At 36.1% G+C, this 144,179-nt stretch overlaps 7 protein-coding genes and 1 long non-coding RNA gene across 8 annotated transcripts; 7 read left to right on the top strand and 1 right to left on the bottom strand.

Annotated features, from left to right (window-relative positions):
• Positions 1-30,839: 30,839 nt before the first annotated feature.
• On the bottom strand, positions 30,840-56,004 carry LOC146739441 (uncharacterized). The gene is made up of 36 exons (XM_085502789.1): positions 55,804-56,004; positions 50,851-50,930; positions 50,489-50,516; positions 49,860-50,015; positions 48,511-48,633; positions 48,234-48,309; positions 48,044-48,087; positions 47,327-47,488; positions 47,145-47,223; positions 46,492-46,538; positions 45,844-46,008; positions 45,354-45,423; positions 45,144-45,196; positions 44,742-44,918; positions 44,456-44,528; positions 44,200-44,246; positions 43,923-44,096; positions 43,662-43,820; positions 43,403-43,472; positions 43,251-43,300; positions 42,989-43,102; positions 42,481-42,603; positions 42,158-42,325; positions 41,876-42,034; positions 41,600-41,755; positions 40,805-40,874; positions 40,352-40,398; positions 40,064-40,216; positions 39,787-39,853; positions 35,673-35,719; positions 34,952-35,254; positions 34,458-34,736; positions 34,019-34,306; positions 33,637-33,865; positions 31,364-31,419; positions 30,840-31,056 (listed from the first exon to the last, which is right to left on the bottom strand). Exons 2-36 carry the CDS (start codon positions 50,917-50,919, stop codon positions 31,004-31,006), a joined length of 4,134 nt encoding a protein of 1,377 aa, XP_085358915.1. The 5' UTR covers positions 50,920-50,930; positions 55,804-56,004; the 3' UTR covers positions 30,840-31,003.
• Positions 56,005-62,313: 6,309 nt separating this feature from the next.
• LOC146739440 (uncharacterized) lies at positions 62,314-65,255 on the top strand. The gene is made up of 6 exons (XM_085502359.1): positions 62,314-62,391; positions 62,528-62,543; positions 62,766-63,080; positions 63,554-63,920; positions 64,316-64,395; positions 65,081-65,255. The coding sequence occupies exons 1-6, from the start codon at positions 62,329-62,331 to the stop codon at positions 65,101-65,103; spliced, it is 864 nt and encodes a 287-aa protein (XP_085358485.1). The 5' UTR covers positions 62,314-62,328; the 3' UTR covers positions 65,104-65,255.
• A 7,438-nt stretch (positions 65,256-72,693) lies between these two features.
• Positions 72,694-81,434, top strand: LOC146739439 (uncharacterized). The gene is made up of 12 exons (XM_085502788.1): positions 72,694-72,778; positions 73,576-73,679; positions 73,933-74,140; positions 74,315-74,418; positions 76,006-76,211; positions 76,572-76,749; positions 77,655-77,832; positions 78,302-78,405; positions 79,710-79,842; positions 80,642-80,724; positions 80,825-80,987; positions 81,135-81,434. Exons 1-12 carry the CDS (start codon positions 72,694-72,696, stop codon positions 81,323-81,325), a joined length of 1,737 nt encoding a protein of 578 aa, XP_085358914.1. The 3' UTR covers positions 81,326-81,434.
• A 4,334-nt stretch (positions 81,435-85,768) lies between these two features.
• On the top strand, positions 85,769-87,317 carry LOC146739438 (uncharacterized). Its single transcript, XM_085502787.1, has 4 exons — positions 85,769-86,057; positions 86,316-86,682; positions 86,888-86,967; positions 87,160-87,317. Exons 1-4 carry the CDS (start codon positions 85,769-85,771, stop codon positions 87,180-87,182), a joined length of 759 nt encoding a protein of 252 aa, XP_085358913.1. The 3' UTR covers positions 87,183-87,317.
• A 5,721-nt stretch (positions 87,318-93,038) lies between these two features.
• Positions 93,039-95,237, top strand: LOC102801684 (salivary C-type lectin 2-like). Its single transcript, XM_085502360.1, has 6 exons — positions 93,039-93,108; positions 93,306-93,322; positions 93,502-93,563; positions 94,055-94,421; positions 94,591-94,670; positions 95,077-95,237. The coding sequence occupies exons 1-6, from the start codon at positions 93,046-93,048 to the stop codon at positions 95,097-95,099; spliced, it is 612 nt and encodes a 203-aa protein (XP_085358486.1). The 5' UTR covers positions 93,039-93,045; the 3' UTR covers positions 95,100-95,237.
• Positions 95,238-97,265: 2,028 nt separating this feature from the next.
• On the top strand, positions 97,266-98,577 carry LOC146739437 (lectin BRA-3-like). The gene is made up of 2 exons (XM_085502786.1): positions 97,266-97,581; positions 98,204-98,577. The coding sequence occupies exons 1-2, from the start codon at positions 97,488-97,490 to the stop codon at positions 98,575-98,577; spliced, it is 468 nt and encodes a 155-aa protein (XP_085358912.1). The 5' UTR covers positions 97,266-97,487.
• Positions 98,578-100,539: 1,962 nt separating this feature from the next.
• LOC146739436 (uncharacterized) lies at positions 100,540-101,442 on the top strand. Its single transcript, XR_014930098.1, has 2 exons — positions 100,540-100,620; positions 101,306-101,442. It is a non-coding gene; the product is annotated as an uncharacterized LOC146739436 (long non-coding RNA).
• Positions 101,443-109,711: 8,269 nt separating this feature from the next.
• Positions 109,712-134,616, top strand: LOC144349467 (uncharacterized). Its single transcript, XM_085502358.1, has 36 exons — positions 109,712-109,922; positions 114,175-114,254; positions 114,589-114,616; positions 115,090-115,245; positions 116,439-116,561; positions 116,764-116,839; positions 116,986-117,029; positions 117,585-117,746; positions 117,848-117,926; positions 118,539-118,585; positions 119,064-119,228; positions 119,649-119,718; positions 119,876-119,928; positions 120,160-120,336; positions 120,550-120,622; positions 120,834-120,880; positions 120,982-121,155; positions 121,258-121,416; positions 121,606-121,675; positions 121,778-121,827; positions 121,979-122,092; positions 122,478-122,600; positions 122,756-122,923; positions 123,047-123,205; positions 123,326-123,481; positions 124,214-124,283; positions 124,692-124,738; positions 124,874-125,026; positions 125,237-125,303; positions 129,695-129,741; positions 130,162-130,464; positions 130,703-130,972; positions 131,139-131,426; positions 131,580-131,808; positions 134,037-134,092; positions 134,400-134,616. Exons 2-36 carry the CDS (start codon positions 114,186-114,188, stop codon positions 134,450-134,452), a joined length of 4,125 nt encoding a protein of 1,374 aa, XP_085358484.1. The 5' UTR covers positions 109,712-109,922; positions 114,175-114,185; the 3' UTR covers positions 134,453-134,616.
• The last annotated feature ends 9,563 nt before the right edge of the window (positions 134,617-144,179 follow it).

Genomic DNA, 144,179 nt, shown 5'->3' with positions numbered 1-144,179 from the left:
GTTGTGAATATTTGAATATTGATTTACCAGGACAACAGAATCTGACTTTATAATCTTCACATTTCTCATCGTCCTGTTCTTCATTCAAACAAGCAAATCCATTAATGATATCATTGCTGAGTAACACATCGCCTGTTAATTCAGCTGGTATGCCATCAATAGTCTGGGCTTGAATTGCGCTGGGTCGTTCGCACGTATTTTCACATAGTGTTGTTAGCGTTTCTAAATCGCCAATCCCTTCTTCTGGACTGTCTTCGTCGAACCATTGTGACCATTCACCATCACATGGGGGATTAGCTGTTTGAACCAAAATTACACATATAATACTGCATATTACACAATCAACGTTATCGGACATGCTACAACGAGGAATCAATGTTTTTAACCACGGGACAACATCTCAACAATATTTTTTTTTAATATGAGAAGAATATTTGTTACATACATATGTGTCACCTCTGCAGAACCATCCACAGGTTGACTTAATCTACGACTATCACTGTATCCTATAATGTTGTACTTCTAATGTACATATTTGTGCGGAACTACACTACACACTGTCAATATTCCTTAGATGTTATTGATATTCAGTTGGTGTGTGTGTTACATTACCTGGGCAGCGGAATCTAACTTCATAATCAAGACATGTGTTATCTGGTTGATCTGCCATCTGACAAACAAATCCCACTTCAGGTGAATAGTGCGAGAATATTTCACCAGTATCCGCAGCAGGAATGCCATCTAAGGTCTGCACTTGTATCGCCGATGGATTGGTACACATTTGATCCCCGAATTGCTTTATTAGATCCTGAGTAGTTTCCCAGTCCCCAGTAGTTCGCGGGTTATCTCTATCGAACCAAATAGTCCATTCACCGTCTTCACATTCTACAAGTAAAATTAAAAATTGTTTTGTTTGTAATTACAGACGTTTGACTAATACTTGAGTAAAATCATGTACGATCATTGCATAACACCAACTTCATGATGAGACTTGGATAAAGTTGGATTCACCTGTATTTGGGCAACATACAGCAAAAGCATCAGCAGGGTGGATCACACAATGGTAACCAAATGGACACTCAACTCCACCGCGACCACAGTACCATTCAGAGCCATCATCACCAATTAATGGAAATCCCGCGGAACAGGGTGACACAACTATTTTAAAGGAATTATTGATTAATTTGTTACTGAGAAAACACAACATGTGAATGTATACCGGTTTTCCTGCAATATACAATATAATAAATGTGTTACCTGGACAGCAGTATCTCACTCGATACCCAAGGCAAGTGTTATCTGGCTGATCTGCCATCCGACACACAAAGCCAATGTCCGGTGAATAATGCAAGAATGTTTCACCAGTATCTTCTGCAGGAATACCGTCAAGAGTCTGCACTTGTATCGCCGATGGATCAGTACACATGTTATCACCATACAACTCGATGGCAAGTGATGTCGTTTCCCAATCTCCGGTAGTTCCTGGGTCATCTCTATCGAACCAGACAGTCCATGCACCATCCACACATTCTGTAAGTATATTCCAGGCATATATTATTCATGAAATTTTAATGATTCGCGAATATTCATGAACTAAATGAGTATTGTGCACTCACCTGTATTTGGGCAGCACACATATGTCAAGTCAGTTGGATGTGTGTAACAATGGTAGCCAAATGGACACTGCTTATCAAGAGAATCACAACCAACAGGACTCCCATCAGCACCAATTAAAGGAATTCCCATAGGGCAAGGTGGTTGAACTATAAAATTACAAACACCCACGCAGTAATTATTAGTGAGCCATAGAATATGTAGTACACACCACGGTGCATTTAAATTAAATTTCATATAAACTGTACTGCACCTTACCCGTTTACCTACGCTTCTCTATACAAATTAATATTATGGAAACATTTTTACATAGTGACATTCAATAATGTTTTAGTCTCAGTAGCACTTCTTGAAAATTTAACTTACCACAATTAGGGTCCGGTTTGCAGTACCACTTGCTGTTTCTACATTCGTTAAATAGATTTAAACAAACACAGTTTATATTAACTGTTTCAAGATTATGTGCAATACATACAACAAGGTACAAATTGTTATCTGCTATCGTTGATGTAATTTTGATCAGGCAAATTTCTAATCTATGAACACTGATGGCCAATCTAATGGTAATACGGGCACAATACTGAGAGCATATTCGAAATTACTACACAAATGCCCCCGGGTAATGTCGCGTCAATGTTCATTTGGATATATGTGAATATCGGTAACACCTTAACGGAGCGAAACGACCACTTGGCGTAGTAATTAGTAATAAGTGCAATCTGATTAAAATCTGATGTAGTGTACGGGCTTTAATTAATTTTTATTACTTTTTTTATTAATGCATTTTTATTTTATTATTTTACTTTGATTTTGATTTTGTGATTTTATAAAATTCCGCCCTACATACATCTGACCCGATGCCTATGTAACGAGATTTTAACGAGACCCACTATCGACGATTTTAGTCAAGAAATCTACGGCTGATCTGCACCGGCTCGGAAGATGAATTCTGATTAGCTAAAAAAACAAAAAAACTTGTGGCGTTGAATGCACGTTCATTGTCAGTATTGTTATGCAAATTCAAACTAGCTAATCATTTACAACCTTCCGAGCCAGTGCAGATTAGCCCCAAATCTATAGCGCTCATGATGGCGTCACCGGGCAGAGTCAGGTGGCAAACACACTCAAATAAAATGGCGGATTGTACCGACGTTAGCGACCGAGAAACACACGGCTGATTTGGAATGGACACAACGCAATTGATCAGGAAATATTTTTTTGCTCCAGTTTTCTGCGTCGATGCCGTGGGCCGGTGACCGTTATACAATTTAAAATCAGGTTGCATTGTTTATATAGCTTTTTACAGTGTTCTAATCATTACGATTTACTTATTTTTTTGCTTCCATTCTAGATAATTATGCTCAGCATTTGATGTAAAATTGAAGCGATGACTGAATAAACGAACCTTGGCTGGCGAAGATGTATCAGGAAGTGTACACATTTGTTGGAAGTGAAAAAAATATTCAATGTAATGACAAAAATTGTAAAATGCTGTAGAATTTCTTTTGTAAATAAAAATATACTAGCAATTTTCTATTTATGGTTTATTCAAGTGGGCAAAATATAATAAACAGAAAGATTGCCCGTAGAGAATCGCTACACTGAAAAGTAAGCAACCGACAGCCTGTATAAAAGGGGGCTGTGATTGGCTGTTACTTACGCGAGATTTGAACGGGACTTACATAGTCGTTGGATCAGATGTATGTAGGGCGGAATTAAAAAAAAATCACAAAATCAAAGTAAAATAATAAAATAAAAAGGCATTAAAAACAACAGTAATAAAAAATAAAATTAAAATAAGTTTATAGACAAAATAATTAAAGCCCGTACACTACATCAGATTTTAATCAGATTGTCATAAATGGTGGTTACAGTGAGTGTAAAGTAATAATATTATTATTGTTTTTTTTCCGATACGCAGTGTCCGATGTTTACAGCAGTGCAAAAATGTTGAAATTTGTTTCGTGTGATGTTATACAAAGTACCCCTGCCCCTTTGTCGGGTCACTGGTGTCATTTACTAGGAGAGAACCAATTACTGCACGGACAGGTTTGCCAGAACGTTATTTTCACCCAAGCTGATTCACCTTGTTGGGTTTTCCACTGATTCTGCATGAGATTACAGTGCCAGTTGTAGGTAATGTTGGCACTAATAACTGTTGAGTTCGAACACGTGTTTTATACATGAAACATTGTTGACCTTTTTGTAAAAAATTGTACAGTGATTATCGAGGAAGCAATTACAATATTGTTACTTTACACTCACTGGGGGGAATACATGTGTGGAGTAGACTTTTTTGCTACTTACCATATTTCACAGTTGTCTACATACGTTTCAAATGGTCTGTAGTAAATACAGTTCTTTTCACAGTAATCTAAGAACGGATTTAAAGAGTTTTATAATGGCGTTTGTCGAATACTGTCATGCAGCATTCAAGCAAATCATCACATATTACAAACGTCATAGCACCGGGCATGTAAATGTTAACACACAAATATGATGTGATATATATTTCTTAACTATACCCATACCATTTCCAAATTTAAACGCTGATATACCTTCAATATAATGTCCACCCAGGCATGAAGGATGCGGGCAGTTTTCAATATCCGAACAGCAAAGGTAATCCTGATCAGGATTTGCAATACACTCGTCGCACGATACCCAGCACACTTCTGGTACAAAATCGATTGGACAAGAACATGGTCCACCTGTGAAAACAATCATTGTCACACATTGCAACACACAAAAAACAATTACAGTCGAGCAATTCGAACTTACTATTGTATTACTTTTGAAATTGAAATGTCTAAGTGGGTATGCACGACATTTTAAAAGTAACATGTACTCACCGCATGCCTGGTCAGGTCGACAAATCCAATTCCCTTCTCTACAAAAGCTGATAGAAAGTATACAAATGTTTTGTTCAAGAATACTTAAATCTAGTCTAAATCTAATAAGTCTAATGGAACTTAAAGGGCGGTAGTCGTCACGCCACGCATGCGCGAGATATATGTGTCTCATATAAACAAAGATTGAGACGTTGCAGATCAACAAGCACAAACTAAGACGTTACCAAGATTTAATTAAGTATTTTTAGGTGAATCGCGCTCAGGTTAAACCTCGTACTCACGATTTCCATTAGAAGAGCGCATTGCATTGTGGGAAAATAAATATTTATCAACACAAATGTCGCATATGAGCTGCGCTACGACTGTCGCGCTTTAACCGAAGATAATCAGAAAAACAAATCTCTTACCATATTTCACAATGTGCGTTTACTACATCTCCTGGCGAATAATAATCGCAGTCCAACTCACAAAATCCTTCTGTGAAAATTAAAAAAAATTGCGAGTGTCTATAATTATTAACTCTTTGAAGCGCAAGGGTCAACATGTTAACATTCCCAATTTCTTTATATTTTCAAATATGTTTAAGTCCATTTGACACAAAATTAGAAATAAATAAAAAATAAATATACATGGGCAAAATATTGTACTGAGGTGGTGGGAAATGTGGTCCAAAGATTCTGGCAATCGAGATGTTTGATTAGGTCAGAAACTGCGATACACGCTCATGTACAGCTTGTGTGAGAGAATAATTTTGGAGGCGAATATACGGGTTCTCTGGGGGGGGGGGAATAGCATACTTTGTGATAGATTATCCCCGAGCACGGCGTTGCAATTCCGTGGATATGGTATATCTATTATATTACGTAGTATGGTGATATTATCTTGAGTGTGTAGTAGATTTCATATATTACACATATTGCGTACGCGAAGTATGTTATGTGCGGGCATTTTCTCGATCAATTCGCATATCAATTTACCATTTTAGGCAATTATAATTACTACAACGGGCTGATCGGTACCTGTACCTGGATTTCTATGGTCTACTGAGTTGTTTCCACTTTAAACTTTTGTAGTCGCAATTGTATTGTAGTCAATTCAGTTCCGGGACATAAACTTAAGCCATCCAGATCCAGGCATATAAGACGTGACTAAAGCCAATGAAAGGCCAGGTTTCGACTAAGCACAGAAATGCAAAGGTCAGCTGATATTCTCTAAGCTGTTGTATCTATACTGTAATTTCAATTACCTGGCGTGTATACTCCTCCAAGACCTGCTGGTGCCGGGCAGCTACCGTCGTTGCAACAAATATAGTTTGGCGTCGTTGATGCATGTTCATCACAAACGTCACAATTCAACCAACAGACTTGACCCAGAAATCCTTCACGACATGGGCATAGTCCATCTTTTTTTGGAAAAAGATATAATAATGATATTCACGTGATACTAGTGATACATGCACTGATGTGTGTTAATATACATGTAATATCCATGTCATTACGAGTACACAGATGACGTGTTGCTTACCGCAATGTCGTCTACACGCGTACGCTTCTTCCGTCTCAAAATTTTTGGTGTTTCCTTCACATCCTCCGTATATGAACTCTATACACTCATTTATTTCACAGTCAAAGTACCATCTGGAAATGGAACCTTCACACGCACCAGGATAAACAGGAAAACAGCAGTCACCTATAATTTTAAAATATTATCATATATCTGTAATTAATTATTACTGAAATGAATTCTATCATTTTGTTAGGAATCCGTATATAAAAACTGGGATACTGTAAATTTCATTTGCACATTGCTTACCTCCGCATTCTTTTTCGCAGTCTGCTCTAGTATGAAAATTGTTATCATTCCCCCTGACATCCACCGTAAATAAATTCTTTGCACTTGTAATCCCGGCAATCGTGATACCATCTTGGCAAATATGCTCTACACGGTCCAGATTCAGGTTCAAGACAGCATGGGTATTTATCTGTATAATTAGACTCCGAGTTATTACTATTCATGCAATACCTCTGTTAATGACATTGTGTACATATTGCGACAGATCGAATCGTACAATTTGTACAAAAATATGATAGTTCAGTATATATAACCATTTCTTACGAGCATGACCCTACCTGGACAACATACACCATATTCAAAATTAAGCGCACAGGAATATCCAGTCGGACATTTTGTAAATGCGCAATTGTACGGGTATCCAGTTTCAGCTAACAAGGACTTCTCGCATGTAACCCAGTCTGTTGGTAAAAAACAGTGTGTATATTATACAATAGTTGTCAAATAGTACTACGATCTGATCTAAAACAGTATAACGATTTCATGTCAAATGGATGTCCAAGGGTGCAACAAACTGGCACAAAGAAAATGTAAACTTGTAGCTGTTGACAAGTACATAACACAGATTACATGGTGGAGTAAATTATAATTAATTCAAAGTAAACATATATTAATACTACTGTTGGACTAATGTTTCTATCATAAATGTAGCACGTGTTCATAACGATATTCACAGAAATTGCTGGTAAGTTTTAATATCAGACGATCAAGTGAAAGCAACGTTCATATCTTAAGGCCAGACTTTTTTTATTCCTTGTTTTTCGAGTTTTTATAAGGCATTTTTTTGAGGAGGGCAGAAAATAAAATAAAATTAATTCTGTTTTTTCATTAAATTTGTGTGAATCTCAAAGAATTGTAAGTGAGATCAGAAATGAAATAAATTTTATTCCATCTATAACCTTGTTTCTCATCTGCGCGAGACTTCGGTACTTTGATCATGATACTCCCACAAAAATACAAATTGGATTTGTTATGCGGCAGGCGGTAAAAAAATGAAGATAAAAATATTGTTATCAAAAATATTAGCATTTTTTGCGCTTGCAAGTCGGCGGGCGCGAGAAATTACGCTGAAATAAAATTTTATTTTTATTTCATTTTCGGCTCCTGTTCATTCGGCGGGTTCGCGAAACAAGGGATAATAAAAGTCTGGCCTAATGTTTAACATATATCGTACCAGTGTTACAGCATATTCCTTCGATGCATGTGAAGCCATATATATCCAGGCAATCTACGTCTGACAAACACGTGACTACATTACCCAATTCGTCCGTTTGTGGAGTAACACAAGCTAAAACAAAAATCAAACAAGAGAATAGTAACGTGACACATTTCCCGGTGAGGATGTACCAGAACTGTTTATGCAAATTACCGTCTGCGCATGCAATGGACACGTAAATAACATTATTGTGACGTAAGCCATAACAGAATGTTTCTTACTGCAAGATGGGTCTGTGGTACAGGGGTCCCATTCGGCGTTTGTGCATTGACTGCAAAAAATAAACAATGTGCATTAGACAACACAAATTACCTACGTAAATATAAATGAATTGCCAATCGATTTATATACAAGGTGAATATATACAAATGAAATGTGCGCTGATTAAACCTCTGCTCAAGAAAGCATCGTTGGATTCAAACATGCTGAAAAATTATCGACCGATTTATAATTTGCCTTTTATATCTAAAGTCCTTGAACGTGTCGTTACATCCAGAGTGAAACAACATATAGAGAATTATTCGTTGTATGAAGAGGTTCAATCAGCGTATCGGACCGCACATAGCACTGAAACGGCTCTTCTGCGGGTCGCTAACGATGTACTATGCAGTATTGATAATTCTAAGTATTCAGTTGCTCTCGTACTTTTGGATCTTTCAGCCGCTTTTGATACTGTGAATCACAGGATTCTCATCGATAGGTTGAGATCAAATTTTGGTTTAAATGGTCTCATCATCAAATGGTTTGAGTCGTATTTGAGTAACCGCATTCAAAAAGTGACAATTGGAAATGTATTTTCTGATATGACGTCTATATTAGAAAGCGGTGTTCCACAGGGCTCCGTTTTAAGGCCATTATTGTTCTCAATGTACATGCGTCCATTGGGCGAGTTATTGCGACGTCACGGCGTAAAATATCATTTTTACGCCGATGACACACAGATTTATTTATCGGTTTCTGAAGATGATCAAATTCGCGACCGGGTGTTACTTCAGACATGTATTCAAGATGTTAGCGATTGGATGTCTTGTAATTTCATACTTTTGAATGTGTCGAAAACTGAATTTGTGTGCATGTCGTCTCGGAGATTCTCACAAGACTCGTGTCCTTTGTCTAGTATCGCAATTGGTGAAGAATTGGTTAGTGCTACGTCAAGTGCTAGAAACTTAGGTGTCTTATTTGATTCGCAGCTATCTATGGAAACACACATTTCCACTATTTGTAGATCTGGATATTCTCATCTAAGAAATATTAATCGTATTCGTAAATCATTATCCCAATCTGATACTGAAAAGTTGGTACATGCTTTCATATCTTCTCGCTTAGACAGCTGTAATTCATTATTGTCTGGTCTCCCTGTAACTAAGATAAAACCTCTTATTCGTGTACAAAATGCAGCAGCCCGCCTTGTCACTCGTGCTCGAAAATATGACCACATTACAGACATTTTTTATTAAACTTCATTGGTTACCAGTTGTACAAAGAATCAATTTCAAATTACTTTTACTAGTGTATACATCTTTGTATGGTTTTGCCCCAAATTATCTATGTGAATTAATCGAATTTTATGTACCGAGTCGTAAGTTTAAGATCTGAATCGAAGTTTCTTATTAAAACTCGTCAGATGTGTAGTAAAAAGTCCAAGGTGTTATACAAAGACCGTGCTTTTGAAAATTTAGGTCCTAAACTTGTTAATGAATTACCTCTGTCTGTTCGTTCTAATCCTTCAGTAGACATTTTTAAATCCAGACTGAAAACGCACTTATTTAAATGTGCTTTTAATATTTGACTGATTGTTTATTTTATCAGCGCCTTTGATCTTCATATGTTGGAATTGTTGCGCTTAATTAAATAAAGTTATTATTATTATTATTAAGGTAATTGAAAAGTAAATACCATTCTGTGCAAAGTGGCACTGTTATTTACGGTCAATTGATGACTCAAACACTGGTGCTACAGATGGAGCACATTCACACTTGTATGTCACAAATACTGCACGATCGAAAAAAATAACGTGTACATAACCCACCAACAGTAATAATGAATCCAACACAGCCTCCTGGACACGCTTTCTCATCAATGCAACAAATGTCATATGGCGGATGGTTCATACAATTGTCACAGTTGGATAGACATACTGGAAAGCTAGCTATTGGAATGCGGGGACAGGGGCATCCAATCGGATCTCCTATGAACAGGACAAACCGAAATCACGTAAAATTAAATGTACGGTATGTCAGAATGTACTTCATAGCAGTCGGTAAAAACTAATTAATATACAGTACTCACTAATAGGACGACAGTGTCACACGCAACATAATATTACCGTAATTGGTATAGTACAGGTGTGATGGTTCAAATACCAAAATGGCAACAGTAACAGAAAGACTTCCCTGGCGGCGATGATAACATACGAACACGGAGCCAACAGATGAGGTTTCAACTGGTACTGGTATTATTATACTCTGCAAACATCAAGTACACTAACGCGGTAAAACTACACTACTCCAATAACTAGATACTTAAACTCTAATACAATTCAACGAGATCTCCGATCTGATCTCAGTGCTGAACAACTCCCCTATATATACCCACACTGTCTATAAATAGACCATTACATCAGCATACATAATGAGTCTGGCACTTACTACAAATTTCAAGAATGTTCCATTACCTTCTATTGCCTCCTACAGTGTTCTATTACCTATTCAACCAGTTCCTAAAAAATATAGAATATTCCACCCAGACCCAGTACAGTTCTAGAACATTCTCAGTGACACGGAAGTGGTAAATAAGTCGTATGCGACATGCCTCCCCTCTCAAGAATATTATAACATATAATATTACATGACTAGCAACGACGTCAGTAATACGAATACGATAACAATTTCAAATAAAACAACAATACAATATATCAAATCGAACTGAATAAAGCTCTGAGTACATACATTTGAAAATCAAATACAGTAGAATATAATAAAATATGAAATATAGTCATAAACGAATAACATTCTACTATACTGTCAGGTTGGTGACGTCTCCCGCACAACATACAACTTTAACATATTTACATGATACGTCTTCACTTTGTCACCTACCCTCACTCGATAATCGTTTTCGCCTATTACCTGCTCCACCACATAAGGACCCTTCCACTGCATCAATAGCAGGAGTATCGCTCTCTTCGTTCCATAACTCTTTAAGGATCTTCATTGGGCCTCTAACCGTTCGACCATATAACAGCTCAAATGGGGAAAAACCAATTGACTCCTGTGGTACCTCTCTATATGCGAAGAGTAAAGCACTAATATACCAATGCCATTGTCTTGGTTGTTCATGGCACAACCGCTTTAATATCTTCTTCAAAGTACCATTAAACTTTTCCACCAGTCCATTACAAATGGGGTGATAGGGCGTAGACGTCAGTCTCTTAATGCTGAGCAATCTTGATACTTCTTGCATGCATTCTGACACAAACTGAGTCCCCATGTTACTTAGTACTTCTTCTGGAACCCCCAATCAGCTATAAAAGTCAATCAACGCCTCGGCTACAGTCTCCGTATCTATATTTTTAAGTGCAACAGCCTCTGGATACCGTGTAGCATAGTCACCATAGTTAAGATGTATCGATGATCCCCGTCACTGGCTGGTGTAATTGGTCCAACCAAAGCTATAGCCACACGCTTGAATGGCATATCAATTAAAGGCATCTTACCTAATGGGGCCTTCACAACTGATCCCTTTGAAACAGTCTTCTGGCACACATCACACGACCTACAAAAACTGGTAACATTTTGATGTAGCCCAGGCCAATAAAAGCTAGTCACAATCCGGTCTTCTGTCTTCTTTATCCCCATGTGTCCACCAAATATTGAATCATGGGCAATCTCCATAACACGAGTCCTCAACAGTTTCGGCACAACCACTTGATGTACCGTCTTACCTCCTGGAACTGAACGATCCCGATACACACAATATAGCAAGCCTCCATATACCTGGAATATGGTTGTATGGTGCCCTCTCACTTCTGGTTCTCTCTTATTATAATATTTCTTCAACGATGTATCTGCTTGCTGCATCTCGATTAATTTGTCTTTTGTTACATGTGCTCCAGTCTTTACATCACACACTTTGAGTGGCTTCACCTTACCAGATTTCCTCGCTTGTGCTCTGGTTGTTACTGCTCCACTCACATTCCACACTGAATCTGGGTCATCTGGTGGTCTTGCTCCGGGAACATTCCCAACAATTAACTCATAGATTGGGTACTGCACACATAATGCTTCAACCATGCCTCTCAAATATGGCGTATCAATTTCCACCATGGCGACTGGAACCCTTCTTACAGTACGATCAACCATCAATATATGACCCATCTTTTTTGTATACTGGTCATCTGGTACCAAGCTCTTCTTGACTATAATGCCATTACACCCAGTGTCTCTCAACATGGTCACAACTGTGTCACCAACCTTCCCTTGACCCACAGGCAAAGTCCTGTCCTCCACAACGCCACTCCGTTCCATACATGCACCATTCACAACCTTTAACTGCTCCCCCGATGCTAACAACAAATGGTCCTTCTCAATCATTTTAGGCACATCACTGCTAATTTGAACAGCATAGCTAGCACTGATATTAGACTCATCTTTAACCACTGCAGCTGCACCAGTAGTAGTGCTGGGTTTGACACTCTTTCTTTCTTGACCCCTGTGTTGTCCACTACGGCAGAACTTAGCCACATGTCCTATGGCACCACACTGAAGGCACTGTTCACCTTTGTCATGGTTGACATCAGTAACGCGGGATGGACATTGTGCTGCTCGATGACCAACACCCTGACATACAAAACACCGGATACTACTACCCTGTCTCACATCGGTATTACTAATGGCAGTCTTATTATCGTTACGCCTCACCTGGTCCTTTTTGGATAACTGTCGACCACGTGCCACTAGGTACTGCTTTGCTATTACTGCCAACTCATCTAAATCTTTGGGTGCTCTTTCTTTAAGATAAACTGCAAGATCTTTTGTACAGGCACCAATAAACTGCTCCTTTACCATCAAGTCGGTAACACCATCATATGTTCCTGCAGTGCCTGACAACTCAACCCATTTAGCAAAATAATTCTTAAGCCACACAATTAACTGGTCAGGACTCTCGGAACTTTCAGGTTTAACTTCACGGAATCGCTTCCTGTACCCATCCTCTGTGAAATCGTAACTTGTCAACAGCGCCACCTTCACACGATCATGGTCAACTGCATAAGTGTCGGACATCCTGGAATATACTTCCAGTGCTCTACCAGTCAACAGCGCACTCAATTTTGTGGCCCATCCATCTCTATGCCAACTCGCATTCGTTGCAAACCTCTCAAATCGCAATAAATAACTATCAAGTTCGTCCTTACCATCAACAAATGCAGGCTACTTTGGTGACTGTGCATCACTGACCACATTTCGTTGACCGCCAAAATCAGCCTGTTGGAACCCCGGCATTGCTGCTTGCAGCTCCAATCTTCTCATCTCAAATTCTCTTTCCTTTTCTTTCGCTTCCAGTCGTAACTTTTCCTTTCTTTCCTCAATCTCCATTTTCCTTACCTCTACTTCTATTTCCATGTTTGCCTTTCTCTCCTCCCTCGCCGCTTGTCTGTCAGCTCGCTGAGAACTCAGTTGCTCCAAAATAAATTTTCTTTTGTCTTCTCCAGTCATTCCCAGTTCATTCGCCCATTCCATCAACACTTGTTTCGACATATCTTTTATCTCGCTGGCCATGTTGTCTTCTATATGTCTTCACTGTTCCCGGACGAGCCCCCAGATGTCACACGCAACGTAATATTACCGTAATTGGTATAGTACAGGTGTGAATGTTCAAATACCAAAATGGCAACAGTAACAGAAAGACTTCCCTGGCGGCGATGATAACATACGAACACGGATCCAACAGATGAGGTTTCAACTGGTACTGGTATTATTATACTCTGCAAACATCAGGTACAATAACGCGGTAAAACTCCACTACACCAATAACTAGATACTTAAACTCCAATACAATTCAAAGAGATCTCCGATCTGATCTCAGTGCTGAACAACTTCCCTATATATACCCACACTGTCTATAAATAGACCATTACATCAGCATACCTAATGAGTCTGGCACTTACTACAAATTTCTAGAATAGAAAGTTCCATTACATTCTATTGCCTCCTACAGTGTTCTATTACCTATTCAACCAGTTCCTAAAAAAATATAGAATATTCCACCTAGACACAGTACAGTTCTAGAAAATTCTCAGTGACACGAAAGTGGTAAATAAGTCGTACGCGACAGACAGCACACCGATAGACCACTTGAATCAAGCGCAGTGCATTCATATCCACTAGCACACTGCTTTATTCTCGTTGCATATTATTCTGATGTCAGAAGAGCTCCTGAACAGAACACTGTTCCAACACCATCCTCTACATAAGGATCACCTCCGTTCGGACATATTTCATCTGAAAAATATACATACTACCGTTGATTATAACCATAGTCACACTAGGGGAACGTGAATGTATATGTGTTGCTGTTTTTCTAATATCTGCTCACATAGTTAACATAACTTACCGCATGGTATTTTTTCAAGGCATTTCATACCACCGTTTAAACATTTACTGGAAATGTCAACAAAAAACATTATAGTGAGAAAATTACAATTAACTAGCATTGTACTAAGTAGCCACAACATGTCCTTGCTTCAGAATGGGCATTGAATATGCAAATGTCATTACACTTATGGTGCACAATATAGGGAAATCTGTAATACCCACCATAACACACATTCTGGCATCAAAATTACTCCGCCATTCGGAATCAGAACTCCATTAACAACGCAATCTTCAGCTACAGATATAAATATAAATATAAATACACATACTATTGATTGATATCATCAATTATCTCGTATCCGTAAACAATGTGAGTTGAGATGAAAGATCACATTAACAAGCATCATTGAAGACGATTTGTATTGAAAGGGAAGACTTACAAGTTGAATTGCTCGACAGCATATACTGTATCCGAGGTCTAAAAGATGGCAAAAATAATCAGCCGGACAATCCCCTTGTGTAAGACCCAATGATGCATCCAGTGGTAGAGTACAGAAATTAACATCTGTTCCCGTACTTGTATAGTAATCATCGCCATTGGGGCAGATGGGTTCTGGTGGATCTATGAAATAAGGTGTTGTGGTTAATAGGAGCGACAACGGCAACACAGTAGTTAGCAATCAACAGAGAACACTAGCTTATGAGGCTTTAAATAAGATCAAAAATTGGTCTATTGTATTCATCAAACAGTATGTGTATATGTTGCTATACTTATTACTTACGACTGATTTGCTGTTAATCTATAACCATTAAATATTGTTGTCACTTACCACAAATAAGACCAGGAGGATATAGACATAAAAACGTACCATACAGGCATTGACTGGGAAAAAATAAAAAAGTTAATACAGTAATGTAATACAATTGTCAATTCTGCTTGTTTATGAAACAGCGCATGCTCAATCTAGAGAACCATGTCGTTTACGTAACGATGTTTTATATGTGAAACTTACCAGAGAGCGCAGTCCAATATTACAATTGCGCCATTATGATATGTAATGCCGTTAATATTATAGCACAAATCATCAACAACTGATTAATAGAAGGGAATTAATTCACATAAAAAATCATCCCGGAGACTGAGATAGAATATAGTTTTATCATATATTCGTATGGTATATTTGTATGATTGCATAGTTTTCTTGTAGAATCTTCTTTTCGTATATTTATTAATTATATTTTATATTTGTAGTTTGTTTCGCAAATTAGGTATGTTCGCTGGATTAAAAACGCGCACGTTTCCACGATTTACTAACATTTTATACTTGTTTTTCATGTGTCTGACTTTTGTCTGGTCCATATTTGTTAAAAATATATATTGCAGAGAATCCAAAACTTGCTTTGCGGTTCACCATTTGTTGCAGGGTGTGTTGTATTGTGAGTTATAATTGGTTCATTTATAAAAAAAATGCTACTAAAGCTAACCTGGAAAAACTAATGGCAATCTGGCAATCGTCTGACAATCAAACGTCGATGTATCTTTACTTAATGGTGTAGATGTTAAAGACATACAGTCGCCGCGTAGCGCATTCGAGTTTCATATAAACAATGTCGTAATGGTATAGATGGGAATAACATGCTCATATACTTACATTTTTGTGGGCAACATACACCATACGCATCTGTTATCATGTTACAGTACAAGAAACTTGGACAGGTTCTAGTTAATGTACTACTAAAGCACAATGCGTACATCTTATACTCGTCTTGGTAGGGTGTACCGCTGGGACACATTTTATCTGCAAATAATTGTGTTATAAACGCAAATAATCAAATAGTAACTCGTTCAATTCTAAGAAGCAAACATTCGATCATTTTCACCGACTTGCAACTACAACGTTCGAAAACTGTCAGTAAAAACTGTGTTTTGGGTTAACAGTGACTCTCTTCAACAGCATAACAAGATTATTCTAACATGTGCAGAATATATAAAGTGTGTTTTTCAGGATTGTCTCAAACTAAAGTTTGTGCTAATTTCTCGACTTCAGCTGTTTTCACCGGCTTTTCGACCAGCGGTCCACAGAAGCTCATATTGAGCCCATAGGAATACATTGTGCAGCGGTGCCTTGCCGGGGAACATAGAACGCTCCGTGACGTAGCTCCGCCCGAGAATACATACATTTATATCTGAAACCTAATCACTGGCTCAAATATTATACTTCACCTAACACTATAATGTGTTAAGATGAGTCTTGTTGTTCAAAACTACGTGGTATATTTCTACATGTTGTACAAAATGTTTAATGAATATACACGTACCACACAATGGTGTATCTTGACATGTAATCCGACCGTCTTTACAGTGATTGAAACGAAAGAAAAGTTGATAATTACAGTATGAAGTATAGTTTCAGAGTATTGCTTGGGTTTGATGTTACAAACAAGTATCTAAATGTTGAGTACAAGTAATTTCAAATGTTCAGTCTGTATGTACTCCATATGACTGTTCATCATTAGCTTCATTAACCTTGATGTACAGATGAAAGAACAACATTTAATCATGGTTAAAGTTCAGGTGAATCGAATTATTGGTGTATGAGTTTATTTATATTATGTTTAGGACACCCCAAGTGGTCAATGAATAACACAATTCGGTTGTATTGGGTTAATCCATAATAGTCATAAGCCACACGACCGATCGAAATGATGTGAGTACTGCCTGCAGATGTTACACTGTAAATGTCTCATGTGACGAACGGAATACTTTATGTGTGCCTTTCATCAAAGAAGGACCATGTTACAAATAAGGTGGAATTTTCAACATTCACCAGATTTCATATGACCGCTGGGTCACATCGACAAACGTTAAAAAAAGTTAATAAAAAGTAATCATGTTAAAAGGCATGTTAATGAATATATATACATACAAAAATAAAGCAAATAACTTTCTCTCAACTAACTACGCTAACTCGCCATTCTGTGCAATTATCGTCAATATAGTAATCACCATTAGGTATAAATGTACGATTCACAAAGCAGCCGGAAATAGTATCTGTCGGTACAACAAATCGTAATAATATTCATAATTGAAAGGGTAAATTCATACTATTCATACAATTGTGAAAACTGAATTATATTAAAGATACTATAAAATTATTTTAACCTCAGGACAGCACAGAGAATATTCATAGTTAGAGTCTGCGAGACAGGAATACCCGGATGGACATTCTTCAATAATAAGATTTTCAATTTGAGGTGTGCCACCACAGAACACTGGCGAACCATATGACATCAAATGAGCACCACCAAATCACGGATGGACATCTGTTGAAACACAACAATTTTACTTTGTCATCACATGACAGTACGATATTGTGAATTTGAGATAATATAGTACACTAAAAAGTGTTAACAAATTAATGTTTAACAGCTTTTGGTTATGTATATACTCAATCAACAAACACTTTAAATCGATTTAAAAACAAAGCAAATGCTTCTACAATCACTGAGTGGAGAATAACAGATATGAAACGTCATGACATAATTGATACAGAACGAGAATATTTACATATCAGCATGTGTGGTGGATGATAATTGTCTTAAAATCCAAAAAAGGTAATACAGTGCCTTGATTGGATGTAACAGTATAAAGGGGCAATCAAACACGTGGCTGAATGTAGATGTGAGTATTCTGAATTGCTATTTCACATGAGTAATTTTGCCTTCACGGATATAAGAATAAATCTTTTAAATACAACAGATTTTTTAAACATGCTAGTAATTGATTAAAACGTAAGAATTTTGAATTATCCTGTTTACAAGATTTGAAAAAAATATTATGATTAAAACAACTCACCACAAATCTTATAAATACACACAAACAATGTGCCTTTGCATAGACTGAATTAAAAAAAAATATTGTAAATTTTGACTTTAATCGAACACATACTACATATATTACGTTAAACCCACATGGCAGATAATGTGTGGCATTATATATGTTTGTACGTACCATAAGACACAGTCCATTATACGATAAGAACCAGATGGCCAGAATGTTCTATCTCCCATCAGACATCCAGATGGTTCTATATAAAAGGAAAATGCATACATCAACTATATTTATTTTTTAGTTTGTAGACTATTCTCTCACAAGGAATGGTATATATGATTTTGTCTAAATTAATATGTGTACAGTCGACATTGATACATAATGCTCACTTGTTCTGTGAGCATACAGCACTGATCACAACATTATTCGAATGCAGCGCATAGTTCATTACCCATTGTTCATTGAACCAGGCGTACAATGTTGAGTCATAAAGTAATACAGCAAATTTAATTGTACAGGGAAAGTAAATCGAGCATAAGTTTGGTATAAATTTAAACCAAGTTTTATATCAAAGAAAATGTCTGTACTTCGGACACGGTTCCAATATCGCAACCATACACAGGGCTATCAAACAGAAAAACACTCTACAGAATCAATGTTCGATGGACATTTAATTTCATGGAATAAGTGCCAAAATACAATGTTCAACAATAATTGACAAATCATCGGTAGTCTGCACACCGCGAAATCGTGTCTATAATCATGTCGAGAGAGGAAAATATGCTTTCGTGGCCAGTGTCTATGTACAGAACTATAACAATATAATGTTTTTTTGTTTTAAATTCATTATTAAGCATGAATATTTCAGCTCCCTGAATTTGACACAATTAAAAAATTTAAATATAAACACCCACCTGTTGATATATCGGGAGGTATATTTACTATCTGCTGCTGAATGTATAAATTATACATAAGTAGGTATATAACAAGTATTACACTAGTTTAGTTAAAACATTACAAACAAGTTTAGTACAGGGGATGATCATTTCAACAACGATGCCAACGCACCCCATTTTAAAACGTACTTTGTTTCGTTCAAGACATTTTTTTCAATATATTTCTTTTCTTTGACAATCTTTATAAAATATTCAAGAGAAGGCGTCACATTTGTAAAGCGGCAGATATATAAAACATATTTACCTATTAAAATAAGATGGTTTAATAGTATACATTTTTGGGGAAATACAAAGAGAATATGTTCACAACTTAGAACTATATCATCACTTCCTGGTACAGCCCCGCAATAGTTTTGAAATAATTTCCAAAACGAAATTGTGGTTGTACATTCCCAGAAGAAATGTTCAATTGTTTCTTTTTGTTTACAATATTTACAACAATTGTCCAATCGGATTTTCTTTTGGAAAAGATAATTGTTGGTTGCCAAAATTCGATGCAATATTTTGAAATGAAAAATGCGCAGTTTTTCTTCCATTGTGGTAACGTACGCCAATTTCCAGATACATCTCCAATCAATTGCATCACTCACATATACAGTTGCTTCATATTTAGACATGGATGTTGGCGTTTCAAAACGTTTTTCAACTAATAACTTATAAAAATCTCTTGTTTTACCAGCAACAACTGTATCATTTATTTTTTTAGTTAAATTCACATTGATATTTCTAGCAACTAATTTGGAATTCCAATAAACTGGAATTGCGTGCAGAATACCATTAAAAGTTACAAAATCTGTCTTAATAGTGTATTTCTCTATAAATTGTTCATATGACATAAAATTACCAGCTGTATTTAATAAATGTTGTATGCACTTTACCCCATTATTTAGCCAGTGTAAATAACACACTGTTTGTCCACCAATTAAAATGTATCTATTATTCCACAGTATTTCAGATTTGACCTCATTTGAATTAATGGCTGGGCCATGACAGAATAGTTCATACCAAAAACTTAACATGTCAGAATAAAAAGCTGGTAAAGAAAAATGCATTTTGTCAGGATCATAATTACAGCTCAATAAAAATTTCAAGCCCCCATATCTACTAAAATAGCTCCTTGGAATAACTCCCCATGATGCATTTGTTTCCATTATCCTTATAGCCCCAGCTAATTTGAATGCTTTGTTTAACAAATCTAAATCAGTCATGCGCAAACCACCATATTCAATATCCCCAATTAAAGTGTTGTTTTTTATATGGTGTCTTTTCCCGTTCCACAGAATATCAAATAACCTAGCCCGGGCTTCGGACACATATTTTGGCGGAATAGAAATGGAGTTCATTACAAAGAGCAGATTAGTAGCCCCAAAAACCTTTGCAAGTGTAACTCTGCCACCAATAGTCAAGTCACGTGACTTCCATATGCCAAGTTTTATATTCATTTTTAATTTTTTTGGTGGAAGTTAAGCTCTAAATTTTTCTTAACATCGTGACCTATATAAATTCCCAAGTAACGGATTGGTTTTTGGGTGGGGGCTATTACATCCATCTTTTTCCAATTATGTTTAAGTTTACCCAACACAAGTAGTTCTGTTTTACCCATATTAATTTCAAGACCAGACAAATCATGAAACTGTTTTAGAATGAATAGAGCAGTGCGAACAGAATTTTGGTTTCTCATGCAAAGGGTTGTATCATCTGCATAGCCAGATATTTTTTGTTCATGCTCATATGGCAAAATAATACCATCTATTTGGTCACATGATCGAATGACATTAGCCAACAACTCTATGGCAATTACAAAGAGAGCTGTGGACAACGGACAAGCGTGTCTGATGCCCCGATATAACTTGAACCAACCTGATGATGCCCATTATTAAGTACACAGCTTCCAATGTTGTTATAAAATACAGAAACCCATTTCTTAAAAGAATCGCCCAAATTGAACAAGTCGACAGCTTTATGCAAGAAATCCCATTCTAGGGTATCAAAAGCTTTTGTAAAGTCAACAAACAAAAGTGCTCCCGGTTGACCACTATTTTCGCAGTAATCAATAATATCTGTAATAAGTCTGATATTGTCAACAATTTTTCTGCCTGGTATAAAAGCAGACTGGTTTTCATGAATAATGGAGGGTAAAATATTGTCAAGCCGTTTAGCCATGCATCTACTTGCAATTTTGTAATCTGCATTGAGCAGCGATACTGGTCTCCAATTATGCAAATCAGTCAATGCTTTATCAGGTTTTGGCAATAAAGTTATAACAGCTTGTTTTTGTGTGGCAGACATGACACCATGATTGAAACTGTAATTTAGTGATGCCACCAATGAATCCCCATTTTTTTCCCAGAAAAATAAATAAAATTCAGGGGGTAGCCTGTCACTGCCAGGTGATTTATTTTGGGGGATTTTTTAAGGCATCAAATGCTTCCTCTTTAGTCAGAATACCTTCACATTTGTTTATTTTTTGTGGGTCAACATGTGGGATATTATTATTATTAAAGAACCCATATTTATCATTTGAATTCAAATTTGGAGAGGTCGATGCATATAACGCAGTATACTAATTTCTGATTTGCATAAGAATGTCCCGTTCACCATTAATTTCGTTATGATCGACAATCAATTTGGTTACAGTTTTCTTTTTAAAATTACGTTTTTCCAAGTTAAAAAAAAATATTTGGTAGATTTTTCACCCTACCGATACCATTGTATGCGTGAACGGATGGCATAGTCCTGAATCTTGTGATCAGTAATGCTATCAAGTTCTTTTTTAAGCGATTTGGTGCCGTACGCGAGCGCTGGTTCGAGTCACGCACGCAGTACGTATTTACTATAATTAGACATAGTCTTTACCTTGCCGTTTATTCGGTGTTATTTGCTTACTTTACTTCCTATATTGACAGCAACTATGAGTTTGACTATGAGATCGTTCTGTTCAACTGTTAAGCTAGGATTTATTACCGTTATTATCATTATATTGTCACATGATTTGTTTTACCTTATGTGTAATGTCTTAAGTATCTTAATTGTAATTTGTATATACCAATTCGTATATACCGAGGAAACGACCCCGATTGAAGGTCATGTATTTTGTGACGTCACCAATTCGTGTGTAGGTACGGCTTCTAGATCCGTGCCAAGCAAAGTAACATGCACAAAACTACCCACACTGAGAAGTGGTGCAAGACAAAAGTCTAATAATTATATAATGTCAGGGGGTTTATAAAGCGATCCATCTATAAATAATTTACCTTCACGGAAGGACGGCTTCTTCCCTTCTTCATACGCGGTTTTCATTACGTTTTTGAACTATTGTTTTGCTTCAAAATCTTCTTTGATGAGATCGCGAGTAACATAAATATGAGATTCTTTTAGCGCCGATCTTGCGTTTCTAATCACGGATTCTTTTATTGGTCTGCTGTAGAATTTAGCAAATATATAGTTTGGTGTCTTCTTATTTTTCTTACTGCGAGCACAATGTACATTTTCGACACGAGGAACACCGGGCGCCATCTTGAAAACACCAATCAGTAGATTTTCGACAATTTCCGTGCAGTTCTCGTTGTCAGTTTTTGCGATTCCTCCAAAGCGCGAGTTATAATTTCTCGAATACCGTTCCTGTTTTTTTTTCTGGGAAAATTAGACACTCTAAATGTAAAACCATATTTACGAACACCCTTTCAAATATTCACTCAATACGCAATAATTCAAATGAAATTTGTTTCTTGCCAACCTAGAAAAATGTCCATACCAACGATTTAGTGATTTTGAAATCGTACTTTATTGAGTCAATATTTAACACAACATCCACAATTTTGATGAAAATCATGAATTAACATTGGCCACGTTTAATGGAATGAGAAAAACCACCAGTCTAATGTCATTAAATCATTGCTAGGCATGCCATTTTATACATTTTGCAGACAATGTCCAGAGAATTACTCAAAGTGCTGATAAGAGTACATAGACGTACAGATGGACACGTGATTAAAAATTCCAATATATCAGACTCGTGGAATGATTCGATCTGAAATTTGCTTTTTATGATTTGTTATATATCTAAATAATTATACGTACCCTTAAATCACGTGCATTAATGACGGCAAAATAGCCCATTAATAGCGATAATAATGTAATCAATTTCATAATGACGAATTCTGAAATGAAACATAATACGAATATAAGCTGTAACAATTACATTTTAGCGATGGGTTTAATTAACGTTTCGTAATAATTACAAGTGGTATACAGTTGTACTAATAATCTACGGCGTTTGGTAGTGTTTGAAATAAAATATTATGGCACACAATCAATCAAATGTCATAATGCAGGAGAAAACCAATAAATTAAATGAAACACAGTAATAACAAATTTAATGTTCGTAAATCTTAGTGAACTTGTTTGCAAGCAAATTAGAGTATCGGATCAACAAGTAGAAAACCAACATATTCAAGGATTCTTTTTTGAAATTTGTCAATGAAGCAGCAGACACATGTCATGGATGGCGGTATGCCATCTCTCTCGACCGGAGACGTCGTCGTCGTCGTCGTCGATAACTCGCTAATTCACCATAATCGTGGTAGTGTACTGTTCTATTTTTATATCATATGAGTATTCATAATCACTCCAATTTATTCGCCCGACTTTAATGCAGCAGAACATGCTTTCGGAAATTTGAGATATGTCTGATGAGAACAAAGAATACGCGATTCTTCGGGCAGTACTAGAAATTACTGCTAATGTATGTAACGGTTTTTTGTGCACGAGTTTTTAACAATGGCTCAAATTTCCGGAAGAATATTCAAATAAGTTGGGGTGAATATAAATTGAATATCCATCTTTTGAAAAATCAGCTAAATAGTTCACCACCACGATTGTGGTGAATTGGCGAGTTATCAACGAAGACGACGCCTCCGGTCATGAGCAGAGTTCGCGCGTCTTGGAAAAATTAAAAGTTAAAAAGGAATCAGTGTCGGGGAACCATTGACGAAACACTTGGGTAGCTGAATCCCGAATAATTCATAAATAAGATTGGGTAAGGGTAAATTCCCTGCAGTCTATTAAGATAGCCTTGAGTGGAGATTAAATTTTCTTAACGCTGGTCATGTCATCCGTTTGCATTTTTCATGAAGTCGACATTTTACAATGTTGAACACTACGATAAAGATTTCCCGTTCTCGACATTATGAAATTCTTCCTTTTTTGGGAGAAACAAACCCTGAAAAAACTAATTTTGACAAGATAATATAGAAATTGATATTAAGAATAATTCATAACGAAAAGTATTTTTGATTGACATTTAACGAAATTGTTTGAATTTTGAATTTGATGGCTGGTTCGAATTTAATTTTATGGTGATCAATACTAGTAATTACAAGCCTGGTTTACATTTTCTTGTCGTGTTTTTTCTTGTTAATGTATTAATTATAAGTGCGTGGGGAAATAGAATAATTATATTGCGTGAGTGAAAGGGTTGATGAGACTGTTATGGTGTTTACACGTGGGGAAAAAGCCAGCTCCAAGGGGGAGCCGGTGTTAAAAAAATACGTGTAAACAGACGAAGACGGCGTCGCGCCATCTTAATTGAAGCCGCACAAAAGTTGTGGTTTCGAGCCAGCACCCCGATCTAAACAAGACCTTGCAATACGTGTAAACACTTGAAGCCGTCTTTGGAGAGCGTCATCACGTGACCAGCCTCGTTATGACGCTTAACTTTCACATGTTGTCCATTCTCGGGGGCGGGGGACATCCGGGCATTTTCAACACATGGCAACCATTACAGTGAAAACAAAGGCCGACAACTCTCAGAAAACGGTACTTTGAGATGGTTGTTGAGACTCCCCTGAACAGTGTAACAAGATTACCTTTGTGTGTGTAACGCATATAAATTTGATTGTTCAGAATTACTTCAAAGTTGAGTTCCTGCCGTTTTCTCGAATTTTCACTGATTCTTCGCTCGGCGTTCTGCGTTCCTCCAGCAGCGCGCGCAGAGCCCATAGAAATGCGTGGTACAGTGGTACGCGTCTTAGCAACGTGGAACGTCTGTGACGTTGCTCCGCCCCCAAGGATAGTATTCTCCGCTTTTCTACTGAAGAGGGCGCAAGAAATTATTACGTCATGCCGATCTAAACTAAACCAGCAATACGTGTAAACGCTCCAGAGTTTTAAACCAGGGATAAGGATTATTGACCGACCTAATTTAGGCTAGCCTTCTCCCCACGTGTAAACACCATATTTGTCACAACGCGTTCTATTTTCTTCCAACGCGCGTGGCCGGCGTTTATTCTGTTCTTTTATTCTCGAAAAAAATATCACTGGCAGCGTTTATTTTGTCATGTCTTACAACTGAATGTCCAAGCTGACTTTGTTTTGTCTGTAAAGCAATATGTAAAAAACAAAAATTGCAAAAATATTCATCACAATTAGGGAATTAAATATACCATCACGAAATGAACAAATCTAACAGAGACGTCCGCCCAAGTTACATATATATTAAGTATCAAAGCAATAAGACTTGTAGACAAGAAAAAGTCGAAAAAGTAAAAAGTTGACAAGGACACAACGGACAATCACTGATATGATAAGCTCCGCTCGACAAAGTCGACAGCGGAGCTAATAAAACTGGCGAAATATTCCCGACTTTCAGACGTTTTATGACTTTCCGAGAAACAACTGTTCATCGTAAGAAAATGATATTTCTGCTTCACTCGCACATTTATTCTCAGGGGATATACGATCGATGACGATAACTAACCCATGAATAGCCATGTTTATATTTGTAGGTACAACGACAGCTCAGTGACGACAGCCGTAAACGTAAACTGGAAGATAACAGGGATGTTTTTATTACAGGATATAGTCTGTACATATAGTTTTTAACAAACAAATAAATTTATGCATGCACAAGTAATTCTTATTGATGGTGTTTTTTTTTCAATCCCTGGTACTTTCTGAAAAAATCCTAAAGTAAATTTCAACTGTACGTATAACGGTTGTGCAAAGTACGACGGGGCTTACGCGATATTCCACAATCGCCAGGCACCGAAAACTTAGTTTATCAGCATGTTCTGAAAGTTCAATAAGCTTCGACTTTCGTGCATTAGTGCATGTTATGCACGCTCCTTGGAGAATTTATGAATTCTGGAACATTCTTAGAATTAAAATTATTCAATATGTTACGCCCCGGTCATTTAAAACACCCCAACTCACAATGCGCACGCATGCGATCGAACATTGCAACTAAATATTTTATTTCACTGGCCTTGATTTCCTGTATTCGGCAGGACTGAATTCTGAAAGTCGAAATATGCGAAGGGGGCTTTCCAACGGACTTAGTTGATTGAAGTTTAATCTGGAATATTTCAATCCCAAATAATTGACATGTGTTGTATATGTCACGTATGTTCACAATGCGATTAACGATACACGTACTAACCACGTTTCTGAAATATAAACTTAATAACTGATGGATGAAACAAACTCTACGATGACTCATTGTCTACGACTCATTGAAAATGTCCAAATTTCCATATTTATATTACCAATTAATAGTAAGAAACTCCCCTTATCTTTAACTGCAAAGTGTTGAGCTGGGACAATGTTCAGGCGGTGGGCACGCTCGCAAATACAAATAATGTGTAACAAAATACGCGTAAATGTTGAGTGTATAACGGTGCATTCAAAACAGTGAGCTAAAAAAGGTGTTTCCAATTCTTCTACATGAGGCAGGCTTCTCCAATTAAAAAAAATATTGTGTTGTTTACCGTTTAAAACACCTATTTACAGTATAGCAATTTGCCATTAATAATGTCGTATATCTTATTTCAGTGCTTTGTTACAAATGATGTTGACATACGCCTGGAGTACTCAATAGCATGTTTTGGCAGTTTGCAGTGGTGTGGATTTAAAGTAAAAACTATTAACTTAGCATTTCCGCTTTGCAAATATGTGCGGTACCACCCCATGGCCAATAAGTACACAATAGCATTTTAAGATTGGTAATGAAAAATGAACTGTAGACTTTTTTTAATTCAGTTTAACTTAATTTGTAAATATGAGGAATTCGTCGGCTTAGAAGGGTTTGTTTGTTTTTGAGGGTCTGTTCTTTGTCTACTTTGTTCGTCTAAGGGATGCATTGCGTGATTTGGTAAGAGTGAATCTATCTTTTTGAACTGTTTACACGTTCTATGTTTTAGCTAGTTATGGGAGGGGTGATAGCAAAAGTAGAAACGCAACCTTACGACTGATGTGGTTGAGGTTTCAAATGATTTGTTCTTAGTATTCTCAGTTAATTATATGCATACTTTTGAGAGATGCCCTGTAGCCTGTCAATTGTAGTAATTGCAATGAAATCCGGAAAACGTCTGTACAATCACGATTATGTAAATGCAACCCCATATCGTTTACAGGTATTGTTATAAAATAATACATCTTTTCTTTATTCTGCTAAAACTAAAAAAAAATGCAATATGGATCGATTATCATCGAGTTCTGAAGAAGTCGTCTATGGCATTACCGTAGAATATATTATGAGCTCAGATGTTATTTCTCCCAATATATGCGCATGATCCAGACATTACAACATTTCTTCTCATCACGACTTTCTATGACTTTTACATATGCTTATGAGGTCATTTTCCATTGGACGGCATAAACCATACATAGATTTGCAGTGCATAGATAATGCATGTGAATCCATTTGTTTTAAAACGTAATATTTTGAAATTCTCAAATTGTACATTTTTAATCGAAATGATACTATTTCGCATTCTATCCAATGCAAAACAATACAAATTTGAATTTCACTATGTGTGTCACATGGCAGTACAGCTTATCCATATAGCGTGTGTATTGTGGCACTACAGCCACTAGGCTTGGAACCCGATGAATTATGCATTCACTGGTTTGTAACAGCCATGTTACTCGTATCCAAAACCTAAAAAAAAACTGAAGATGGCGACGAAATTTGTAGTAGTGAGATAAGCGACTGATCATATCAACGACTGAATTGAAGATGGAATATTAAAAAAAAATATTTTACGGGATTTTGTTGGCCAGCTGTTTTGACGTCAGTGGGTAATTTGTCACGGGTAAATATAATATTTGTAGCTGCAATAGAGTTGTTAGGAGTCAAGCTTTAAACGATATTGAGACACATTGTCCTAATTTTATATTCCATAACATAAATACAAAGCTTAAATGGTAGGTTTATGAATCAAGTGACCACATGGCAGACATAGTTAAACCGAATATTTAAAATTGTGTATAGAAAAAATGTGTTACCGTTACTTCTAATACAATGTTCACAAGAAACGAATAAAAGTAAAATGTGTACTTTCAAAGCAGTCTGATTAAGTTTTCGTAATTTGCAATGAATAAGGTCGTATATTGCTTGTAAACATACGTCCAATATATATTGCGTAGCTGCATGTACATTTACCATGTCTTGATAGAAAGTCTTTCAAATTATTGTGAAAACTGGTTTTAATATCATAGAATCACAAGAAATGGCTCACCACGTGGACCTGAAATAAACAGAATTGGTTCACCATGTTTTAGGCTCAACAACTAAATATAAGACCCACAGTAAACGTGCAAGACTGTCAAATAACCGGAAGTGTCAAATACAGGTAAAGTAAACGTACGCCAAATTAACGTGTGCAAACCGTGGAAATACAGTGACATTAGAATTCATTTGATTGAGGGTCTAGTTAAGCTGGGTCAATATGATGGAGACTAAGAATGGAATACAAAACAAATCGCTATCAAGGCGTTAATGAATAAAATATATATTCATTTTACAGTCAGTTTATTTTATTTATCTGAATTGAAAAAAAAATGTTTTGTTGTACACGGACGTCTATGGCAATTCCTGGCAACTGGAATCGTGTTCTAAGCTCATGTGCGACACATGTGTGGTAAACATGTATTTTTCAATAATCCAATGCGTTCTTTTAATGAAAATCACGAGTACGAGTTTTGACCTGGGTACAACGTGCACTAATTACAGCTGGTGACTCCTTTGATACCCTCCAATCACCTTGGAAATTACATAGTTAAACTCGGTAAAATCTCATTTTGTACTAGTTGGTCGGCGCAACAGGCTAGGTAGTGTTAACATTTCGGAGCTTTGTCAATGTTGGAACGTACTAAAAAAACTATTTTAAAATATAGGAAACCAAGGAACGCGTATGTGATTAAAAGTCCCGAAAGTGTGTTTATGTTGCTTTTGATGTTAAATGCAAGTGAGTTGCTGCCCTCAGTTTGTGATTTCCTGTCCTGGCTCCCTGATTTACCTAAAACTAGATCAACTAGCTTAGCAAACAACACAAAGCTGACAAGACGTCGGCAGTGCCAATTACGTAATATTGTCTCTACTGTCTCAACTATTCCCGCGAAATACCCCTCTCGCCGCGAAATCCCTAATCACTACGAAATCCCCCCGACTGGTTGTGTCTGCTGTATTCGTATATGAATTTTTAATTAGATTATGCAGGCCACGTGCACATTATGTTCAATGAGTTCAACAGTCGTGTTAAAGGTCATACACAAAAATGGCGCAACTTCTCGCGATTGCTGGAAATATACCCGTCAAAAATTTGTTTCTAGTTATTTCTAATGCCGTTATATGCAAGACTTCATAATATTTCGGGAACTATTCAACGACCTCTTCGTCTGCTTGTAGTATAGATGGATGGATGGAGGGCTACTTGCCTCTTACGCTACACTGCCGCAAATCGTACCGCCCTCTGGTAGGTTAAAAGAAAACTACTCACTACCGTACTAGCATTAACAGTACACGCTAAAAAAACATCGTTTTTTATGATTCTGATAGAGGGCGGACGCCGTCAGTCAGGGCGACTTCGAGTGGATAAAATATATTTTTCAATCTAAAATCACACAATTTTTTTTTAAATCGTCCCGACAGGAACCAGTTTACGTACGGTGTGGCGGGAAACATGTACACAATAAAGAGTACGTTTAACACGACAAGAGATAACAATTATTTGTAAATGTTTCCACAATTCATGATGACCTAAAACAAGAAATAATGCAGAAGGTACGAGTTATCTAACATCAAAATATTAAAAAATACAAAGTTGGAGGGAGGTTATTGGTACAATAAATGTCATTCTCCCCCCAATATAGCGGGCGTCGTTTCAAAGGTGATCTTTACATATTGCAGGAAAGTGAATAATAAACCAGCTGTTGTAGTTGGTGTAGTGATGTGTGATAAAGTCAGAGAGGGGCAGTAGAATGTTCGTAGTATGTAGGCAGAGCATGAATGGATTTATGGATATGTTGGTTAACAGTGGATTATGATTAGTATGTTTGCCTTTCTTTATGAATTACGTGATGGCAATGCAGAATATTGTCACCAAGATGATCTTGCTAACTATACTGTCTCTAGTCAATGCAAATGGGTATAGCTAAGCCATACTGAATTCGGTTGTCGAAAAGAGTATATGCCATATTAATCACATGTCAAAGAAATAAATTTGGTACTCCACTTACAATGCGATATGCATTCGTAACACATTCGATGTGCTTACACATTCATTGTTTAAAGGGATATTGTATTTTTTCATCTAAACAATTAAACCAAGATTTTACCAGAGAAAGACTAACCTTAACATTTGAAAAGTTGTTTTTGCAGACATAATTAGCGCGTAGTCAAATATGAATCTCTGATATCATCAATATCACTTGTCTGATTGATGCAAGTGTCTTCTTAACAAGGCAATTATTACCCAGAATGACACGTGCTCAATGTTTTCGTATCACCTTTTTGTTGTATACCGCAATTGTTAATTTACCCTGTTGTGTGTTGAATAGTCTGCCAATGGGTACGTTTTAACTTTACTTCAATGGTGGTCATATTGTTGTCGTCCGAAAATTGCGAAAACAACAGCAACAACAACATTATTTACAGGCCGAGTTTATTTGAATAAATTCGAAGGAACAATTATTGAATATTAATTAGCTGTCGTAACCAGCCATAGTTATTGATCGTATAGTTTATTTGCCAAGAGGGGGTTTGCCGATTAAAGGATGACTTAAATAGATGAATTCAATCAAGCGTTATCTCAGCCTATTGTCAGTCTTTCAGCGGTAGCCTCGAGCTCGACTGCCTCGATAACTGTAAAGAAAATGAAATAAATTATTTTAATTTTATAATATTTTATGGATGTAATAATCACCTTTATTGTCAATAACATCCATATACATGGTATATTTCATGAATAAAACGAGATTTCCAAACTTGCTTCACATGAATTGTTTTACAATAGTTTCCAAGTTTAACTTAAGGCAATTCAAAATTCCCATCTGCTTTCTGAGATACGTAGTTGTATTAAATGTAGAAGATTGTGACTCGGACAATTTTGTCATTTGCTTTGGTCCGAATATCTAGAACATAACAATATAAGTTGTTAAATAAAACGTACCTGTATCCCCACACAGAATCTTTGTGCACGCCCAAGTTCCATCGCTCGTACAGTAACTGTCAAAGGATATAATAATTGTCATTAGACTGATGTAATTTAAGTGGTTGGCTTACATGTGTTATTATGATGGTTCAACTGGCCACTATAGAATCATACACACAGACTGTTGACTGCTTGGATTGGCACTTCAGAAACGTTAATTTGACATAAGGTTGAAACGGATCATTAAGCACGAAGCCGAATTTGGTGGATACGTTATGGTAACGAAATAAGACCAGGTAGCATTCATAATTTTGTGCTGACCGCGATTTGACATTATCAATCAAGCTAAGAATGTTATAATTATAGCAATCGCTCAAGAACTTTTTGCAAAATTATTATTTCTTCATTTCTTTCTTAATTCCCTTGACATTGCGTATGAAGAAAAGGGTCCTATTATCATCCAGAATGCATTTCTCTTAACATATCTAAACATTGAAATGACCATCTGTCAGCGCCCTCGTGATCCAACCTGAGAAATGTAGCGTTTTAACGTTTATAAGTACTTTGTTGTTAAACGTACTGTAAAACATGTCCAAAAAGCGGCATGGAATTTTAGCAGATTGTGGTAAAATGTTAATTTAGCGAATCTCTTGTCATTGTTGATTTCTTTGTTTGGCGGCCATTGTGAATTAATAATGAAGTCATTAGCGACATCTTGAATTAGCGAATGAGTTCTAAATTCGCAAAAAAGACATGGTCGCGAAAAAGACATGTTTTACAGTATGTATTAAAAAGCTGTATTAGTGATGGTGTGAACAATATGACTCAAAACCTGGTTAATAAGAAATCATGCAGTATTGTAGTTGCAAAACACAGTGTCGGCCGGCACAACTGCCACATTACTGTAAATTACTCAATTATTTGAATTTAACAATATATATGTAATGCAGCTAAGAATAGAAAATTGAGAGACGTCACACCAAATGCTGGATACACATAGCAGCGAGATTTATGTTCCGGTTACGGATTGTGAAATTTATAATACGACCGGTGCTGACAGTCACGGCTATTCAATAGCCCTGAGTACTGTCTTGTAGGTTGGCCTTCTTCCACTGATCATTCGGCCCCTACATTGCTGAGAAGTCGAATAGACTGGGAATTCGACACTATTGTGAAGGAATGTTCGGGCGATTAAAGAGGCATTCAGCTTTGCAGTTAAAAAATGAGAAGGTCGATACGTCCAACTATTCTAAATACCTTAACAGGAAGGGAAATTACATAAGAGACCTACTACGGTCGATCAAATCGACATTTTCAAACGTCAACCGAAAATACACGCCGCCATCTTGTTCTTGACGTATTTATCAACAAAACGTTGTTTCGTTGCGTAAAACTAGATTTTGTCAATGTTCCAGTACAGTAGGTTAATTTTTCGGCCACAAAAATGGTATTTGTGATCGCTAGATTGGTCGAAAGATGTTTTAGCTGGTTACCGTCATGAAAACGGCAGAACGGTTCTCCGCCATATATTTGTAGGCGGGTGTCGAATCATCGGTCTATGCGACTTCCCAGTACTGTGGGGGCCGATTGATCAGCGGAAGGAGACCAACCTACAGGACTGTACTCAGGGTTAGGCTATTCGACTACATGACATCAGAGCATTGCTGGCTTTGTTTTATTTGGAAAATTGTTTTACATAGGGTAAAATGTGGGAAATTGTCATACAACCAAATATTGATCTTTTTCGCAATTCAATAACATGTTATTATAAGTAATGATAGGAACCGAACATTTGAAAATAGTTTAATTGAATAAACTGCCATATTAAGTACAAATATTGGGACAGAGATTAAAAATAATAAGCCCCAGACAGGGTGTATCATAACTTGTAGAGCTGTTGAACACTCGCTCATTTCTGCCAGTGTCACTAAATATTTTTGTAATACTAATACAGTTTGTTTACTCCTTCTGGCTTCACCCGCTCTTTTGAAGTTGCTTTCGCTTACATGCTTACTGGTTGCATGTACGTTTTCCAATTTACAGATGCGTTATGAATTGAAATATTGTAAATTGTAAATATTGGGTTCAACGTCCACACTATAACTGAATCCATCAAGCAATGCAACAAAATTAAACAAGAATATATAATATATGTTTGAAAATAAGCGACTTCGAACCAAGGTGTTAGCATAATGCAATATAGCTTTTTGAATAAAAATTAATAATAAATGTATCTAGTTCATCTTTAGTATTACGTAACGAAATGTCCACTACATTCACTAATAACCTACCAGGTATTGCAGTCTTCTTTTCTGCCATCGCCTTCCTGGAAAATAACGCCCTCATGGAAACATGGGAACAAAGGATCCATACAAATGGTGCCACATATTCCAGAAGCACAGCATTTTTTCTTCCCCTGGCAATCGGTATCATCTTGGCATTCATAGTAGCAGTAACCCTTTGGACGGACATCGTCGATAGAAGGTACCATTGGGCATTGTCCGGGTTTATCAGGTTGTTCTGGAAGGAAGCATTGTGACGTTCAGAGCTCTCAGGAAATAATTTTACACCTCATGGAAACGCTCAGGTGCGAATGCAGCAATCACAACTTTGTCTGTGAAATGACAAGTTCGTACGTAATAGTTAACATATTTAATGTATAAAAATACGTACCGTCACAACAGTATCGAACTTTGTAATCATGACATTGATCACCAGCTGGCTGATCTTTGTCAAGACAAACAAATCCAGGATCGACATCGTGATGTAGGAATACCTGCCCGGTGCTTGATGAAGGTTGTTCAGTGGCGGCGACAACAACTTGGATGAATAACGGATTTTTACACATTTCATTTGGATATTCATCTTTGATTACGGCGGTGATTTCACGATCTGCATCTAAACCTTCACATGGTTTATCGGTGTTGAACCATTTTGTCCACTTGTCACAATCTGGCTGTTCTGTATAATGATATTACATAAATGAAAAACATGGTTAATGAGACGAGACAGTTTTTCGCTTATAATAAGTATTCAATTCAAAGTAATACTCAAATTCAAATATTCAACGAAAATAACGTAAAAACATTATTTGTTGTGAATATTGATTTACCAGGACAACAGAATCTGACTTTATAATCTTCACATTTCTCATCGTCCTGTTCTTCATTCAAACAAGCAAATCCATTAATGATATCATTGCTGAGTAACACATCGCCTGTTAATTCAGCTGGTATGCCATCAATAGTCTGGGCTTGAATTGCGCTGGGTCGTTCGCACGTCGTTTCACATAGAGTTGCTAGCGTTTCTAAATCGCCAATCCCTTCTTCTGGACTGTCTTCGTCGAACCATTGTGACCATTCACCATCACATGGGGGATTAGCTGTTTGAACTAAAATTACACATATAATACTGCATATTACACAACGTTATCGGACATGCCACAACGAGGAATCAATGTTTTTAACCACGGGACAACATCTCAACAATTAATGGAAATCCCGCGGAACACGGTGACACAACTATTAATTAATTTGTGACTCAGAAAACATAACATGTGAATGTATACCGGTTTTCCTGCAATACACAATATAATAAATGTGTTACCTGGACAGCAGTATCTCACTCGATAGTCAAGGCAAGTGTTATCTGGCTGATCTGCCATCCGACACACAAAGCCAATGTCCGGTGAATAATGCAAGAATATTTCATCAGTATCTTCTGCAGGAATACCGTCAAGGGTCTGCACTTGTATCGCCGATGGATTGGTACACATGTTATCACCATACAACTCGATGGCAAGGGATGTCGTTTCCCAGTCCCCAGTACCTCCTGGGTTATCTCTATCGAACCAGACAGTCCATGCACCATCCACACATTCTACAAGTATATTCCAGGCATATATTATTCCTGAAATTTGAATGATTCGCGAATATTCATGAACTAAATGAGTAGTGTGCACTCATCTGTATTTGGACAGCACACTGATGTCAAGTCAGTTGGATGGGTGTAACAATGGTAGCCAAATGGACACTGCTTATCAAGAGAATCACAACCAACGGAATCCCATCAGCACCAATTAAAGGAATTCCCATAGGGCAAGGTGGTTGAACTATAATATTACAAACACCCACGCAGTAATTATTAGTGAGCCATAGAATATGTAGTACACACCACGGTGCATTTAAATTAAATTTTATATAAACTGTACTGCACCTTACCCGTTTACCTACGCTTCTCTATACAAATTAATATTATGGAAACATTTTTACATAGTGACATTCAATAATGTTTAGTCTCAGTAGCACTTCTTGATAATTTAACTTACCACAATCAGGGTCCGGTTTGCAGTACCACTTGCCGTTTCTACATTCGCTAAATAGATTTAAACAAACGCAGTTTATATTAACTGTTTCAAGAATACGTGCAATACATACAACAAGGTACAAATTGTTATCTGCTATCGTTGATGTAATTTTGATCAGGCAAATTTCTAATCTATGAACCCTGATGGCCAATCTAATGGTAATACGGGCACAATACTGAGAGCATATTCGAAATTACTATACAAATGCCCCCGGGTAATGTCGCGTCAATGTTCGTGTGGATATATGTGTATATCGGTAACGCCTTAACGGAGCGAAACGACCACTTGCGTAGTCATAAATGCAATCTGATTAAAATCCGATGTAGTGTACGGGCTTTAATTAATTATTTTGGCTATAAACTTATTTTAATTTTATTTTTGTTATTAATGCCTTTTTATTTGATTATTTTACTTTGATTTTGTAATTTTTTTAAAATTCCGCCCTACTTACATCTGACCCGATGCCTATGTAACGATATTTCCAAGAGACCAACTATCGACGATTTTAGTCAACGAATCACAGATCTCCTTCTATAGCGCACGTGATGACGTCACCGGGCAGAGTCAGGTAGCAAACACACTCGAATAAAATGGCGGATTATACCGACGTTAGCGACCGAGAAAAACACGGCTGATTTGGACTGGACACATCGCAATTGATCAGGAAATATTTTTTTGCTCCAGTTTTCTGCGTCGATGTCGTGGGACGGTAAAATCAGGTTGCATTGTTTATATAGCTATTTACAGTGTTCTAATCATTATGATTTACTTAGTTTTTTTGCTTCCATTCTAGATAATTATACTCGGCGTTTGATGTAAAATTGAAGCGATGACTGAATAAACGAACCTTGGCTGGCGAAGATGTATCAGGAAGTGGGCAGGACTCCAGAAGACGTACCTACACTTTATGCAATTTTTTTAATTATGCTAATTTATTCATGACGTAGCAGTTTCTGTGCTCATGAATAATCATTAATTTGTGGGTCAATACATTTTAAAAGGGGCGATATATTATTTTTGGGGGAAGAGTTAGAAAGGGGGATCAGTAATCATTCGGGGGTCAATACAAAAGAAGGGACCCATTTGGAGAGCAGCCATGCTCCTCGTGTCTGTTGATGCACGTGACCTACAGCTGTCAACTGTGTTCATTCTTCGTCGACTTCGACTGGCTTCCATGTGAGTTAGTATTCTTGTGTTCTGACTACAGTTTTTGAATCCGTTGTTTAGGTTTTTAACGTCTTTCATGTATTTTGTAGGAGTGTCCAATCCGTGATTCGAACTTGCGATCTTTGAGTTCCCACCGCACTGTCTTGTCCACTGTACCACGAGCTTTATTGTTTGCGAGAAAAGGATGGGCAGGCAAGGGAATTGAACCCGGGTCCTCCTGATCACTATGTAGGGATCTGATCCACAAGACCACGATGGATTGACTGGTTGTGTTTGCACTATATAGACTATATAGTGTGTGTATATATAGAAATACAACATATTTCTATTATTGAGTTACAATTGTCCAAAAAATTGGAAATTTTGTGTTTTACTTGTGTAAACTATATACATGGCATAACCCGTTAGTGTACATTTTGCCAATTGGGTGTTTGCCATTTGCGTTGCGTTGACCCGACCCTAATGCCAAGACACGTTCCTGTTAATAATTCCGTGGCCCATACCTGACCCGACCCTAACCCTAATGCCAAGACACGTTTCTGTTAATAATTCCGTTGCCCATACCTGACCCGACCCGACCCTAAACCTAATGCCAAGACACGTTCCTGTTCATAATTGTTCAATAATGATACTCTGTTGTGCACTGTCTGCGGGCAAGTTGCATTGATGTCAACTGATTAAACAAGTCGCGTTTAAGTAATTTCCACTATTAACAAGTTGTTACATTGTGACAATAAATGTGTGGACAAATATTTTAGACTTATTTTGGTGTAAACAACTCTCATTTGATTAATTCCAACAATTACAAGTTCTTAAATTGACAAAATGAATGTATGGACAAATATTGACCATTATACTTGTGAGTAAATACCTGTCGTTTAATTTCCACCTCTACAAGGTTGTTAAATTGAGAGAATAAATGAGTGGATAAATATTTGATACTTATTTAGGTGTAAGAACTCGTGTTTGACCAACTTCCACCATCGCAAGTTGTTAAAATAATGAAATAAATATACTGGTATCATTGGATATTTTATTTAATTGTGAAACTTTCTAACAAAATGTTAACTGCTGGCTTCGAACCCCCAATCAACAATTCCGCACACACAGTATAAATTCCACCACACCACAGAAGATATTCGTCTGTTGCCTGAATTGTTTTCGTGATATAGGGAACGCCATCGACGCTTTAACAAAACTTACCTTGACTTGGGTCTTGTTTATCTCTTGTGACTGGAAACTGTTGAACAAATTGCTCGTCGTCCAGGTTAAGACGTAAGTTATTTTATTATTTATTCATTCAGTTTTGCATGGTGGAGTTTTGTGAGGTTTATTATTTTTTCGCGACGTTCTTTGCTTACTTGTTTACGGTTTGAGAGATTTCAGTTTATTTGAATTACGCTTTTACGGTAGCTCTGAGCGGGAACCCACTGTCTCTTTCAAGCTAATTTTGTTTTATTTTGATGGCACGCTTGTGTACCACGCCACGACGTTGGTCGTTAAGTGGTGTTCATTTTTCTAACTACTCCAATGTTCCGATGAGTTGAACGGAAAAGCCAAAACGATTGCTCGTTTCTGATTGCTTCGGTTCTGGTGAGTGTATCTAGTGTGATTCGAATCCGTGTCGTTTGTATTGAGCGTTTTTTTATTTCCCATGTTGGCTACGCCGTAATATGCAACCACTTCCCCGTTTTATTGTGATTTTCAGAGTGTTTAATGATGTCTTCCTCGCCCGTCACGCCATGACCCAGTTTCAACCACACGGCCATTTTGCAACAAGTGCGTGACCCTCGGCGTCACCCGACTGACTATATGATCGTTGTGTTCAACTGTTAAAGCTAGGATTTATTACCGTTATTATCATTATATTGTCACATGATTTGTTTTACCTTATGTGCAATGTCTTAAGTATCTTTATTGTAATTTCTATATACCAATTCGTATATACCGAGGAAATGACCCCGATTGAAGGTCATGTATTTTGTGACGTCACCAAATCGTGTGTAGGTACGGCTTCTAGATCCGTGCCAGGAAGTGTACACATTTGTTGGAAGTGAAAAAAATATTCAATGTAATGACAACAATTGTAAAATGCTGTGGAATTTCTTTTGTAAATAAAAATATACTAGCAATTTTCTATTAATGGTTTATTCAAGTGGGCAAAATATAATGTACAGAAAGATTGCCCGTAGAGTATCTCTACACTGAAAAGTAAGCAACCGACAGCCTGTATAAAAGGGGGCTGTGATTGGCTGTTACTTACGCGAGATTTGAACGGGACTTACATAGGCGTTGGATCAGATGTATGTAGGGCGGAATTAAACAAAAAATCAAAGTAAAATAATAAAATAAAAAGGCATTAATAACAAAAGTAATAAAAAATAAAATTAAAACAAGTTTATAGCCAAAATAATTAAAGCCCGTACACTACATCAGATTTTAATCAGATTGTCATAAATGGTAGTTACAGTGAGTGTAAAGTAATAATATTATTATTATTGTTGTTTTTTCCGATAAGCAGTGTCCGATGTTTACAGCAGTGCAAAAATGTTGAAATTTGTTTCGTGTGATGTTATTACAAAGTACCCCCGCCCCTTTGTCGGGTCACTGGTGTCATTCACTAGGAGAGAACCAATTACTGCACGGACAGGTTTACCAGAACGTTATTTTCACCCAAGCTGATTGTTGGGTTTTGTTTTCCACTGATTCTGCATGAGATTACAGTGCCAGTTGTTGGTAATGTCGGAGCTAATAACTGTTGAGTTCGATCACATGTTTTTATATACGAATTATTTTTGCACCTATTGTAAAACATCACACAGTGATTATCGGGGAAGCAATTACAATATTGTTACTTTACACTCACTGCGGGGAATACATGTGTGGATTAGACGTTTTTGCTGCTTACCATATTTCACAGTTTTCGACATACGTTTCAAATGGATTGTAGTAAGTACAGTTCTTTTCACAGTAACCTAAGAACGGATGTAAAGAGTTTTATAATGGCGTTTGTCGAATACTGTCGTGCAGCATTCAATCAAATCACCACATATTACAAACGTCATAGCACCGGGCATGTAAATATCATTATACTAGTACAGTGTATATTGTTAACACACAAATATGATGTGATATATATTTCTTAATTATACCCGAAGCATTTCCAAATTTAAACGCTGAAATACCTTCAATATAATGTCCACCCAGGCATGAAGGAGGCGGGCAGTTTTCAATGTCCGAACAGCAAAGGTAATCCTGATCAGGATTTGCAATACACTCATCGCACGATACCCAGCACACTTCCGGTACAAAATCGATTGGACAAGGACATGGTCCACCTGTGAAAACAATCATTGTCACACATTGCAACACACAAAAAACAATTACAGTCGAGCAATTCGAACTTACTATTGTATTAATTTTGAAATTCAAATGTCTGTATGCACGACATTTTAAAAGTAACATGTACTCACCGCATGCCAAGTCAGGTCGACAAATCCAATCCCCTTCTCTACAAACGCTGATAGAAAGTATACAAATGTTTTGTTCAAGAATATTTAAATCTAGTCTACGATTGTAAGTTTCGTATTAGTTAAATCTAATAAGTCTAATGGAACTTAAAGGGCGGTAGTCGTCACGCCAGGCATGCACGAGACATATGGGTCTCATATAAACAAAGATGGCAACTTGGCAGATCAACGAGTACAAACTGAGACGTTACCAAGAATTAATTAGGTATTTTTAGGTGATTGGAATGTATCAAAGGAGGCAAGTCGCGCTCAGGTTAAACCTCGTACTCATGATTTCCATTAGAAGAGCGCATTGGATTGTGGGAAAATAAATATTTATCAACACAATATCGCACATGAGCTGCGCTACGACTGCCGCACTTTAACCGAAGATAATCAGAAAAACAAATCTCTTACCATATTTCACAATCTTCGTTTACTACATCTCCTGGCGAGTAATACTCGCAGTCCAACTCACAAAATCCTTCTGTGAAAATTAAAAAAAATTGCGAGTGTCTATAATTATTATCTCTTTGAAGCGCAAGGGTCAACATGTGTCACCATTCGCAATTTCTTTAAATTTTTAAGTCCATTTGAGCCAAAATTAGAAATAAATAAAAAATAAATATACATGGGCAAAATATTGTACTGAGGTGGTGGGAAATGTGGTCCAAAGATTCTGGCAATCGAGATGTTTGATTAGGTCAGAAACAGCCATACACGCTCATGTACAGGTTGTGTGAGAGAATAATTTTGGAGGCGAATATACGGGTTCTCTGGGGGGGGGAATAATAGCATACATTGTGATAAATTATTCCCGAGCACGGCGTTGCAATTCCGTGGATATGGTATATCTATTATATTACGTTGTATGGTGATATTCTCTTGAGTGTGTAGTAGATTTCATATATTACACATATTGCGTACGCGAAGTATGTTATTCGTGACCATTTTCTCGATCAATTCGCATATCAATTTACCATTTTAGGCAATTATAATAACTACAACGGGCTGATCGGTACCTGTACCTCGATTTCTATTTCTATGGTATTATAGTCAATTTAGTTCTGGGACATAAACTTAAGCCATCCAGATCCAGGCATATAAGACGTGACTAAAGCCAATAAAAGGACAGGTTTCGACTAAGCACAGAAAAGCGAAGGTCAGCTGATATTCTCTAAGCTGTTGTATCTATACTGTAATTTCAATTACCTGGCGTGTATACTCCTCCAAGACATGCTGGTGCCGGGCAGCCACCGTCGTCGCAACAAATATAGTTTGGCGTCGTTGATGCATGTTCATCACAAACGTCACAATTCAACCAACACATTTGCCCCAGAAATCCTTCAGGACACGGGCATGGTCCATCTTTTTTTGGAAAAAGATATAATAATGATATTCACGTGATACTAATCACATGCAGTGATGTGTGTTAATATTCTTGTAATATCTTTGCCATTACGAGAACACAGATGACATGTTGCTCACCGCAATGTCGTCTACACGCTTCTTCCGTTTCAAAATTATTGTTGTTTCCTTCACATCCTCCGTATATGAACTCTATACACTCATTTATTTCACAGTCGAAGTACCATCTGGAAATGGAACCTTTACACGTACCAGGATCAACAGGTAAACAGCAGTCACCTATAATTTTAAAATATTATCATATATCTGTAATTAATTATTACTGAAATGAATTCTATCATTTTGTTAGGAATCCGTATTTATAAACTGGGATACTGTAAATTTCATTTGCACATTGCTTACCTCCGCATTCTTTTTCGCAATCTGCTCTAGTATGAAAATTGTTATCATTCCCCTGACATCCACCGTAAATAAATTCTTTGCACTTGTTATCCCGGCAATCGTGATACCATCGTGGCAAATATGCTTCACACGGTCCAGATTCAGGTTCAAGACAGCATGGGTATTTATCTGTACAATCAGATACCGAGCTATTACTATTTCTGCAATACCTCTGTTAATGACATTGTGAACATATTGCGAGAGATCGAATCGTACAATTTGCACAAAAATATGTTAGTTCAGTATATATGGCCATAATACATTTTTTACGAGCATGACCCTACCTGGACAACATGCACCATATTCAAAATTAAGCACACAGGAATATCCAGTCGGACATTCTGTAAATGCGCAATTGTACGGGTATCCAGTTTCAGCTAACAAGGGCTTCTCGCAAGGAACCCAGTCTGTTGGTAAAAAAAACTGTGTATTATACAATAGTAGTCAAATATTACTACGATCTGATCTAAAACAGTATAACGATTTCCTGTCAAACTGATGTCACAAAATGCTGGGTTTTTTGGTATTGTCGAAAAGTACAACAAACTGGCACAAAGAAAAATATAAACTCGTAGCTGTTGACATAGAAAGTAAAGCAAGTACATAACACGGATTACATGGCGGGGTAAATTATAATTAATTCAAACTAAACATTTTAATACTACTGTTGGACTAATGTTTGTATCATAAATGTAGCACCTAACGATATTCACAGAAATTGCTGGTGAGTTTCAACATCAGACGATCAAGTGAAATCAACGTTCATATTATAATGTTTAACTTAAATCCTACCACCGTTACAGCATATCCTATCAATGCATGTGAAGCCATATACATGCAAGCAATCTGCATTTGTCAAACACGTGACTACATTACCCACATCGTCCGTTTGTGGAGTAACACAAGCTATAACAAAAAAATCAAACGAGAGAATAGTAACGTTATACATTTCCCGGTGAAGATGCGCCAGTACTGTTTATGTAAATTACCGTTTGCGCATGCAATGGACACGAAAATAACATTGTGACGTAAGCCATAACAGAATGTTTCTTACTGCAAGATGGGTCTGTGGTACAGGGGTCCCATTCGGCGTTTGTGCATTGACTGCAAGAAATAAACAATGTACATTAGACAACACAAATTACCTACGTAAATATAAATGAATTGCCAATCGATTTATATACAATGTATTTCTAAAGTATATACCATTCTGTGCATAGTGGTACTGTTATAGTATCTCCTGGCATAAAGTATTCACAATCATATCTACAGTAACCTATAAAAACAATAGAAAACCACAATAATGAGCGCACATGTAGTACATATTGTAATATATTATACATGGATGAACACTTCCGGTCATTTGTTGAATCAAACACAGGTGCTACAGATTGAACACATTTGCACTTGTATGTCGCATATACTGCATGTTACCATAGTAAAAAATAACGTGAACATAACCCACCAACAGTATTAATGAATCCAACACAGCCTCCTGGACACGCTTTCTCATCAATGCAACAAATGTCGTATGGCGGATGGTTCATACAATTGTCACAGTTGGATAGGCATACTGGAAAGCTATCTATTGGAATGCGAGGACAGGGGCATCCAATCGGATCTCCTATAAACAGGACAAACGGGAATCGCGTGAAATTAAATGTACGGTGTTGTCAGAGTGTACTTTATAGCAGTCTGTTAAAACTAATTAATGTACGGTACTCACTGATAGGACAGCACACCGATAGACCACTCGAATCTAGCGCAGTGCATTCATATCCTCTTGGACAATGCTTTATTCTCGTTGCATAGTATTCTGATGTCAGAAGAGCTCCTGAACAGAACACTGTTCCAACACCATCTTCTACATATGGATCACCTCCGTTCGGACATATTTCATCTAGAAAGAAAAAAAAACAAAAACAAATATACGTTTTATATACTATACTTAATTGATAATTGTAGGTACAATAACTGTTGTTTTTAGTGATGTTGTTACTTACCACATGGTAATTCCTCTATGCATGCCATGGCGCCGTCTATACATTTACTGAGAATACGAACAAAACATTTACTAGTGAGAATGTGATCGCCGATCCATGTGCTACCAATCATAGTTTCGTCAACAGGTTTTAAGATGGGGTTTGCTAATTATTACTTCACGTTCACAAAATATGAGATTGAATAGAGAACACCAAAGAAGATGCTACGAAAATACACTGTTTTAGCCGACATTATTATTAAATCTGTAATACCCACCATAACACACAGTCTGGCATCAGAATCACTCCGCCATTCGGAATCAGAACTCCATTAACAACGCAATCTTCAGCTACAGATATAAATAAATACACATACTATCAACGCTTGATGTCACCAATTATCCAGTATGGTGGCATGCGCCAAGAGTTACGGTTTCGCATAAATATTTTGCGTGGTCATTTTTATCCAGTCCATTGGCATCGTGTCGGTGAACAATAGTTGAAAAGAGAATTGCAATAACAAACACCACTGAAGACGATTTGTAGTGAAAGAGAAGACTTACAAATTGCTGGACAGCATATACTGTATCCGAGGTCTAAAGGATGGCAAAAATAATCAGCCGGGCAATCCCCTTGTGTAAGACCCAATGGTGCATCCAGTGGAAGTGTACAGAAATTAACATCTGTTCCCGTAATTGTATAGTAATCATCGCCATTGGGGCAGATGGGTTCTGATGGATCTATGAAAAAGTGCGCTGGTATTAAAAAGACAGGAAACAACAGAGTAATCTGTAATAGGTCATACAACTGTATCTACAAGCAGTATATATACTTGCAATCATTTCATAATATTGTTTGTTGTTGGTTTATTTGCTTCATCGACCAAAACGTATAAATATATTGTCATATTTATTACGTTAACATTTGCTGTTGAACTTGAAGTACCAAATATTGTCGGAACTTACCACAGATAAGACCAGGGGGATACAAACATACAAATCCACCATCCCGGCATTGACTGGGGACACAATCAAAAACGTTAGTGTAGTGATATTGCACGATTATAAATACTACTTGTTCATGTCATTAGCACGTATTGGCAGTATACTAGCGCATGGGCAGTAATGGGCAGCTTGTCGTTAACTGAACAATAATAACAAATATGTGAAACCTACCAGAGGGCGCAGCCCCATATCACGGTTCCACCAACTGGGTACGCAACGCCGTTATAATAACACACATCAACTGGTAAATAGAGCAAATGAATGTATATAAAATTACGGTCTTGAACACCCAGAAAAGATGTTTTTTTTTCTCTAAATGAGTTACGTTTAACAACCTAGTTGGCGGAGAAAAAGCAATAACATTTGAAAACACTTGCGAAGATGTGTATATGTTAATTAACCCATAATATAAATGAGGAATAAATTAGAGACTTTTTTTATTTATTTGTTAAAAGTTGCAGTTCATAACAATTAAATTTGTCGCTACTTAGCACAGTAGACATTGAAACGTTACAATCGTTGTATAGCGTTTCAAAAATGTAATTGTGACAAAATGTAATATACGCGCTTTGCATACGTAGCATGGGACAGGACAGGAACTGTGACGCCTTAAAGTCTGATTTCGCAATGGAAAATGAAAATAAAATATGTAAATACTTACGTTTCAGCGGGCAGCACACACCGTGCGAACTCGTTATCATGTTACAGTAGAAACCACGTGGGCAGGTCCGAGTTAATATACTATCAACACCAATTGCAACGGAGCACAATGCATTCATGTTTTGGTCGTCTTTATAAGGTTGTACTCCACTGGGACACATTTTATCTACAGATAATATATTCAAAAATGAAGTCTAAAATTTAAAACCGACTAGTTCAAAATAAAACTGTTTATCTACAACTTTATTACAATTCATCTGACACCGCAATGCGATAAGAAAATGTCTATCGCATGATCACGTGCACACGGTGCATTCATTCAATTTTATGACGTTTATACCATTATCGAACATTAAACGTAACACGTCATCAATTTATGCGTATTTGAAAAGGACAAATGAGCGAAAAAGAAAGATCGTTGCGAGAATTGGCAGTCCCTGACACGGTTTGACGCCATTCCCAAGTAGCATAGATCATAATGTGATGTGTGTCTTTATGAAAATGGGACTCATGGGGTGTATTATCCACTCGACCTCGATTTGTGGATCCTACTAGTCCATGACGTCACTAGCGATAATAAACAAGTGATATTATGTGATAACAAATGTTTTCACATTTCATATGCAGAGGGTAATGGATATACACTTACCACATAACGGTGTGTCCTCACATGTAATCCTACCGTTTACACATTGACTGAAAAAAAACAAAGTCAACATTATAATGACATCTGGATTATGACAAACATGTGCAACAAGATAACTTGATAATGACAATACGAAGTAAAGTGACATAGCAGAAATGCCCGGATGTCAAGACGCCCGCAGGAGAACAAACCTTAAACTATGTATGAACATCTTCCTCATCTGTGTGATGTATGCAGTATTGGAAGCAATTAAATGACATCAACAATCGAACAAAAACAAGTTTGAATCTAAGTTGAGCAAATATATGTTACCAACCAACAATTTAGACCCCTAAATAAATGTACGAGCACGAGGATTTGAGAGCTGTCAGTTTATATTTGACTTTCAGTTTCTGTGTGACTCATCCCCACTATACTCATTAAAGCCGGTGAACGTTCAGAGGAACGCTTTCTCTATGGGGTCAATCTAAACTAAATAAAAACTGGTGTGAATATATTTTGAATAGGAACGCATAATATCAATATAAACATAATAATGAAAGCCGTTTAAGGTCTTGAATCCCTAAAATGTAATTAATTTATATGGAATGCAAATAAAGATATGCTTCCAAAAGTTCATTTTCATTTTAAATAGTTTCTTACGCATTTTAACTCACCATGCATAACACTCGTCGTTAATATAGTAATCACCATTTGGTATATTAGCATTATTCACATAGCAGCCCAAAGTAGTATCTGTCGGTACAACAAATATAATATATTAATATTCATAATTGAAAGAGTAAATTTATACTGTTCATACAATTGTGCAAACTGAATTATATTAAAAATATTTTACCATCAGGACAGCACAGAGAATATTTATAGTTGGTATCTCCGAGACAGGAATACCCGAATGGACAGTCTTCTATAATAATGGATCCCGTTTGAGGAGTGGTACCACAAAACACTGTATAACTATGTGAGGTCAAATGAACACCACCGGGACATGGATGCACATCTATGAAAGGAAAACTTTTTAATATAATTTCATTTCTTTATCGCAAGCCAATTTGACATAATACATGAAACACGCTTGTTTAGACAACAATAACAATATTGTAAAATTGACTGATACTATATCCATGAAGTACTGACTTCAAGATCATTGGAGCTAGATTTATAGTGAGGAAAATCATAAAACTTAATAAAATTTCTAAAAAAAATCTGTATGATTTGATTGCACATGCTGTTAATAAATTATTAATTTGCTTAACTAAAAATGGATTAGTTTAAGACAGTGATGTGTAGAAGTCTATTCTAAATTACATTTCATCATGTGAGGTAGGTTATGTAAGAATTTATAATATTGTGTCTTGGTTACTGTACATGAACAATCAAACTCCGTGTATTGAGTGCTGGTACCATGCTAATTAAATTACTTTGCAATTTTACGTTCACAAATCTCTGCAATACGAGACATCTTTTATGAACATAGTAATGATTGATAAACGATGAACTAAAAAAGTATTAAATTTAAAGGATTTTGTGGTGGAAACTTTTTAAAGGAACTCACCGCATATCTGTACAATGCACCTAAACGCCGTGCCTTGACACTGACTGAGTAAAGAAAGTAAATTATATATTCAAAATAATAACACATACACAAATAAAACAGAATTCACTGTCGTGTTTACTTTATATTACAATAAACGTGAATATTGAACGAACCGTGACATTATATATTGCATTGTACTCGTACATACCATAGGACACAGTCTATTATACGATAAGCACCATCTGGCCAGAATGAACCATCACTCATAAGACACCCATACGGCTCTACATAAAATGGGGTTAGCAATATACAAACGTTACTCCCATTGTTAACCAAGGCGAAACCGAGGTAGAAAATAAGTTATGTCATTGACATTGTATGTCCACTGTTTCTGGGGTGAACTTTGTTGTTATTATATCGACTAAAGCATATATTGAAATTTCATTGTATGAGTACTACAATATACATTGATATCAAATTCTTACTTGTTACAGCAACCTTGCAACAATCATCACAACATTTTTCAGAGGTACCGCAGTTCCTGTCACTTGTGCACGGGACACATATTTGGTCATCATTACCAATTCTTGGACATTCGCCAAGGTGATCTAAAAATAACAAAGTATGGAACGACAATAGCATCAGAAGTAGGAATATTTGATAAATGCGTTTAAAACTCTTTAGCCCAACTGTGAAGAGGAAGTATAAAAATAAACAGAGTACGTGTATTAAAGTAAGAAATTCAAAGCTTCCGTGATTATAAAACAAAACAAATCTTTAAGAAAACCAAAGCTTCAAAATAAAAGCTATAAGGTTTATACAAACAGCTGACGTGTGAGTGTTATGGGACTTATTTTTATAAATGAAGTGGTGGATATCTAGCGTAATTACGGTATAGAAAGATAATAACTAACAATAATAATAATAATAATAATAATAACTAACTTTGCTAAACTACGAACATGCTGAACAAGGCAAACACATCAAACAAATTAAGGAGCAATTCCAAATAAAGTTCTAAAAGATGGATATACATCGTTATTTGTTGTGCCACATTTCCCACTCATGTTTTGATATCAAGATCACAGGGTGTATCGTTTAGATTTTCAAATACATGTCAATAGTTTGTAAAAAGCTTAATGAAATATTTGATTTGTTATTAAAATATGTCTATACGCAGACGACACTTTTGACACTAAGTAATCAAGCTTAGCCGAGATAAAAACAGTTTGACAACATGAGGCGGGCAATTCCCAGCCTGAAGACTCGAATCATGATTGCATCTTTATATTTAAGTTTGTTACAACCTCCTTGGTAAAAAGTGTAACTTTGAATGTAGGACTATTGAAATCGTAATATTTTACGATATAACAAGAGTGAAAATATACTGGAACATTTACTTGCGTGCAACAAATTCTTCAGTACGGTTTATTATATCCAAGTCGTATTATAATGAGGTAAAACATCAATGATATCGACTCATAGTTGTATTATTAACTATTTTTGACGTATTACAAAACATACACTTTAATGATTACCACGTCGATCTAGTTTGCGATTAACCCGAATGCATAATTTGAGCTGTGGATTAATGAACAACATTAAACCTGTAAACAAAGGTAAGTCTGCTGAAACATTTCTCTGTTGCAATGTTGCAATAACATATCCAACCATAAATCCTCAAACAAAAGTCTTATAGGGAAATCTACATGTCCAAGAACACAAAACAATTGATTGACAACCATTGATAAAACGGCACACAAAAACAAAACAAAACTACATAGTCAATAAATAAGATGGTACTCAATGGTATAATCAGTTATGGTATAATTACCCGAACAATCCAATACATTGCCGTCAGCATCATAGTATATAGCGTTACAACCACCGCAGTAATCAGCTTCACATCCAGCATAAGGAAGTTCGCATGACGTCACATCACATGGATCCACTAAGCAGTTAACCAATGATCCATCGGAACATCTCAATTCTAGAATAATATTTCAAATATATGAAATGACTTTCAACAACACAGTCGTCCACTACAATCTATATGATGCCTGATATACTTTATAAACTATTGTTATTATAATAGTATTTCAAACTATTTTACAAACATTTCACTAAAAAGGGTCAAAGCTTGGAGGTAAAAAGAATCAAGGAAGATAAATGGGCTTCAAAGTATGCAACCATAGAGGTATATACCTCCATGATGCAACCAAGAGAAAATACGAGTTTGTAAAAAAAATGAGCCCGAGCTATAATATATCATCCCACGAATGCAGATTAGGATATAATTCATATCACAATTAAACAAAGCTCTCCAAATATATTGATATTGATTTGGATAATATCTTATCCAGGCTATCACTTCACACTATCGATATTTGTAACACACCGTGTAGTTTTAAATAATCGGGAATATCGTGTTAATACGTTGAAACAATGAACACAAATACTCACCAGCAGTGGCGCTTATTATTTCAACTTGCTGGTGTGTCGAGAAAAAGAAAAGTACGGCGTTAAGTTTACACTGAGGAAGGCAATAGATGTGATATACAACGTGAAATTGAAAAGGCATGTGTAATCAGGACGTAAAATGTATAGAGAGAGTAAAATTGTTATTATACTACATACACTTGTGTTTTTGCACTATCTAATGTTTTTTCACTTAGGTATTGAAATGTTCCCAATATACAGTGTCTTGGTAACGTGCATTCAATTTAAGCTTCTATCGAAACTAAATTTTCGTTTAAATGGCCGAAGACAATCAGGGGGAATATATATACAACAACGGAAATGAGTATTTATTTATTTATACTTACCCTTAAACCGCGTGCATTTGCACAGGCAATTACGCATGTGTAAACTACCAATAATAAATTTAACTTCATGTTGCAGACAACTGAATGAAAACATGGTCAAAAATTTAGTGTGATAAAAAACGTAAATTACTATGAGCAACAGCCAATTAGATTATACTAGTGCATCGCCTCGTTTCATTTCATTAATGGATTTAAGGGCGTGTTTAAATTTGGAGTTATTTTTGATGACATGATTACTATTTTCTGGAGTTCATTTATTTCGTGGTTTTACACGCTCCAGGACGGGTTGTCGCCTATATCACTGACACATTGAGATATAGTAAATTGTTGCACTGTCAAGACAAACAACTCAACACAGTCAACAACCAGCTCTAACGGAATTTGCCAACTTAAGAGCACACTAATAGTATACGGATACTTGGTAAATGTTAACAAACCCATAATATTTAAATATGTTGAAGGGTGGTTGTAGTCGCGCCGCGTCCTGTTCGATATGGGACTCATAGCGACATACACAACGCGTGTAAAATCCATTGGTTGCAATACATTTAATTCGAAGACGCGGCGCAGCGCGACGACCACCGAATTTTAAACGTGACTTACCAACAAATGTTAGATAACCAATCATACACTAACAAAGCTATAGGGAGTGCACTCAATAATAAAAAGTGAAATTCAATAAATTAATAAAGATTCGAGATTTGCATATTTACTGTTAATTATATTTGTGAATAATCAAATTGACCAGATGTTAATAGTGTATATATCATTTCAGCAACAACCTTGTATCCAGTTTTATGCACAATTACTTTTTACCAGAAGTTAATAAAAAAGGTACACAACCAAGCAAACTGATTAATATTTGTCGAAAGAACATACGTCACCGTGTAATTAATTTCCACATTAAGATCAGTGCTGCCGAATGTAATGCATATTAAAATTATTTATGTTTTGATACAACGAGCGATCAGATTTAAAGCGTAACGAATCAGATTATTATTTCTGTGGGTCTGAAGTTGTACATACGTTTGGATTTTCGTTAGTCTTTCGTTACTTGTTTAAAATTTACATGAGAGAACGTAGTCTCGCAGAAGGATATCTAATAGAACACCTGATTGGTTGGTTGGTTGGTTGGTTTGTTGGCTGGTTGGTTTGTTCATTGCAATTTGGATTGAGCGTAAAAGGAGTTTATTTAATTAAAATATTACACAATTTATTTAACTTCATTGCAAGGCATAGCCGCAAGGGTATGTCCGTCATCATGTTGATTTCAACAACAACATTCACACTGTGCTGAGACAAATACAATTCGGGATTTCACAAAAATAAACGATGGACAGCGAATCAATATTCAGTTAACGCGTTAACGCTGAAGGTTTGCTTGTTCGGTAATACTTTCAGTACTTATTTACTAAGCTAACAACTTCGATATTATGAGTCTACGATGCGAAGTACCACATCGACCGAGTGTGGATTCAAACCACACTAGTCACTATAATGACAGATTGTCGTTAACATAGGGAAAACCTTCAAAAAGCGCGGGAATGTCACATTTTTTAAGTTAATTTAACTCACTTAAAATTCAATTTTGACAAAACTTTTAATGATATGAAGATTCAAATAAATACGTTGTAGTCATTCTGTTTATGAATTTAGAAACCTCTATCTGGTCAAAAACATAGAAAGGCCGACAAATCCTGAAACGTATGCAATCAGAAATGTTCGGGTACAGCGTAATGCTGGTTTATTTTTACCCATGGCAGAAATCGAACAATTTCAAATTTGAACAACAGACCTTGGCAGTCGGTCTGTTTTTGCTAGCTGAGATTTGAAATGTTTTCATTAGTTGTAACGCATTTTAGTACAAAACATTAAAATACTGTACTGTTTTCTTTCCGCAAAAGCCCTGTTTTTTCATGTAATTTATGCAAATGTGTCGATGTCGGGGTATTTTGTTATTAAATATGCACCAACAACATTTCATAAGACTAACCTTAAAACTGGACCGTCATCTGCCGTGTGTGTACTATGGTAAAAAAATCGCAATTTTATACACTAATACTTGCTTTGTCGGTACATAAAATATTGATTAGTCATCAAAATAATAATTCAACTAGTATCGTTAATAATACGGGTTTTTCAAGAAAATTCCAACACATGTTTGTAATTTATGTAAACAATATATGTAATAAAATAACGAAGTGTACGCCATACGGTATTTGAGAGAACATATTGCATCTGGTTAGTGATTAGTTTGCTAGTTTCTCGTTTTTTTTAGATAATTAAGGATTATTAAAGTTTCAGGAAAGAAAGCAAGTATGTTTGAGGAAAAAGTTAATTTCCAACTCTATTATTTGCGTGGGTGCAATGTTGTTTATTATTCAACATAAATTATAAATACATAGTAAAATTGCACATGCTGTACTGCGAGTGTGTTGGTCGCATTATCACGTTTGGTTCAATTATAAAAACATATCTTTTCAGTTATTAATCATGTTTTCAATAGAATCCCATGTGAAATAGGTAATAAAGGGTTTTGAATTATGATTGTTGAAAAATAGTTACTTGCGCATTTATAAAGATCGCGGCATTTAAATATTTTAGAAACGCAATAAACCTAAGACAGCAAAGTAACGCATTTGAGGTTGAAATTATTTACGTTCTTGTCTGCGTTTTCCGTATTTTTTAAAATTCCATGTGAATCCATGTGACGTAGAGGCATGGTATATTAAATAACTGTTGGAACATTTATATTAATAAAAAACGGTTTATCTACAATATTGACTACAGATTACAAGATGACAGATAAATTGATGACACGGGAATGTACGTGTCTCCCGATACACCTGTGCTACAAATCGCGCCACCTAGCGGCGATGCAACACAACAAAAGAAGAATTCCTTTTCTTTCTGAACACGAGTTTTGTATCGTCTTCGCCTGGTTGTCAACCTATTTTTTTGAGAACTAGTTTATATGATGAGCGTTAGTAATAAAATATCTAGTAAACCTGTTTTGCTCTGTAATTTTTATTACAAACAAATATTAGCTTCGTGACATCGTGCTCTTGTATTACAATTCCAGCTATACAGCCAATATTTGTATTAACCAATTGCCCAATATATATATAATGTCATCCAAAAATCTACATTCTCTGTAGATAACTGGATCGTTATTTGATGCAGGAAATCTCTTCCAAAATAACTGATTCTTGTTTTCACCACACGCTGATTTATTTCGGGCCATTTTTTCTAATTATCACTGGATTGGGATTGAACGGAAGTGTGATTCTGCATAATAGTGCGATGTATAATTAACACACAATCTTAAGTGTTCAAACTTAACCAGACTGTATTGCAGATTCCATGTCTAAACAAAATCTCACAGAATTTCTCACAAATTTACACACGATTTACTATCGACAGGATAACGTAATTAAATATCCAGCGACAATATCCATTAAAAACAATACTCTGTGACCCCAAACCGTTTATCGTCAGGTTACGCTGTATATTACAGAACGGATTCGGTGTACTGTATCAATTATTAATAGGTAATTAATGGTATTCAGATTGTAATCCTGCAAACAATTTCGTTTATAATATATATCCCTGTAACACCACTTGTTAGCCTGCATTATGCTTTCATCTCAAATACAGTGGTGTACAATGTTCCCATGATGGCATCCTTCGAAATATTACATTTCAATATACATATACTCGTATAATCTCTGAAGTATATTCATATACTTACGAGATTCTGTCAGGCAAAACATGTTGCGTGAAATTCTCGTGTATTTTATTTAATCTGTCCAATTTAACTTCCGGTTTATTTGGTGACGATAACGAAATGTCACACTTTTTTGTAAAACCAAACTGGAAAAATAAAAATAAAACTTTGCGATAAATATTTGTTTATAATGCAACGCATTATGATTAGCAGGATTAGTAGTATAGTAACACATTGACACCTATTACGTTATCGTCACCTTTATCATTCATATTGTTTCCGTGACTTCTGTTATACTCTACATTTCCGGGCGTGTCGTCAACTTTCATAGTTTGACTATTGTTATCATTATCACCATTTTCATTAATGTCGTTTGCTTCATCAGTTTTATCAAGAGTAGCAATAGTAGACTGATCAACAGGTATTGGTTCAGGGTCGGGGCGGGTTTTACTATTTGGAAGAGAATGATAGCAAACTGGTTCGTTTGAAGTTTGCCGTTGACTTACTGAGCAGTTTCTCGTAATGTGTCCCTTTTTTGATACCTGTGACAAACAATATCATCAGTTGACAAGTAGATACGATATTGCCACTCCTCGTGAGTGACATTAATGACACCGTCAAGTTTATTATTGTCGCACAACATATAAACTTGACGGCGAAAGGATTTGACGTGTTTCAGCTCGGGTTGTTTGCACCCGAGTGGAATTAAGCGCAAATTGCTAACAACGTGGCCATACTTTGACAGTTCAGTTTGAATAATGTGATTTAGTATATATGGGGGTACACCTGAGAGAATTATTTTCGTGGCAGGTTTAACAAGGGGTTGCACATGGGTAAAGCAGTCTCCCACTGACAGACCAGCTGTACAAAGTTTCCACAGCGTTCACAGAGTCGAGAAAAACAATAACACTTCCGCTCTCTCGGGAAGCGGCAATAATATTCACAGGTTCGAGAATAGCAGAAATACTTTTAACATATGCTTCAATTGGTATCCCATCAATTGATTCGCATTTCAGACCATGTTTACGTGTTAGCCCTGCAAAATGGTTAACACGTGTACTCGCCGTGGAGGCCGCCATCTTGGAAAGGACCCACGACGAGCAAACTAAAAGTTAAAAACAAAATCAACTAAAATACGGTAGATTTTTACCGAGAAAACAAAATGAATAAACGGCAGTAACTAAGAAGTATTTACAAAACGTATTGGAATAAAAGTAGTCACTTACAAAGTATTTGAAGCAAAGAAAACTTGTTTTTTGCACAGCTCTAACAACGCGTGGCAGTCATGCGTAGTTAGTTGGTTGGTTAGAATAGCTGCTTTTCACCATTGACACGCAGATCGCCGCAAACCAACCGATCTGACACATACCGCGCGTGGAACTATGGGAAAAGTGGTCGGAACTATTTCCACACTGTGCCAACACAGATGGCGCTATTCGGTTGGTTTGTGGCGATCTGCTTGTCAATACAATATTGAGAAACATTAGACATTTAACCTCGCAATTTACATACATTTTAATGTTAATAAGATAAGACATGCTGATGAGTGTTGTGCGGAATTTTAATTGATCAATTCATTAAAGATTCAATCTTGCTAAAAATAAGGAGAGAATGTGTTCAAAACAAGAACAAAATACTTGTATATAGTTCCGCGGAAGAAACGCTGACTAAAATGGTGGATGATTGATATTTAGCCTTCCGAGGCTAGTTATGCGTCATAAGACACAGGTCTTTGCTGAATAGCGCCACCTGTGTTGACACAATGGCTTTTCACAAATAATTGTCATAGTCAAATGATATAGTATATTTGATGGCAAATACAAAATAAACAAACTAATAAACACACGTGAAATTGCACATGGTTTTATTACAAACTTGCACCATCATGAAATCCCTATTTAACACAGACCAAAGACGGAATTGCCAGAGAGGGCGGTAAAACTAGAATTAGTTCCAATGTCATGGTAATTCACTAAATCTATGATGATATTCCAATGAAGTTTACACTTGATAACATTCTCTTGTAATTTTTTTGGTGTTTTCTATAAAATAATTTATCATGTAAGTGTACACATGGCGAAAGCCGGGTTACAGCGTTATAAACACGAGACGTATGTCCCTTGCAAGGGTTATTTCGCAGTAACACTCTCTCTTACTATTTTATTTTATTGAACAAAACACCAGAAAATAAGCAAGAGACTGTACGCAAGTCAAATTGATTTACTGTTTAATGTAATTTTCACTGATTCATTTCATGATATGAATAAATTAGGTAATTATGAAACAGTAAATGCTACTGATACAGGGAACATTTATAAAATTATTACCGTCACGAGGAAATAATTTGACATCATCATTATAACAACTCTTCATCTGTACTGTATCTCAAATCAGATGTTACTAAGTGCCCGCGTAATTATAAAATCTGCTAAACAAAATTTTAATCTTTGGAGTATAGAAATGGAATAACATCGCAAGCCCATATGTGTTTGATTGGGAGGTGACATAACTATAACTGACATACTCGAATTTACCTTTAATAACAGGCCATGTTTACTTTAGCTATTACAACAGGTATATCGTATCGTGCGCTTATACTGCCCAACGCCGTTGCTTTACATTCGCGTTTGTACAGTAAGGCGGAGTGTCGGAATTTATTATCATTTTAACGTCAACTATTCTATTGATACACATATAAATTTATATGGATAACTTTAGGTAATCAAGATGCGGACGCTACCAGTTTTATTGAGAATATCGATTGTGGCAGCATGTAGTTTTATTGTATGCAGGGCTGCGGTGAGTATGTCATATTATCGAGCATAGATTAGATTTCAGAGTATCTTTCTTAAACGTCTTTTACCCAAAAAAAATAACAGTGTGATTATATACATTGTTATCGCACATTTCATTTATACTACATGTTATTGCAAACAGATGTTAATAGAATTGGAAATTAGATCTGTGTCATAAAAACGGCATTTAACATTTCAATTACCCTCTCTCTCTGACCCGTGTATTTGTATATTGTTTAATTACTTTCATACTTATACAGTGCTCATAAAATGTTCATTTCCAGGACACATTCACCTGCCCCGACGGTACCAACTCTGTACAATGTCTAACGAACCCCTGAGGTTGATTATTGTGGGGTTGTAAGGCAACATTCATCGACGATGATGGTAGCGTATTGGACTGCTCTGGTAATAACTATTATACACTGACAGGCTTTAACAGCTACATTATAATTCATTATATATATACTATCCAGATACAAATTATGCTAGTCAGAAAATAAATAAACAAACAAACAAACATACAACTAGTTTCAGATGATAATATATTTGATATGATATGTTTTTCTCAAATATAACGCTCAGCCATATTATTATGTTTGTAGAAATATATACCCGATAATCATGACCGATTTCTTAAGTTCACCTATTAATTCATTTTCAGAACAAAATGATGATCCATGTGCGACAATAAGATGTGGATTTTATGCACAGTGCAATTGGGGTAGATGCGTCTGTCCATTTGTGTGTTATAAAGGGTATATTATACCAGTGTGTGGCTCTGACGGTAATACTTATCGAAACGAATGCTCAATTCGTGTAACCGCCTGCAAAAAGCAGCATCATATACATGTACAACATATGAACAAGTGTCAACATGGTATGCGTATATATATATTTCTTTGAATAATCAGAAGTATTCGGCATATTTCATATTATACGCACGCCCAAAATTACAGTACTTCCATGTGTGTGTTCTCGTTAAATCATATATAAACCAAACTTTGTTCTTTTACATATTTGAGTGACATACGCGACAGATGTCATTCCCCAGGACACGTTCATTTGCCCAGATGGTACTAAGTCTGTACAATGTCCGACAAACCCCTGCGAAGTCACTCAGTGCGAGAGATATCCATACGCACGATGTGAAATTGATTACTGTGCGGAATGTAAGGCAACATTTATCAATGATGATGGTAGCGTACTGGATTGTGCCGGTAAATTTAAGTTTGCATATAAGCTGCCAGGCAGGCTATGGTATTTGCATCATGATTTGGTATCTATAGTAACTGAAACAAAACGAGGTGGTCAGGAACTAAATAAATAAACAAACTTTCTAGATATACAAGTAAGACAATAGGATATGATAGTTTCTTCTATAAAAATAAATGATCTCGAGCGGATAGACATTTTTCTGAAGCATAGCGCTTAGCCACTGTATGCTTTTGGGAATAAATCCCCGATAATTGTTTATAGTATTTCAGGCAGTGTGGCTAGACTTAAATTTAGTGACTGATTGCCTTAGATTAACTAATTTAATTCATTTTCAGGACAAAATTCCGATCCATGTGCGTCGATGAGATGCGGATTTTATGCGCAGTGCAAATGGGGTAGATGCGTCTGTCCATTCGTGTGTTATAAATGGTATATACAGGGTATATTATACCAGTGTGTGGCTCTGACGATAATACTTATCGAAACGAATGTTCAATGCGTGTAACCGCCTGCAAAAACCGACAAAATATATATGTACAGCATATGAAAAAGTGTCAGCATGGTATGCATATATATATATATATATTTACAGTTTCCCTTTGATTAATGAGAAGTATCCGACATATAATACGGAAGTGCACAGCCACATTTCCATCTGCATAATATTGTTCTTGAAGTATATCCTCAAAATTTATATTTCATGCCGTATTGTTATACGGCGCACCAAAACTGTACGAGTATAAGATGTAACGTGTATGTTCTACGTATGATATAATTATTTTGTATTTCACAGATAAGAATCGATGTACAGGTTCGTCACATTCAGGTCACTGTAGAGCAATGCTACTACGATGGTATTTCGACCAATTAACGGGAACGTGTGAACCTTTTATCTACTCGGGGTGTGGAGGAAATAGAAACAGGTTCTGGAGCAAGTGGAAATGCAAACAAAAATGCTTGGACTGATTTGCAGTATTGTAATATCTCTGCCGCGGGGTTTTTCATCTTCTTGGCTGTGAATATTCACTTGCAGAAACTATTGATTGCCCTTTATATAGCAATATAGTTATTCACGAGTAGTTTTACGAGTGAATTTTGACAATGCCATCGCATACCACATCGCAACAATCGACCGATCTGGAATATTCATAATGTAATATTTAACACATTAAATAGAATCACTCAACACAAAGATTATGTGAAAATCAAGTTTAAACTCAACACATGTAATAATTTACTGAATCTACAACTCATTCAATTGAATCGAAAAATACACAAATTACAAAGTAGCAGTTAACATTTTAAACTGCCATTACACGTTTATTTCTTTATTTAACTCTACCAGTCAATGTTAGAAACTGGGTGACTATCATTTGTTTTTGACTGAGTGTCATAAGATAAATATCTAACTAATGCAAAAATACTGAATAAATACAAGTTTAGTAATTTGTTAAGCAAATTTATTCTTTGAAAATTACAATTATAATTCTATGTTTAGCTTATCTTCAAAAAAGCCGACCAAGGTGAAATTGCGTTTGAAAAAATAATTGATTATTTATTTATTAATCAAATAAGTTATTACTGGGAATTAGATATATTTCACAAAGCGTACTCTACATGTGCGGGTTGGTAAACATTAGTGTTCACGTTAACAATTTACCAGTAGTGTTGCATTTGTTTTGCCAGCTAACAATGTATGGTTATGGACACTGTTTAAGATGAATGCTATTTGGGAATGTGGCGATTGTCACATAACATCAGAAGCAGCCGACACCGACAGGTTTGGTTTTGAGCATTCAATATCTTGTAATTCATCAAAGTATATATGCAGGTTTGTGTGCGCATGGATCAATTACATTTCTGTTTTTGCTTTTTTATATTTAAACGGCGATTTTGGAGCTCCAACAATACAGATCATATTAAATTTGATTGTATATGTTTTAAAATGAAATTATCTACAGTTTAGTTATTCAGTTGGTGAGGTGGCTACATTCTTGAATATTTTCCGGAGCTTGTATCTATTAGAGTTGGAATCTGTCACACTATGTAAGTGATGGGTTTTGACGCAAAATAAAAACTATTCAGGTTTTATTATAGCATGTTTGTTTTCAAACCATGATGTATAAATATTTGAGTAGTCTTAATCACGTGATTACTAACCAACTGAATAAAACATAGTGTGAAAGTTTTAAAGGGACTAATCCGAACCCAAGAAGCTAATTAACTATAGTAGCGGACAAATGTACAAACCTTCCGCCAAACGTTATATCGCTGCATCTACAGGCCTTCTGCATGTAGCATAATAAGTAGCTAACATTCGAGAGCACAATGATAAAACAGATGTACGTGCTAATGTGCATGGAGTGACACTTGTGAAATCCACCCTTAATTCTATGAGTAAAAACTTTGTTATTTGTAACGTTTATTGGTTTTAGAATTGAATTGCTTACTTCAACATGCTAATTGACAAACAAAAGATACTAAGGCCAGACTTTTTTTATTCCTTGTTTCTCGAGTTTTTATAAGTCATTTTTTTGAGCAGGGCGAAAAAATAAAATTATTTCTTTTTTTCCATTAGATTTGTGTGATTCTCAAAAAAATTGTAAGTGAGATCATTGATCGGAGAGAAGAAATGAAATACAATTTTATTCTATGTATAACCTGGTTGGCAATGTACCAAATGTGGCACAATTTTCAGCATAAATGAGGGATTTCATGCAGCACGCAGAAAGGTCAATACCCGAGATTCACTGTCAACCAACGAGCATAAAGTATATTTCTGCGCGAGACTTCGGTACTTTGATCATGATACTCCCATGAAAATGCAACTTGGATTTGTTAGGCGGCGGGCGGAAAAAAATGAAGATACAAATATTTTTTTTAGCAATTTTTTGCACTTACAAGTCGGCGGGCGCGAGAAAACACGCTGAAATAAACTTATATTTTTATTTCATTTTCGGCTCCTGTTCATTCGGCGGGTTCGCGAAACAAGGGATAATAAACGTTTGGCCCAACTGTAATCATAACATCAGACTAGTCTTTAAACGACCTTTATTTCAACCCGTAGGTATCACAAGCAATGTACAATGTTTATTACAACTCGACGAAGAGTGGTTATCAACAATCCCGAAACAAAATGACTAATTAAAACAAAATGGTTTTCGAATTTCTATTGAAACTGAAAGTAGTAATACCCCCATTCACACCACCGCCTACTTGTTTGAAAAAAGTAGTTGAACTGATAACTGATAACAAAAAAGTCAATCAACGAAGCAGACCGCGGCCTTGAAAGTTCCGTTATGACACGTTTCGGTATTTTAGTCAGGCATTCATATAATACAAATCTGAACTATACCTGTTCCTTGCATAATATTTCTACAATATGCGGGTATCAGAAAATTCAGGACAGACTTTAATTTGTTTAATATCAGTAATTAGCTCTCTATAAGTATTCGTGACAAGTAACGAATCTTACATGCACGTATACAATATCGGTTAAACTATTTTGACTTAATTAATATAGTCCTGATGATCAATGAAAAACTACCTGATATATTGCTTTCTTCAATAAAAGCTTCTTGTTGCAGATAGAAGAGCTTATTATAACTTGAATAGAAACACGATCACATGTCCATGACTACTTAATTCTCAAGAAATAGACAATGAACGGAAACGGTATATAACATGCGTTGGTGACTATTACATGCGTTACAGACTGATTTGCGATAATTTGTCAGAATGGGCAAAAAAGATTTCAGCTTGATTTTGCATTTATTCTTGGTTATTTCAGGTGTATTTCAGGTAAGTTGAATACTTCGAAGTACTTTTCTTTTTGTCATAATCCACAGACGAATGCGTAATTTATTTAGACTTAACTATTCTCACCAATTCTAAAAAGTAATTTATGCTTGATATTATATTTTATTATCTTTATTAGGTGAATGCTGAGAACGGTGAGATATTTATTTTTTCTAGAATTTTAATTTCATAATCTCTATATATCTGTGTACTTATGCCGACTTCTTTTTATTTTTTTTTATTTTGACCGACTGCAATGTAAATGTTTCATACTATTATATTAATCGATATCGACTGCTGCCAAGATTCACCGTAATACGTTTCTGCACTGAAATAACATATTATTTAATTAATAATTATGCTCATGCTATTGTAAGTCTGCGGAAATTGGACTCAATGGATCGACGACGAAAATGGTGGCGTGGTCGTCGATGAAGTTGGCGAATTCGAATACCTCCCGGATCTTCGTACCCTACATGATATTTGTGAGGTCCCGACCGCCATTGAGTGTCGCACAGTAGTTGAACCTTTTACGCTATCCTATGAAACCGGGCAGACTGTATACTGCGATTTACCCGATGGGCTAATCTGTTTCCATGGCGATAACGTGTCTCCATGTATGAACTACAAGATTAGGCTTTGTTGTGAAGCGAAAGAACCTACAGTCACGGAGGAGGGAGGCACCGAAGAGGGTATGTATTATACACAATATTTCATTGAGGGTCGGCAAGGGGTATTTTCGTAAGCTGTAATCAATTGTTTTTATTTTCGTAATATTGTAAATTTCAATAAATAGAAAGTAAATTCTTAGACATGGGTAGTTAACAATGTAATCGATTCCTAAACACAGATTATCAAGTATATTATCAAAATGTAAAATATAATTAGGAATTATCTGTAAAGTGTAACAACCTATTACCGTAAATGGAACTTTCCATTTTACTTTCTGTAATTCCGTAAAATGGCCTTTTTAATTCCTGTAACCTGTACCAGCTACCCCCTTGCATCCTCTTTGCATTTATTTAAGGGGTCGTGGATACGATAATGTTATCTTAGGAAGTCTCATTCTACAATTAGGATGAATTCTTGCAAACTAAACCGTTCTATTGTGGTCTGATAAATACATGGATAATAAAAACTGTTTATATTTGCATTCGTTCCATAGATGAGATATGTATTGGGGATAATTTGTATAAGATCGTTTTAGGCGACTCTTTTGACTGGCATGACGCAGACACATATTGCAAAACCATCTTAGCTCCGAGAGGACATGTCGCTGGCTTAGCAAATCTAGGCGCCAGTAAAGTGCGTAACACAGTTCGGGAGTTTATACAGCAGTCGCCGGGTTTGTCGAATCCCAAGGGGAAAGGTTACTGGATAGGATGTCACGACGAAGAGGAGGAAGGATCATTTGTGTGGTTGAATGGAAATAAAGTTGATGTACCACAAAATGCATGGCACTCCCAGCCAAACAATAAACAAACTGAAGCGTGCGCAGCAAAAGGAAATGATCAAGACTGCTGCCAACTTTGGTATATCATTTTGATTTTGAATGAATGAATCATTGAGTGAGTGAGGGAGGGAGTGAGTGAGGGAGGGAGTGTGTGAGTGAGTGAGTGAGCGAGTGTGTGAGTGAGTGAGTGAGTGAGTGAGTGAGTGAGTGAGTGAGTGAGTGAGTGAGTGAGTGAGTGAGTGAGTGAGTGAGTTGAGTGAGTGAGTGAGTGAGTGAATAAATGAATGAATGAGTGAATGACGTTTGTTAGAATAGTGGCTATAATTACAAAGAGTAAATTATGACTATTGAAATATATTCTCGCGTGTTGTGATCCTTACTAGTTTACGGAGTAAAAAAATTATATTCGCAAAATATTTGACAATGAAAGATTCATGAGGATTCATAGTAATATATATCAATCATTATTTTCAGGGAAAGACCAAAAACTAATCCTAGTTTCAAAATGGATGATTCCTGTTGCACTGATACAAAGTCTTTCATTTGTGAAATTCGTAAGTAATCTATCAGTATCTGAATAACTGTTTTAATATATATTAATATGATATAGGGGTCATACTAATGCATAAATAGCTGTTTTAAGCAGAGCTAGGTGCGAAGTGGCAGTACTCTGGGTTCACTTCCACGAGACAGGCACCGTGACGGTTTAAATGTGTAATGTATGCACAGAAGCATGGAGTGGCGAGATCTGCTCACCAACCTCGCACCGGTATATGCTCCCCCTTAAACATTTTGAAATCTAGACCCTCTGAAACGCTATTTCCTGCATTTTGAGGGCAACTGATGCAACCATCTGGGGTCCGTTTTGACCCATAGTGTCTAGAAAGCCGTCTACTGTGTGCCGGTACTGCTATATAGAGCGTAGGGCACCCCAAAATGTCTAGGTATTTTAATATGCAACGTGGAGTACCCCATCAAGAAGATTAGATTATACAATGTGTGAAGCCCAATTAACTACGTGCAGGTTTACAACGTTGGGTACCTCATTAACAACGCCCAGATATACACTCATTAACCACGTGAAACAATAGTCCTATAAACAACATAGCGGTAGTCCCCTAAAAACATGACGTACTCCCATATTCAATGACCGGGATTACTTAAATATAGTTTTTGATTTATTTATCAAATTCGCCAGATGTAGTTAAAATAATATAATGTTGGTGTTTTTACTTATAGCCGGATACTGCGCAAGGAAATAAACGATGTATGGCTCACGTACAAGGATTTAATATCTGGTGTCCAATCAGCTGTTTGATGTGTTAATATCATCGTTCACTATCATTATTGTGTCACTTTATTGTAAATCAATAGTATAATTATACTCAATTAAAGACAATATTACCGAACAATATTTACTTGTTACATTGACTGAATTATTACATTATTACACTAATGAACTATTCTTATCATAGTTCTAAAAATGGGCAATTGTCAATAGAGGGTGCTATTTGAAAGATAGCCATTAACGCATGGTGTGAAGCAATGTCGAGAACTCAAAACAGATGTGATGTTGACGGACGGTACGAAAAGACCTTTTAGTCGAGTAATTAAGTTATACATTGCAATTACAATACAGTTTACTGAAGTACGGGATATCAAATTAAGAATGTCGAGAACTCAAAACTGATGTGATGTTGACGGACGGTACGAAAAGACCTTTTAGTCGAGTAATTAAGTTATACATTGCAATTACAATACAGTTTACTGTAGTACGGGATATCAAATTAAGAATGTTTGTATTTACCCCAAACATTGTGGAGATAGCTGAGAATCAACTTACCAAACTCCTGGTGAAACAGCACTATATCTGAGCTTAGCTATGCAGGCCAGACTAAATACGACTGTACATTTTGTAGTTGGATCGAATAAAACAGGCGTTTAAGATCTATTTGACGAATATTGAATGAATGAGTATGCGAGAAAGACTCTTGTTACCAGCAGCAACAGTGTGTGATTGCCGATCCAAAGCGATAACCATTGTATCATGTTGCCTCAAAATTTAAACAAACGGATCGCATCTAGTCAATTACATAAACACCCGAGACACAACCAGAACGAACATAGAAATGTTATGAATTGTTCAACACACAAAGAATAGACATAACAATTTTATGGACCACAACTATTCCGAAAGACAATCGAAATTCATTTATAAATTGTCTAACACACCTGAAATGCGCCCGATGAAATGCTGTACTCCTACACTCATACAACTGTTGTGACCTTGGAACTTAGCATCATTGAAAAATAATAGCTCATTTGCTAGCCTGTTTGTAATTTGAAAGTGATTTTTTTTTATATTTCACAACTGTCAGATCATAAACACGCAGTTCACCATAAAGATAATCTGTCTTGTATATAAGGCCACACCGACTTAATTTTATGGATGACATCCGCGCGCCATTAGTTTTAGCCCATTCTCAAAAAAAAAAAAAAAAAATTCAGACGACGAGTCTCCACATATCGGTTTTCTGTCCGGAACTTGCTGACTCATGTTGTCGCAAAGCGCCGGCTTGTCGTAAAACTCGTTTTATACTACCTCCAAACGTGCCTATTTTGTCGTAAATGATCTTCTGCACATGGGTATTGCGTTGCCGGGAATTCCAACATGGCGCGCAACTGCGCCACCAAAATACGTGAGCATACAAGTTCAGAGAAAAAAGCGGATGGATTGTTGTTGACTGGTACGCAATTGACGTCGGCCAGGGAGAGTCCTGTGGATTTAGCAGGATTTTTTTTTGGCAAGGATTTTTTTTTCGCCCTCTCGCATTAGTTTTGGGGTCTCCAGAGGATGTCATCCATAAAATTAAATCAGTGTAGCCTAAGTTGGACATTGAGATTCATATAATGAATAATTTAACTTTTTAAGTGAATTAAGAAATATTTTTGTTTGTCGTATAATTGTAGAAATATATAATTAACTACAAGGTATTCCAAGCGTGCAAACCTATGCCATAGGTGCAAATTACATATCCTCATTTGTCTACCTCTGCACTAAATTTAGCATACTCAAATAATAAGCATGTACGTTTTTCTTGAAAGTTTAAATTGAATATTGAATAGTATTGTTTACGTAAGAAATTTCTTAAACTGACATCAATGATGGGGTCATGAACTGTATGCACGCGTACGTCATAGGTTTGCAATATTTACGGTACATTAAAATAAATGACTTTAGTATTTCATCAGTTACATCGACGTTTTAACGGAGTAGGTCCACGCATCTCCGATATATGCAGCTTCATTAGGCGCATGGAGGCCAAACTAACAAATACCGGTTCAGCAGTAAGCTAAATTCTAAAGAACAAAAAATTGTAAAATACTGATGTCATCAAATTACGAAATTAACACTCGATCCGCCCTTTGTAATTTCCAAACAGCATCCAGAAGGTATTAGACCATGATAATACATTAAATTAAACATAAACATTGCTACATTAAATTTTCATACACACCATGCAGTACAATAAATTGAAGTATCTCAGATGTGGTCCAGGTTTCCCGATGTGAATCAACTTACTAGTCAATTCCGATCACCTATTAAATAGTGACAATATTAAGTTCTTAGATAAAATGCAAGTCCACAATTCAGAAAACAGGAAGCAGTTGCAGCTCTATTCAAAGCATAGAAATTCATACTTGGTCATTTTCTCATAACCCTCCAAAACAAAGGTTCTTTCTTTTGCCCTATCACGTTTGTTTGTTAAGCGAACACCCGCGGAGTCAGTACCAATGTGTGTCCTATACAGTAGCCACGATAGTTTCGCCATTGTAAACAAATATGAATGCAGTTAAATGATTTACCTAATTATTGGGTTTAACCAACGCAAGCTTAAAATAGTGTAGCTGGATATAGGATATTTGCTTGACATTGTTTATATTCGATGGCAAGTGTTAGTAGCCAAACGGATATACAGGTCATAGGTTCATAGGCAAATTATCGAGTTATTGTTGCAACTGAATGTAAAGGTTACATCGCGTGTTCACGTTCCACTACGCCTGCACAAGAGTTCATACTCTGGTCTGTTTACGTGGTAAGTTTCTTCCAAATTAAAAATCTTCACTTCGTGTGCGATTTAACATATGGTCATCAACAACTGGTGTGAGAGACGATGGTATTGGTGACACACGTGCATGTGTATTTGCAGTGTATCCCAGTCGCTAATGAATATATACCCGTTTACTGAAACATTACTACAGTACAAGTAACCTGTAGAATGCTGTGTGGGTAATATTTTTATATTGATTTGCATTTGCAGCCAGTAGTAACCAAACAATGAGAAATCTATAGGATTGGATATACCTCTCAGCTGGCTTCACATGCATAGTTCAAGACTACCTAACCGATGCTTACACCAATATTTAGTTACAGCACCTAGACGGTCTGTGGTTACAGCTTCATTTTCCAAGTAATCGTATTTGCATTACAATAGAAAATCATGAAAGACTGGCACTCCCATGCAATTAACAGCGAGTGAAATTCCTGGGATTGAAACGTATATTTTGAAGTCACTGATGTAGGCAATGAATAACTTCAAGTTGACATAAAGACGAGGTAGTTTAATCAATCAGTGCTCAACTAGAGGCTGAAATTATAACTAATTTGTTTATTTCAATTTCTCCTGAAGTTAAATAGAATACACTGGTGAAACACGGTAGTAACCGTGGGTGAAAGGATGTTTTGGGGTGTAGTTTACATTGTGTATGGAGTGGTGGGATCGGGTGTAATTTGTTCATTTCCAACTCTTATGAAGTCACGTAGAATTTCACTTAATTTATTTTTGCTGACATGTTTTCAAGCATTACATGTGAATCCAATTTTCACTGTGCTGTGTCTCAATAGAGTATGAGGGCAATATCATTTTCACTGGAATTTATTTTAAGGGAAAAATGTTTTCAGTGATAATGAAGTATTATGACAGAACCCCATACCCTCCCCGTGGCTTTCATTGCGTATGGAAGTTATTTTCACGAGCAATGCGGTGTATCCTGCTGCCGTACTTTCACGAGCGAAGCCACGGGGAGGGTGTGGGGTTCTGTTATTATTATTAATATGCTGCAAGACAGTGCTGCGACCTAGCAACGCATGTCAGTGTAGAACACGTGTCACTGTACGTGTGAAAATAAAATAATCAGACGTCTAATTTGAGTCATTGTCCGAATAAATAACTCGTGGATGTTTAAGCGTGGTGGTCGTCGCGCAGCGCGTGTTCGAATTTCATGTAAATAAACAATGTATTTTACACGCGTTGTATACGTCGCTGTGAGTCCCATAATCGAACAGGACGCGGCACGACGACTGTCGCCCTTTAGTTGGGACCACGACAGAACCAGAACTTAAACTGGGCGAAAACGATACACAGTTTATGTTGAAGTTAAAAGTTCCTCCACAGATCTGTGCATTGGCAAACATGCCGTGCACTGCGGTACTCCACTGACGGAATGACTTTCGTTGACATCGGCCGTGGCTGCCTCGTGAGCTGCACACTACAACTTCGTTTGTGATGTTGCTTGCTGGTCGTGGATAGACTGAGTCTTGGTTACCGGTTAAATGTTGCTCATTTGGCGGTGGTAATATTTATTTGGAACTGAGTAACGCCACAACGTCGCCAGCAGAAACATCCTGGTATCTCGATGTTGATGGTTGCGGCTCCATAGTGATCGCTGATTTTACTGCGGGTCAAGGCTGCGGGTTAATCTTCCGAGAGCCCTTCAAGATTTATAAAACTCAGTTTCCAGGTAAACATACATTAAGTTCTCCCAATCCTAGTATTCTATGTGATGTACATCTAACATGCCAAAAATGATGGTGAACGATTTGAACCTCACAAAAATAGCAGACGGAAATGTGTTTACAAAATAAAAATAGTGATTACTTGAAATAGATACCAGGAAGGGTAAAAGAAAAGTTATATAACATTTTATTATTCAATAATTTATTAAAATACATAAGTTTGTCCAACTCCGTGTGATACAACACATCAGACATAGCTCACTGTACTCGGCTTGAGTGTGGGCACAAAGTTACTATTTGAATTTTTGATATCTTTTTTCATTAATGAGAAAGTTGACCCCAAAGTTAGAGTAACTTTTCACCAGGAATGGCTTTTTAACTCTTCTGTGATATTTTTTTGGCTTGGCTGATTTTGTTCATACTTGACAGGCAGGTCGTACCATCACTAATTGGAAGAACAATTCTGACCCACCGCTACCATGGTAACAGCCAAAATCTGCTTTTTGAATACTTTCGCCCCAAATTTATTACCTCCTACCAGTCTTGTAATAGCAGTGCCCAAATGATCATGCCTTTTATTCTGGGTACGTTGCCCACTGGTAAGAGATCACCGGCGCCGACATTGTTACACTGTCAACGTAATCCCAACGCAACTTTGAATACAATGTAAATGCTGCCTCCAATCTAGAAAATACTATCGCAAAACGGTTGGAAATACTAGTGATACATCTAACGGCTAAATAAGTCCTAGCAATAAAATAAAGTGACTTCTAAAGACTGAATGTTATTTTGCGAACCGACGTTAGGTTCACGTTCATGTCCTACCATGGTAACAGCCGAACATATATTGCTTGTTTTTTACAGGCTTGTTTTCATTGGCAACCGAAGTATTTTTATTTTGTAAACAAATTTTCGTCTGCTATTTTTATCCAGTTCAAATTGTTCAGCAACATTGTTGGCATGTACATCACATGGAATACTAGGATTGAGAGAACATGATGTATGTTGACTAAGTTTTACCTTAGTACGAATACCAGGAGGTTTCTGCTGGCGACGTTGCAGCTTTACCCAGTTCCATATAAAGATTACCAACGCCAAATGAGCAACATTTTAACTGGTAATCAAGATTCATTTAATCCATGGCTAACAAGCAACATCACAAGCGAAGTTGAAGCATGCAGTACTAGTAAGTCATCCCGTCAGTGGAGTACCGCAGTAGCACGGCATGTTTGCCTTCAGCATTGTATTCAAACGAATCACGTGGTGTGCCGTTCTCATCCAAAACCGGGATTCGATCAATAGGAGAGTTTCAGTAAAAAAACACATTGCAAATCATGCAAGTTCAACATTTTCAAACCAATATACTAAATAAACAGAAATTCTCAGAGATGCAAAAGAAGGATAGATATTACTTTTCACTATACACATCTCTGTTGAAACTATCCCTCACATATTCTACTCCCAATTACTCCTGCGTCAAATGGACTAGCCTCTTTTCATGTTGACATTCAGAGTAAAATCATGTGACAGGCTGTTAAATTGGCTGTTGCACACTTTTTCGCCGGTCTGGAAAATGTGTTTAATTAGCTCTCATTCAAGCAACAATGCAGATTTCCCAGTGGGAGTGAAACTATTCGACTCTGCCATTAAAAAAATAGGGGTGTTTTCAGCAAAAAACGAATAACCCTGGAATGCACACAACATACTGAATTTCGGAACAAATCGTGCATTACTTACAGCAGCAGAATACCACAGAAGTATCAGACGAAACATGAAAACACTATATATTGTATTTCAGCCTGAACCCTCTATACTGCAATTCAAGGAATTAACCCCATATGTGCATCCATTTCCCACCTTGGTATCACCCACCTCTGAAAACAAACTCTTAATACCACGCTGAAGCGTTTGGTAATAAAGTGACTGTAACCAGGGTCGTCATTATAGGATAGTCCCTTAAAAACCGGCGTCGATGTGTTGACATGTATGTATACTGTGTTATAGCCCATTCACTGAATCATGAGTGCAGTACATACAAGTGACTTGTAGGTCATCCCGCGCCTCGACAAGCAGATCATCGATGTACTGATATGGGTGAGTATGTATTGAGCATTCGAGTGTAACCTTGAAATGTCTATCAATCTACTGTGATTTATGTTATATGTTTATGTTATGTTATATTGTGTACGACTTGCCTTCGGACTTTGGGCTATACAACCCATCTCTCAGTATGTGGTGTTATCGGTTTATACTGTTATAACTAATGGATATATAAATAAATCCCTCCTGTACAACACGTAAAAAAATCGGGTATATACTACTACCAGAAATATCCGAATTATTACAATTTCTAATAATAATTCACAGTAATATTGTGTAAAACCACCAACATTGGAATATTGAGTCAAGACTAGACTGGCGCAGTCGGAGCGATTAATTTGTTTTTGTAGTTTAAATAAAATAAAAAAAAATCGCGAAATGGAGGTGTGTAACTGCGAAATCACCCCCGAATGGTTTTTGCATGGCCCTCTTTCGACACTGCAGGAACCCGTCGAGTTTTCAAAGAGTAATTATGTTAATGAGTGTTCTAATTGACAATCATCTAAGCCAATCACAACGTCTCTTCAACTGACCTCTGACCGAGAAGACGTCGACTGATTGTAGCAGCCGATTTTTTTTTTCAATTCTACGACAGTACGAGTTACATTTTTACATTGCGATGAATAAGAAACGACGACTACGACAAACTCGAATTTCAACGTGCCGCCATGTTGGGTCTGCAGTGTGACCTTTACCATGTTGACCTCATTATGCACGTATTTCCGCGCCCACTTTATTATAATATGTGCTCATGAATATTTAATAGCAATGAATTTCCTGCAGAATAAACCAGTCGGGGTGATTTCGCGCTAACACCTCCATTTGGCAATCTATGTGCGTACATGGACCAATCAGATTATCAGAAATTTTAATGACATACTATGTCATTATACTAAACTGCTATGATATATATATGCCATAAATACAGGTACTTGGTATTAACAGATAAATAAACATGGCAGAGAGTACGTCCAAGTTACAAAGACGGATGTCTGCGATGTTGAGATCATTCAACTGTTCATCTTCTAATGATGGTGGCGGTGAGTAATCTATATATTCCGGATGGCGAGGGTCGTCTCCTGCGCACGCGCGGGAATTGAGTCCGGCCAAGCGACAATAAGAACGCACGCTAAAACGCAAAGGCTCATGGGTAGACGCTTGTTTGTAAACAATGACACACTATGACCATCTGGCGCATGCGCAGGTGACGACTTCCCCCGCTTTAATATCATAAATTAAAGAACAAGTACATAACTATAAAGACAGTTGTAAAAAACAACAACGACGAATCATTACGCTGACCAGTGAAACAGTAGACGCAAAGATAGGGGAGGAAGGAACATTGTCTGAGGGAGAAAGACGAGGAACACGCATGTGCATCAATATATCATTATATCAACACACGCTTGAAACGTGTTTATGTGTTACATCATCTAATCTACTATTCTTAATTTTCTGCGAGATCCCGCGTTATGCGTGAAATTTAATGAAGTAAACAGAACAAACAAAGGTCATATCATCGTAATGGCGTCAAAACATTGCGTAGGATTCGACTAACGCGAAAATATTGTGGGGGTATTTCCACGCTTAATAGTGTGCTTTACACACTTGATGATAATCAATTGTCATAAGGTAAGGGTACCTGATGAAAGCAATATTCCCCCTTTCAAGGATAAAAGATTAGATTTAAGCTTAAAAAAAACAATTTTAAATTTAAATAAAATCGTTCGATTTTTACGGTAGACGTTCGGTCCGCGTCTTTCACGCAATACGCGAGATCTCGCAGTGAACGGAAACTCACCTATTGCTTCTCTTTACTTGTTTCAATATATTACAGGAATAATTAGAAGTAAATATCCAGATCCTGAAATACCAACAAACATGACACTTTCTGATTATGTGATGTCAAACTTTGTTCACTATGGAGACAGGATTGCTATGGTGAGATAGTCATTTTCACTCGGTCTTCAATGCGTTCTTCTTGATTAAATATACACTACATCTGGGCAGCAACGATGTTAGAATTTGTTGACCTTGCCTTTTAATAAAAAAATTCTCAACGATTTGATTATTTAATGATTTTTTCTTCTTCATGTTATGTAATTAATCACAGAACTAATTAAATATGAGTACACGATACAGAGAATTTCACAAACTCGACGACAGTTCAGTTTTAAATATATGTGTTTCACAGATTGATGGGTTAGCTAACAAGTCATATACATTTAGACAATTGAGAGATTTAATCTACAGATGTGGGAGTGGATTATCTAGAGCCAGATTTCAACAAGGCGATGTGTGTGCCCTGTATATACAGAATATGCCAGAATATAGTATACCGTTTTATGCGGTGATATCCATTGGAGGAATCGTTACAACCATAAATCCATCATACACCTCCGGTAAATTATTTCCGTCATAGAATAATCTATGAAGCCGCAATCATTACTATATGTGAGGTGATATGATTCCTCATCGACTGACGTATTTTATACAGATTTCGCGTGATAGCGTAACCCAAGCCCTACACTCAGTCTGATTTTTATCTGTATGAATTTCTGTTTTGTTTCGATCAGACGAGTTAGTACACCAGCTACAATCGTCAAACGCTAAGTGGATTGTAACAACTATTGATTTAGTCGTCAATACCAAGAAAGCTGCAAGTTTGTCTAATATGAAGGTTAGTCTATGTGTAACCTTCGTTTTAGATTTATACTATTTATTGTATTGTATTGTATTGTATTGCATTGTATTGTATTGTATTGTATTGTATTGTATTGTATTGTATTGTATTGTGATTTTTGATTTACGGGTATGTAAAACGAAATTACATTAACGGATGTAACTGATAACTTTTCCAATGAAATCCTTAGCACCCCGTTGGCAGGCCAGTCACACTGGTTCTCACCACAAGAGGTTACGATCCCCCCTGCCAAATGCTAAGTACAACTGAAACTAATATCTACATATTTACATGAAAAATTGTCCACCTGTGCGGATCTATTTGTGCAGGAGTTTTACGACCGTATGCCCTTACTGACGTCAACCGAACTTGTTATGTGGGAAGTTGGCACCCAAGGCTCACAGGTGCTACACCTTGCCCAAGGGTGACCTGGAGGTAGTTGCGGCAAAGGGTAACCTCATTCTCCCACGTCCATAGACTCCACAACCGGATGTAGTTTAAAATCTTGCCCAGGACACATATATACATATATAAATAAACGTAAACATTGCCAGTAATAGGTAATACCTCACACGTGAGGCTGAGTTGGTGCAAGGCTTATATGACCGTATGCCCTTACTGACTTCAACCAAACTTGTTATGTGGGAAGTTGGCACCCAAGGCTGACAGGGACTACACCTTACCCAAAGGTGACCTGGAGGTAGTTGTGGCAAAGGGTAACCTCATTCTCCCAAGTACAAAAACTCCACGACCGGATGCAGTTTTAACGTCTTACCCAGGACATGTCCAATAAAGCTGAAAACCGACACGACTAAGTCGTGAGGCCAAACCTGTAATAATTCGGGGAGCGCTGAAAAGCACCGTGTTCACCCGCGCGTTCAGTGTGCCCAAGGTTGACATGGAGGTAGTTGTGGCACAGGGTAACCTCACCCTCCCAAATTCCAAGGAAAAACTAAACCATTAAGAGCACAGAACAAGTAGCAAAAAGGAAAAAAACGCGCGTATGTTTGCAGATAACCAATCAAGAGGACGAAACTCTTGGCTCCTATGCGTGTTCTAAACTTGGTTGTGCATTTCTGTACGTGAGTACGTAAATTGCAATATTTGCCAAGACAATAGTATGTTATAGAGTAATGCGGAGCTCATTATCCTGAATGTGACACAGGGCATTCTCCACTGTCCATGTATTGTTAAACTTAGGCAATAGGTTCATAACGCGTGAATATTCATATTCCGTTTCAAGTCTTGATCTAATACTTTGTTTAAAAATTTCGAGACGGTCACTAGACCCTTTGTTTTGAGCGACGGGGTGGTAATATTATGAACCACCAACCAGGAATCCGAAAGTCTTGTTGAACCAGACGAGATGCAATGTATTGTATTGTATTGTATGTGTTTGTTTTGTGTTCTTGGACTTTATCACGGGGAAATTACGAATAAGTTCATCTGCTTCATCAAACTGAATATCCTGTACTAATCGCCTATATATTATATAATACGAGATAACCAATAACTTTGATCACAGCGTGATGCTATTGCTTGTATTCTTCACATAATTCATGTTCATGTATCGCTTATTTTCAGCATATCTATATAGTTGGCGATGACAGTGTTGAGGGTTGTTTGCCATTTGTAGACTTAATGACAGATGATGGATCTGCATTTCCTAAGGATATCAAAATTAACCCAGTAGAAGACGTGGCCGTATTACCATATTCTAGTGGCACTACTGGACTACCAAAGGGAGGTATGCTGACTCACCACAACCTCATTGCTAGTTGTGAGATGGGGTATGTGCAATTATCGAATCGTTTCAAATGTTGGCACATTTTGAATATACTCGTAGACTATTGTTTAAATATGTATTCTGAAACTCATTGCATTTCTATAAACTAAAATCATGGCCTAGGTCAAAGTAATGATGTAACACATACGCTTCGTTTGGCAAAATTTGCGTACAAATGTTTATGAAATCGACTGCTCATAACCGTATCTGCTATTGAATATGCCTACCTATTACACGCGAATATTGTTATATACTTTGTGAACAACGTTGTATGTAATTATATTGAATGTTAACATAATGTTCCACACTGTAACATTCATTATATTTTCATTAGTTTATTTTGTTATTAATAATTCATGTATAGGGTGTCTAATGAGCTAATTAAGGTGTCCGATAGTGATGCCATTATCTCGGTACTTTCGTTGTTTCATTTATCTGGCATACTTGGAGTTTTACTCATCGGTATGAAACTGGGGATTACAATTGTGACGCTGTCTAAGTTTGAGCCTAAAGTATACCTAGGTCTGGCTGAAAAACACAAGGTACAACTATATTGACATTATTATATTACATATTATTATACATCTGTCACCATACGCCATAAGTTACAGCGTGCCGTAATTTACGGGGTATTTTCATCCTACCATATAAGGAAATGCGAATTCCAAATATGGAATGACTACGCGCGTAATCATAGTTTGACCGGACTCCACACAAAGAAGTTCGCTGATTCTTTTCTAAACTTTTTGTATTTCGGCATTCCCATGGTATATCCTTGGAAGGAAAAGATGTATAATAATAAGGTTATTACGCGTCGGTCGATACCCCGCTATACTGTCTTCGTGCATATTTTGAAGTATTTTAGTAATAACCTTATATTATTACATGTTGACTACTCCAACTATTGGCTATTGAATGGTATGTTTGTGTTGACTATCATTAATATGCAAATGAAATAATACCCTGAAGAGCTATTATGCTAATTTCGCAATCAATGTACCATTGTTGAATGCTATGGTTGTGTATATTTGATTCATAAGATTAAGTTGTACAAACAAGTGTGTGAGTAAAGAAATAACTATGAAAAATAGTCACGTGTTCAATAATAATTATATGTTCTTTCATGGCATGCAGCACAAGAAAAGCATTACCAACACTATGTCCATGTTTATTTAGTCCGAGTTTGAGCACACATAGATCAACACATAGATATTTTTAGCTTCGACAAGCATCGAAAATATTGATAAAAAGCTTTGCTCGTGAAAAATTGAACACAGGATAGACCAGAGCACGAAACAAACTTCAAGGTCAAATTACGCGATAAATTCCATATTGCAGACCTTGTACTCAACTAAGTGTTGAGAACTAACATATATTATGTGAGCCACCACTAAACGTGAACCGTGTAATTGATCAAATCGTTATGTTTATTTTTTTATTTTTCCAGGTTACTTGTTTGGACATTGCCCCGCCTATTGCCGTGTTTTTGATCAAGCACCCAATGGTTGATGAATATAATCTTTCAAGTGTAGACAACATCATATGTGGAGCTGCTCCACTAGGAGCTGGACACGTGAAATCATTGCAGAAAAAATTAAATAACGATCATCTTAAAGTGAGACAAGGTAGGACCGCCACATACACAGATTAGCGTAGCTTGGTTTTGAATGATTCTCTATGTTGCTTTTGAAGGGTGGTGGTCGTCGCGCCACGTATGCCCGGGATATGGGACTCGTATGAATACAGATCTCAACTTTGACTGTTGCGCAGACCAACGAGTACAAACAGAGACGTTATGGGTAATTTCTTTGGTGACTGGAGTCAGCGGCGGTAATTAGTGCACGTCGCACATGCGCAGCACGACGACCACTGCCCCTTGAAGCGCCACTTTTGCTGCATGGCATTCGAATTCATTCAAAAATCAATGTATTTTACGGGCGTTGTATACTACCTGACACATTAACATGATCGTCTAATGCATATCGAGGAGTTTGGAAATACAGTTGCATTATTAACAACCTCATTAACATTTAGTGCTTAATACCGTCATTCGTGAATATTGTGTATAGTAACATTCGTTAAATATTTACGTAGGATATGGTATGACAGAGACTGCTGGAATATCAACACTTTGTGGCATGAACGATAAGTGTGTTGCTGGCTCAGTTGGTGGAGTAGTGGCAGGCTGCCTAGCTAAGGTAATAAACGTAAATATATTTGTTGTATACAGGCGGTAGAGAAGTAGTTATAAACGTACTTAAGATGGCAGTTAATGCTTCGCTCGAAACATTTCTGTTGCTTCACGTGATAATTCAAGCTTTTGATAAAGGTATCAATACCTTTAATACAATCAAAAGGATACGTTTGATAATTAACCAGCCATCAGTATGTTTTTATTGTGTCTTGGTAACAATCACCTAGATCGCCTACATACGAACAATGTGACAAATTAAAACACAGTGAATGTTTATTTGCTACATTAATGTACTATTGTTAAACTATTAGCCAGTAACAAATCAAAAGAGACCGATGGCAAGAGTTTGAAAATGGTTCACTTCAGGTCAATGAACGGCGCCTTTTTGTTTGTTGTTTCACAAATTATGTAAAGCCATAACAGCACACTTACAATTTCAATTTTGAATATTGTTTGAATAGTGTCATTTTTTATCAGCGGCGAAACACAAATCGCGCGTGTCGTCATTTTGAATGACATTCAACTCACTCGTGAACAAATAACTCGATTTCAACCTAGACGTTCGATGGCCTCGTCAGTTTATTTTTTAGCAAGTAACTAAACATGCTCGACAGTGCTCGCTCGCCAGGCACTGCCTGTAACATATGAACAAACAAAACGGATATTAACTTTAAGAAATAATATCATAAACATGGTGAGGTTAAAAGGTAATGTATTGTTCATTGGATACATATGTTTTATGTGGATATCATTTCAACGTAAAATAGCTAATTGCATATCAAATAGTCGAACGTTGTTGTAAGGTTGTGGAAAATTAATGGGTGGTTGTCGCACCACGCACAATTTGTGTTGATAAACATTTATTTTCCTACAATCCAATACGCTCTTCTAATGGAAACAGTCTGCGGTTGTTTTGCGCAACTATCAAAGTCGTCATCTCTGTTCACATGAGACCCATATCTCGCGCATACGTGACGTATCGACCACTGCTCTTTAACGACACAGTCTAGTCGAGAGCTGTACAATTGGCTTATACTCGATACAGAGCTCTAGCTAGCCAATAGAAGAGGATTATGGCTACATTAATGACAATATATAATTGCATTGATGTTATTTCGTTAGAATGTAATCACTAAATCAATTTACAAATAGATATACCTTGTACGGCCAATGAAATGAACAAAATCAAACCAATATATATATATATATAATATAATCTGTTCCAAATGGATTATCAGTACCAGGAATTTCTGTGATATAGTCAACTCTTATTAAAGCTCGGATTCAGATTTGTCATCTGTATTTTAGGTGATTGATATTGCAACGGGAAAGATCCTTGGAATTGGTCGAGACGGTGAGCTGTGTTTTCGTGGTCCTCAAGTAATGAAAGGTTACTTGAATAATGAAGCGGCAACAAAATCAACTGGCTGGATACATACAGGTTAGTGAATTGTACATATGATGTCATATGGGGCTCAATTTTATTCCCTTGAACAAAATTAAAATCACTAAAAAGTACAAACCAAACAATTTTAGTGAAGGAAATAGCAGTAAAAATATTGCGATAAAGACTTTCCGTTTTCGACACTGTGAAATTCCTTTGTTTTTATGCAGAAAAATACAGTATTTTTACCAAGTAAAATCATATTTATCGAAATGATCGAGTTGTTGAACACATATTTCAAGACAAATAAAAGGCAAAAGATAGAGAATATAGCAACTCATATCTTTTCTGTAATATTCTTGTGTAATCTGTAACTATGGAAATTATTTATGGGTGCACAAGGAATACATTTCGTTATCATTTAAATATTCTTAATATAAATTTCTGAATTATTTTGTGAAAATTAGTTTTTTTTTTCAGTTTGTTTCTCCTCAAAAAACGGTAAAATTTCACATTGTCGAATACGGAAAGTCTTTATCGTAGTGTTCAAACTCTTTCAAGAATCACTTAAGAACTATTTCTTGCTAAATCAGAGGATTACCGAGACACGTTGCAAGCACAAATCTATTCTACGCTGTTTTGTAGTTTACTACTATTTTGGCGTATTTTTTTAAAATTGTATTAATGCAATGACAAATAAAAGCAATAGAATAATAAAATCATTCACAGTCAATTGACTGTGCGTCTTTTAATCTATACTGCCACACATATTATCATGTCTCGACTTAGATATAAGTGTTTAATTAAATAAGAACCCAATAATTTTGTTGAAGCCCACATTTCTCTATCATCACAGGAGATATTGGTCATTATGATGCTGAAGGAAATTTCTTCATAGTAGACAGATTGAAAGAACTCATAAAATTCAAGGCGTTCCAGGTTTGATATCAATTCATTTAAAATAAATACTCCATATTGCAATTTGTTGTTTACATTTATCTGTAATGCTTATCATTTTGATGAGTAAGTGTCTTTATAGGTTGCACCAGCGGAATTAGAAGATATATTATTAACCCATCCTGAAATACAAGACGCTGCTGTGATCGGTGTACCTGACGAGTATGCTGGTGAACTCCCTAAAGCAATTATTGTGTCAAAAACTGACACGCTTACCGCAGAAGACGTTGTTAGATTTATAGACGGTATAGTGTTTTTCGTTTTTGTGCGATATTCAAGCCTGTCAAAATCTCTAATGTATTTAAGGTAGAATAATGAGGTTCACGTAAACATATTTTTAGAGAGGTATTACATAGATCTACAATGGTCGTTTTTTTTATTTTCCCACACAGGACGTGTTGCCTCATACAAAAAACTTAGAGGTGGTGTTGAGATTGTGAAGGAAGTTCCAAAGTCACCAAGTGGGAAGATATTACGGAAACTACTCAGAGACCGCGAAAGACAAGCATCAAAAAAGAAATATTTATATCGTTCATTATCAAATGCATGCATAACTTTTATATCACCCGACAGTATGTCGTAAGACAGGGAAGATCAAAAACCCATACCACCACTATGCGACGTCACTTGAAATACTTTTTTTGAATTATTGAATAAATAAAGGTTTTTTGTGTGTTGATGAACTAATAAAACCGATGATTTGAAGAAAAAAGTGGGGCGTACTATTTTACATGATGATGTTTTTAGCGCGAAATAAATGTCGTCTGTCAAAAACATATTTGTATATCTCATCCGGTGTTTGAATATAGCAGATCACCTGGAAAACAGCTTAGTTGCAGAACAGGTCGATCAGGATAATGTGATTGAAGGTCAAATTCAAGGTAATGTCATGATAATGTTTTCATGCGGTTAGATATTGATAGGTGTTTTGGCGATTACGACGAAACTCACTGATTAGGACTTGATTATTGGTTTCCGGTGAAAGAGAGGGATGAGATCATTCATGCTCGCTAATATTCTGTTATCATTTGAGCTTATATTCAAAGTACTGAACGGAAATAGGAACTAATTAAAGATATCAACTTTGCCAACAGACTGTTGTTTTTACTACGCATGATAACTTTGACACCTCACGAGTATATCCTGACAGTGTTTTATACGAGTAGTCTTCCAATATAGTAAACAATTAATCAAGTATATAATGGCGTGTTAAATACTTCTTGTGTGATGGATGAGTGGAATGTGTGGAGGCCACGCCTCAAGATCTTAAATTTCCATGTAGTAGACTGTGCTTTGCAGAGGCAATAAAGTCAGTTCTACACGAGGCTGTGGAGAGTAGAGGTTGACAGTAATATCATCTGTGTGTGTCTTTGCTTGGTTGAAAGGTTTGTGAACGTAACGATCCCGGATACCTGACATAACGTTTAATAACATGTCGATTAAACCGTTATAGCAAAGAGGCATAAAACAAAGTTGCCCAGCCATATGTGACGTTTCCATACATCGGTATGTTCGAACTGATTCACCAACTACAAAAGAAGACCACCACAAAAAAGTACCAACAATCCCGTCAACTAGTTTATGAAATGGTGAAAACTACCCATTTTAGCAGATACACCAAATGCACCTGATGGCTATCTTGGTATTTTTTATGCCGGTGTCCGACAACAAGATAGTTCTAACTATAACCAGATACGCTTAGAACTTACCAGCGTGAAATTGATCGTTTTTTCAACAACAGTTCATGCAATCACAGAAAGTGAAGAGGGAGAAAGGATCGGAACTTAAAAGTAAAAGAAAGGGTAATAAGCCAGACGGTGCGGAAGCTATGGTTCAGAGAGAGGAAATCGTATTCTGTTTCAGAAGGGAGTAGCCGGCATGCACCACCCAGAAGCCCTGTTACATCTTGCATTGTTCTGCGACACAAAGTTATTTGGGTTTCGGGGTTCTCAGGAAAGTTGTCATTCGCAACGGTGTGATATTAGCGTTGATGAGTGGCAGTTGCAGTGAAAATGTCCTCTAAAACTTATTGTAATAGAACAGCTCAGCTACACGCAGATGAACTACACACTAAATGTGTTGTATTCTCAGGTATAGTTCGCCATTTTTAATAGCATAAGAAATATACTTGAAATGTTGATATCACTTTGTGATTACTGCATCATTTACACACTGCAATACACCACTGATATCACATTGTGAAAATTATTACTTTGGATAAAACATAGAAAATGAAATAAATGCTGTTTTGGGTGGAAATGATTACAATATTTATTGCTGTATTGTCAACTTGTGATCAGATAAAATTGAATCATTTATTTTAAAGATACATTGTACATTACTAAATGCAAGGTCAATATATCAATGTATCACTGTATCACTGTTGTATTTCCAGTAGCTGCAGCATTACTGTTGAAATCACTAATGATAAGAAACGCAGAATTTGTGTCTATCAAATCTATAATAATCTACATTCTTGCCTTCAAATTTGAAAACTTGTTTTGCAATAAACAACTAATTGTGATCTTTCTTTACTGTGTTTTTACCTTTCACCACAGAGATCTCAATATATTTGGACGTGTAATGGTTTGCTGAAAGTATCTCGTGTGTCCTTAGTGTATGTAGCTAAGCCGAGTTGATGATCTTGTTTGTCGCTGATGATTACGGATTACAGCATGACATTCGGGTAGACCATTATTACCATGTTGTGTAAGACGTGACTCAGCAAAGCTAACAACATCTGCAGAAATAAAGTGTTGATCATGTTGTATAAGTGTTTATGAGAGTGTTGAACATTGTTGAACACAACTCAGTTTTTATTACCAAGCACCTCATACACAGGTGTGTGGCAAAGACAAAGTAGAATCTCAGTACGAAGTCTGTTCATTTCTTCCTTAGGTTTGACTGTAATTTTAACTGATTCAAAGTAAAGTGTTGGAAGACCACCAGTTTCTGAATGAGATGTATACTTCCTATCATTATTCAGATGATTTAGTGTAAACAGTTTTACTCAATCTGTCATATCTCCAAATAACATTAGACACAGCTTCTACCAGGAACTTTTACTTGGTAGCTTAATCAAATACGGCCTTATAATTGTTCTAAAAATACACGGTGCTGTGGGTGTATGGGTAGTCAGGATCTTCAAGAGGAATAACGTAGTTTTGTAACGCATTTTTCGTTCTGTTCAATCAACTGGTAATTAATATAAATTATTCGAAAAACATGATGATGTTATAAAGATAGCCGTAATTATGTTGTATTATGATTTTAGCTTTAACATCAATTCAATAACTTTCTATCACTTCACCCTTCGCTTTTAATCGTTTCTCCATATTATGTAATTAAAATCACTGATTAACCTTTTTACATAATGGCTGAATATCGGATATTGGTGGTTTTACACACAAATCCTAATATCATTTCAATATTCCTGTTTCAGGTGTCGGCGAGAACGCGTGTATGATATAAAGCCGCATATAAAAGCTGTGTGGCGATACTTCGCGAAACGCGAAATGGCAGCAACTTTAAAAGTACTAGGTATACTACAAATCCATCCTCGAATCCGGAACTAAAATTATGACTTCAAAAATAAGTTTATTCTCTACGATCTCGAACTACGATCGTTGTTTTCAAACGCAAATTACTTTACTCGTTTAATAAATCTGATATTGTAGCATCACTCATAAGATACCCTTTATGTCTTGGTAATATTAATTTGCAATGTTATTCACTTATCCCTTGTCAAAATATAATAATATAAGTAATTCTGTGGAAAGCCGGTTTCTAGAGTAAACTACACACTCTTGCGTAGCTAAATTTTCACTCGTAACATAGTTACTAATTAAAATTAAATTTTGCGCCTGCTTTGAAAAATAAAGAACGTAAATAATTGGTAATCTTCTTCGAGAACATTTATTCGAGCATGATAAAAAAAATGAAATAAAATCGAAATTGGATTCGAAACTTAAAATAACAATGTTACATATTGCGTGGGATTCTTTGTATCCGGAAAAGCATAATGATGTAATAAAGATGGCGGTTGCGTTTAATGAGCCGTGTTGTTGTATGTTGCATAACACCTATTTCCAATTGGCAAATTGTACTGGGGGAAATGAGATGTTTGAAGTGAAATGAAGTCACATATTGTATTTGTATTTAAGTACTTGTATCAGTAATAAGTACAACGTATGCTGGCAAATAATTCCGTATTATAACCCATGGCCATAATGACTTCCTTTGATGTAAACAAAATGGGTAATTTGTAGTTAATATTTGTATTTGGCTAAGTATTAACATCGCCTGGCAGAACTGGATATAGATGAAGAAATATAAATACAGCAGAGGCTATAATTTTGATAGTTTACCGACAGTATGGATGGGCAACAATTCAGGTGGTTCGTACATTTGTTTTTAGTCGTGTCATGGGCATTTAGCGTAAGTAAATGTTAATTTGTCACACCATAATTTATTAAACTGTAATTCGTATTTACATTATTCAATCACACATACACTATGCAGAAAATGTATTTTATGTTATTTTGATTATGGCACAAAAAGATATGCAGTGGGTGTCACAAGTGGCGCAGGTTGTGCTCACACTTCGATGTTTTGTTATTGTGGATTGTTCTGCCAATTGCTGTCAGTCATTTGTTTTTTGTTCTTGGACTTGAAAAATATCACTAATATTATGATTTATTTTTAAATATATGTATGTTATTTCCAATAAAATTCATGTATGTTATTTTACTTTCATTAGGGTGATACGCAAAGTGGTAAGAATCGTTTTTTGTATATTTGTATGATTGTATAGTACACAGTGAGTGTGCTTTAGAACTTGATATATAATAAATGTGAAATTATTTGATGTGAAATTTCCTGTTGTATCTAGTCAAAAAATATCATCTGTGGTAATAACTTGTTTATGAAATTGATTTACTTTAAACTAACAATTTTGTTTCGCTCTTATCCTTCCGCTTTGAGAACAAGTTTTAAAATATATCTTTAATTTAATATTCCTTTCAAAATGAAGAGTGTAGGAATTGGACACATTGGATGGATAACAAAAATGGTGGTCTTGTTAACCCTGCAATTGGTGAATTTGAATACCTTCCTGATCTTCGTAGTCTCTATGATTTCTGCGAAACCCCTAGCAGTATTGAGTGTCGTACAGTGCTTGTTTACACTATCGTACGAAACTGGACAGACCGTACACTGTGATTTACCCGATGGCTTGATATGCTTTCATGAAGACAATGTGTCCCCTTGTATGAACTACAAGATTCGATTGTGTTGCCCGTTGCCATTGGAAAATGGTAAGCAGGGTACACATTTTGCATTAATAGTTTGTAGTAGCATGGGATACCAGTTAAATTAATGACTTGCTTAATTCCATGTATTGTGGATTGTTTTATGATAAACTGATTCAATAGATTCATAGTATGAGGTACGATAGTATGACGTGACTTAGAACCGATTGTATTCAAAATATTAAGCCCTAGATAAATAATTGCAATTTTAATTTGTATTACGTGAATTTGTAACAGTACTGATTTTATTTTCATTTATACTAGACGAACTATGTGTTGGTGACAATTTATATAAAATGGTTTGGCAAGGCTCCCTGAAGTGGCACGACGCAGATACACAATGCAATGACTTCTTCGCTCCGAGAGGCTTTGTTGCCGGTTTAGCTAATTTAGAATCTAACAGTGTACGAAACTCGGTGAGAAATTTCATAAAGAATGTTCCGGGATTGTCCGACCCAAAAGGGAAAGGCTACTGGATTGGGTGTCACGACGAGGAAAATGAAGGCATATACGTATGGTTGAATGGAGAGAAGGTTAATGTGCCTGACAGTGCCTGGTATTCCTATCCAAACAACAAATATACCGGTAATTGCGATGCAAAAGATGGGGAGCAGGATTGTTGTCAACTGTGGTACGTTGATTCTAATTTCGATATTCTGCTTGCAATCTGTGTTTTATTCAAACATTTTCCATAAAGTGTTATTCAGCTAAACACTTCGTGACGTACGTGGCGTACTCTGTAATCTTACCAAGTCACTTTATTAGGGCAAAACGAAACGCGTAACTTATGAGTATTGGTTCGTTTATTACTTCATGCATTATATTTTTATACATAGGAAACGACCAAAAAAAGACCCTACCTTCAAAATGGATGATGTGTGCTGTACAGATAAAAAGGCTTTCATTTGTGAAGTTCGTAAGCTTATCATAACATGATTAACTATCAGATCAAAATAGATTCAACTGTTTTTTCCCTATTTAACAGGCAAGACGGAAACAATTTTGAGAGTTTTTTTGTTGTTGCTCAGAACAATATGATGTGATATTATAGTAGATCGTGTCTCCCCATTTCGTCTATCTGATTATAAAATTTACATTTTACCTCCAGCTGGATACTGCGCAAGTCCATAGAAGACGACGTCACACCACCATATGGTTTATAAAAAGTAACAATTATAGACGGCGATAAGTAATTATTTAAAATATCATTGATATGTAAATTAGCGCCACATTACATCATAATTAAAGTCATCATTCATCAAATGACGTATGACGCCCTGTGAATATTTATTTGTGTGCATGTGTGTATTTGCATATTTTTATTACCTTTTCGTTTATTTGTGTGCTTGAGAGAGAAGATATTCATGTTCCCGCTGTTTTACCTTATATACCATTCCCCGCTCTCTGCGAGATCCAGCGTTATACTTGAAATTGAACGTCAAACCAGGATAAACAAAGGTCATAGCGTCGTAGAAATCGCGTCAAACCAGGCGCCAGATTCGACAATGGATTCTGGGGGTATTTCCACGCTTAATAATGTGCTGTATAAATTTGATGATGGTGAATTTCGATGAAGTAAAGAAATCTAAATGTAACATTTCCCTGTCAAAAATCGACCTTTCGACTTTGAGGTACGGAAAAAAAAAACTGGTTCAAAATTAAATTTTTCGATTTTTGCTGCAGACGCTCGGTTCGTTTCGAACACGCAATAAGCGAGATCACGCAGTTGAACGGAAAATTACCTATTTAGAGCGGATTTGTATCGATCCTTATGAACAATCATATTATCGGTTGTTCTCAGTTTTCAGTTGTTTATCTTAGCGTTATTGTGCTGAGAGTTGATACGTCCACCACGTCAGTCTACAGCCATGGGTCCGAGCCAGGCGTCATTTTTGTTCCGGGTGTCATTGAAGTCACTGCTATCATTTCTAATGTCTTTTGTCTTAGCTGATAATTTCAAGTACAAATGTAAGCTTTTCCCCTAAGCCTAATACCACGTGTTTGGAAAGCAGAGAAGACTACTTTGATTTACACTATTGGGTGAATATCCGGCACCTTGATTCTAACTAGCACTTCACTGACACAACGGATGTGCATCACCAAATTCACTACCAAATTAACACAAATACACATTTTCCCCAAACAAATACAATATATACACCACCCTATAGTAGTACAACTACTATGGAGTACAGCAACAATGTTTTTTTTCATTTCAAAACAATTCCTACGGTTATCTATAATTACTACAATGAACTGTATATATCATACTGTTGTTACTTTTCTTGTACAGTGTCGGTTGTGGTGATATATATCATCGCCAAACGCTCCCCACCCCGTGACAATAAAGACTTACAAGATGAACACTTTACCAGAGATGTCTGTTATGAGACATGTATTTGAGACAAGCTCTTATCTTGTCTATACAGTTGAATATCCCCAACATGCACCTCTCATACATACTTCGCATTATGTATTGTTTCATAGATACATAGAGTTAGAGAGGTCTGTGACAATAAGATAACTATTATAATTCAATATACTCCCACTGTGAAGATATTAAGTTTTGGAGAATTAGAAAGTGAAGTCAGTACATACGACTTTTAAACAGAAATGCACTTGATATCATAAACTACTTGAAACAATCTGTAATTCTAATTACTTAAAAAAACATATTGTTCTAGTACTTGTCGAGGACTTTTTCTCTGGTAACATTAGATAATTCTGTAATTGTAAAAGAGACTTCACATGAAACTGGGTTTATTTTGTTAACCCATGGAAAAAGAATATCAGTACTAGTATTACAGTTTAATCAGTATTTAATAACATTGAAATATTAATAGATTTTCCAAACATGGAAATAATCGTATCATCCGCATACATATTCAACTGGTGACAGGAGTCAGATTAAGATCATTCATAAATAGATTGAACTCCTGGGGAAAGAAAGTGTACTCTTGATATTTACCCGCTATGATCTTTCTTTCAAATACGATGAGACCCGTATGATTGATTCATTAGAGCATGGATAACATTCAAGCTTTTGTAATAACATGATACAGTCAATGATCAAATAATTAAACACCTCGAGAAAAGAAAAGATCGAGAAAAACACACACCACACATTTGCCTGAATATATGGCTTTAATCAGAGCAGCCTGGCAAGAAAACGATTTTCGAAAACCTAACTGTGCATCATTAATAGAGTTGTTATTATTTAAGTATGCGCAGAACGAATCATGAACATATCTGTGCTAGCCAATTGTGTGCCAGAATTGGGTCAATGAATTTTAACATTCGATCTATCCCATGATTTGTAAATTGGTAGCTTTCACATGTCCGGATAAACACCTGAGGTAAATGCTGTGATTGAACAAAGTAGTTAAAGAAAAAGGGATTACATTTTCCGAAACCTCAGAAAAAGTAGTCTTAATTGTATCTAAACCCATGGCTCTGTGATTAAAATGATTGTGTAGCTGTCTCGTAATAAATTCTTCGGTTAATATAGATATTTTAAAAGATGCTGCTGAGATCAGTCTAGTAACTCATATAAGCCCGTTATATATCATGCATGTCTTCGGACAATGCACTTTATTTAGCTGGAATCCTTAGAAATAAGATATACAGGATGCATCAATGTCATTGAATATGGAACAGGCAAGAAATTGAAAGACTATATACTCTAATTGACTTGGACACATTATTAAAATCAGAATTTATTGAAGCGCTAAAATTTTAATTATCCAATAGTACAAAAACAGGCAAAGTGTGGCCCAGCTATCAACGAATGTTGGAAGTTGCCCGATAAATCATCAAAACTGATCACAAAGAGTTCTGGCAAATGTATCGTCCAAGCTATATCTGAGTGTTTACCTATATTTTCTGCTGCTGGGAATGCTAATTTACTTAAATCTGCATATATTTATCTCCTGAGAAGTACTTTAGATGCAGAATGTCCTGCAATGTACATGAAATGTTTACATAGATTTCATTAGTTGCACTAATCAGTAATGAGTTGGTCTTGGCTCTGATTGGCCATTGAGTGAACTCTAATGTGGTCCTTGAAGAGTAAAGTTGGTTTTAAATAACTAGAGGAATTGGCATGACTGAAGAGCTGTTGATAATGTCTCCTCCCATATCCTCGAACTACAACTTTGCCTTGAAGAACTTCAATAATACGGTGTATATATCAAGTGAACAAAAAAATGAGGCAACTGATTCACAAATGAAAAGGAACAGACAGGCTAAGTTAGTAAAACTTGCAAACAGGCTTGAAGAACGTTTCTCTGGATAGACAACTTTAAGAAATATTATCACGGATATAAATATAAATGTTCAAAATCCTTTCATTGTAAAAGATACAGTTAAATAAATGTGACGGAAAGAAGGAACCCCGTACAGATCAATTGCTGATACATATGCATCCTTCTCATTTAATCTATATCTGACGGATGCGATAAGGACAATACACATCAGCGCAGAAAAAGTTACAAATAAAGTCAATATATCAGATGTCAGATTTCCAACCAAATTTGTTAGACAAGTGATGATTTTCTCTCAAATGATATGAACAGAACTGCCATCTACCTGATTGCAAACCGCATACAACAGAAAAGCAAAATTATCATCGATGAGCCATTACAATTAATTTTATCAAACAATTCAACAACCTATATTGGAAAAAAACACATGCTTGTTACTAGTATTACTGTATCATGGAGCAAAGGACTGCAAGGATCGTTGTTTTCGTTCTGCCAAAATCAAAGGGAAATCAAATGTGTATTAAGATTTTGAGTGACTCTACATCTATAAGCTCGACAAAAGTATGTCCTCTAACAATTGACCAAGGGCAATTCTGTCTTGTCTGCATGTTCAAAGATCACTATAGACGAATCAAGGTACTATTGAAACCACTGGCCACAAGGCAATGCTATGCTTGTTTAAGGGGACTCAAGGTAGTGTCCATAGTGTCGCTAGTGTCATTATGCAAACATGAGAGGAAGCCGCAAATCATCCATCTCGATAGACTTATTCACAAGTAATGCAGTGAATATGGCATGACAACAGCATGGATCCCAATGAGTGGGACTGGAACGTATATGGCGACATACTTGACACAATTTCTGCGCAAGTTACACTGCTCGAGATAATCTGATGTAAGTGTTCAACAGAATGCGGTACAATGAAATGTAGCTGCAACAAAAGCTTGTGAAAATTGTCAATATAGCAACTGTGACAATATATCCGTCAGTTTCAGATATCGATGAAATAACAGACAAAGTAGCTGTGTAATTATGAAACATGACATCATCCATAATGACGTAATTTACCACATAATGACAGTCACCTTCACAAATTTCACCTTTACCAACATTAGGTTAAAGATAATGTTCAAATGTAGAGTGATGATAAATTGTAGAATTCAACAGATATGACTAAATTGTGTTCATTTTATACTGATGGTCTAATTTAGCATATGTAAGGTTTCATAATTTTGGTAACATTTTGATAATTTATCATACTTTTCTTTTCGGATGTTTTAATCGCCAACTGCAACTCCTGACGTGAATACGTGCTGGCTAAACCTCTCTATTGTTGTAATTGCACTTATTCTATACTAAATCTGTACATCTGTTTAGGAGTATGTATCTAGATTCCTACTAAATTTCACCACGTTAAAAATAAACAATATTCTGGCAATTTAATTTATGCATAGCATATACATCACATTGTTGAAATACAGCTATAGCTAAATCACGTTTATGAAAGAAATCGTTCAATTGTCTGTAACATGACTTGTCAGTCACCCAATCAATCTTTGAAATATCTAATATGACTATAAATATTTATTTTAATTTGAACAGCTGCGTTACTGGTCACTGACTCATTTGCAGAATTAAATCGCCACAGTCTGACAAAGTTCAACATAATTGGAGGATTAGACTCATAATAACCGTATATTATTCACTTATATTTCGTTTCGGAAATTCAAGTGAATCAAAGTGAATTCTGGTGAAAATTGATCGATTACACACTATTGTTGTAGCTGAACGTGTTCTTGTAATTACTAACTAAAATATTCATGTTTTAGAGAAGAAATAATCTAATAGTACGATTGACGTAGAACCGTGTCACTACGAGTCGACGACAAGCAGTAATTCTTCTTTTACAGCACTAGCATTTTCCTCAGCTGATTAGAATACACGTCTATTATTATTATCTCATGAACAAGCCAAGTTGTCGATTTCTTCAATGATTTTTTATTTTGTTTTCATTGGCGTTACGTGCATTTTTCCAACCAGTCTGAGTAAATAAATGCTGTACATTTCGTATGGTAAATAAATGCTGTACGTTTCGTATGGTGACATAGTATTACAAACTTGATATATATTGCCGTATAAAAAAAAGCATTCTGTTTTATTCATCTGTGATTTTCGTCTGTTTTGACGGGTATGACATAGAACGACCAGGCTACGTATACAGCCGTAGTTTCTGTTCAAGGAGAAATAACTTGGCTCGTTCATGTGATAATTTAGAATACTCCTTGAAAAGCATTTACCCCAACATAATAAAACTGTCTATGAACTGAAATAAAGTCGAAATTGGATTCGAAACTTAAAATAATAATATTACATATTGCGTGGAACCTGTTTTATGAGAAAACCCCTAATGATATGATAATAATGGCGGTTTCGTTTAATTCGGCGTTTTTGTTGTAAATTGCATAACACACACTTTCAATCACCAAATTTATACTATAGTTGTTTAAATTGAAATAAAACTCCTGATTGTATATTGTATCGAACTATTTGTATGAGTAATAACTACAAAGTGTGCTGGCAAATGAATCCGTTTTAATATACGCGGCCATGATGACTTCCTTTGATGTCAACAGAATGGGTAATTTGTAGTTAACATTGCCTGGCAGAACTCGATATCCATGAATAAATATAAATACAGCAACTTACTATAATTTTGATAGTTTACCGACAGTATGGATGGGCAACAATTCAGGTGGTTCGTACATTTGTTTTTAGTCTTATCATGGGCATTTAGCGTAAGTAAATTTGTCTGACAATAATTTTGCGATCTATAATTTATCTTTACATTGATACAATACCTATGCAGAATATATGTTTTATTATATAATATAGTGATCTGTAATTTGTATTTACAGTATTATATAATTGCATTTAAAATATACAGAAATTGCTTGTTATATAATTTTTATATATTACTATTTACTTCCTTTAGGTTAATACGCAAACAGATAAGACACGACTTACTGTGTTTATTTTAATTATAGTTATTTATTTATTGTATATTCGGCTATACGTAAGTTGAAAAATAATATTTCTGATATTAACCGACAATTCTATTTCTTTTTTATCTTTTCGCGCCATGTTTTAAAATAATACTTCATAAAGTAACATTGATTTCAAAATACAGAGTGTGGGAATTGGACGCAGTGGATGGATGACGAAAATGGTGGTCTTGTTGACCCTCAACTTGGTGAATTTGAATACCTCCCTGATCTTCGTAGCCTCTATGATTTCTGCGAAACCCCTAGCAGTATTGAGTGCCGTACAGTGCTTGAACCGTATACACTATCGTACGAAACTGGACAGACCGTACACTGCGATTTACCTGATGGATTGATATGCTTTCATGAAGACAATGTTTCCCCTTGTATGAACTACAAGATTCGATTGTGTTGCCCGTTGCCATTGAAAAACGGTAAGAATGGCGTCCGTTTTGTATTTTGTTTAACACTTTGTAGTAGCATGAAATACCGGGAAGTTTCAAACTAATTAATAACGACTTGCTTGATTTTATCTATTGTCGATTGTTTTATGATAACATGATTCATTAGATTCACAATTCAGAGTATACTTTAGCCACGAATCGACTGTAAAACTACGTTCAAAATGATAACCATTAGATTTAGTAGGACAGTTATAATTTGTTGCAAATATTTATGATTTTATTTATATTTATACTAGACGAACTATGTGTTGGTGATAATTTATATAAAATGGTTTGGCAAGGCTCCCTGACGTGGTACGATGCAGACATACAATGCAAGAACCTCTTCGCTCCAAAAGGCTTCGTTGCCGGTTTAGCTAATTTAGAATCTAATGAGGTACGAAACTCTGTGAGAAGGTTCATAAAGAATGTTCCAGGTTTCTCCGACCCAAAAGGGAAAGGCTACTGGATTGGGTGTCACGACGAGGAAAACGAAGGCATATTCGTATGGTTGAATGGAGAGAAGGTTAATGTGCCAGACAGTGCCTGGTATTCCTATCCAAACAACAAATATACCGGTAATTGCGATGCAAAAGATGGGGACCAGGATTGTTGTCAACTGTGGTACGTTGATTCCAATTAGTATATTATGCTTGCAAACTTCCTTTTTTTCAAACATTTTCTGAAAAGTCATTCTTCAGGTAATCTCTCCCGTCCTGCAATTACAAATAAATGGGTGAACTCTGTGAGCTTCTTCGTATTGATCCGTCAATTGTCATAATGTTTTTTATAGGGAAAGACCAAAAAACGATCCTTCCTTCAAAATGGATGATTCCTGCTGTACAGACAACAAGGCTTTCATCTGTGAAGTTCGTAAGTTCACTATAATATAATTGAATATCGAAAACGAAATGAACACTTAGAATCAATTATTTTCTCTATTGAAGAGTCAATACGGATAACTGTACTCTGGGTATTTTGGAGCGTTTTTAATTAGTGTTCTTTGATATTGTATGTGAAATATTATTTATTGTAAAATATAAACGTAAACGTGGCATTTTACATTATCCAGACTTTGTGTTGCATCACTGATGTATTAATATCGTTACCTGTTGCGTTTCGTCGGCCCAAAGATGCATAACATGTAATTACGTTAAGAAGCATGCAACATATTCAGTGATATGGGAGACAAAAGACAAAATACGTGGTACTACTACAGAGTACATTTATTACTATTACTCGAAATACTCTGATTATAAAATTTACATTTTATCTCCAGCTGGATATTGCGCACGTCCATAGAAGACGATGTCACACCGGTATATGTGGTTTATAAGACGTGACAATTATACACAATGATAAGTAATCATTTACAATATAAATGATATGTAAATTACCGACACATTCTCAATTAAATTCATCATTCACCAATCAATCAAATGAAGTATTTTTGTTTAATATCTACTGTTTAACACTTTGAACGCAAATCCCAATTAGTGTCACCAAAAAATAATTAATAATGAACATTGAATAGAGTTTGTAGCTAATTTGAAACCGTGTCAGTATCATTTAATATTAACAAAGACATTATAGATTATTTTGGCAGAAAATGCGGCATTTAAAGTATTGCTTGTTACCTCGGTTAGTCTCATTCCCAGGGAATATTTTTATCACTTATTTGAATACGTGTGTGCATTGGCATATGTGTATCATTTGTTCGATTTCATGTGTGTGTGGGGGTGTGAGATGGAATATCTATTTTGCTGCGATTATCCAAATTTGTTGGCTGTTTCTTTGCAATTCGTCGCGTCGATGTGAATCTTTCATCGGATCAATCGTGCCCTGAATTCTAATTATTTATCACGCGGCCATTGAGATATTACGTGCAGATAACAGGAACAGTTAATACACTCCCTAATGATAGCGTACATGTAAGTATCATGCTTTCTACAGTGTCTTGTTTTCATGGGCATCTTCCATTTCTGGGGGAAAAACTACGCTTGCTAAGAACATGACTGTTTCTTCGAAGGCTTGATCGTAAATAATAACTTATACACTTCATATACAAACACTACAAACACATTAAGCGCATATTAATCAAGCAAAACGGGATTCTAACTCGAGACTTCAGCAAATAATAAGCAAGTAAGCAGACACATATCGCATTGCACCGTACTCAACGTTACTTTTATACTTAACAATTTAATATAACATGAAAAAGAAATTAGATCGATACACACTGGTGCGAAGTAACCATATAAACGCATATATACAATGATGCTATCTTTCGATAATGGGCGATTAAACATTCAATCATAAACACAACAGGAAATGCTAGAATTGGTTTGTATTTATGACTTAGTTTGTGTTCAGTTATATTGGCATAGCAACATCGGGGAGAGTTAACAAATGAATCGAGAACTCGAGAACTGTTAATGTTCAAGTACACTGCAAAACACGCGACTCCACTTCACAAAATAAATTAGAATATTAATTGCCTGTAATCACATATGAAATGGCATATTCGGGTCAGGCGTTGTCCATAAAATCGTCGTACGTTGACTCACGAAGTCTTTCATATCCTGAAACATGCTACTGTTAGTACTGCTCCTGTGCATTTTCTCTTTCACATCTTTGCAAAAGGTAAGATGTCACAAAATACATTTATTCTCTTCGATTACTGCGAGTATATAACTTATAATATTAAGAAGTATTTTCGATTTGCTAATATATTGCATAACCGATAATGTCAATGCATAAACATATTCTTTTTTATTTCTATTACTTCAGACAAATGCGGCAGAAGAAGGTGTAGTACTTATTATTTGTTTTTATCATCTTTATTTGTTCAATATATATTATATAGTCATAATTGTTTTGCTATTTACAGCAACAGTGTGCAGTATCATTCATTATAATCGCAAAGTTGTTTAGTTTACAAGTGTTGCACCACGAGTAAATCAGACCCATTTAAAGCAAGGTTATTCTTAAATTCGAGTGCAAATTTTCTCTCATATTTTCATCACGATTGATTTATCAGCACTGGTCATTATCAGACCATCGATGTTCCTTTCACAAATAAAACACACGCTCATAGTGGCCACGCAGAAACAACAACCGTTGCAGTGTAACTTATCGCACGTTAACACTAGTTCACGGACGTTGTCCAGGTGCAACGTTCACCAGTCTTCGGATTTCGATCTGTTAGTGGCGTTTGGCTTTGAATTAAATGCTTGTTGATATTTGAACCGTAATAAATCAGTAGCATCGATGTTGAAGTGTTACAGTTGTCGCACTGCGCCGCGTTCGAGATGAACACCATGAGCCGTGAACAACGCTTTGACAACTCCAACACGAAAATCCTACACTACACAGTGACTGTGGCGCTTTATAATATCTGGTGCGTGTGTATCAGTGTTTCATATGTATTTGTTTTGACGATAGTTAACGCATTTTTTGTTCCACCAGCCTGTGATGTATGGACCGAATGGATGGACGACGAGAATGGCGGTCTGGTTGACTTTGAAGCAGTAGGTGAATTTGAATTGATAGAAGATCTTCGTCTAAATTATCAAATTTGTGACTCGCCCTCTGAGATGGAGTGTCGTGCCGCGGTAGAACCGTACACTCCGTGGGACCAGACATCACAAACTCTACAGTGTCATTTATCGTTTGGTTTGATATGTTTCCATGATGACAACCATTAATTTATGTCAGAACTACGAAGTACGCGTGTTTTGTCCATGTTCTGTCCAGAATGTGACATATAATGATTCTGCTGAAGGTACGTCTTCTAATTTGACGGCATGTAGAGAAACTTTTCAAAATTGTATTTCGTGTGTGTACATCAGTGGCAATGAAACTACGCTAGATTACGAAATCCGATGTTTGGATATGAATCGTAATAAGACCCCATTATATTGCGTATATTTTTAGCTACACAGTGAACTAATTTTAGTACAGAGATTCGATTAAAATGACGACTGTATGTTTCTGTACACATATTGGCAGGGTAGCTAGTATTCATTTTCATTGATAAAAATCGTCCAAGTGGTCTCGGCGTTTATCGGCTAGGGTGTAACTTACATAAATGCGTATCTTTATGTATATCTTCATGGATAGTGTGATAACCTATCACATCATGAAGCATGTTGTTGTACTGTAGATAAATGTACTGGGAAGTTGTATGCCGTTTGAAAATTGTCAAAATATTTTTATATTAAAGTGTTGATATTGTTAAACAATTAGGCAATAATTAAGTATTCACATTGAAATGAGAATTTAAGTTCATCACTAGTTAAAATCTTTACTCAACATACATATCTCGTTGCAGCTGCGGTTGTGAAATTTATTAATGGGAATTGCTATTGTGCTACTCTGAACTACTTTTGATATTCTTTTTTCAGACGAACTTTGTATTGGAGACGATTTGTTCAAGGTATTTCTCAGCCCAATCATGATGTGGAAATCAGCTGATGACTACTGTAGAGATCAGTATAGTATTGATGGGTTTGATTCGTCGCTGGCTGTTTTAGAGAAGCAAGAAGTACGCAATACACTGCGCACGTTTTTGATGTCATCGACAGTGTACAGTCATCCACCTAAACACGGTTATTGGATTGGTTGCAACGATCGGGACATAGAAGGTACCTTTACGTGGACCACCGGGGAAGCTATGAAAACGCAAGATATGGTATGGTCCCCAAACAATCCCAACAACAAGGTCAATCTCAGGTTCGCGGATGAAGATCATGACCAAGATTGCTGTCAACTCTGGTAAATATTTCTTAGTTATTACATTTTCATATAAGACATTGATTTGTATTATCTTGTGTCTAATACTCGGATGAAACTTTTTTTTTTTATTATTATTATATGATATTAAAACAGTACAAATACAAAAAACCATAACAACGTAAAAATTAAAATGAAAAAACAAAACAATTTAGAGTAACTCCATTGAATCAAATAGTGGGTCCCATGTACTTTTGAATCCATGTAGAGAGTCTTTCTGTATGGACTTGGAATACTCAATATTAAAGGTTAAAATCAAAGTATTTTTCCATGCCTGTATACTTGGCTGCACCTGTTTCCATTTACACCGCATAATATACAATTTCGTAAAAAGTATCAGAAAATTTAAAAGGCATGATGATTTCTGTTTGATTTAAAGGTATGCCCAAAATTATATCTTTCTGAGAAAATTTTATGTAAATATTGCCGTTTACCTCTAAATAATTTTCTACCTGTGTCTAAAGCTCAAGCGAAAGGGGGCATTCAAAAAACAAATGATGACATCTTTCTACAAACAGACCACAAAAAGAACATCTTTCATCCTCTACCAAATTTCTTAAATGCAAGTATCTGTTAGTTGGTGTAATTCTATGTAATAATCGAAATTGAACATTTCTCATTGATACATCGTCCGTAGTTTTATATTGCTGGGTTATACCAAAGTGGTTGATTTACAATATAATCTGCTTCTGTTTTGGTAATACAAATTTCTTCCTATACAGTAAATACATCTTTCCAAAATGGATTATCACTCAATACTGTATGTCTAATATAACGTATTTGTTCTTCCCCCATACGCTTGAGCAAGTGATGTTTAAATTTTAGTTGACTATTAAATAGTTGTTTCCATGTATAAAAGTCATCACTGAGTACTGATGATTTCATAGATTTCATAAATGATAATAAATGGGTCAATTTCAAGCCACCCTCTTTGTATTCTAAGCACATTCTTTTTCTATTAATTTTATCATAATTAGAGTTCCAAATAAAATTGTAAATTATTTTTTCCAGGTCTTTGATGATATTAGCCGGCATGTTTGGAAGAACTGTCAACAAATGAACCAGTTTTGAAATTGCTAATGTTTTTACCACTGTAACTTTTCCTATGAGTGTCAAGTGCCTCTTTTCCCATGACTTAAACAACCTTTTAATATCATTGATAGCGGGAATATGATTAAGGTCACACAGTAGATTTAGATTCACATCAAATGTGACCCCCAGTACTTGAAATGGATTGTTCGTCCAATTTAAACCTATGTCTGTTAAAAACTTATCGAGGCAATTTCGTTTACTCCCTATCCAAATAACAATGTTTTTTTCATAATTAGGGCGAAGTCCTGAACAGATAGAGAACTTATCTAAGGTATTGAGCACTTCCCTCCGGGACCATTCAGTTCCATCTAAAAATAAAAAGGCATCATCTGCATATTGCCCAAGCAAATATTCATTTTTTAACAGGGTAATCCCTTTTACTTTTTCGTTATTTCTAAGGTAGATTGCTAAAGTTTCAATGACAAGAATACATAGGTATGGTGACAATGGGTCACCTTGTCTGACTCCCCTATGAACTTTTGTTAGAGTATCAAGATAATTTTTATATTTACATTCATATTGAAGTATATTATGTTAATATCACGTTGAAATGTTGAACATACATCACTTATACATACAGTCTGTTGTTAATGTTGATTGATTGATTGATTACTAGTGGTAAGTAAATTCGGTGAGCAATATTTTGTAAGTCAGCAGAAATTTGACTGATTCGAATGATCGATCGATCGATTGATTGATTGATTGATTTTCTGTGCATTAAATTCAAAAGCACAAACTGTACAAAATAATAAGAATTCGAACGCATCGAATCAAAGCAGTTATCATTATCGTTACATTCATCGGCACCGATATCGCAGTATTCAGATGACTAATTCAGAAAGTTTGTTTTCTTCAAGGGAATATCCGAGAACCGACCCAGTATTCAAAATTGACGATGAGTGTTGCACAAAAAAGAAAGGATTCATTTGCGAAATCCGTAAGTTTGTTGTCTGTTTTGAATCGCGTATACTTATATGCGGTCACCACGCAATGTGCAATGGACACGTTGCTCAACTCGTTTCGCGTAATACGTTGTTTCTGATACGAATATTGGTGGGGTCCTTTTTACTGTGAGTAAAATTGGCAAAATGGTTTTAGTTTTGCCAAAAACATCGTAATAATGAATTATGAATTTCACACAGACTTACCAAATGTCCAATGCTCGTGTTCACACAGAAACTTAACAAACTTATCAATATTACTGCAAATCGTTATATAATTAGTATCTAGGTTGTGAACAGTTGTCACTTATGATATTATTTATTTATAATCATGCTATAATATTTGCTCCAAGTCAGCGGTTATTTAATTGCCAATCAATTTCTCCGCTTGATTGAAAGTACAGCCTGTGATAATAAGATCTGTCTAATCATTTATGAGAAAGTGCACATGTATGGTTGACGCATAAATATATTACCATGGTAGCCAAGCTAAATAAATGTGTCAGTTTCCAAGAATTCCCAAATCATTCTCGCATGGACCAGACTTTCCAATCTTCGCTGTATTTCGCATTTAATTGAGGTATTATGTAAATAATGACTGGACAAATGGTTTACAGATATATTTTATTCACACTTGCTGTTTATAACCTCTAAATATAATTTCAACTCTTCATTTTTTAGGAGGAAAATGTGCCAACTGATCCAGTGTTATGTGTATAAGTTATACCTTATACTGCTCTGCTGTCTGGAATATAACGTCGGCCTCTATAATTGGCCTCATTATCTATAATAGAAGTAGATAAATTATTTGAAATATATTTGCATTTAATGAGTTTATTATGCGTGTCACTGAAGTTTGTTTGTAGACCTACTATTTGAAATGCGTTTCCATGTGGAAACGACGACTACATTGCTATGATTTGCATCAATTGAATCAACTGGGCTACTGAAATGTCCGAGTGATAAAACGAGTCGCTTACCTACCAGCCGTAGTTTCGCTGCTCCAGTGTCACTTATGAACATCGTCCCTAGCCGAGCAGTACGAATCAGTAAATGTCAAAACGTTAAACATACGCTTAGTGAAGAAAGTAAACAAGAAATATAGAATGGGAAAAATATGTTTAGTGAACTGTGGAGTCTTGAAAAACTTCAGATTCAATGGTGAAATGGAGTCCGTAAATGCGACTTTAGACGAAAACGCACTTTTGCTGATATCTGATGAACCAATCCTAAACATTCAGATTTACTATAATTACAAACAATATATATTGTCAAATCACCAAACAGGGCATTAGAATGTGCATTATGCACTTTATCACACGGAACTGCCATGATTAATAGGAGGACAAAAACCAAATCACGGCACCGTGGAATGTAGAGTCGTACTCCTAGTTTCTGAGAAAGTTGGTTATAAATTGCGCGTCAGTGCTATTCACAAACCGAAGATAAGTGAATAAAACATTCCATGACGTCACGAGTACCAAACAGCTCTATGAAGTGATATTTTATGAGCAAACTTCTGTAAATTGTGAACCACGCGTTTGAATTGAATGATAATTTAAGTTAATTACGCATGGCATCTAGGCGCGTTAGGTTTTGGGAATCGGCAGAAATTGTATCCCTTTCAGTGATATGTTATTATAGTTGTACCAACCGAGTATTTTTAGTTATCAAGTTCGAAATCTTCGTATTACGGCGATTAAAACGGCACTGTTGCACGATTTGGTCTCATATAATATAGTTTGACGTCACAAAGTTCGGAACATTTTGTCACTGTGACTGTACGCATGAAGGTTGTATGACAACTCTAGGTTTATATACAGCCTGATAACTACGGATTGTGTTGAAATAAGTGTATTTTCGTTTCGTTTTGTTGAAGTCGGTTGATATTAAAACAATTTCATTGTTTACGTACTGTGAAAATAGCAAGTTATAAATATACAATCCCAGGATGACGTAGGCAAACATGTTAATGTGTTGTCTGAACTATTTAATATTGTCACTAATTATTATCACGCGTTAAAAATGCGAACACAGCTTGTTTTTATATTCATTTGTTTACACAACATTTCATGGTCATGTTTATACAACATTTCATGGACATATGTTGTGTAATTGGCGTGGTCTAACTCGGGATCAGGAACGTCACTTAAACTTTACAGTCAAATAAGATGCACACAACGAAATACGTTTCAACTCTCGTCTTAGTCGGTCAGTCGAGCACTCTATAAGACACAGCGCCCTGGGGAAAAGTCCCCAAGACTATCGCAAGGCTGACCCAAGACTCGCCCAAGACTGCGTCAAGACTCTCCAGGACTGCGTCTGTCCTGGTGTACTCGCCTAGACCAACTAAAAACAACTTTATTCACTTTCAAAACCTTAACCAATTACAAAGAAGTATTAAGACTCTAAGGCGTGGCCTTCAATCATACAGCCAATCACACTAAGTACTGAACACGTCATATCTTTTGATTAATCGTTCACTACATTAATAACTACGAATACCAACTGTCAGAAATTGCAGTCCGAATAGCGACGGTTATCTCGTAATTTGTTCCAAATCACTGAGTCGAGTTCCGTCCAGGACCTCAAATGGGCCTAAACGATGACAGACATAACACAGCCATTCGCTCGTAATCAACTAATTAAGTCGATCAACAGACACGTGCAAACAATTTCATCATAGTAACTGCACCATATCTAGAGCGCTATGTTATAACTTTGTATTCATTTCACCGAAACATTTCATTATTCGTAAATGTATATCTAATCAGAATAATGCCGTACGGATAGAGATATTTTCACAAACACAATAAGGAGGTAAATATGGTCCCGGACAGTTTGATACGAAAGTTTCTATATATGCTGCATGCACCCTACACTAAAATGAAGTTTTATTAATCTCTTATTTCACTATCCATCCATGTTACGTATTACCTCTAAATATGACATTACGTTACTGTTTCACTGCTGGAATAAGAAATAAGAAATGTTTCCATTACATGCGGAAGTCGAATACGTCGGTTTGATATAATCACGAATATTGTAACAATACATTTTAATTTACGGCATTTAATTTATTATAATATTGCGTCATATTTATTAGAAATTTATTTGAAATGTTGTCATCGTAAGGTCAAGTGAAATGTACGTTGCCACACACTTTAATAATCTGTTAATGAATCACGTTATTCTATATGATTGATGTCCCAAGTTATAATTTTGTTATCCAACATTGTATCGCATATGATTGATCCGCGCGTGTTAAAAAAAGTGTTCCAGGAACCAACGTTATATAAAATGATTAGATAGAGTGCGTTTTTGTAATGAAATGTACGTTACAAATAAAAACTGCCTACCGCATGTACTGGGAGAGAATACGAGGACCAATCTACGCTAATAGAAATATCTGTGTTGATTATTGGCAAAATATATGCAGATGAAAAAAATTTTACCTTGACGGAGACTAAATTGGTGCAAAAATAGAAAAAAATAACTTCAATCTTACTATGGTCTTCCTTGTGGTTAAAACAATATGTAACATGTTCCAAATCACTAATGTGCTATTACTTGGTGATTTGTATGCCGTGTTTGTGTGAGATCAGTAATTACCACACAATCTAGTAGATCATATAAAACCATTATATGCCGTGCATGACTTCGGACGATGCTCTTGGTTTAGCTTAAATACACGTTAATCACGATAACTTCAGCAACATAATATTATATAAGATCATCGATTGTGACTTTTTTCCGACTGAATTAACTTGCTTTACCCACAACTAATTTTTGCAATCTTTGATTATGCATAACTCAATATAGTAAATTGTATTCGGAGCATTTTAAACTCACTCGTACATAATGTATATGTGCTCATTATTTACACTTGTTCTGCCTCTAGTAATTATTATATTCTGTGCATGAATATATCACTTCGACAGTGAGCTAGTATTAATTAATTTATGGTAGGGTATCTCTCTATAGGCGTGTCCAGCGAGTTGAACAGAACAAACAGAACACGTTTAAGAAAAACATTGCGATAGACGCGCTTGTTAAGAGATTTAGTTCAATGGCAAGATTCAGAATAATAATAAAGGAGTGAATTTCTGAATGGGCGTGGTTATTACTTTCAGGTCATACGTGTACGGACTGTCATCTCACATACAATGCCACGGCGTAAAAGAACGTGATATCTATCCATACATAATAGTAACGTCTGGTCCCACACAGTGGCACAACATTGTTGATGTCACGATCATTAGATATTATTTATGAAAATTGTTATCACTATTCACAGACAAAAAGTACATGGGTAACATATATTTTTCAGGGATGTTTTATTTTTCAGGGATTTTTTTTCCGACCATACAAGGAATTATACAATACTGAATATGAAACGGTTTTGAGCTTATGTTTTACACATACTTGGTTTTTAAACGATAATAAAAAGTACTTCTATGTCGACTCAATTAACCTAGCATTTGTAAAACGTGTCAATGAATTTTCCACACACACTACCATTAATTGATTGATAAACAAATTGGACTCTTCCAATCTGTAAAGATGTACATACTAAATAACGAAGTCGATCTGCGTACGTATCAGCGATGTCCTGGGAACTTCAGAAGAAATGCCTATTAAATTCAATGGCTATGTTAACCGCATATTAGCTGTACCAACATGCTGGTATTAATAACATTTACATTGAATAATTCAACATACAAAATCAAGACTATTTGAAGTACATAGATAATTTCACTATGTAATAATTACACTTTTCAAAATTTGGTCTTCAAAGTAAATTGACTCGTGTACTTGAAAGCCAAGAGTTTATTATTACTTTGCCGCGAAAAGAAAAAAATATCCTAGGTACCTTCTATAAAGAATTCGGTATATCATACCATGCCAAATGTAATTAGTTTTCAGTGTTTTTTTTATGAATTTTGAGTTTGTCAAAGTTATAATCACTCATTTCCTATACCAGTATAATTATTAAAGCAAACTTAATAAGTTCAACATATGTCTCGACACGCAATTCGTGTTTATTGTACACATTTTTTAATCATATGATAATAATCATATATTACAAATTACTTACTCAATGAGGGGAATGCACGTTGATAAAATGGATACACGTTGTTATGTATGTCATATCACGTCCCCAAAAAATGACGATTAGGATACCACTGATGTTTGAATGGCTATGCTGGTTAATCGTATTACAACAGGTAAGTATACTTAAATCAAGCGAAATTTTCCTTTGAATTCCATATACAAACTTCGTTGTATTGAAAGATTATCTCCAAGGGAAGATAACTAATGATTTATTTTTTTCGACTTTATAAATTTGCTAACTATATTTACTATTATAATTTTTGTTTTGAAAAACAATTGCAATTGCAACTAAGTGTCAAAGCTAATTTAAAAAAAAATATGTTTGATCTTCAAAAAAAGTAATTTGTTATTTTTCATATAGTATCAATTTATTACACATTAATACATCCAAGGTTTATACTGCATGAACTGAATAATCAAATATCCGATGGCATTGTCAAAATTCACTCGTAAAACTACTCGTGAATAACTATATTGCTATATAAAGGGCAATCAATAGTTTCTGCAAGTGAACATTCACAGCCAAGAAGATGAAAAACCCCGCGGCAGAGATATTACAATACTGCAAATCAGTCCAAGCATTTTTGTTTGCATTTCCACTTTCTCCAGAACCTGTTTCTATTTCCTCCACACCCCGAGTAGATAAAAGGTTCACACGTTCCCGTTGATTGGTCGAAATACCATCGTAGTAGCATTGCTCTACAGTGACCTGAATGTGACAAACCTGTACATCGATTCTTATCTGTGAAATACAAAATAATTATATCATACGTAGAACATACACGTTACATCTTATACTTGTACAGTTTTGATGCGCCGTATTACAGTACGGCATGAAATATAAATTCTGAGGATATACTTCAAGAACAATATTATGTAGATGGATATGTGGCTGTGCACTTCCGTATTATATGTCGGATACTTCTCATTAATCAAAGGGAAACTGTAAATATATATATATATGCATACCATGCTGACACTTGTTCATATGCTGTACATATATATTTTGTCGGTTTTTGCAGGCGGTTACACGCATTGAGCATTCGTTTCGATAAGTATTACCGTCAGAGCCACACACTGGTATATACCCTTTATAACACACGAATGGACAGACGCATCTACCCCATTTGCACTGCGCATAAATTCCGCATCTCATCGACGCACATGGATCGGGATTTTGTCCTGAAAATGAATTAAATTAGTTAATCTAAGGCAATCAGTCACTAAATTTAAGTCTAGCCACACTGCCTGAAATACTATAAAAAATTATCGGGGATTTATTTCCAAAAGCATGCAGTGGCTAAGCGCTATGCTTCAGAAAAATGTCTATCCGCTCCAGATTATTTATTTTTATAGATGAAACTATCATATCCCATTGTCTTACTTGTGTATCTAGAAAGTTTGTTTATTTATTTAGTTCCTGGCCACCTCGTTTTGTTTCAGTTACTATAGATACCAAATCATGATGCAAATGCTATAGCCTGCCTGACATACAGCTTATATGCAAACTTAAATTTACCGGCACAATCCAGTACGCTACCATCATCATTGGTAACTTTTGCCATTACATTCCGCACAGTAATCAACTTCACATCGTGCGTATGGATATCGCTCGCACTGAGTGACTTCGCAGGGGTTTGTCGGACATTGTACAGACATAGTACCATCTGGGCAAATGAACGTGTCCTGGGGAATGGCATCTGTCGCGTATGTCGCTGAAATATGTAAAAGAACAAAGTTTGGTTTATATATGATTTAACGAGAACACGCACATGGAAGTACTGTAATTTTGGGCGTGCGTATAATATGCAATATGCCGAATACTTCTGATTATTCAAAACGCATCTACCCCTTTTGCACTGTGCATAAAATCCACATCTTATTGTCGCACATGGATCATCATTTTGTTCTGAAAATGAATTAATAGGTGAACATAAGAAATCGGTCATGAATATCGGGTATATATTTCTACAAACATACTAATATGGCTGAGCGTTATATTTGAGAAAAAATATCATATCAAATATATTATCATCTGAAACTAGTTGTATGTTTGTTTGTTTGTTTATTTATTTTCTGACTAGCTTAATTTGTATCTGGATAGTATATATATAATGAATTATAATTTAGCTGTTAAAGCCTGTCAGCGTATAATAGTTATTACCAGAGCAGTCCAATACGCTACCATCATCGTCGATGAATGTTGTCTTACATCCCCCACAATAATCAACCTCGCATCGTGCGTATGGATATCGCTCGCACTGAATGACTTCACAGGGGTTCGTTAGACATTGTACAGAGTTGGTACCGTCGGGGCGGGTGAATGTGTCCTGGAAATGAACATTTTTTGAGCACTGTATAAGTATGAAAGTAATTAAACAATATACAAATACACGGGTCAGAGGGAGAGGGTAATTGAAATGTTAAATGTCGTTTTTTATGACACAGATCTAATTTCCAATTCCATTAACATCGGTTTGCAATAACATGTAGTATACAAAAATGTGCGATAACAATGTATATTATCACAATGTTTTTTTTTGGGTAACAGACGTTTAAGAAAGATATTCTGAAATCTAATCTATGCTCGATAATATGACATACTCACCACAGCCCTGCATACAATAAAACTACATGCTGCCCCAATCGATATTCTCAATAAAACTGGTAGCGTCCGCATCTTGATTACCTAAAATTATCCATATAAATCTATATGTGTATCAATAGAATAGTTGACGTTAAAATGACAATAAATTCCGACACTCTGCCTTACTGTACAAACGCGAATGTAAAGCAACGGCGTTGGGCAGTATAAGCGCATCATACGATATACCTGTTGTAATAACTAAAGTAAACAAGGCCTGTTATTAAAGGTAAATTCGAGTATGTCAGTTATAGTTATGTCACCTCCTAATCAAACACATATGGGCTTGAGATGTTATTCCATTTCTATACTCCAAAGATTAACATTTTGTTTAGTAGATTTTATAATTACGCGGGCACTTAGTAACATATGATTTGAGATACAGTACAGATGAAGAGTTGTTATAATGATGATGTCAAATTATTTCCTCGTGATGGTAATAATTTTATAAATGTTCCCTGTATCAGTAGCATTTACTGTTTCATAATTACCTAATTTATTCATATCATGAAATGAATCAGTGAAAATTACATTAAACAGTAAATCAATTAGACTTGCGTATAGTCTCTTGCTTATTTTCTGGTGTTTTGTTCAATAAAATAAAATATTAAGAGAGAGTGTTACTGCGAAATAACCCTTGCAAGGGACACACATCTCGTGTTTATACCGCTGTAACCTGGCTTTCGCCATGTGTACACTCACATGATAAATTATTTTATAGAAAACACCAAAATAAATTACAAGAGAATGTTATCAAGTGTAAACTTCATCGGTATATCATCATAGATTTAGTGAAATACCATGACATTGGAAGTAATTCTAGTTTTGCCGCCCTCTCTGGCAATTCTGTCTTTGGTCTGTGTTAAATAGGGATTTCATGATGGTGCAGGTTTGTAATAAAACCATGTATAATTTTACGTGTATTTATTAGTTTGTTTATTTTTTATCTGCAATCAAATATACTATATCATTTGACTATGACAATTGTTTGTGAAAAGCCATTGTGTCAACACAGGTGGCGCTATTCAGCACAGACCTGTGTCTTATGACGCATAACTAGCCTCTGAAGGCTAAATATCAATCATCCACCATTTTAGTCAGCGTTTCTTCCGCGGAACTATATACAAGTATTTTTTTCTTGTTTTGAACACATTCTCTCCTTATTTTTAGCAAGATTGAATCTTTAATGAATTGATCAATTAAAATACCGCACAACACTCATCAGCATGTCTTATCTTATTAACATTAAAATGTATGTAAATTGCGAGGTTAAAGGTCTAATGTTTCTCAATTGTATTGACAAGCAGATCGCCGCAAACCAACCGAATAGCGCCATCTGTGTTGGCACAGTGTGGAAATAGTTCCGACCACTTTTCCCATAGTTCCACGCGCGGTATGTGTCAGATCGGTTGGTTTGCGGCGATCTGCGTGTCAAGGGTAAAAAGCAGCTATTCGAACCAACCAATTAACTAACTACGCATGACTGGCACGCGTTGTTAGAGCTGTGCAAAAACACGTTTTCTCTGCTTCAAATACTTAGTAAGTGACTAATTTTATTCCAATACGTTTTGTAAATACTTCTTAGTTACTGCTGTTTATACATTTTGTTTTCTCGGTAAAAATCTACCGTATTTTAGTTGATTTTGTTTTTCACTTTTAGTTTGCTCGTCGTGGGGCCTTTCCAAGATGGCGGCCCCCACGGCGAGTACACGTGTTAACCATTTTGCAGGGCTAACATGTAAGCATGGTCTGAAATGTGAATCAATTGATGCATATGTTAAAAGTATTTCTGTTATTCTCAAACCTGTGAATATTATTGCCGCTTCCCGAGTGAGCGGAAGTGTTATTGTTTTTCTTGACTCTGTGAACGCTGTGGAAACTTTTTGTACAGCTGGCCTGTCAGTGGGAGACTGCTTTACCCATGTGCAACCCCTTGTTAAACCTGCCACTAAAATAATTCTCTCAGGTGTACCCCCATATATACTAAATCACATTATTCAAACTGAACTGTCAAAGTATGGCCGCGTTGTTAGCAATTTGCGCTTAATTCCACTCGGGTGCAAACAACCCGAGCTGAAACACGTCAAATCCTTTCGCCGTCAAGTTTATATGTTGTGCGACTATAATGAACTTGACGGTGTCATTAATGTCACCCATGAAGAGCGGCAATATCGTATCTACTTGTCAACTGATGATATTGTTTGTTCTCACATTATGAGAAACTGCCCAGTAAGTCAACAGCAAACTTCAATCGACCCAGTTCGCGATCATTCTCTTCCAAATAGTAAAACCCGCCAGACCCTGAATCAATACCTGTTGATCAGTCTACTATTGCTAGTCTTGATAAAACTGATGAAGCAAACGACATCAATGAAAATGGTGATAATGATAACAATAGTCAAACGATGGAAGTTGACGACACGCCCGAAAATGTAGAGTATAACAAAAGTCACGGAAACAATACTATAAATGATAAAGGTGACGATAACGTAATAGGTGTCAATGTGTTACTATACTACAAATCCTGCTAATCATAATGCGTCGCAACATAAACAAATATTTATCGCAAAGTTTTATTTTTATTTTTCCAGTTTGGTTTTACAAAAAAGTGAGACATTTCGTTATCGTCACAAAATAAACCGGAAGTTAAATTGGACAGATTAAAATACACGAGAATTTCATGCAACATGTTTTGCCTGACAGAATCTCGTAAGCATATGAATATACTTGTATATTGAAATGTAATATTTCGGAGGATGCCATCATGGGAACATTGTACACCACTGTATTTGAGATGAAAGCATAATGCAGGCTAACAAGTGGTATTACAGGGATATATATTATAAACGAAATTGTTTGCAGGATTACAATCTGAATACCATTAATTAATAATTGATACAGTACACCGAATCCGTCCTATAATATACAGCGTATCCCGACGATAAACGGTTTGGGGTCACAGAGTATTGTTTTTTATGGATAATGTCGCCGGATATTTACTTGCGTTATCCTGTCGATTGTAAATCATGTGTAAATTTGTGAGAAATCCGTGAGATTTTGTTTAGACGTGGAATCTGCAATACAGTCTGGTTAAGTTTGACCACTTAAGATTGTGTGTTAATTATACATCGCACTATTTATGCAGATTCACGCCTCCGTTCAATCCCGATTCAGTGATAATTAGAAAAAATAGCCCGAAATAAATCAGCGTGTAAACTGTCATGCCACACTCCATGGAATGTAGGATATATATTCATATATATATTCATATATATTAGTTTAATTTTGATGTAAAATTTTATTGTAAATTTTATTTTGAGCTTCTCGTCAGTCGTACATATAGATACATCTTAACGTAGAGCGATTTATTTTCCTTTATGTTTACTAGATGTTGTGTCAATAATACCAATTAATCATGCACATAAAATGGACAGAATATATAGATAAAATGCTGGTCGTTAAAGAGGCTGTACGTGAATGTCAAGCAGCTGGTGAAAACAAGAATCAGTTATTATGGAAGAGATTCCCTGCATCAAATAAAGATCCAGTTATCTACAGAGAATGTAGATTTTTGGACGACATTATATATATATATATATATTGGGCAATTGGTTAATACAAATATTGGGTGTATAGCTGGAATGGTAATACAAGAGCACGATGTCACGCAGCTTCACCGCGAGTGGCGCCCTAGCGTATCCAGTATCATCGAGCATTGCAAATTCAAAGTCTGACAAGCGAGACTGTATGTACGGCACGAGCCATTGATTCGGATTTAAAGACTGACTGTAGTATTTTTTATTCTAGAAACACAATATTTCAATAATTGTAATGACGTGGCAACACAATTTGTGTTCATATAATACTATGCGAATATAAACAATTGATTGCTAAGGTTATTTATTTCAAAATAAGACCGTTATGTAGTAATGTTCGTGATTATAAACGTTGTGCGATTTTGAGACGCAATCTCTGGCTAAATCGCCGATTTCTTTTTTTGCTTTCCAACGTGAACAAAAGACCGTGACATCGACACATTTACATAAATTACACGAAAAAACACTGCTTTTACGGAAAAAAACAAATACAGTATTTTAATGTTTTGTACTAAAATACGTTAAAACTAATAATAACATTTCAAATCTCAGCTATCAAAGACAGACCGACTGCCAAGGTTTGTTCAAATTTCAAATTGTTCGATTTCTGCCATGGGTAAAAATAAACCAGCATTACGCTGTACTCGAACATTTATGATTGCATACGTTTCAGGATTTGTCGGCCTTTCTATGTTTTTGACCAGATAGATGCTTCTAAAATTCGTAAACACGAATGACTACAACGTATTTATTTGAATCTTCATATCATTAAAAGTTTTGTCAAAATTGAATTTTTACGCGAGTTAAATTAACTTAAAAAAATTGACATTCCCGCGCTTTTAGAAGGTTTTCCCTATGTTAACAACAATCTGTCATTACAGTGACTAGTGTGGTTTGAATCCACACTCGGTCGATATGGTACTTCGCCTCGTAGACTCATAATATCGAGAGTGTTAGCTTAGAAAATAAGTACTGAAAGTATTACCGAACAAGCAAACCTTCAGCGTTAACGCGTTAACTGAATATTGATTCGCTGTCCATCGTTTATTTTCGTGTAATCCCGAATTGTATTTGTTTCAGCACAGTGTGAATGTTGTTGTTAAAATCAACATGGTGACGGACATACCCTTGCGGCTATGCCTCGCATTGAAGTTAAACAAATTGTGTAATGTTAATTAAATAATTTCTTTTGACGCTCAATCCGAATTGCAATGAAAAAACCAGCCAGCCAACCAACCAACCAACCAATCAATCAGGTGTTCTATTCAATATGGTAATGCGCGAGTACGTTCTCTCGTGTAAATTTTGAACGAGTAACTAAATACTAACGAAAATCCAAACGTATGTACAACTTCAGACCCACAGAAATAATAATCTGATTCGTTACGCTTTAAATCTGATCGCTCGTTGTATCAAAACATAAATACATTTTATTATGCATTCGGCAGCACTGACCTTAATGTGGAAATTAATTACACGGTGACGTATGTTCTTTCGACAAATATTAATCAGTTTGCTTGGTTGTGTACCTTTTTTATTAACTTCTGGTAGAAAGTAATTATGCATACAACAGGATACAAGGTTGCTGCTGAAATGATATATACACTATTAACATCTGGTCAATTTGATTATTCACAAATATAATTAACAATAAATATGCAAATCTCGAATCTTTATTAATTTATTGAATTTCACTTTTTATTATTGAGTGCACTCTCCCTATAGCTTTGTTAGTGTGTGATTGGTTATCTAACATTGGTTGGTAAGTCGCGTTTAAAATTCGGTGGTCGTCGCGCTGCGCCGCGTCTAAGAATTAAATGTATTGCAACCAATGGATTTTACACGCGTTGTGTATGTCGCTATGAGTCCCATATCGAGCAGGACGTCTTGTTTGTCTTGACAGAGCGACAATTTACTATATCTCAATGTGTAAGTGATATAGGCGACAACCCGTCCTGGAGCGTGTAAAAACCACGAAATAAATGAACTCCAGAAAATAGTAATCATGTCATCAAACATTACTCCAAATATAAACACGCCCTTAAACACATTAATGAAACGAAACGAGGCGATGCACTAGTATAATCTCATTGGCTGTTGCTCACAGTGTTCCGCGAATCGGTGCGCTTTATTTTATCGCCTTTATTAATTTACGTTTTTTATCACACTAAATTTTTCACCATGTTTTCATTCAGTTGTCTGCAACATGAAGTTAAGTTTATTATTGGTAGTTTACACATGCGTAATTGCCTGTGCAAATGCACGCGGTTTAAGGGTAAGTATAATTAAATACATACTCATTTCCGTTGTTGTATATATATTCCCCCTGATTGTCTTGGGCCATTTAAACGAAAATTTAGTTTCGACAGAAGCTTAAATTGAATGCACGTTACCAAGACACTATATATTGGGAACATTTCAATACCTAAGTGAAAAAACATTAGATAGTGCAAAAACACAAGTGTATGTAGTATAATAACAATTTTACTTTCTCTATACATTTTACGTCCTGATTACACATGCCTTTTCAAATTCACGTTGTATATCACATCTATTGCCTTCCTCAGTGTAAACTTAACGCCGTACTTTTCTTTTTCTCGACACACCAGCAAGTTGAAATAATAAGCGCCACTGCTGGTGAGTATTTTTGTTCATTGTTTCAACGTATTAACACGATATTCCTGATTATTCAAAACTACACGGTGTGTTACAAATATCGATAGTGTGAAGTGATAGCCTGGGTAAGATATTATCCAAATCAATATCAATATATTTGGAGAGCTTTGATTAATAGTGATATGAATTATATCCTAATCTGCATTCGTGGGTTGATATATTATAGCTCGGGCTCATTTTTTTACAAACTCGTATTTTCTCTTGGTTGCAACATGGAGGTATGTACCTCAATGGTTGCATACTTTGAAGCCTATTTATCTCCCTTGAATCTCTTTTTACCTCCACGATTTGACCCTATTTAGTGAAATGTTTGTAAAATAGTTTGAAATACTATTATAATAACAATAGTTTATAAAGTATATCAGGCATCATATAGATTGTAGTGACGACTGTGTTGTTGAAAGTCATTTCATATATTTGAAATATTATTCTAGAATTGAGATGTTCCGATGGATCATTGGTTAACTGCTCAGTGGATCCATGTGATGTGACGTCATGCGAACTTCCTTATGCTGGATGTGAAGCTGATTACTGCGGTGGTTGTAACGCTATATACTATGATGCTGACGGCAATGTATTGGATTGTTCGGGTAATTATACCATAACTGATTATATCATTGAGTACCACCTTATTTATTGACTATGTAGTTTTCTTTCGTTTTTGTGTGCCGTTTTATCAATGGTTGTCAATCAATTGTTTTGTGTTCTTGGACTTGTAGATTTCCCTATAAGACTTTTGTTTGAGGATTTATGGTTGGATATGTTATTGCAACATTGGAACACAGAAATGTTTCAGCAGACTTACCTTTGTTTACTGGTTTAATGTTGTTCATTAATCCACAGCTCAATTTATGCATTCGGGTTAATCGCAAGCTAGATCGACGTGGTAATCATTAAAGTGTATGTTTTGTAATACGTCAAAAATAGTTAATAATACAACTATGAGTCAATATCATTGATGTTTTACCTCATTATAATACGACTTGGATATAATAAACCGTACTGAAGAATTTTCCAGTATATGTTCACTCTTTTTATATCGTAAAATATTACGATTTCAATAGTCCTACATTCAAAGTTACACTTTTTACCAAGGAGATTGTAACAAACTTAAATATAAAGATGCAATCATGATTCGAGGCTTCAGGCTGGGAATTGCCCGCGTCATGTTGTCAAACTGTTTTTATCCCGGCTAAGCTTGATTACTTAGAACGACAAAAGTGTCGTCTGCGTATAGACATATTTTAATAACAAATCAAATATTTCATTAAGCTTTTTACAAACTATTGACATGTATTTGAAAATCTAAACGATACACCCTGTGATCTTGATATCAAAACATGAGTGGGAATGTGGCACAACAAATAACTGTGTATATCCATCTTTCAGAACTTTATTTGGAATTGCTCCTTAATTTGTTTGATGTGTTTGCCTTGTTCAGCATGTTCGTAGTTTAGCAAAGTTAGTTATTATTATTATTGTTAGTTATTATCTTTCTATACCGTAATTACGCTAGATATCCACCACTTCATTTATAAAAATAAGTCCCATAACACTCACACGTCAGCTGTTTGTATAAACCTTATAGCTTTTATTTTGAAGCTTTGGTTTTCTTAAAGATTTGTTTTGTTTTATAATCACGGAAGCTTTGAATTTCTTACTTTAATACACGTACTCTGTTTATTTTTATACTTCCTCTTCACAGTTGGGCTAAAGAGTTTTAAACGCATTCATCAAATATTCCTACTTCTGATGCTATTGTCGTTCCGTACTTTATTTTTAGATCACCTTGGCGAATGTCCAAGAATTGGTAATGATGACCAAATATGTGTCCCGTGCATAAGAGACAGAAACTGCGGTACCTCTGAAAAATGTTGTGATGATTGTTGCAAGGTTGCTGTAACAAGTAAGAATTTGATATCGATGTATATTGTAGTACTCATACAATGAAATTTCAATATGCTTTAGTCGATATAATAACAACAAAGTTCACCCCAGAAACAGTGGACATACAATGTCAATGACATCATAACTTATTTTCTACCTCGGTTTCGCCTTGGTTAACAATAGGAGTAACGTTTGTATATTGCTAACCCCATTTTATGTAGAGCCGTATGGGTGTCTTATGAGTGATGGTTCATTCTGGCCAGATGGTGCTTATCGTATAATAAACTGTGTCCTATGGTATGTACGAGTACAATGCAATATATAATGTCACGGTTCATTCAATATTCACGTTTATTGTAATATAAAGTAAACACGACAGTGAATTCTGTTTTATTTGTGTATGTGTTATTATTTTGAATATATAATTTACTTTCTTTACTCAGTCAGTGTCAAGGCACGGCGTTTAGGTGCATTGTACAGATATGCGGTGAGTTCCTTTAAAAAGTTTCCACCACAAAATCCTTTAAATTTAATACTTTAGTTCATCGTTTATCAATCATTACTATGTTCATAAAAGATGTCTCGTATTTCAGAAATTTGTGAACGTAAAATTGCAAAGTAATTTAATTATCATGGTACCAGCACTCAATACACGGAGTTTGATTGTTCATGTACAGTAACCAAGACACAATATTATAAATTCTTACATAACCTACCTCACACGATGAAATGTAATTTAGAATAGACTTCTACACATCACTGTCTTAAACTAATCCATTTTTAGTTAAGCAAATTAATAATTTATTAACAGCATGTGCAATCAAATCATACAGATTTTTTTTAGAAATTTTATTAAGTATTATGATTTTCCTCACGATCAATCTAGCTCCAATGATCTTGAAGTCAGTACTTCTTCATGGATATAGTATCAGTCAATTTTACAACATTGTTATTGTTGTCTAAACAAGCGTGTTTTATGTATTATGTCAAATTGGCTTGCGATAAAGAAATGAAATTATATTATAAAGTTTTCCTTTCATAGATGTGCATCCATGTCCCGGTGGTGTTCATTTGACCTCACATAGTTATACAGTGTTTTGTGGTACCACTCCTCAAACGGGATCCATTATTATAGAAGACTGTCCATCCGGGTATTCCTGTCTCGGAGATACCAACTATAAATATTCTCTGTGCTGTCCTGATGGTAAAATATTTTTAATATAATTCAGTTTCCACAATTGTATGGACAGTATAAATTTACTTTCAATTATGAATATTAATATATTATATTTGTTGTACCGACAGATACTACTTTGGGCTGCTATGTGAATAATGCTTATATACCAAATGGTGATTACTATATTAACGACGAGTGTTATGCATGGTGAGTTAAAATGCGTAAGAAACTATTTAAAATGAAAATGAACTTTTGGAAGCATATCTTTATTAGCTTTCCATATAAATTAATTACATTTTAGGGATTCAAGACCTTAAACAGCTTTCATTATTATGTTTATATTGATATTATGCGTTCCTATTCAAAATATATTCACACCAGTTTTTATTTAGTTTAGATTGACCCCATAGAGAAAGCGTTCTTCTGAACGTTCACCGGCTTTAATGAGTATAGTGGGGATGAGTCACACAGAAACTGAAAGTCAAATATAAACTGACAGCTCTCAAATCCCCGTGCTCGTACATTTATTTAGGGGTCTAAATTGTTGGTTGGTAACATATATTTGCTCCACTTAGATTCAAACTTGTTTTTGTTCGATCGTTGATGTCATTTAATTGCTTCCAATACTGCATACATCACACAGATGAGCAAGATGTCATATGTCATACATAGTTTAAGGTTTGTTCTCCTGCGGGCGTCTTGACATCCGGGCATTTCTGCTATGTCACTTTACTTCGTATTGTCGTTATCACGTTATCTTGTTGCACACGTTTGTCATAATCCAGATGTCATTATAATGTTGACTTTGTTTTTTTTCAGTCAATGTGTAAACGGTAGGATTACACGTGAGGACACACCGTTATGTGGTAAGTGTATATCCATTAACCTCTGCATATGAAATGTGAAAAGGATTTGTTAACGCATAATATAACTTGTTTGTTGACGCTAGTGACGTCATGGACTAGTAGGATCCACAAATCGAGGGCGAGTGGATAATACACCCCATGAGTCCCATTTTCATAAAGACACACATCACATTATGATCTATGCTACTTGGGAATGGCGTCTAACAGTGTCAGTGACTGTCAATTCTCGTAACGCTCTTTCTCTCTGGTGTTCTTTTCAAATACGCATAAATTGATGATGTGTTACATTTAATATTCGATAATGGTATAAACGTCATAAAATTGAATGAATGCACAGTGTGCACGTGATCATGCGATAGACATTTTCTTATCGCATTGCGGTGTCAGATGAATTGTAATAAAGTTGTAGATAAACAGTTTTATTTTGAACTAGTCGGTTTTAAATTTTAGACTTCATTTTTGAATATATTATCTGTAGATAAAATGTGTCCCAGTGGAGTACAACCTTATAAAGACGACCAAAACATGAATGCATTGTGCTCCGTTGCAATTGGTGTTGATAGTATATTAACTCGGACCTGCCCACGTGGTTTCTACTGTAACATGATAACGAGTTCGCACGGTGTGTGCTGCCCGCTGAAACGTAAGTATTTACATATTTTATTTTCATTTTCCATTGCGAAATCAGACTTTAAGGCGTCACAGTTCCTGTCCTGTCCCATGCTACGTATGCAAAGCGCGTATATTACATTTTGTCACAATTACATTTTTGAAACGCTATACAACGATTGCAACGTTTCAATGTCTACTGTGCTAAGTAGCGACAAATTTAATTGTTACGAACTGCTACTTTTAACAAATAAATAAAAAAGTCTCTAATTTATTCCTCATTTATATTATGGGTTAATTAACATATACACATCTTCGCAAGTGTTTTCAAATGTTATTGCTTTTTCTCCGCCAACTAGGTTGTTAAACGTAACTCATTTACAGAAAAAAAAAACATCTTTTCTGGGTGTTCAAGACCGTAATTTTATATACATTCATTTGCTCTATTTACCAGTTGACGTGTGTTATTATAACGGCGTTGCGTACCCAGTTGGTGGAACCGTGATATGGGGCTGCGCCCTCTGGTAGGTTTCACATATTTGTTATTATTGTTCAGTTAACGACATGCTGCCCATTACTGCCCATGCGCTAGTATACTGCCTATACGTGCTAATGACATGAACAAGTAGTATTTATAATCGTGCAATATCACTACACTAACGTTTTTGATTGTGTCCCCAGTCAATGCCGGGATGGTGGATTTGTATGTTTGTATCCCCCTGGTCTTATCTGTGGTAAGTTCCGGCAATATTTAGTACTTCAAGTTCAACAACAAATGTTAACGTAATAAATATGGCAATATATATATATATATAAGTTTTGGTCGACGAAGCAAATTAACCAACAACAAACAATATTATGAAATGATTGCAAGTATATATACTGCTTGTAGATACAGTTGTATGACCTATTACAAATTACTCTGTTGTTTCCTGTCTTTTTAATACCAGCGCACTTTTTTATAGATCCATCAGAACCCATCTGCCCCAATGGCGATGATTACTATACAATTACGGGAACAGATGTTAATTTCTGTACACTTCCACTGGATGCACCATTGGGTCTTACACAAGGGGATTGCCCGGCTGATTATTTTTGCCATCCTTTAGACCTCGGATACAGTATATGCTGTCCAGCAATTTGTAAGTCTTCTCTTTCACTACAAATCGTCTTCAGTGGTGATTGTTATTGCAATTCTCTTTTCAACTATTGTTCACCGACACGATGCCAATGGACTGGATAAAAATGACCACGCAAAACATTTATGCGAAACCGTAACTCTGGGCGCATGCCACCATACTGGATAATTGGTGACATCAAGCGTTGATAGTATGTGTATTTATATATATCTGTAGCTGGAGATTGCGTTGTTAATGGAGTTCTGATTCCGAATGGCGGAGTGATTCTGATGCCAGACTGTGTGTTATGGTGGGTATTACAGATTTAATAATAATGTCGGCTAAAACACAGTGTATTTTCGTAGCATCTTCTTTGGTGTTCTCTATTCAATCTCATATTTAGTGAACGTGAAGTAATAATTAGCAAACCCCATCTTAAAACCTGTTGACGAAACTATGATTGGTAGCACATGGATCGGCGATCACATTCTCACTAGTAAATGTTTTGTTCGTATTCTCAGTAAATGTATAGACGGCGCCATGGCATGCATAGAGGAATTACCATGTGGTAAGTAACAACATCACTAAAAACAACAGTTATTGTACCTACAATTATCAATTAAGTATAGTATATAAAACGTATATTTGTTTTTGTTTTTTTCTTTCTAGATGAAATATGTCCGAACGGAGGTGATCCATATGTAGAAGATGGTGTTGGAACAGTGTTCTGTTCAGGAGCTCTTCTGACATCAGAATACTATGCAACGAGAATAAAGCATTGTCCAAGAGGATATGAATGCACTGCGCTAGATTCGAGTGGTCTATCGGTGTGCTGTCCTATCAGTGAGTACCGTACACTAATTAGTTTTAACCGACTGCTATAAAGTACACTCTGACAACACCGTACATTTAATTTCACGCGATTCCCGTTTGTCCTGTTTATAGGAGATCCGATTGGATGCCCCTGTCCTCGCATTCCAATAGATAGCTTTCCAGTATGCCTATCCAACTGTGACAATTGTATGAACCATCCGCCATACGACATTTGTTGCATTGATGAGAAAGCGTGTCCAGGAGGCTGTGTTGGATTCATTAATACTGTTGGTGGGTTATGTTCACGTTATTTTTTACTATGGTAACATGCAGTATATGCGACATACAAGTGCAAATGTGTTCAATCTGTAGCACCTGTGTTTGATTCAACAAATGACCGGAAGTGTTCATCCATGTATAATATATTACAATATGTACTACATGTGCGCTCATTATTGTGGTTTTCTATTGTTTTTATAGGTTACTGTAGATATGATTGTGAATACTTTATGCCAGGAGATACTATAACAGTACCACTATGCACAGAATGGTATATACTTTAGAAATACCTTGTATATAAATCGATTGGCAATTCATTTATATTTACGTAGGTAATTTGTGTTGTCTAATGTACATTGTTTATTTCTTGCAGTCAATGCACAAACGCCGAATGGGACCCCTGTACCACAGACCCATCTTGCAGTAAGAAACATTCTGTTATGGCTTACGTCACAATAATGTTATTTTCGTGTCCATTGCATGCGCAAACGGTAATTTACATAAACAGTACTGGCGCATCTTCACCGGGAAATGTATAACGTAACTATTCTCTCGTTTGATTTTTTTGTTATAGCTTGTGTTACTCCACAAACGGACGATGTGGGTAATGTAGTCACGTGTTTGACAGATGCAGATTGCTTGCATGTATATGGCTTCATATGCATTGATAGGATATGCTGTAACGGTGGTAGGATTTAAGTTAAACATTATAATATGAACGTTGATTTCACTTGATCGTCTGATGTTGAAACTCACCAGCAATTTCTGTGAATATCGTTAGGTGCTACATTTATGATACAAACATTAGTCCAACAGTAGTATTAAAATGTTTACTTTGAATTAATTATAATTTACCCCGCCATGTAATCCGTGTTATGTACTTGCTTTACTTTCTATGTCAACAGCTACGAGTTTATATTTTTCTTTGTGCCAGTTTGTTGTACTTCTCGACAATACCAAAAAACCCAGTATTTTGTGACATCAGTTTGACAGGAAATCGTTATACTGTTTTAGATCAGATCGTAGTAATATTTGACTACTATTGTATAATACACTGTTTTTTTTACCAACAGACTGGGTTCCTTGCGAGAAGCCCTTGTTAGCTGAAACTGGATACCCGTACAATTGCGCATTTACAGAATGTCCGACTGGATATTCCTGTGTGCTTAATTTTGAATATGGTGCATGTTGTCCAGGTAGGGTCATGTTCGTAAAAAATGTATTATGGCCATATATACTGAACTAACATATTTTTGTGCAAATTGTACGATTCGATCTCTCGCAATATGTTCACAATGTCATTAACAGAGGTATTGCAGAAATAGTAATAGCTCGGTATCTAATTGTACAGATAAATACCCATGCTGTCTTGAACCTGAATCTGGACCGTGTGAAGCATATTTGCCACGATGGTATCACGATTGCCGGGATAACAAGTGCAAAGAATTTATTTACGGTGGATGTCAGGGGAATGATAACAATTTTCATACTAGAGCAGATTGCGAAAAAAAATGCGGAGGTAAGCAATGTGCAAATGGAATTTACAGTATCCCAGTTTATAAATACGGATTCCTAACAAAATGATAGAATTCATTTCAGTAATAATTAATTACAGATATATGATAATATTTTAAAATTATAGGTGACTGCTGTTTACCTGTTGATCCTGGTACGTGTAAAGGTTCCATTTCCAGATGGTACTTCGACTGTGAAATAAATGAGTGTATAGAGTTCATATACGGAGGATGTGAAGGAAACAACAATAACTTTGAGACTGAAGAAGCGTGTAGACGACATTGCGGTGAGCAACATGTCATCTGTGTACTCGTAATGGCATAGATATTACAAGAATATTAACACACATCCTTGCATGTGATTAGTATCACGTGAATATCATTATTATATCTTTTTCCAAAAAAAGATGGACCATGCCCGTGTCCTGAAGGATTTCTGGGGCAAATGTGTTGGTTGAATTGTGACGTTTGTGATGAACATGCATCAACGACGCCAAACTATATTTGTTGCGACGACGGTAGCTGCCCGGCACCAGCATGTCTTGGAGGAGTATACACGCCAGGTAATTGAAATTATAGTATAGATACAACAGCTTAGAGAATATCAGCTGACCTTTGCTTTTCTGTGCTTAGTCGAAACCTGTCCTTTTATTGGCTTTAGTCACGTCTTATATGCCTGGATCTGGATGGCTTAAGTTTATGTCCCAGAACTAAATTGACTATAATACCATAGAAATAGAAATCGAGGTACAGGTACCGATCAGCCCGTTGTAGTAATTATAATTGCCTAAAATGGCAAATTTATATGCGAATTGATCGAGAAAATGCCCGCGAATAACATACTACGCGTACGCAATATGTGTAATATATGAAATCTACTACACACTCAAGAGAATATCACCATACAACGTAATATAATGGATATACCATATCCACGGAATTGCAACGCCGTGCTCGGGGATAATTTATCACAATGTATGCTATTATCCCCTCCAGAGAACCCGTATGTTCGCCTCCAAAATTATTCCCTCACACAACCTGTACATGAGGGTGTATGGCTGTTTCTGACCTAATCAAACATCTCGATTGCCAGAATCTTTGGACCACATTTCCCACCACCACAGTACAATATTTTGCCCATGTATATTTATTTTTTATTTATTTCTAATTTTGGCTCAAATGGACTTAAAAATATTTGAAAATTTAAAGAAATTGCGAATGGTGACACATGTTGACCCTTGCGCTTCAAAGAGATGATAATTATAGACACTCACAATTTTTTTTAATTTTCACAGAAGGATTTTGTGAGTTGGACTGCGAGTATTACTCGCCAGGAGATGTAGTAAACGAAGATTGTGAAACATGGTAAGAGATTGGTTTTTCTGATTATCTTCGGTTAAAGCGCGGCAGTCGTAGCGCAGCTCATGTGCGATATTTGTGTTGATAAATATTTATTTTCCCACAATCCAATGCGCTCTTCTAATGGAAATCATGAGTACGAGGTTTAACCTGAGCGCGACTTGCCTCCTTTGATACATTCCAATCACCTAAAAATACCTAATTAATTCTTGGTAACGTCTCAGTTTGTACTCGTTGATCTGCCAAGTTGCCATCTTTGTTTATATGAGACCCATATGTCTCGTGCATGCCTGGCGTGACGACTACCGCCCTTTAAGTTCCATTAGACTTATTAGATTTAACTAATACGAAACTTACAATCGTAGACTAGATTTAAATATTCTTGAACAAAACATTTGTATACTTTTTTATCAGCGTTTGTAGAGAAGGGGATTGGATTTGTCGACCTGGCCTGGCATGCGGTGAGTACATGTTACTTTTAAAATGTCGTGCATACAGACATTTCAATTTCAAAATTAATACAATAGTAAGTTCGAATTGCTCGACTGTAATTGTTTTTTGTGTGTTGCAATGTGTGACAATGATTGTTTTCACAGGTGGACCATGTCCTTGTCCAATCGATTTTGTACCGGAAGTGTGCTGGGTATCGTGCGATGAGTGTATTGCAAATCCTGATCAGGATTACCTTTGCTGTTCGGACATTGAAAACTGCCCGCCTCCTTCATGCCTGGGTGGACATTATATTGAAGGTATTTCAGCGTTTAAATTTGGAAATGCTTCGGGTATAATTAAGAAATATATATCACATCATATTTGTGTGTTAACAATATACACTGTACTAGTATTATGATATTTACATGCCCGGTGCTATGACGTTTGTAATATGTGGTGATTTGATTGAATGCTGCACGACAGTATTCGACAAACTCCATTATAAAACTCTTTACATCCGTTCTTAGGTTACTGTGAAAAGAACTGTACTTACTACAATCCATTTGAAACGTATGTCGAAAACTGTGAAATATGGTAAGCAGCAAAAACGTCTACTCCACACATGTATTCCCCGCAGTGAGTGTAAAGTAACAATATTGTAATTGCTTCCCCGATAATCACTGTGTGATGTTTTACAATAGGTGCAAAAATAATTCGTATATAAAAACATGTGTTCGAACTCAACAGTTATTAGCTCCGACATTACCAACAATTGGCACTGTAATCTCATGCAGAATCAGTGGAAAACAAAACCCAACAATCAGCTTGGGTGAAAATAACGTTCTGGTAAACCTGTCCGTGCAGTATAGTTATTTAATAGTTATATAGTTTTAATATAGTATAATATAGTAATAATATTAATAATATAGTATAATATTATAATATAGTATTTTTTTTATAGTATAGTTTTAATAGTTATTTAGGACTACGATTACCAAATATATCATACTTATCAGTCCGAGCAGCGTTTATTTATTTATAAACTACTGTCCGTGCAGTAATTGGTTCTCTCCTAGTGAATGACACCAGTGACCCGACAAAGGGGCGGGGGTACTTTGTATAACATCACACGAAACAAATTTCAACATTTTTGCACTGCTGTAAACATCGGACACTGCTTATCGGAAAAAAACAACAATAATAATATTATTACTTTACACTCACTGTAACTACCATTTATGACAATCTGATTAAAATCTGATGTAGTGTACGGGCTTTAATTATTTTGGCTATAAACTTGTTTTAATTTTATTTTTATTACTTTTGTTATTAATGCCTTTTTATTTTATTATTTTACTTTGATTTTTTGTTTAATTCCGCCCTACATACATCTGATCCAACGCCTATGTAAGTCCCGTTCAAATCTCGCGTAAGTAACAGCCAATCACAGCCCCCTTTTATACAGGCTGTCGGTTGCTTACTTTTCAGTGTAGAGATACTCTACGGGCAATCTTTCTGTACATTATATTTTGCCCACTTGAATAAACCATTAATAGAAAATTGCTAGTATATTTTTATTTACAAAAGAAATTCTACAGCATTTTACAATTTTTGTCATTACATTGAACATTTTTTTCACTTCCAACAAATGTGTACACTTCCTGGCACGGATCTAGAAGCCGTACCTACACACGATTTGGTGACGTCACAAAATACATGACCTTCAATCGGGGTCATTTCCTCGGTATATACGAATTGGTATATAGAAATTACAATAAAGATACTTAAGACATTGCACATAAGGTAAAACAAATCATGTGACAATATAATGATAATAACGGTAATAAATCCTAGCTTTAACAGTTGAACACAACGACCATATAGTCAGTCGGGTGACGCCGAGGGTCACGCACTTGTTGCAAAATGGCCGTATGGTTGAAACTGGGTCATGGCGTGACGGGCGAGGAAGACATCATTAAACACTCTCAAAATCACAATAAAACGGGAAAGTGGTTGCATATTACGGCGTAGTCAACATGGGAAATAAAAAAACGCTCAATACAAACGACACGGATTCGAATCACACTAGATACACTCACCAGAACCGAAGCAATCAGAAACGAGCAATCGTTTTGGCTTTTCCGTTCAACTCACCGGAACACTGGAGTAGTTAGAAAAATGAACACCACTTAACGACCAACGTCGTGGCGTGGTACACAAGCGTGCCATCAAAATAAAACAAAATTAGCTTGAAAGAGACAGTGGGTTCCCGCTCAGAGCTACCGTAAAAGCGTAAATCAAATAAACTGAAATCTCTCAAACCGTAAACAAGCAAGCAAAGAACGTCGCGAAAAAATAATAAACCTCACAAAACTCCACCATGCAAAACTGAATGAATAAATAATAAAATAACTTACGTCTTAACCTGGACGACGAGCAATTTGTTCAACAGTTTCCAGTCACAAGAGATAAACAAGACCCAAGTCAAGGTAAGTTTTGTTAAAGCGTCGATGGCGTTCCCTATATCACGAAAACAATTCAGGCAACAGACGAATATCTTCTGTGGTGTGGTGGAATTTATACTGTGTGTGCGGAATTGTTGATTGGGGGTTCGAAGCCAGCAGTTAACATTTTGTTAGAAAGTTTCACAATTAAATAAAATATCCAATGATACCAGTATATTTATTTCATTATTTTAACAACTTGCGATGGTGGAAGTTGGTCAAACACGAGTTCTTACACCTAAATAAGTATCAAATATTTATCCACTCATTTATTCTCTCAATTTAACAACCTTGTAGAGGTGGAAATTAAATAACAGGTATTTACTCACAAGTATAATGGTCAATATTTGTCCATACATTCATTTTGTCAATTTAAGAACTTGTAATTGTTGGAATTAATCAAATGAGAGTTGTTTACACCAAAATAAGTCTAAAATATTTGTCCACACATTTATTGTCACAATGTAACAACTTGTTAATAGTGGAAATTACTTAAACGCGACTTGTTTAATCAGTTGACATCAATGCAACTTACCCGCAGACAGTGCACAACAGAGTATCATTATTGAACAATTATGAACAGGAACGTGTCTTGGCATTAGGTTTAGGGTCGGGTCGGGTCGGGTCAGGTATGGGCAACGGAATTATTAACAGAAACGTGTCTTGGCATTAGGGTTAGGGTCGGGTCAGGTATGGGCAACGGAATTATTAACAGGAACGTGTCTTGGCATTAGGTTTAGGGTCGGGTCGGGTCAGGTATGGGCAACGGAATTATTAACAGAAACGTGTCTTGGCATTAGGGTTAGGGTCGGGTCAGGTATGGGCAACGGAATTATTAACAGGAACGTGTCTTGGCATTACGGTCGGGTCAGGTATGGGCAACGCAAATGGCAAACACCCAATTGGCAAAATGTACACTAACGGGTTATGCCATGTATATAGTTTACACAAGTAAAACACAAAATTGCCATTTTTTTTGGACAATTGTAACTCAATAATAGAAATATGTTGTATTTCTATATATACACACACTATATAGTCTATATAATGCAAACACAACCAGTCAATCCATCGTGGTCTTGTGGATCAGATCCCTACATAGTGATCAGGAGGACCCGGCTTCAATTCCCTTGCCTGCCCATCTTTTTCTCGCAAACAATAAAGCTCGTGGTACAGTGGACAAGACAGTGCGGTGGGAACTCAAAGATCGCAAGTTCGAATCACGGATTGGACACTCCTACAAAAGACATGAAAGACGTTAAAAACAACGGATTCAAAAACAGTAGTCAGAACACAAGAATACTAACTCACATGGAAGCCAGTCGAAGTCGACGAAGAATGAACACAGTTGACAGCTGTAGGTCACGTGCATCAACAGACACGAGGAGCATGGCTGCTCTCCAAATGGGTCCCTTCTTTTGTATTGACCCCCGAATGATTACTGATCCCCCTTTCTAACTCTTCCCCCCCAAAATAATATATCGCCCCTTTCAAAATGTATTTACCCACAAATTAATAAATATTCATGAGCACAGAAACTGCCACGTCATGAATAAATTAGCATAATTAAAAAAATTGCATAAAGTGTAGGTACGTCTTCTGGAGTCCTGCCCACTTCCTGATACATCTTCGCCAGCCAAGGTTCGTTTATTCAGTCATCGCTTCAATTTTACATCAAACGCAGAGTATAATTATCTAGAATGGAAGCTAAAAAAACTAAGCAAATCATAATGATTAGAACACTGTAAATAGCTATATAAACAATGCAACCTGATTTTACCGTCCCACGACATCGACGCAGAAAACTGGAGCAAAAAAATATTTCCTGATCAATTGCGATGTGTCCAGTCCAAATCAGCCGTGTTTTTCTCGGTCGCTAACGTCGGTATAATCCGCCATTTTATTCGAGTGTGTTTGCTACCTGACTCTGCCCGGTGACGTCATCACGTGCGCTATAGAAGGAGATCTGTGATTCGTTGACTAAAATCGTCGATAGTTGGTCTCTTGGAAATATCGTTACATAGGCATCGGGTCAGATGTATGTAGGGCGGAATTTTAAAAAAAATACAAAATCAAAGTAAAATAATAAAATAAAAAGGCATTAATAACAAAAATAAAATTAAAATAAGTTTATAGCCAAAATAATTAATTAAAGCCCGTACACTACATCGGATTTTAATCAGATTGCATTTATGACTACGCAAGTGGTCGTTTCGCTCCGTTAAGGTGTTACCGATATACACATATATCCACACGAACATTGACGCGACATTACCCGGGGGCATTTGTGTAGTAATTTCGAATATGCTCTCAGTATTGTGCCCGTATTACCATTAGATTGGCCATCAGTGTTCATAGATTAGAAATTTGCCTGATCAAAATTACATCAACGATAGCAGATAACAATTTGTACCTTGTTGTATGTATTGCACGTATTCTTGAAACAGTTAATATAAACTGCGTTTGTTTAAATCTATTTAGCGAATGTAGAAACGGCAAGTGGTACTGCAAACCGGACCCTGATTGTGGTAAGTTAAATTTTCAAGAAGTGCTACTGAGACTAAAACATTATTGGATGTCACTATGTAAAAATGTTTCCATAATATTAATTTGTATAGAGAAGCGTAGGTAAACGGGTAAGGTGCAGTACAGTTGATATAAAATTTAATTTAAATGCACCGTGGTGTGTACTACATATTCTATGGCTCACTAATAATTACTGCGTGGGTGTTTGTAATATTATAGTTCAACCACCTTGCCCTATGGGAATTCCTTTAATTGGTGCTGATGGTAGTCCCGTTGGTTGTGATTCTCTTGATAAGCAGTGTCCATTTGGCTACCATTGTTACACCCATCCAACTGACTTGACATCAGTGTGCTGTCCAAATACAGATGAGTGCACACTACTCATTTAGTTCATGAATATTCGCGAATCATTAACATTTCAGGAATAATATATGCCTGGAATATACTTGTAGAATGTGTGGATGGTACATGGACTGTCTGGTTCGATAGAGATAACCCAGGAGGTACTGGGGACTGGGAAACTACATCCCTTGCCATCGAGTTGTATGGTGATAACATGTGTACCAATCCATCGGCGATACAAGTGCAGACCCTTGACGGTATTCCTGCAGAAGATACTGATGAAATATTCTTGCATTATTCACCGGACATTGGCTTTGTGTGTCGGATGGCAGATCAGCCAGATAACACTTGCCTTGACTATCGAGTGCGATACTGCTGTCCAGGTAACACATTTATTATATTGTGTATTGCAGGAAAACCGGTATACATTCACATGTTATGTTTTCTGAGTCACAAATTAATTAATATTTCTTTTAAAATAGTTGTGTCACCGTGTTCCGCGGGATTTCCGATAATTGTTGAGATGTTGTCCCGTGGTTAAAAACATTGATTCCTCGTTGTGGCATGTCCGATAACGTTGTGTAATATGCAGTATTATATGTGTAATTTTGGTTCAAACAGCTAATCCCCCATGTGATGGTGAATGGTCACAATGGTTCGACGAAGACAGTCCAGAAGAAGGGATTGGCGATTTAGAAACGCTAGCAACACTATGTGAAAAGACGTGCGAACGACCCAGCGCAATTCAAGCCCAGACTATTGATGGCATACCAGCTGAATTAACAGGCGATGTGTTACTCAGCAATGATATCATTAATGGATTTGCTTGTTTGAATGAAGAACAGGACGATGAGAAATGTGAAGATTATAAAGTCAGATTCTGTTGTCCTGGTAAATCAATATTCAAATATTCACAACAAATAATATATTATGTTTTTACGTTATTTTCGTTGAATATTTGAATTTGAGTATTACTTTGAATTGAATACTTATTATAAGCGAAAAACTGTCTCGTCTCATTAACCATGTTTTTCATTTATGTAATATCACTACACAGAACAGCCAGATTGTGACAAGTGGACAAAATGGTTCAACACCGATAAACCATGTGAAGGTTTAGATGCAGATCGTGAAATCACCGCCGTAATCCAAGATGAATATCCAAATGAAATGTGTAAAAATCCGTTATTCATCCAAGTTGTTGTCGCCGCCACTGAACAACCTTCATCAAGCACCGGGCAGGTATTCCTACATCACGATGTCGATCCTGGATTTGTTTGTCTTGACAAAGATCAGCCAGCTGGTGATCAATGTCATGATTACAAAGTTCGATACTGTTGTGACGGTACGTATTTTTATACATTAAATATGTTAACTATTACGTACGAACTTGTCATTTCACAGACAAAGTTGTGATTGCTGCATTCGCACCTGAGCGTTTCCATGAGGTGTAAAATTATTTCCTGAGAGCTCTGAACGTCACAATGCTTCCTTCCAGAACAACCTGATAAACCCGGACAATGCCCAATGGTACCTTCTATCGACGATGTCCGTCCAAAGGGTTACTGCTACTATGAATGCCAAGATGATACCGATTGCCAGGGGAAGAAAAAATGCTGTGCTTCTGGAATATGTGGCACCATTTGTATGGATCCTTTGTTCCCATGTTTCCATGAGGGCGTTATTTTCCAGGAAGGCGATGGCAGAAAAGAAGACTGCAATACCTGGTAGGTTATTAGTGAATGTAGTGGACATTTCGTTACGTAATACTAAAGATGAACTAGATACATTTATTATTAATTTTTATTCAAAAAGCTATATTGCATTATGCTAACACCTTGGTTCAAAGTCGCTTATTTTCAAACATATATTATATATTCTTGTTTAATTTTGTTGCATTGCTTGATGGATTCAGTTATAGTGTGGACGTTGAACCCAATATTTACATGACAATCGTTTGGGACATTTCAATTCATAACGCATCTGTAAATTGGAAAACGTACATGCAACCAGTAAGCATGTAAGCGAAAGCAACTTCAAAAGAGCGGGTGAAGCCAGAAGGAGTAAACAAACTGTATTAGTATTACAAAAATATTTAGTGACACTGGCAGAAATGAGCGAGTGTCAAACAGCTCTACAAGTTATGATACACCCTGTCTGGGGCTTATTATTTTTAATCTCTGTCCCAATATTTGTACTTAATATGGCAGTTTATTCAATTAAACTATTTTCAAATGTTCGGTTCCTGTCATTACTATAATAACATGTTATTGAACTGCGAAAAAGATCAATATTTGGTTGTATGGCAATTTCCCACATTTTACCCCATGTAAAACAATTTTCCAAATAAAACAAAGCCAGCAATGCTCTGATGTCATGTAGTCGAATAGCCTAACCCTGAGTACAGTCCTGTAGGTTGGTCTTCTTCCGCTGATCATTCGGCCCCCACAGTATTGAGAAGTCGCATAGACCGAGGATTCGACACCCGCCTACAAATATATGGCGGAGAACCGTTCTGCCGTTTTCATGACGGTAACCAGCTAAAACCTCTTTCGACCAATCTAGCGATCACAAATACCTTTTTTGTGGCCGAAAAATGAACCTACTGTACTGGAGCATTGACAAAATATAGTTTTACGCAACGAAACAACGTTTTGTTGTTAAATACGTCAAGAACAAGATGGCGGCGTGTATTTTCGGTTGACATTGGAAAATGTCGATTTGATCGACCGTAGTAGGTCTCTTACGTAATTTCCCTTCCTGTTAAGGTATTTAGAATAGTTGGACGTATCGACCTTCTCATTTTTTAACTGCAAAGCTGAATGCCTCTTTAATCGCCCGAACATTTCTTCACAATAGTGTCGAATTCCCAGTCTATTCGACTTCTCAGGAATGTGGGGGCCGAATGATCAGTGGAAGAAGGCCAACCTACAGGACTGTACTCAGGGCTATCGAATAGCCGTGACTGTCGGCACCGGTCGTATTATAAGTTTCACAATCCGTAACCGGAACCTAAATCTCGCTGCTATGTGTATCCAGCATTTGGTGTCACGTCTCTCAATTTTCTATTCTTAGCTGCATTACATATATATTGTTGAGTTCAAACAATTGAGTAATTTACAGTAATGTGGCAGTTGTGCCGGCCGACACTGTGTTTTGCAACTGCAATACTGCATGATTTCTTATTAACCAGGTTTTGAGTCATATTGTTGCATCATCACTATTATAGCTTTTTAATACATACTGTAAAGTATGTCTTTTTCGCGACCATGTCTTTTTTGCGAATTTAGAACTCATTCGCTAATTCAAGATGTCGCTAATGACTTTATTATAAATTCAAAATGGCCGCCAGACAAAGAAATCAACAATGACAAAAGAGATTCGCTAAATCAACATTTTACCACATTTTGCTAAAATTGCATGCCGCTTTTTCGACATGTTTTACAGTACGTTTAACAACCAAGTACTTATAAACGTTAAAACGCTACATTTCTCAGGTTGGATCACGAGGGCGCTGACAGATTGTCATTTCAATGTTTCGATATGTTATGAGAAATGCATTCTGGATGATAATAGGACCCTTTTCTTCATATGCAATAATGTCAAGGAAATTAAGAAAGAAATGAAGAAATAATAATTTTGCAAAAAGTTCTTGAGCGATTGCTATAATTATAACATTCTTAGCTTGATTGAAAATGTCAAATCGTGGTCAACACAAAATAATGAATGCTACCTGGTCTTATTTCGTTACCATAACGTATCCACCAGATTCGTCTTCGTGCTTAATGATCCGTTTCAACCTTATGTCAAATTAACGTTTCTGAAGTGCCAATCCAAGCAGTCAACAGTCTGTGTGTATGATTCTATAGTGGCCAGTTGAACCATCATAATAACACATGTAAGCCAACCACTTAAATTACATCAGTCTAATGACAATTATTATATCCTTTGACAGTTACTGTACGAGCGATGGAACTTGGGCGTGCACAAAGATTCTGTGTGGGGATACAGGTACGTTTTATTTAACAACTTATATTGTTAAGTTCTAGATATTCGGACCAAAGCAAACGACAAAATTGACCGAGTCACAATCTTCTACATTTAATACAACTACGTATCTCAGAAAGCAGATGGGAATTTTGAATTGCCTTAAGTTAAACTTGGAAACTACTGTAAAACAATTCATGCGAAGCAAGTTTGGAAATCTCGTTTTATTCATGAAATATACCATGTATATGGATGTTATTGACAATAAAGGTAATTATTACATCCATAAAATATTATAAAATTAAAATAATTCATTTCATTTTCTTTACAGTTATCGAGGCAGTCGAGCTGGAGGCTACCGCTGAAAGACTGACAATAGGCTGAGATAACACTTCATTGAATTCATCTATTTAAGTCTTCCTTTAATCGGCAAACCCCCTCTTCGCAAATAAACTATACGATCAATAACTATGGCTGGTTACGACAGCTAATTAATATTCAATAATTGTTCCTTCGAATTTATTCAAATAAACTCGGCCTGTAAATAATGTTGTTGTTGCTGTTGTTGTTTTCGCACTTTTCGGACGACAACAATATGACCACCATTGAAGTAAAGTTAAAACATGCCCATTGGCAGACTATTCAACACACAACAGGGTAAATTAACAATTACTGTATACAACAAAAAGGTGATACGAAAACATTGAGCACGTGTTATTCTGGGTAATAATTGCCTTGTTAAGAAGACACTTGCATCAATCAGACAAGTGATATTGATGTTATCTGAGATTCATATTTGACTACGCGCTAATTATGTCTGCAAAAAACAACTTTTCAAATGTTAAGGTTAGTCTTTCTCTGGTAAAATCTTGGTTTAATTGTTTAGATGAAAAAAATACAATATCCCTTTAAACAATGAATGTGTAAGCACATCGAATGTGTTGCGAATGCATATCGCATTGTAAGTGGAGTACCAAATTTATTTCTTTGACATGTGATTAATATGGCATATACTCTTTTCGACAACCTAATTCAGTATGGCTTAGCTATACCCATTTGCATTGACTAGAGACAATATAGTTAGCAAGATCCTCTTGGTGACAATATTCTGCATTGCCATCACGTAATTCATATAGAAAGGCAAACATACTAATCATAATCCACTGTCAACCAACATATCCATAAATCCATTCATGCTCTGCCGACATCCTACGAACATTCTACTGCCCCTCTCTGACTTTATCACATCACTACACCAACTACAACAACAGCTGGTTTATTATTCACTTTCCTGCAATATGTAAAGATCACCTTTGAAACGACGCCCGCTATATTGGGAGGGAGAATGACATTTATTGTACCAACAACCTCCCTCCAACTTTGTATTTTTTAATATTTTGATTTTAGATAACTCGTACCTTCTGCATTATTGCTTGTTTTAGGTCATCATGAATTGTGGAAACATTTACAAATAATTGTTAGCTCTTGTCGTGTTAAACGTACTCTTTATTGTGTACATGTTTCCTGCCACACCGTACGTAAACTGGTTCCTGTCGGGACGATTTTTAAAAAAATTGTGTGATTTTAGATTGAAAAAAAAATATTTTATCCACTCGAAGTCACCCTGACTGATGGCGTCCGCCCTCTATCAGAATCATAAAAAACGATGTTTTTTTAGCGTGTACTGTTAATGCTAGTACGGTAGTGAGTAGTTTTCTTTTAATCTATCAGAGGGCGGTATGATTTGCGGCAGTGTAGCGTAAGAGGCAAGTAGCCCTCCATCCATCCATCTATACTACAAGCAGACGAAGAGATCGTTGAATATATAGTTCCCGAAATATTATCAAGTCTTGCATATAACGGCATTGGAAAGAAGTAGAAGCAAATTTTTGACGGGTATATTTCCAGCCGCGATGAGAAACAATCGCGAGAAGTTGCGCCATTTTTGTGTATGACCTTTAACATGACTGTTGAACTCATTGAACATAATGTGCACGTGGCCTGCATAATCTAATTAAAAAATCATATACGAATACATCAGACACAACAAGTCGGGGGGATTTCGTGGTGATTAGGGATTTCGCGGCGAGAGGGTATTTCGCGGGAATAGTTGAGACACCAGAGACAATATTACGTAATTGGCACTGCCGACGTCTTGTCAGCTTTGTTTTGTTTGCGAAGCTAGTTGATCTCGTTTTAGGTAAATCAGGGAGCCAGGACAGGAAGTCACGAACTGAGGGCAGCAACTCACTTGCATATAACATCAAGAGCAACATAAACAAACTTTCGGGACTTTTAATCACATACGCGTTCCTTGGTTTCCTATATTTTAAAATCGTTTTTTAGTACGTTCCAACATTGACAAAGCTCCGAAATGTTAACACTACCTAGCCTGTTGCGCCGGCCAACTAGTACAAAATGAGATTTTACCGAGTTTAACTATGTAATTTCCAAGGTGATTGGAGGATATCAAAGGAGTCACCAGCTGTAATTAGTGCACGTTGTACCCAGGTCAAAACTCGTACTCGTGATTTTCATTAAAAGAACGCATTGGATTATTGGAAAATACATGTGTCGCACATGAGCTTAGAACACGATTCCAGTTGCCAGGAATTACCATAGACGTCCGTGTACAACAAAACATTTTTTCAATTCAGATAAATAAAATAAAGTGACTGTAAAATGAATATATATTTTATTCATTAACTCCTTGATAGCGATTTGTTTTGTATTCCATTCTTAATCTCCATCATATTGACCCAGCATAACTAGACCCTCAATCAAATGAATTCTAATGTCACTGTATTTCCACGGTTTGCACACGTTAATTTGGCGTACGTTTACTTTACCTGTCTATTTGACACTTCCGGTTATTTGACAGTCTTGCACGTTTACTGTGGGTCTTGTATTTAGTTGTAGAGCCTGAAACATGGTGAACCAATTCTGTGTATTTCAGGTCCACGTGGTGAGCCATTTCTTGCGATTCTATGATATTAATTACTAGTTTTCACAATAATTGGAAAGACTTTCTATCAAGCCATGGTAAATGTACATGCAGCTACGCAATATATATTGGACGTATGTTTACAAGCAATATACGGCCTTATTCATTGCAAATTACGAAAACTTAACCAGACTGCTTTGAAAGTACACATTTTACTTTTATTCGTTTCTCATGAACATTGTATTAGAAGTAACGGTAACACATTTTTTTATACACAATTTTAAATATTCGGTTTAACTCTGTCTGCCATGTGGTCACTTAATTCATAAACCTACCATTTAAGCTTTGTATTTATGTTATGGAATATAAAATTAGGACAATGTGTCTCAATATCGTTTAAAGCTTGACTCCTAACAACTCTATTGCAGCTGCAAATATTATATTTACCCGTGATAAATTACCCACTGACGTCTAATCATTAGGCCAACAAAATCCCGTAAAATATTTTTTTTTTAATATTCCATCTTCAATTCAGTCGTTGATATGATCAGTCTCTTTTCTCACTACTACAAATTTCCTCGCCATCTTCAGTTTATTTTTAGGTTTTGGATATGAGTAACATGGCTGTTACAAACTAGTGAATGCATAATTCATCGGGTTCCAAGCCTAGTGGCTGTAGTGCCACAATACACACGCTATATGGATAAGCTGTACTGCCATGAGACACACATAGTGAAATTCAAATTTGTATTGTTTTGCATTGGATAGAATGCAAAATAGTACCATTTCGATTAAAAATGTACAATTTGAGAATTTCAAAATATTACGATTTAAAAAAAAATAGATTCACATGCATTATTCATGCACTGCAAATCTATGTATGGTTTATGCCGTCCAATGGGAAAAATGCCCATACGGAGCATATGTAAAAGTCGTAGAAAGTCGTGATGAGAAGAAATGTTGTAATGTCTGGATCATGCGCATATATTGGGAGAAATAACATCTTTATTTTATAACAATACCTGTAAACGATATGGGGTTGCATTTACATAATCGTGATTGTACAGACGTTTTCCGGATTTCATTGCAATTACTACAATTGACAGGCTACAGGGCATCTCTCAAAAGTATGCATATAATTAACTGAGAATACTAAGAACAAATCATGTGAAACCTCAACCACATCAGTCGTAAGGTTGCGTTTCTACTTTTTCTATCACCCCTCCCATAACTAGCTAAAACATAGAACGTGTAAACAGTTCAAAAAAGATAGATAGACTGATACCAAATCACGCAATGAATCCCTTAGACGAACAAAGTAGACAAAGAACCTACCCTCAAAAACAAACAAACCCTTCTAACCCGACGAGTGCCTCATATTTACAAATTAAATTAAACTGAATTAAAAAAAGTCTACAGTTCATTTTTCATTACCAATCTTAAAATGCTATGGTGTACATATTGGCCATGGGGTGGTACCGTACATATTTGCAAAGCGGAAATGCTAAGTTAATAGTTTTTACTTTAAATCCACACCACTATAAACTGCCAAAACATGCTATTCAGTACTCCAGGCGTATGTCAACATCATTTGTAACAAAGCACTGAAATAAGATATACGACATTATTAATGGCAAATTGGTATACTGTAAATATGTGTTTTAAACGTTAAACGTATTTTTTAATTGGACAAGCCTGCCTCATGTAGAAGAATTGGAAACACCTGTTTTAGCTTACTGTTTTGAATGCACCGGTATACACTCCACATTTACGCGTTTTTTGTTACACATTATTTGTATTTAAAGCAATATATTTCAGTACATAAGTTTATGTCACGAATTTTATGTTCGTCTGGCTGGTTTCCATGGTTTCTATATGAAAAACGTAAAAAACTATTTTTGATTGAAATTCACAAATAAACTGCATCTCTTAAACCTTACCTTAAACGGTAAACAACGCCATATTTTTTTAATTGGAGAAGCCTGCCTCATGTAGAAGAATTGGAAACACCTGTTTTAGCTCACTGTTTTGAATGCACCGTTATACACAACATTTACGCGTATTTTATTACACATTATTTGTATTTGCGAGCGTGCCCACCGCCTGAACATTGTCCCAGCTCAACAATTTGCAGTTAAAGATAAGGGGAGTTTCTTACTATTAATTGGTAATATAAATATGGAAATTTGGACATTTTCAACAAGTCGTAGACAATGAGTCATCGTAGAGATAGTGTTTCATCCATCAGTTATTAAGTTTATATTTCAGAAACGTGGTTAGTACGTGTATCGTTAATCGCATTGTGAACATACGTGACATATACAACACATGTTAATTATTTGGGATTGAAATATTCCAGATTAAACTTCAATCAACTAAGTCCGTTGCAATGCCCCCTTCGCATGTTTCGTCTTTCAGAATTCAGTCCTGTCGAATACAGGAAATCAAGGCCAGTGAAATAAAATATTTAGTTGCAATGTTCGATCGCATGCGTGCGCATTGTGAGTTGGGGTGTTTTAAATGATCGGGGCGTAACATATTGAATAATTGTAATTCGAAGGATGTTCCAGAATTCATAAATTCTCCAAGGAGCGTGCATAACGTGCACTAATGCACGAAAGTCAAAGCTTATTGAACTTTCAGAACATGCTGATAAACTAAGTTTTCGTCCCTTTGGTGCCTGGCGATTGTGGAATATCGCGTAAGCCCCGTCGTACTTTGCAAAACCGTTATACGTACAGTTGAAATTTACTTTAGGATTTTTTCAGAAAGTACCAGGGATTAAAAAAAAACACCATCAATAAGAATTATTTGTGCATGCATAAATTTATTTGTTTGTTAAAAACTATATGTACAGACTATATCCTGTAATAAAAACATCCCTGTTATCTTCCAGTTTACGTTTACGGCTGTCGTCACTGAGCTGTCGTTGTACCTACAAATATAAACATGGCTATTCATGGGTTTAGTTATCGTCATCGATCGTATATCCCCTGAGAATAAATGTGCGAGTGAAGAAGAAATATCATTTTCCTTACGATGAACAGTTGTTTCTCGGAAAGTCATGAAACGTCTGAAAGTCGGGAATATTTCGCCAGTTTTATTAGCTCCGCTGTCAACTTTGTCGAGCGGAGCTTATCATATCAGTGATTGTCCGTTGTGTCCGTTGTGTCCTTGTCAACCTTTTACTTTTTCGACTTTTTCTTGAAAACTACAAGTCTTATTGCTTTGATACTTAATATATATGTAATTTGAGCGGACGTCTCTGTTAGATTTGTTCATTTCGTGATGGTATATTTAATTCTCTAATTGTGATGAATATTTTTGCAATTTTTGGTTTTTATATATGGGTTTACAGACAAAACAAAGTCAGCTTGGACATTCAGTTGTAAGACATGACAAAATAAACGCTGCCAGAGATATTTTTTTCGAGAATAAAAGAACAAAATAAACGCCGGCCACGCGCCTCGGAAGAAAATAGAACGCGTTGGGACACATATGGTGTTTTCACGTGGGGAGAAGGCTAGCCTAAACTATGTCGGTCAATAATCCTTATCCGTGGTTTAAAACTATGGAGCGTTTACACGTATTGCTGGATTAGTTTAGTTTAGATCGGCATGACGTCATCATTGTTTGCGCCCTCTTCAGTAGAAAAGCGGAGAATACTATCATCGGGGGCGGAGCAACGTCACAAGACGTTCCACGTTGCTAAGAAGCGTACCACTGTACCGTATTTATATGGGCTCTGCGCGCGCTGCTGGAGGAACGCAGAACGCCGAGCGAAGAATCAGTGAAAATTCGAGAAAACGGCAAGAACTGAACTTTGAAGTAATTCTGAACAATCAAATTTATATACGTTACACACACAAAGGTAATCTTGTTACACTGTTCAGGGGAGTCTCAAAAACCATCTCAAAGTACCGTTTTCTGAGAGTTTTCGGCCTTTGTTTTCACTATAATGGTTGCCATGCGTTGAAAATGCCCGGATGTCCCCCCCCCCCCCAGAATAGACAAAATGTGAAAGTTAAGCGTCAGAACGAGGCTGGTCACGTGATGACGCTCTTCAAAGACGGCTTCAAGTGTTTACACGTATTGCAAGGTCTTGTTTTTAGATCGGGGTGCTGGCTCGAAACCACCACCTTTAGTGCGGCTTCAATTAAGATGGCGCGACGCCGTCTTCGTCTGTTTACACGTAATTTTTTATCACCGGCTCCCCCTTGGAGCTGGCTTTTTCCCCACGTGTAAACACCATGAGTCTCATCAACCCTTTCACTCACGCAATATAATTATTCTATTCCCCCACGCACTTATAATTAATACATTAACAAGAAAAAAACACGACAAGAAAATGTAAACCAGGCTTGTAATTACTAGTAACTCGAACGCAACATTGATCACCATAAAATTAAATTCGAACCAGCCATCAAATTCAAAATTCAAACAATTTCGTTAAATGTCAATCAAAAATACATTTCGTTATGAATTATTCTTAATATCAATTTCTAGATTATCTTGTCAAAGTTAGTTTTTTCAGTTTTTTTTTTTCCAATTAAGGAAGAATTTCATAATGTCGAGAACGGGAAATCTTTATCGTAGTGTTCAACATTGTAAAACGTCGACTTCCTGAAAAATGCAAACGGATGACAGGACCAGCGTTAAGAAAATGTAATCTCCACTCAAAGCTATCTTAATAGACTGCAGGGAATTTACCCTTACCGAATCTTATTTATGAATTATTCGGGATTCAGCTACCCAAGTGTTTGTAACAGAGTATATCTAAAGATGCGCGACAAAAACGAACTTTTGCGTGGGACTTTTCATGCAAACTTCGTCAATGGTTCACCGACACAGATTCCTTTTTAACTTTTAATTTTTCCAAGACGCGCGAACTCTGCTCATGACCGGAGGCGTCGTCTTCGTTGATAACTCGCCAATTCACCATAATCGTGGTGGTGAACTATTTAGCTGATTTTTCAAAAGATGGATATTCAATTTATATTCATCCCAACTTATTTGAATATTCTTCCGGAAATTTGAGCCATTGTTAAAAAACTCGTGCACAAAAAAACGTTACAAACATTAGCAGTAATTTCTAGTACTGCCTGAAGAATCGCGTATTCTTTGTTCTCATCAGACATATCTCAAATTTCCGAAAGCATGTTCTGCTGCATTAAAGTCGGGCGAATAAATTGGAGTGATTATGAATACTCATATGATATAAAAATAGAACAGTACACTGCCACGATTATGGTGAATTAGCGAGTTATCGACGACGACGACGACGTCTCCGGTCGAGAGAGCTGGCCTACCGCCATCCATGACATGTGTCTGCTGCTTCATTGACAAATTTCAAAAAAGAATCCTTGAATATGTTGGTTTTCTACTTGTTGATCCGATAATCTAATTTGCTTGCAAACTAGTTCACTAACATTAAACTTGTTATTACTGTGTTTCATTTCATTTATTGGTTTTCTCCTGAATTATGACATTTGATTGATTGTGTGCCATAATATATTTTTTCAAACACTACCAAACGCCGTAGATTATTAGTACAGCTGTATACCACTTGTAATTATTACGAAACGTTAATTAAACCCATCGCTAAAATGTAATTGTTACAGCTTATATTCGTAATATGTTTCATTTCAGAATTCGTCATTATGAAATTGATTACATTATTATCGCTATTAATGGGCTATTTTGCCGTCGTTAATGCACGTGATTTAAGGGTACGTATAATTATTTAGATATATAACAAATCATACAAAGCAAATTTAAGATCGAATCATTCCACGAGTCTGGTATATTGGAATTTTTAATCACGTGTCCATCTGTACGTCCATGTACTCTTATCAGCACTTAATTCAAAATTCTTAATTTAATCAATTACTAGCATGTTTAAAAAACCTGTTGTATTTCAGAGATTTATTCTCAAATATGTGAAGGCAAAATTACTCAGTAATTTAACTCATGTGAAATAGCAATTCAGCATACTCACATCTATATTCAGCCACGTGTTTGATTGCAAATTTTTACTGTTACATCCAATCAAGGCACTGTATTACCTTTTTTTGTAGTTTAAGATAATTATCATCCACCACACATGCTGATATGTAAATATTTTCGTTCTGTATCAATTATTTAATGAAGTTTTATATCTGTTATTCTCCACTCAATGATTGTAGAAGCATTTGCTTTGTTTTTAAATCGATTTAAAGTGTGTGTTGATTGAGTATATACATAACCAAAAAATGTTAAACATTAATTTGTTAACACTTTTTAGTGTACTATATTATCTCAAATTCTCAAAATCGTACTGTCATGTGATGACAAAGTAAAATTGTTGTGTTTCAACAGATGTCCATCCGTGTTTTGGTGGTGCTCATTTGATGTCATATGGTTCGCTAGTGTTCTGTGGTGGCACTCCTCAAACTGAAAATCTTATTATTGAAGAATGTCCATCCGGGTATTCCTGTCTCGCAGACTCTAACTATGAATATTCTCTGTGCTGTCCTGATGGTAAAATAATTTTATAGTATCTTTAATATAATTCAGTTTCCACAATTGTATGAATAGTATGAATTTACCCTTTCAATTATGAATATTATTACGATTGGTTGTACCGACAGATACTATTTCGGGCTGCTTTGTGAATCGTCCATTTATACCTAATGGTGATTACTATATTGACGATAATTGCACAGAATGGTGAGTTAGAGTAGTTAGTTGTGAGAAAGTTATTTGCTTTAATTTGTATGTATATATATTCATTAACATGCCTTTTAACATGATTACTTTTTATTAACTTTTATTAACGTTTGTCGATGTGACCCATATGAAATATGAAATCTGGCGAATGTTGAAAATTCCACCCTATTTGTAACATGGCCCGTCTTTGATGAAAGGCACAAATAAAGTATTCCGTTGGTCACATGAGACATTTACAGTGTAACAGCTGCAGGCAGTACTCACATCATTTCAATCGGTCGTGTGGCTTATAACTATAATGGATTAACCCAATACAACCAAATTGTGTTATTCAGTGACTACTTGGGGTGTCCTAAACATAATATAAAAAACTCATACACCAATAATTCGATTCACCTGAACTTTAACCATGATTAAATGTTGTTCTTTCATCTGCACATCAAGGTTAATGAAGCTAAT

Source organism: Saccoglossus kowalevskii, chromosome 8 (assembly GCF_978046115.1).
Source record: "Saccoglossus kowalevskii chromosome 8, keSacKowa6.1, whole genome shotgun sequence".
NCBI classification, from domain to species: Eukaryota; Metazoa; Hemichordata; class Enteropneusta; family Harrimaniidae; genus Saccoglossus; species Saccoglossus kowalevskii.
Note: the sequence above shows the minus strand (reverse complement) of the source record. Positions and strands in the feature narration are given on the sequence as shown.

Bases quoted from the DNA above. Each gene is read 5' to 3' on its own strand.
- LOC146739441 (XM_085502789.1), bottom strand. From the start codon at position 50,919: ATGAAGTTAAATTTATTATTGGTAGTTTACACATGCGTAATTGCCTGT. The intron at 40,399-40,804 runs GTAAGAGATTTG...ACTTTCTATCAG, and splicing joins AACGAAGATTGTGAAATATG to CGTTTGTAGAGAAGGGGATT. The intron at 33,866-34,018 runs GTACGTATTTTT...GCTTCCTTCCAG, and splicing joins AGTTCGATACTGTTGTGACG to AACAACCTGATAAACCCGGA.
- LOC146739439 (XM_085502788.1), top strand. From the start codon at position 72,694: ATGGCAGAGAGTACGTCCAAGTTACAAAGACGGATGTCTGCGATGTTG. The intron at 73,680-73,932 runs GTGAGATAGTCA...TGTGTTTCACAG, and splicing joins ATGGAGACAGGATTGCTATG to ATTGATGGGTTAGCTAACAA. The intron at 79,843-80,641 runs GTTAGTGAATTG...CTATCATCACAG, and splicing joins AACTGGCTGGATACATACAG to GAGATATTGGTCATTATGAT.
- LOC146739437 (XM_085502786.1), top strand. From the start codon at position 97,488: ATGATGACAACCATTAATTTATGTCAGAACTACGAAGTACGCGTGTTT. The intron at 97,582-98,203 runs GTACGTCTTCTA...TTCTTTTTTCAG, and splicing joins ATATAATGATTCTGCTGAAG to ACGAACTTTGTATTGGAGAC.
- LOC144349467 (XM_085502358.1), top strand. From the start codon at position 114,186: ATGAAGTTAAGTTTATTATTGGTAGTTTACACATGCGTAATTGCCTGT. The intron at 114,617-115,089 runs GTGAGTATTTTT...ATATTATTCTAG, and splicing joins AATAATAAGCGCCACTGCTG to AATTGAGATGTTCCGATGGA. The intron at 119,929-120,159 runs GTAAGTTCCGGC...ACTTTTTTATAG, and splicing joins TCCCCCTGGTCTTATCTGTG to ATCCATCAGAACCCATCTGC.
- LOC146739440 (XM_085502359.1), top strand. From the start codon at position 62,329: ATGGGCAAAAAAGATTTCAGCTTGATTTTGCATTTATTCTTGGTTATT. The intron at 63,081-63,553 runs GTATGTATTATA...TTCGTTCCATAG, and splicing joins GGAGGGAGGCACCGAAGAGG to ATGAGATATGTATTGGGGAT. The intron at 63,921-64,315 runs GTATATCATTTT...CATTATTTTCAG, and splicing joins CAAGACTGCTGCCAACTTTG to GGAAAGACCAAAAACTAATC.
- LOC146739438 (XM_085502787.1), top strand. From the start codon at position 85,769: ATGAAGAGTGTAGGAATTGGACACATTGGATGGATAACAAAAATGGTG. The intron at 86,058-86,315 runs GTAAGCAGGGTA...CATTTATACTAG, and splicing joins CCCGTTGCCATTGGAAAATG to ACGAACTATGTGTTGGTGAC. The intron at 86,968-87,159 runs GTAAGCTTATCA...TTTTACCTCCAG, and splicing joins GGCTTTCATTTGTGAAGTTC to CTGGATACTGCGCAAGTCCA.
- LOC102801684 (XM_085502360.1), top strand. From the start codon at position 93,046: ATGGATGGGCAACAATTCAGGTGGTTCGTACATTTGTTTTTAGTCTTA. The intron at 93,564-94,054 runs GTGAATTTGAAT...TATTTATACTAG, and splicing joins TCTTGTTGACCCTCAACTTG to ACGAACTATGTGTTGGTGAT. The intron at 94,671-95,076 runs GTAAGTTCACTA...TTTTATCTCCAG, and splicing joins GGCTTTCATCTGTGAAGTTC to CTGGATATTGCGCACGTCCA.